The 144,179-nt window shown below is 35.0% G+C and overlaps 2 protein-coding genes and 1 pseudogene across 5 annotated transcripts; 2 read left to right on the plus strand and 1 right to left on the minus strand.

Annotated features, from left to right (window-relative positions):
• Positions 1–10,126: 10,126 nt before the first annotated feature.
• On the plus strand, positions 10,127–13,583 carry LOC138331953 (uncharacterized; annotated as a pseudogene).
• Positions 13,584–27,326: 13,743 nt separating this feature from the next.
• On the plus strand, positions 27,327–94,423 carry LOC138331954 (ATPase MORC2-like). 2 transcript variants are annotated; one of them, XM_069279850.1, is made up of 29 exons: positions 27,327–27,635; positions 31,718–31,771; positions 33,283–33,317; positions 37,105–37,173; positions 38,456–38,546; positions 38,893–39,001; positions 39,432–39,494; positions 40,379–40,596; positions 42,717–42,962; positions 43,769–43,814; positions 44,293–44,378; positions 44,801–44,941; positions 46,711–46,865; positions 47,669–47,684; positions 49,091–49,194; positions 49,568–49,673; positions 51,562–51,655; positions 52,107–52,145; positions 52,855–53,031; positions 53,254–53,466; positions 53,904–54,155; positions 55,012–55,111; positions 60,069–60,111; positions 63,109–63,198; positions 72,643–72,676; positions 73,073–73,224; positions 79,713–79,845; positions 80,066–80,182; positions 87,858–94,423. In XM_069279850.1, exons 1-29 carry the CDS (start codon positions 27,571–27,573, stop codon positions 87,945–87,947), a joined length of 3,138 nt encoding a protein of 1,045 aa, XP_069135951.1. In that variant the 5' UTR covers positions 27,327–27,570; the 3' UTR covers positions 87,948–94,423. The 2 variants fall into 2 exon arrangements, with proteins under 2 accessions (XP_069135951.1, XP_069135950.1); XM_069279849.1 differs by lacking the exon at positions 47,669–47,684 and adding an exon at positions 48,168–48,192.
• An 18,550-nt stretch (positions 94,424–112,973) lies between these two features.
• LOC138331955 (T-box protein 2-like) lies at positions 112,974–128,600 on the minus strand. Of its 3 annotated transcripts, XM_069279853.1 has the most exons (8): positions 128,378–128,600; positions 127,378–127,549; positions 125,521–125,704; positions 121,454–121,721; positions 117,552–117,698; positions 116,285–116,361; positions 115,908–115,969; positions 112,974–114,386 (listed from the first exon to the last, which is right to left on the minus strand). In XM_069279853.1, the coding sequence occupies exons 2-8, from the start codon at positions 127,505–127,507 to the stop codon at positions 113,713–113,715; spliced, it is 1,542 nt and encodes a 513-aa protein (XP_069135954.1). In that variant the 5' UTR covers positions 127,508–127,549; positions 128,378–128,600; the 3' UTR covers positions 112,974–113,712. The 3 variants fall into 3 exon arrangements, with proteins under 3 accessions (XP_069135954.1, XP_069135952.1, XP_069135953.1); XM_069279851.1 differs by lacking the exon at positions 128,378–128,600 and having other exon boundaries at positions 127,378–127,801; XM_069279852.1 differs by lacking the exon at positions 128,378–128,600 and having other exon boundaries at positions 116,294–116,361; positions 127,378–127,800.
• Between the last annotated feature and the right edge of the window lie 15,579 nt (positions 128,601–144,179).

Raw genomic sequence — 144,179 nt, forward strand, 5'->3', positions numbered from 1 at the left:
TGACGTAATGATGCAATTGCGCATTTTTTGTGCGTACTTGCATGTTACCTGAATGGAAAACCCCAATTGTTCTATATTATTTGCAACAGTATTTGTAGTTATGATTTTAAAATGTTGAATATCCTAAAGATGGGTCATATTCATTAAAATGTCTGATGTGTACAGATGATTTTATGTTTATTTCCATGGACTTATGTTTTATTGCAAATGACGTCGGGGATTCTTCTGACGTCGGAGGTACTTATGACGATACAAGAAGAAGCTCCACTGACGGAGGCAGCGGGACCTTGATTTGGCAATAGCGATAACAGTGTATATTACAGGTTGGTTAAAAATAACAGAAAACGGAAATATAAGCATTAAATTGCCTTCCTGGGGGATTTATGGTCCTATAATTCTCCCAGGATTGTAGACAAATTGAATAACGCACTTAATTGTAAGGTGAAATAAGAAAGGTAGCAAACCAGAGAAGAACAGCCTGGCCACGGTCTATATTTTTATTAAGTGGGGAGCCCCTGTTTTGAGCCATGCATAAACAATTAAAAATAAAATATATTCTGAAATTGGTACATCCAATATGGAGGGTTTGATATAAGTTTCATTTTTTTTCAAAAATAAACATAACAAAAATGGGTTAGAGATTACAATTCTGGGCTCCTCCGGAAGTGCGTCTTGACCGGAAATGCTAGCTTTACTTGAAGGAAAATCCATGGCGCGGGTTTAGGCAAAAATATTGAAAAATCCACCTAATCGACCTATGAAATCAATTGGCTTATTTTGCCATTGTGATAGAAGTGCTCAATTTAAGGTAGGTCTTAAGAAAAAAATTGAGTACAATTTTCTGCAATTTTGGGCTAAAAATCATGATATTTTGCAATTTTTCAGGTATTTTTTTGTTGTTACCATGGTATTCACATGCATGAATAAGCGCAGAATATGGCCAAATCTGTATCAAAATATCAAATTGTAATTGCAAAAGTTGTGCTGATTAATTATATATATACTTTTGTACAGGTATTTTTTACAGTTAAATGACTATATCTATATTTCTAAAGCATGCGCCTTAATTTCATAGATTGTCCAAATCTACTGTTTTCTGCTACCTTATACTGCATGGAAAAAGAGGTTTTCGAAGGAAGTGCATTGTCGGTTGTAAATAAGCAGCGCCTCTGTTCATTATAGCTGGGAACCTCAAGAAAACAGGTCATAGACAGGGAGAAATCATGATTTTCACATGGGATGGGTAAGGGGAGGTAATTGGCTTATTTGCTCATTTTCATGGCATGTATACATGCTTATTGTTAAATAATTTGGCTAAAATTCATTTTGCTTTCATTTGTTTGAAAACTAACTCATTATAACTTATTGGATGTTATACAACCCATATTGCATGAATTCTGATTATTTCAACTTGATTTATTGCCCGGTATCCATGGAAACTTAGAGCAATAGTGTTATTTTGTGGTTTTCTCTGTAAAAACACTATTTAACTTGTCTTGATCTCAAAAATGCATGTATTTGTCAGAAATTGAGTGTGCGGCAAGGCCGGTATTGTCTATTATTACCAATTTCTAAATTATATGAGGAAAAAAGAGTCTATTTTTGATAAAATAGGGGTGGCGGAGACTTTTACAGATTATTCATGAAAATGCTTATTTCCAGGGTAAGAATACAAAACCATAATGTCATATTCATGAAATTTCCAAATCCTTGATGTCATGTCATAATTTAGACATCAGAATCAGTGTATCTGTTGCAGAGCAACAGTATAAGTAGGGTTTCTGACCTTATTTGTGACGTCATTGAATATTTATGACGTCATAGATACACACTGATAATGTCATGGTTACTGATGACGTCATAGTAATTATGACGTCATACAGCAGGGTCAATATTGATGAAATCCTTGTTTTTTCCACTGCATGTCATAGAGAGAATCTCAAAATAACACATTCAATATTCAAATCCATTTTATTTCAGTAAATGACAGAGTTATAGGACTTTTAATTTTTTAAAATTACCTCCCCTTGTTGCTTGTTTGAGAGGAAAATCAATCAAAATGTACCATTCAGGGAAATTGGCAGTACTCGGTGACTATTAAAGATACGCGTTAACCGGATATGTCATTTTGTTCGTCGCATCATGTTCAAGACAATATTTGGGTTTTCGAGAAGCTTAGAAAGTTATAACTTGGTGTATAAGGTAGCAAACCAGAGAAGAACAGCCTGGCCACGGTCTATATTTTTATTAAGTGGGGAGCCCCTGTTTTGAGCCATGCATAAACAATTAAAAATAAAATATATTCTGAAATTGGTACATCCAATATGGAGGGTTTGATATAAGTTTCATTTTTTTCAAAAATAAACATAACAAAAATGGGTTAGAGATTACAATTCTGGGCTCCTCCGGAAGTGCGTCTTGACCGGAAATGCTAGCTTTACTTGAAGGAAAATCCATGGCGCGGGTTTAGGCAAAAATATTGAAAAATCCACCTAATCGACCTATGAAATAAATTGGCTTATTTTGCCATTGTGATAGAAGTGCTCAATTTAAGGTAGGTCTTAAGAAAAAAATTGAGTACAATTTTCTGCAATTTTGGGCTAAAAATCATGATATTTTGCAATTTTTCAGGTATTTTTTTGTTGTTACCATGGTATTCACATGCATGAATAAGCACAGAATATGGCCAAATCTGTGTCAAAATATCAAATTGTAATTGCAAAAGTTGTGCTGATTAATTATATATATACTTTTGTACAGGTATTTTTTACAGTTAAATGACTATATCTATATTTCTAAGGCATGCGCCTTAATTTCATAGATTGTCCAAATCTACTGTTTTCTGCTACCAAAGTTTCCATTATGTAAGGTGAAATCAGTTAAGTATCCATTATTGTAAGGCGAAATCAGCATTATATCGCATGGCTGAAAATTGATAAATCAGTAACCGACTTGCCGTATACCTGAATATTTTCATGGGGATGATATTTCGAGCATTCGTGCGACTAAGGGTACTAGAGAGCGCAGCGAACGGGCCAAAGGCCCGTTCGCGAAGCGAACTCTTGTGATAGAGGTGTCTCACTAACGTTATTCTATGTAAATCATCCAATATATGTAGAGTTGGAAAACTTTCTCACAAACCGGAAACAGGAAGTCAACACAAGATCCAGCATCGCGCAAGACAGTATCCAAAGTCACACTCTCGCGTGATTACAAAATCACACTCTCGTGTGATTACAAACAAGTAACGCTTCGAAAAATTCAAAATGAAAACATTAGTGAAATATAAACCTTCCAATTTATTCTTACCTGTATCTAACAATTACATTTTTTCTGAGTCTTAACTTAAAAGCCGTTTTACGTGAGCAGTTGCTTCGGAATTTTTCCGCCTGGCAACGGAGAATGACGTTTAGACTGGTTCCCGCCTCAGTTACCTCCCTTGCGTACGCTTCACTGAGGACCGGTAGCGGGTAGCCATCTTGAGTGGGAATTCCAACCCCAGAGTAGTGCGCATCATTTCTGCGCATGATATGTCATCATGGAGACGGCTACTTCCGTTAAGAGAAAATAACGTCATTAACGTCGTTCCTATGAATACTCTAAACTCTGTTAGCACGAAATGATTTCAAAACTTAAGGTATTATTTACTTTTGTTTATATATCGTTCAAATAAATTATTTATTCTTTACTTTAAGATCCGTCGCTTCGTGCGTAAAGGGTTTTCCCACGCCTAAAAAAAGTGATGCCAGCGAACCGGATATGTAGATTGACCAATCAAAAAAATCATCATGGTTACTCGCTACCGGTCCCTAGTGAGCGGAGCGCAGCCTGGCGGATAGTAGAGAACTAAGGGAAGGGAACCAGTCTAAATGACGTTGAGATATAATTTGTAGCCGCTGTCACGTATTTTTGCAGAAAGTGAAAGTAGAAGTAATCTTTGTTCAATATTGTTTTTCTTGTTATAAACTCAATGCCAGTAATTCAGCAAAGCTATTATTACAATAATTAATAATTCTATAAATGGTTTCTAGCAGTACAGTTACCCAATAAGCTATAAAAACAAAACACATGTCAACATCGATAAGACTGATGGGTCAGGGGAGAGTACTCTTTCGCAGTTGGAAATCCTTTATTTAGATCTACCTGGCAAAAACGAAAGAATGGACTAACTGCTGCGCTCTCAGATAGGCTTTGCCTAAAATTATATTAACGTCATGTTACCCAAATTGGCACGCTACCCAAAATGGCACACTTTTCGATAATATTGCTTCCGTTTTAATTCACTTTGGAAATTTTCTTTTAGCTGTTGCTATAATTATTCCCTGATCATCATGAAATTCTTTAATGGTGATATTTCCACATGACCATAGCTAGGAGGGATTTTGTTCAGCTATAAACTTGAGAAAATACCTGAAATCAAGTGTTACGGTAAATATTGCCCCGTGCGATGACTCTAGTTTTCCACTTTTCGCTCAATAGTCTGCTCTAAAAAGTGTGGAAATGGTATAAACTATGTCTAGAACACAAATTTAATCAATTTAGTTGTCAGTTACTTGGTAGTTTCATAGTTCAGAGCTGTTTTATCCTCAGTAAATGTTGATTTTCTAGTATGGAAATTTTTCATCTGCGATAATGTGCGCATGCGAAATGAAACAAAGGTGCGCTCGAGTAGCACTTATACATCCAAGAGTTACTTCCCTTATGTCATTTATACTGATTGCGCAAACATCAAAAGCAAAACAAAATATTTCATATGTATTTTTGTATTGATTACACACATACACGATTAAACAACAATTATAATATTGTCCAAATGATGAATATTTTTAATGCTCTGTCGACGGTGGAGCATCTTTATGGCATGTTGTTGAAGGAAGATGCACATGGTATGAAAATACATGTATGCATGATGATTTTTTATTTTCCCGGTAAATCCAAGATGGTCACTATATGGTCCTTAGAAAGGTCGAATTTTTTAGGAGGTGGGTAAATAAATAATCATTTTATGTTAAAAAATGTTTGATATTGTTGAATTTCATTATAAAATTACATGACACACACGAAATGTAACATTTTCACCGCTGGGTGTTCAATGGGACGGAATCGTAGCTCTGACGACGACCATCTGTCAGAAATCGTCCGTCCGTCGTTCAGAGCTACGTCATCGCAGCTAGACCGTATCTACTTTCGTATCGTCCATAGAACCACATCTAATTTTATATCGTCCACCGGGTCATATTTAGTTTTATATTGTTCACAGAACCGTATTTAGTTTTATATACAGAACCGCATCTAATTTTATATGGTCCACAGGACCGCATCTAGTTTTGTATGGTCCACAGGACCGCATCTAGTTTTGTTAACAGGACCGCATCTAGTTTTGTATACAGGACCGCACCCAAATTTGTATGATCCTCAGGACCACATCTAGTTTTGTATGAATCTCAAATGTTTGTACAAACTGCATGACTGCAGCAACTAATTGATGTAAGAGTAAGATGAACACGGCTAGGTTTTATATAGACAAAGGGTATTGTTTTAACGTTGACTAAAGGAACGTACTTGTACACGCATAATATGTTATAGAATTCGGATACCACAAACGCGACTATGTTCGTAAAGAATGTAAAGGTTATGTCTGGACCTAAGAACTCCTCTCCAATAGTACATGTGTTCATACAACCTAGTTAATGTAATTTAATCTCACGAAAATGAAACTTGCATGATTCAGTAGCCTTCAAGCTGTAAAATACCGTGTAGTTACTTTCGCGAAATTCGCGACCCAAGTAAATGTGCGAAATTTTATCACCTCGAATTAGCACCTTCATCATTTTTTTAAATCCGGGAATGTTAACATTTGCGTACTTGTATGGAAATGAAAATTACGAAATTTAATAGCCGCGAAAGAAAGTGGGTTTAGATGAAGAATTGGACTTCGTTATATTCGCTTTCAAGTTCAAAATAGGAAACATCACGTATCAAAAGAAACTTTTAAGCTACATGTCATGTAAGAAAGCCATAGTTCAAAGTCAAATGTGATATTTTAAAACAATCATTACACAAGTCATCCTTGTTAAAGCTGATTATTTTTTTCACGATCACCAACTTTGTTCTGGTGCAAAATGGATACTATTCTAATTGAAAAATTATATTGAGATATCTTTCTGCCCTAATGGGACTTGTTTCCACATTAATGCCGTTATACAAGCATATGTATACACTCCTGGTTTTTATAATGTTGTTTGTGAGTAAATCTTTTTAAATCTATACTTTATACATGTACGCTAGTATACACATGCCGTTTCACTATTTTAAATGTTATTTTTTCTAATACTTCTACCCTGTAGTTTTCATTTTACATAACAATACGCAATACATGTACTTTTCCATGTAGATGACGTATTGATCGGATACATTTACACTGTAGAAGATTTTAGTGAATAAACAAGTGCAATTACCTCTTATAGTTGTCAATGCGTTTTATACATTAGAAGCAGACAAAAGTTGCTTCTTTACACTATTAACATCGTTGAAAAGTTTCAAGTATTTTACTTCAAAATAAAAGTGTTTAAAATACATGTTAGGCCAAAAATATGTATGTTTAAAGATGCTCCACCGCCGACAGAGCTTAAATGATATTCATCATTTGAACAATAATTAGTGTTTAATCGTGTATACATAAGTCTAATGAACACAAAAAATAATATGAAATAATTTATTTTGCCTTTGGGTCATGCGCAATCAGTACTTCATTCCATATAGGATATAGTGCCACGGAATTTTTTCGGGATGCAATTAATTAATTTTTAATATTTTTAACTTGAAGTAAAATTAGAAACTCAAACTTTTCAACGACGGTAATGGTGTAAAGTAAGTAACTTGTGTAACTGAAGAAAAATACTAAATCGTCTGCTCCTGTTTTTGATAGTGAAAAAATACCATTTTTCAGTGATGGAGCATCTTTAAGGTAACATTGGTGAAAAAAATAGGGTCGATAGGCATGGATTTTTTTTGTGAGCGAGCTGGGGGTATAAAAAATAGGGTCGGTCGGGTAACCCTAATGACATATATGTATTTGTTACTTTTAACTTTTTTTGCATTATTAATTCTTTTCAGCGCCGATGTTGTGTAGCAGGTAGTCTTGGTGGAACTAACAGTACCATGGGAAGATAGGATTGAGGAGGCCAACGAACGAAAGCAGCAGAAATACCAGCAGCTGGTGGAAGAATGCCAACATCGAGGATGGAAGACATGGTGCTTACCGATAGAGGTCGGATGCAGGGGTTTCCCCGGCCAATCATTATGGAGAGCCCTACGCCTATTAGGGGTAACCGGAGCAGACCGGAGGAAACTGATAGCAGCAGTTAGCAGGCAGGCAGAAGTTGCTTCCAGTTGGATCTGGAGGAAGAGGGAGGAGAAGTAGATCGGTCACCAGCAACAGTGCTAGCCACAAGGTGACGAATAGCAGAAAGACGGACATCGCTGTCCGTGGCGATGAACAGGCAGAAATAAGACAACTTCCTGCAATAATATCAAGCGATGCGATAGCGGACCGGTCCCTGGTTGGGCGTCAACCCAGCCGGCGCACCTCTGGAGGACGTCGTGGAAAGCGCCGAAATGTCTAAGGAAGGAGGATCCACCTGATGAGGGTACCGGCCAGCATTGGAGTCATCTGATGTATTTAAGGTATCTACATTCCGAAAACAATGCATGGAACTACATGTATGTCCTATATGGAACGAGTAACTGATTGCGCAAACATTTAAAGCAAAACAAAATATTTCATACGTAATTTTGTGTTGATTATAAACGTACACGATTAAACACCAATTATAATATTATTGTCCAAATGATGAATAGTTTTAATGCTCTGTCGGCGATGGAGCATCTGTATGCCTTATTTTTGAATGAAAATGCACATGGTATGAAGATACATGTATGCATGATGGTTTTTTGTATGTTTTTTTTTTAATATTTTTTTTTTTTTTATTTTTTTTTTCTCGATAAATCCAAGATGATCACTATATGGTCCCTAGAAAGGTCGAAAATTTCAAAATCTCCAATTTAGATGGAAGTTCTGGGCCATCGACTGTTTTGAACAGACCTGGAAATCACTGCTTTATATACGCGCGATCACTTTGGCATGACCCTTTCTATCAAACGCCTGAATTGGTCTAGTTTTATGTCATTTCTTTACCACGTCAGAAATGGTGATACTGTGAAATCATTAATTTTCGTGGGGGTTTAATTTTTCGTTTTTTGAACAAAATCAACGAATTTACATCCCCACGAAAATATATATACCTATACCAATGCCATGTAAGTTTATGCGTTCATACATTGTAGGATGATTATAACCTCACTACATAAGATCTATTTCGGGGACAAGCATGACAAGTTCTAAGTTGGAAAATATAGTTCAAAAAAAGATAGTTTTCAGAATTTCATAGACTTCATCTACATGTACCAACATATAATTGATTGAGTATATCATGACTCTATCAATGTGACACGATAATTGTTTGTTGGACACATCTGTAAAAATACTGGCTGAGTACCGACTCTAGATTGTGATAGTTCCGCTTGAAAGATCAAACAATACAGGTGATAGTGTCGACTGTGTATATTTTAACGGTAATGTGTAAGGTCTTCTCCACGAATTCAAGTGCCAACGAAATTGTAATATTTTAGAATCCACGAAAATTGAGCCCAACGAAAATAAATGATTTCACAGTACAATTGCCTGTCACCTTACTGCATACTTCCAACCTATCACAAAGGAAAAGTGTGGCCATTAAATATCTTAACACCAAAGTGGAGTCCACACATAATCCCCTTTCATGGTCAATCAGGATAACATTACCATGAAAGGGGCTGAATCGACACTTTCATGGCCAAGTCAAGTTAAGCATGCAGTAAGTCAGTTATTGTATGATTTCTCGTCACTCGGGACTTATTGAGCCATACAATAAACATTTACTTGTTATATCGCTTAAATTGAGAAAGTAATATCCCTCCATCACTGTCGGTGGACATGGTGAAAATAAATTTACATATAGCGATTGTCCAACCCAAAAGCATGCTTAATGCATTCCGTTCAAGAATGCTATATCACATATAACACAGGCAAAGGTAATTCTATGTTGCCGTTGTCTATGTTGGATTTTCCATAATTGAATGCACATTGGTAGAGTTACCTGAGCTCATAGACAAAGGCAAAAATCTGGCCTATATTAAAAATAAATATGTACAACGAGTTGCTAGTACAATATGTGAGGAATGGCATTTTATTTTTATCAAATTGCACCATTAAACTTTACAACATTCGGTCGTAACCAAAAATATGTACATGTACTTCCTCCTAGACCATTCTCGTTTATTTTGTACCATGTATCGTCGGAGGAGGAGGCTCACAGTTGATTGCACAACGGTTTTTTTTCCATTTTTGGTGACGGATCACTGAACCTCTCGTCCAAGTTACCGGCCCATTTTATCTGCCAAAGTATGCGTGTCATACTGACTGGATTTGGAAGATCTGGCATCATCAGTGGATTTATATTCTACGGTACCCGTGCTGTTGAACGATATACCGAAATAGATGGCACACACGTTGTTCGTTGACAACCTATTGGTCGCGACCCAAATTGTAACCAATCGGAAAATGTATTTTTCGGTTGAATATTGAATCGAAATGTAATAAAACCATTGAATTAGCAATAATCAGCCTCAGATTATGCCGAAATACCCTTCTATAACATAAAATCATGTTGTTAAAAATAAGGACTTTGTTCCAAATTGACACGTAACAACACTGCACTTAACATGATAACCATGGTTTTCTGGCCATAGCTTTTCTTTTTCTTCGATGATTGCTAAAATGCGATAATTTTTAAATCATACATACAAAAAGACTATTCTGATTTCGAGTCATAATGTTGTCATTGTAACTCCAGGATTTATCTTCGTCGGTCTACAACAGTCACGCAGCTGGTGAAACATTTTCTGAGCTTTCAATTGAAATTTTCTGCTCCCATAGTAGTACACGAAAAAATCCATCGAGTAATTTAGAGTCTCCAGTATTTGACACAGCGGCATGGTTACCAAGAATAGTCGCATTGAAACAACAAATGTCTATTCATAGACATATTTTTGTACCATAAAGATTCACACATAATTGATTCCCATTAATAAATATGTTAATTAGTCCTAATTTGATTGGCCATAGGTCACTGACCGCTGTAAGCCCCATAGTAGATTTATACGTCTTCTGATTGGTCAAGCCCCTGATTTAGCCTTTGTAAGACAAAGGGAGTCCCCACTATAGAGCCCCATCCATACAGCTTCAGACGCCATCTTTGAAAATTGAGAATATTTCTAAAAATGTCAGCATTTACATACTGTTTTAGAAGGTAGAAGAAATTTAAAACATCGTTTTCCTGTTGAACTTTCGTCCATCGGTCGGATTTCATCCATATCTTACAGCGATATTTGGTTTTATTGACAATTATGGACTTGCTATGCCTTCTACGCAGTGTTTGTGTAAGGATGTGCTGATTTGGTGATCCTATGGCCGTTGGAAGTCTACCCCTCTTTTATACACTTTTGACGAAGTCATCTGTCTACGTTTTGCCTACATCCACATGACAGCTTGATTGAAACCCACGTGTATTTGTTTTGAAACAAAGGTCAAGGTAAGCGAAACGCTACGTCATATAATATAGACCAAGATGGCGCAGTCCTGTGAGCGACGTGTTCTGTTGTGGGGTCATAGTTTTATCCGCAGATTAGGCCAGTATGTTTCAGACGAACCCTCTAGAGGTAATTTTGGTCTACAGTCAGATTGTGTGTCGTTTTTAGGATATCCTGGTGGTACTATCGATCGCCTTTTAAGTCATTTGAGGTCCGATATTTTCTCTCGTCGCCCATGCGTAGTTTGTTTACAAATCGGTGGGAATGACCTCAGTTCCCCCATTATGACACCGTCGATCCTGTTATCTAAATTCAAAACCTTGATTGATCGTCTATTGAATACTGACTTTGTACAGTTTGTGGTTATTTGTGAACTTTTCCCACGTAATCGGACACGGCTAAATAGAGGGGACGTTTCAGTCAGTGTTTACAACGAGCGGGTTGCAGAGATGAATTCCCTTCTGGCGTCAGAGCTCGAGGTTAGGCCTCGTTGCAAGTTTTGGAGACATGGACGCTTGTCAAACTCTGTACGTTACTACGGCAATGATGGTGTGCATTTTGCGAACCAGCATCCCTATTATAAGTCGATTCGGGGCTGCATTTTGTTTAGCTTATCACAGGTGGACTAAATGTCACGAATTATCTCCCATGTCGATTTATAGTCTAGTCTCTTTTAGAGCTCGAGTTACCTCCCTTGTCCCATTGATCAACTTGTATTGTGTTGCCCTAGAAACATTTTGATTTTGATTATTGACAATGGGAATCAATCCCATAAGATTACATGATAGCATATTTATTTTTTGTTGCGTCCAGCTTAGGGGTTACATAGTTGATGTGTTGTGAATATCACTCTGCTTCTGTGCAATTTGCTAATTATTTACATAATTCTAGGATCAATTATATTTGTTGATATATGTATTTTAAAAAAAAAAACAAAAAAAAAAAAAAACAACATTTACACCAGTTCATCGGGAAGCAGTTTGGTATTTATTTCTTTTGCCAGATACTGTGTCTTGTACACAGTAGGTATAAGTCTCTATGTTAACACCCTATTGCTGGTTGGCATTTGAATTGCCTCGCTTGAATTAGTTGAATATTTGAATTACATGAGTTTTGCCATCAGTGATGGCTGTGCTGGCTTTTCTTGTTCAGTAATTATAAGACTGCTTTTCTGTGTAATATATGACTAGCATAATAGTTTTCTGATGATACGTTTATGCATTTTGTAACCATGAATGTTTATAATAATTAATAAATACTGCAGTCTATTTCATTTCATGATTAATGCCAGCTTGTCGCATATTATTTTATATGTGCTCTTATAATTTTATGATTTTTGATATTACACATAAGCTTTTATACAATTAATATATATATATTAAAGCTCAAGATTACATAACTCCTTCAGTGATCAAGTTACACATAGGTATTTCACCTTTTTTCTATTGATGTGTGCTACATATCATATCAGTATTTCTAGTTGTAAAAAAAAAAAAAAAAAAAAAAAACTGTTAACTGTTATATATTTTGCACATTTCTGCCTTTTGACCTTTTTTTTCTTCTTAAGATGCCCCCCAAAAGAAAAGCAGCCCTGGCCAACAAAGCTGTGTCGGCACAAAAAAGATCTAGAGCTACAGCTGTGAAAGGCCCAGTACCAACAACTTCATCAACTGCAGTTCCAGAAAATGATGTTTCATCTAATGCTATTGAACTCCTGCCGACTCAACTGCAGCATCTTGTCAAAGAGGCCTACCAGAAAGGCCTTGAAGAGGGAAGACAGGCTATATCTACACCTGCTTCGAGGGAAACTGTTGACGTTAATTCCCAGGCTTTACCATTATCCTCAACAGTGACAAATGACATTCCTACGACATCCCCATCGGTAACCATCGACTCTATCTCAACTGCAGCTCCGCCTTGTTCTGCCTCCCTGGCAACCCACAATTTCATAGGTGTGTCTAATGTATCAGGTGTTGCTATGGCCTCCACACTACAGGTGACCCCCTCAGAGCCAATGCCTTCCAATTCTTTTTCATCATCTTCTATCCCTTTGGGATCACTGGTAAACGAAAAATTAAAAGAAAAAAATTTGGAATGATGAATTTGTTGACTTATCCACACTAAACAATCAGGACCCTATGAAGTACGAAATGGTTGTTCAGAATGGCTCTGAGGCATCACCTGTGGTATATTGGGCGCCAAAAAACAAAACTAGCTCCCTGACTATAGATCAGTGGACAAATGCATTTCATGTTTTTATTGCTGTGTATACACAAAGGAAGCCAGGTGATTTTTCAGCCCTCCTACAATATCTCTCAGTAGTGAGAAAGCTTCACTCCAAACAGGGTGACTGGCAATTTTACGATAAATCTTTCCGTCTTCTAAAAGCCCATAACAAATCCATGTCTTGGGGAACTATTGAGTGGGAACTATGGCAAGATGCCATTACGCGGCGTCCTAAGACTAGCTCTTCTACAGCTCAGCTCCCTAAGGGCTCATGCTGGAGATTCATCACAGGCAAGCCATGTAATGGCTGTCGATTCCCACATAGATGTCCCAAATGTCAGGGTCCACACCCTCCTTCAAATTGCCCAGGAATGTTTCATCAAAATCACCCTTCCACTCAGGTACGCCCACCGGGCCAACCTCAACAATTTCGACCTTTTCGTCCCCCACACTACCAGTTTCGTTCCCCCAATGCTACCCCTGGCTTCCGTGGATATCGTCACCCCCGTCATTCCTTCTGAGCTTCATGCTTTATTACAAGGCTATGATGTCGAAAAAGTGAATTACTTGGTCGATGGATTTTTGCATGGTTTTCATCTACATTGTCAGATTCAACCCGATGATTTTAAAACCTCATGTAAAAATCTTACATCTTGTTTTGATTATCCTGAGGCTGTCAATGAAAAGATTAGAAAAGAACTAAATTCTGGTAGACTCTCTGGTCCTTTTTCACAACCTCCATTTGAACAGTTTCATATCAGTCCTATTGGAATAGTTGAAAAGAAAACTCCCGGTAAGTTTCGTCTTATACATCATTTAAGTTCTCCGAAAGGCTTCTCTGTCAATGATTCTATCCCTGATGCCGAACGAAAGGTTGAATATTCTTCGATTCAGGATGCAATTTCCTGTATTAAAAAACAAAAAACAAATTCTTTCCTGGCTAAATGTGACATTGAGTCTGCTTTTCGCATTATACCTATTCACCCAGATGACAGACATGTTTTAGGTTTTCATTGGCAGTCTCAGTTTTATTTTGACAAGTGTCTGCCCATGGGCTTATCAGAGAGTTGCAAAATTTTTGAAGAGTTCAGCTCAGCTATTGAATGGGCAATCACTCATAAGCTAGGGGCATCGGGTGTAGTTCATGTTCTAGATGATTTTTTATTCATTGAACCTAATAAATTGAGCTGTGACAGAATTTTGTCAGATTTTCAGAATATGTGTAAGATGATAGGGCTGCCACTTGCTCCTGACAAAACATTTGGACCTGAACAAATTTTACCTTTTCTAGGGATTACTTTAGACACCATAAAGTTTGAGGCCAGGTTACCTCCTGACAAAGTTTCGCATTGTAAAGAGCTTACTCAAATTTTTAAAACACGTAAAAAAGTAACTTTGAAAGAACTCCAGTCCCTCGTAGGCACATTACAATTTGCTACTTCCGTCGTTTGCCCAGGTCGCCCTTTTTTAAGGCGTTTAATAGATTTAACCATCGGGGTCCAAAAACCATTCTTTAAAATAAGGCTCACGAATGAAAGTAGGGCAGACCTACAAACTTGGTACACTTTTCTTACTTCTTTTAACGGCAAAAGCTTTTTTCTAGATGAAAAATGGGTGTACAGTGATAGTCTACACTTTTTTACAGATGCCTGTACTACTATAGGTTATGGAGCCATTTTTGGAGATCAATGGTTTTCGGGGGAATGGTTACCGTCAGTCAAGCAGCTCGGTTTACCTATATCAGTATTGGAATTTTATCCAATAGTGGTAGCTGTAGTTACTTGGGGAGATCTTTTACAGAATAAGTGTGTAAGCTTTTTCACTGATAACCAAGCTTTGGTTCCGGTTATCAATAAGCAAACGGCAAAGAATAAGATGTTGATGCGATTGTTACGCATTCTTGTTCTATTTTGTCTGAAACACAACATTTTATTTAAAGCTTTTCACGTCCCAGGCTGTCAAAATGATAAAGCCGATGCCTTATCTCGTTTACAGGTAGACAAGTTCAAAACCTTACATCCAACTGCCTCCATAGCTCCTACAGTGGTTCCAGAAACGATGGCACAGGATCTATTCCTGCGACCTTAACATCACTTTTGGCGGCTTCATTAGCACCGTCAACACACAGAATGTATTCCAGGATTTGGCAGCTTCTATGTGACTTTTCAATAAACACTTTGAATTCACCTTTGCCTATCCCGGTTCCAGTGTCAATCATTGCACTCTATGTCGCTCATGCGCATAACTTGAAATTAGCAGCTTCAACAATTACTTCCCATATGTCTGCTATAGCTTTTATTCATCACATGCTTGGTTATCAAGATCCAACAAAGGCATTTGTTGTCCAAAAGGCAATTCTAGGTTCAGCTCATTTGTCCCCATCTTTCGATGTACGTCTCCCTATCACAGAACATATTTTAGGTCAGATGATTCATGCCTTACAAGCTACTGTTGGCTTTTCACCAGACCAAGTTTTGTATATAAGGCTGTTTTTACTACAGCTTTTTATGGCCTTGCCCGTATCGGTGAACTTTTGACCAACCTCACATCTCAGCATTCACATATTTTGCAAATAGGGGATATCGCTTTTGACAAACAAGCACCACAGATGCGCCTACTTGTCTGCTTTCGTCATTTTAAGCATAACCAAGGTGGTAAACCACATACAGTCCCTATAGCAAGTTGTGAAAATAAAGCATTATGCCCAGTCAATGCTATGTTGGACTACCTGAAGGTGAGAGGTCCCCAACCGGGTGCTTTATTCATTACTTCTCTCGGCGCACCTTTACCAAGAAAATGCTTTGAGAATATAACAAAAAGATGTTTGAATGTATGTGGACTTGACAGTTCTCGATACAAAGGCCATAGTTTTAGGATAGGGGGAGCAACTCTGGCGGCGAACAGAGGCATGTCAGATTTACAAATTAGGATGTTAGGCAGATGGCACTCAGATGCCTTCAGAAAGTACATTAGGACATCAGCCTTATCTAGTTAATATGCTGTTTATTCTGATTATGCTGTCTGTAAACATGTACCTCTCTGTTTTGAAGCGGGGGTCTCTTAATGGAGAGGTTCGTGTACTGTTATAGTATTCACAATGAGTAGTGCCTTATATATGTATTGTTTGAACAAATTTGTTTACTTTTTCACATTAAGAGATGACTAACTGCAGGTTTTGGTTAAGTTGTCCTGTTCATGTGTCTCTCTGTTTTGAAGCGGGGGTCTCTTAACAGAGGGTTGCATATATACAGGAGTTTTTATTTTTTTCATGAATTTTGTGTACATAGTAATAAGATAATTGTATGTTTCTTTTAATTCAATTGATATAGATATTAGTTTCAACTTTATCTATATATAAAATGAATTATATGGGTTGCCAGGGATATCCATGTTTAAGGAGAAGGAATGATATTCTGGAAAAAGGACTATTAATTGTGACCATAGACTTGCATTGCTTTCACATGGATTTCTACATATTCCACAATAGGGATATCCCTGCATGGAACTGACTGTGTTTTTTCTCTCGTTTATCTCATCAGAACTAGAGAAATGAGATTTCGCGACTTTGACTTGTGACTATATACTTGTCTCTTGACCTCATGATCAGGATCCAGCATCTATTGGCCCGGTGATACATAACAGAGACATATCAGTGTAATCACTATTAGGTGTCATTATCTATATGTACTTCATTCCAGTAAATGGACTACATTTAGTTTCTTGATATAGACTTTCAGGTCCTTTTCTGCATTTGATATGACAGTCAAGATTCTTTTATCAAAGCGGTTTGCTTTATATAGTAAATACATTTTCCCAGATTTATTTGAATAACAGACATTTTAATAAGTATTGATTGTTGTTCCTTTGTGTTTCTTTCTTTTTCCATTTTATTGATTTTTTTTTTATGTTATATGCTAGTAAGGATGTGGTCCATACCTCTCGGGTGGCGCCTGGCCTTATGCTTATAAGGCCAGTTTGGCGTTATTTTCGCTCACCTTCGCTAAAATTTTTCAAGAAATTTAAAATCATATTTCCTTATAATATAAATCTAATAAAATAAACGGCTTCCCCTCTTTATCAGGGGTATGCCAAGATTTAAGAGCCATCCTATTGTTAAGTCTTTATTTCATGAAAATTTTGAGCAAACAAAGCTCGAGGTATGGACCAAGAAGCCTTACTGATTTGAATGTAAACATGCATGTAACTTTAATCTTTAGCAGGACAAAAAACAAATGTCTATTCATAGACATATTTTTGTACCATAAAGATTCACACATAATTGATTCCCATTAATAAATATGTTAATTAGTCCTAATTTGATTGGCCATAGGTCACTGACCGCTGTAAGCCCCATAGTAGATTTATACGTCTTCTGATTGGTCAAGCCCCTGATTTAGCCTTTGTAAGACAAAGGGAGTCCCCACTATAGAGCCCCATCCATACAGCTTCAGACGCCATCTTTGAAAATTGAGAATATTTCTAAAAATGTCAGCATTTACATACTGTTTTAGAAGGTAGAAGAAATTTAAAACATCCCTCCAACCAACCCCGTCCTTCCAACCTTTATGTGTGAATTTATGGTTGTTTTTATTCTTATTACTATATCTTTGTATCATGTATATTGTAATCCCCATCCTTTGTTTTCGTTTAAGAATATATGTTTGTTGTGTTATTTTCGCTCACCTTCGCTAAAATTTTTCAAGAAATTTAAAATCATATTTCCTTATAATATAAATCTAATAAAATAAACGGCTTCCCCTCTTTATCAGGGGTATGCCAAGATTTAAGAGCCATCCTATTGTTAAGTCTTTATTTCATGAAAATTTTGAGCAAACAAAGCTCGAGGTATGGACCAAGAAGCCTTACTGATTTGAATGTAAACATGCATGTAACTTTAATCTTTAGCAGGACAAAAAGGTATGTACTTGCCTGCTAAGAGGTAATACACTACAGCCAAGGGACTATTACACACGATGAATATTACTGTTATAGTCATCACGAGTTTTGTTGCGCGTAATTCCTTCATCTGTAATGGTGTCGGAGTATTGTTGGTGCGTTTATATCTATATAGCGATATAACATCACACTGGCGAAGCGAACATTAAAGCTGAGATTCCGGTTACTGGAATACCCAAATGAAATGCAGATACTCCCGCTGTTAAAACTGCAAACACGTCTGGATCAAGCAAAGTGTGTCTTTTCATTTTCAAATATGTTACGGTATCGTTTGAAGGAACAAAGACAAGCGGCATGCTAAATAGAACAGTAGAAAGAATGACGGGTCCAATTATGATAACGAGTGTTATACTCACAATACCGAAACGCCGGGTGCAAATACTCCTTGTCTTGTGCGGAAATGGCACACAGAGGACTCGTTCAGTCGCAGCCAACAGTAGCGTAGTGTTGGACCAAAACCATGGTATAAGCACAAAGTACCTCACGACAGTTAGTTCCGTGTTTTCCTTCCACTCGTCGATATAACACAGCTTGAGAAACATTGTAACGGATGGGACGTTCATAATAAGAATTACTGCATTGAACGCTGATAGTCCCGTGAGCAACAATGCCGACGATGTTATGCTCTTCTTGATTTTTTCCATGGAAACGTGCAGACACCATATTTCCTGGAACACCAATGATTGTTCCCAGTAAGACGGGTACAAACAGGAGACCGTCATAGGAAAATCCAGTATTATCAGACTTCAAATACAGCGACGAGTTGATGGTGTCGTTGGTCATTTGTGGTGAATATTATCCAATCGGTTTCAATAATATCCGTCGCTGCCGTTTGTTGCTGTTTCTTATAGACTGAAGAGTTCTGAATTATGATTTATTCTCTCGTGTACTCAAGTTTTTTTCTCTAAAATATAATAATCAGAGCAAATGAATGATGCCTAATGAAGTAACAGCCCTCCAAAAGTCTTGTGACATTGAACCATGACTGCAAACGATTGCTGGGCTCTCCATAACGCAAGTATGGTAACCAACGGCAACGGCCACCTACCTGTGTAAAGTTTTACGTCATTAGTTCATATTAATGTTGATTAACATAACACCTTAAATATTAGTGAGAATCCATTAATGTCTCATACTTTTCAATGTTGGTAATGGTGTAAAGTAAGTAACTTTTGTAAATGAAGAAAAATACTAAATCGTCCTCTCCTGTTTTTGACAGTACAAAAATACCATTTGTCGGCGGTGGAGCATCTTTAAATATTAGTAAGAATCTATTTTTGTAAGGTGAAATCAGTACGTATACATTATTGTAAGGTGAAATCAGTAAGTATCCGTTATTGTAAGGAGAAATCAGTAAGTATCCATTATTGTAAGGTGAAATCAATAAGTACCCATTATTGTAAGGTGAAATCAGTAAATGTGAAATCAGTAAATATCCATTATTGTAAGGTGAAATCAGTAAGTATCCATTTTGTAAGGTGAAATCAGTAAGTATCCGTTATTGTAAGGTGAAATCAGTAAGTATCCATTAATGTAAGGAGAAATCAGTAAATGTGAAATCAGTAAATATCCATTATTGTAAGGTGAAATCAGTAAGTATCCATTATTGTAAGGTGAAATCAGTAAGTATCCATTATTGTAAGGTGAAATCAGTAAGTATCCATTATTGTAAGGTGAAATCAGTAAGTATCCATTATTGTAAGGTGAAATCAGTAAGTATCCTTTACGGTAAGGTGAAATCAGTACGTATCTGTTATTGTAAGGTGAAATCAGTAACTATCCATTATTGTAAGGTGAAATCAGTACGTATCCATTATTGTAAGTTGAAATCAGTAATTATATATTAGTATCCATTATTGTAAGGTGAAATTAATATTTTCATTTGCTCGGGACTAAAACTATATATACAAAATAAAAAGGGAATTAATGAGATTATAATTCTCCTAAAATTCCCGTTGGTGTAGTGATGATATGTTTAACATGTATTATGACGTCGTTCTGAACGACGTCATGACGTAATGATGCAATTGCGCATTTTTTGTGCGTACTTGCATGTTACCTGAATGGAAAACCCCAATTGTTCTATATTATTTGCAACAGTATTTGTAGTTATGATTTTAAAATGTTGAATATCCTAAAGATGGGTCATATTCATTAAAATGTCTGATGTGTACAGATGATTTTATGTTTATTTCCATGGACTTATGTTTTATTGCAAATGACGTCGGGGATTCTTCTGACGTCGGAGGTACTTATGACGATACAAGAAGAAGCTCCACTGACGGAGGCAGCGGGACCTTGATTTGGCAATAGCGATAACAGTGTATATTACAGGTTGGTTAAAAATAACAGAAAACGGAAATATAAGCATTAAATTGCCTTCTTGGGGGATTTATGGTCCTATAATTCTCCCAGGATTGTAGACAAATTGAATAACGCGCTTAATTGTAAGGTGAAATAAGAAAGTTTCCATTATGTAAGGTGAAATCAGTAAGTATCCATTATTGTAAGGCGAAATCAGCATTATATCGCATGGCTGAAAATTGATAAATCAGTAACCGACTTGCCGTATACCTGAATATTTTCATGGGGATGATATTTTCGAGCATTCGTGCGACTAAGGGTACTAGAGAGCGCAGCGAACTCTTGTGATAGAGGTGTCTCACTAACGTTATTCTATGTAAATCATCCAATATATGTAGAGTTGGAAAACTTTCTCACAAACCGGAAACAGGAAGTCAACACAAGATCCAGCATCGCGCAAGACAGTATCCAAAGTCACACTCTCGCTAGACTGGTTCCCGCCTCAGTTACCTCCCTTGCGTACGCTTCACTGAGGACAGGTAGCGAGTAGCCATCTTGAGTGAGAATTCCAACTCCAGAGTAGTGCGCATCATTTCTGCGCATGATATGTCATCATGGAGACTGCTACTTCCGTTAAGAGAAAATAACGTCATTAATAGACTGGTTCCCGCCTCAGTTACCTCCCTTGCGTACGCTTCACTGAGATCCGTCGCTTCGTGCGTAAAGGGGTTTCCCACGTCTAAAAAAAGTGAAGCCCGTGAACCGGATATGTAGATTGACCAATCAGAAAAATCATCATGGTTACCCGCTACCGGTCCCTAGTAAGCGTAGCGCAGCCTGGCGGAGAGCAGAGAACTAAGGGAAGGGAACCAGTCTACGTCATTGACGTCGTTCCTATGACCACACTAAACTCTGTTAGCACGAAATGATTTCAAAACTTAAGATCTTATTTAATTTTGTTTATATATCGTTCAAATAAATTATTTATTCTTTACGTTAAGATCCGTCGCTTCGTGCGTAAAGGGGTTTCCCACGTCTAAAAAAAGTGATACCAGTGAACCGGATATGTAGATTGACCAATCAAAAAAATCATCATGGTTACCCGCTACCGGTCCCTAGTGAGCGGAGCGCAGCCTGGCGGAGAGTAGAGAACTAAGGGAAGGGAACCAGTCTACACTCTCGCGTGATTACAAAATCACACTCTCGTGTGATTACAAACAAGTAACGCTTCGAAAAATTCAAAATGAAAACATTAGTGAAATATAAACCTTCCAATTTATTCTTACCTGTATCTAACAATTACATTTTTTTCTGAGTCTTAACTTAAAAGCCGTTTTACGTGAGCAGTTGCTTCGGAATTTTTCCGCCTGGCAACGGAGAATGACGTTGAGATATAATTTGTAGCCGCAGTCACGTATTTTTGCAGAAAGTGAAAGTAGAAGTAATCTTTGTTCAATATTGTTTTTCTTGTTATAAACTCAATGCCAGTAATTCAGCAAAGCTATTATTCCAATAATTAATAATTCTATAAATGGTTTCTAGCAGTACAGTTATTCAGCGCACCCAATAAGCTATAAAAACAAAACACATGTCAACATCGATAAGACTGATGGGTCAGGGGAGAGTACTCTTTCGCCGTTGGAAATCCTTTATTTAGATCTACCTGGCAAAAACGAAAGAATGGACTAACTGCTGCGCTCTCAGATAGGCTTTGCCTAAAATTATATTACGTTTTCAAAACGGAAGTTAAAAGTTTCATAAAAACAATAGTAAAATATGGGAAATTATAAGGGCACAGCCCTTCTTGCCCGAAGACCACGAAGTGCGTAGCACTTCTAGCACATAATCTTCAAAATTCAATCCTACACACTGACAGCTTCAGTTTGCGGCCGCCATTTTTTTATCCACTGTAAAAAATCTCATCAGCGTGAATGCGATGCTTGAAGACAGCTCATTATATAATCAAGCGATTCAAACGCTTTTAAGATCCGACGAACGTAATCTTCATCTGGCAGAAGCTCCGTGCTGTTGCTCTTTTTGCAAGCGTTCAAGTGATAAACTACCGTTCAATATAATCACCTGATCAAAAACGGCATATCTGTTACGGAAATAAAAGTTTCTGTCTTCTCCAAAAACCAAAAAATAAACCAAAAATTCTGCTCCGTTATTTCCATAAATTGAACTTTTTAACATTGCATAATTTATGCTTACTGAAACATACGACGGCGCCCTTTACGGCCTTGCCTTCAGTCATATTACATATACAATGCTAGTAGAGAGGCGAAACTCGCGAAAATTAGGAAATGTTTTTAAAAAAAATACGTTTTTTAACTAAAAAGATAATAGGTATACATTTTGATTTTGAAAGAAGACTCGAATTGGTCCGTCTAAAACAGAAAAGAAAAACAATCCATGTAAATCAAAAACACTACAGCATCCTCGATACTCCATGAGTTACTATCACTGACGTTGTATCCACCCCTGGACTGTCTCATAGTAAAAGTGGGGGCAACAGATGACACAGGTAATTTGACCCTTTCATGCACATCAAAGGAATTGTATAATGGTACATTGTGGTTGACTGTGTCGCTTTGAAGTTGGTCGTAGCTTTGATGATCTTCAAAGAAAATCTATGTTGGTCTGTGATTGGTCAGTGTTTTTCTCCTGAACTGCCTCCAGTTCTACTATGAAATAATCCAGGGTGGATATAACATCGGTAAAAGTAACCCCTGGAGCATCGATGATGCACTACAGGTACATATACCATATACAAATCGAACGCAATCAGCTAGAATTAATTTCTTTTCATTATTTCTGTTAATTAAATTTTCAGTATGAATTTGGTGTTTAATGTTCGACGTTTGTCGTACCCTAAATACGTCGTTACACGGTCTTCGTAATATTTCACGAGTCTCAGTTAAAGTAATCATGTCAGTTAACTTAATCAACAACGAGCTTTACCTAATCAAGTTATTATTAGCAGCCAGGGAGGTAACTTTGTTAGCCAACAGTATCTCACCAGTGTCTCACCAGTCCAACATCAATAGAAAGCATATTTGGCTTGATAGGATGTATGGTGATATTTACATATATTGTTAAAATAAATTACGACGTGTGTTTGCATATATTTAGAAGAGTTAATGGTACTTCCTACACCTCAGCATATATTTATAATGTCTATGAGGTTATACACTGTTTGGATACGAAGTTGTCCTAGTCTAGGTAGATGGTAGAAATTTCCTGACGTTGGTTCTTCCAGTGTTAATTTAGTCTATGTTTCAAAATTTTTATATTCCCAGAGTTGACCACATGCTCCGGGAGGGCATTCCATAATTCTGTTGCTGAATACATGTTTGGTTATATTTAGACGGAATGGATTTTTGAACAGTTTTTCCCATGTTCTCTGGTTCTTGTAGGAGCCATTGGGATACATATTGTGTCACTGCTGACAAAGTCTATTTTATTGATGATTTTGTAGGTCACAACCATACCTGTCCTTAATCTGTGAGAGTATCGCACTGAATACCATTGGCTAGCGAAGTTGCCAGGGAGTTGGCACCTTGTGGTCAGTCTGTTTGTTTTTAGATTCAGGTTATTCTCACCTTTGTTACTAGTAAACAGACTATGATATAGACATGTACGTGCATCATCGATACCCCAGGGGTTACTATCTCTTACGTCATATCCAGGAGAAGAAAAGTTTACCAATCATAAGACTTCCATTGGAGATTTACAGAGATAGCGACGCTCAACTTCAAAGCCACACGTCAATAATTAACCATATAGTGTACCGCTTTTCCATTCTTTAGACGTATATCAAAGGTTTAAACTACTACCCGTATCATCTATCATCGTACACAGAACCTTCAGATTTGACATGCCATGGTCCCAGGGGTAGATAGTCGTGGTAACAAAAGCTCGTCAAGGGACACCTCGCAACGCTATCGTCATTTCTACACCATGTTCGTTACATCAAAAGTGAAATATATAAATCGTCGCAGAAATATGTAAATATTGGCACAAAAGCAGCGACTTTTTTTTCTCGTGTCGCTGCGTTTTCTCGTCTGCTTTTTACACTTCCTCGATACTCCAGGGGTTACTATCACTGTCGTTATATTCATCCTTTGAATCGTCCTCGATCCTCGATACTCAATGGGTTGCTATTACTTATGTGATATCCACCCCTGGACTATCTCATAGTAAATCTGGAGACATGAGAACAGAAAGGTAAATTAGTCATTTGATGTAATTCCTTTGGTGTAATTAAAGAATTTTATAACGGTACACGCATCCTCGATACTCCAGGGGTTCCGATCACCCCCCCTCCTTGTTCCCCTGAGCTGCCTTCAATTTTACTATGAGATAGTCCAAGGGTGTTGAGATTGTAAGTGATCGGAACCCCTGGAGTATCGAGGATGCGGTACGCTGTGCACTGTGATAGACTGTGTGGCTTTGAAGTTGGGCGTCTCTCGCTCTCTCTATCTCTCTCTCTCTCTGAGTCTTCAAAGGAAGTTTTTTCCTCTTGAACTGCCTTCATTTTTACTATGAGATACGGTCCAGGGGTGGATATAACGACAGTAATATTTGGCAAGCCAATTTAATATTTATTGAAGGAGCAAAGTCTATCCCGTATTTAATCGAATTATATAAGATGTCTTATATATATGAGATATCTCATATCTATATCAGATGTCTTATATACTATATGAAATATCTTATATGTTATATAAGATATTTTATATACTATATACGATATCTTATATCTATATCAGATATCTTATATCTATATAAGATATCCTATATAGTATATATACGATGGCTTGTCGTAGTAATAGTAACCCCTGGAGAATCGAGGATGGTTTATACAGAATTGCCGAGGTTGCAAACTTTGTTCGGCAGGGGAAGAGACTTTTTGCCTTCGGGGCGAAGACAACAAGAAAGGAAAGAGGAGTGCAGCGGAACTGAGCTATAGGTTGTTCAGCTGTGATCAGTGTAGCTCATTGGCAGACCATTCGACTAATGTTTGGAGGTGTCGAGTTCGAACAGGATCTGGCTGCTACATTATCTCCTGCGCCCTTGTTACAACTAAAATTTGTATGGTGATGCCATTATAGTTTTTTTCACGATATACAGTCCCTGGTACATTCGCCTTTAAAGCGATACTGTAGTAAAACAGTCTTGTGAATGGCTTACCCAGACTATTATATTGCCCTGACGTGTCTCCACTTCATTTGTTTGGTTGTCACGTAGTGACGGGGTTGTCGTAACCAGAGACATTCAATGAGTATTTATATGGTAATGAATGCCATTATGTGCACTGCATTGTACTACTGACTTCCTGGTTCAAAGTTCGCCGCATGTATTGAAAGCTTCGCTTCGCTCTGTAATAATTTGACCAAAACTACATGTAAGTCACGTAAAATACATTATGGTAAATACCAGCGTACTACTCTTTCATTTCTGTGTTGGTCCATGCAATTACAATTAAAAATTTACTGTAGAGCACATCTGTATGTGTACTCAAACTTTAATTGTACGTGTAATCAGTGTAACAGCAGACACACACATCAGCTGTTTCAAACGATTATTACACGGGCAATTAAGGTTTGATTTTAACGAGTTTCAGAGCTATGTATAGTAATTTATAAAATTGTAAAAAAAAAATACCAATGAGATGGGACACGACTCGAGCAGGTCATTTAGCCATCGTGGCCAAAACTACCAAATGCATGAAACCATTATATCCATTACAAATAATGACATGAAAGGAATTTAAGAATGTGGATACATTTTATGTATACATATCGGATTCTGTCTTCGATAGTAATGGATCTATATATCTTATTGGTTTAAAATCTGATTATGTAATTATGTTTGATTCTAACACAATTCCCCAAGTTCCAATCCGATAAAAAGAACTTTTTAGCAAAATCATTATTAAAAAATGTTGTGAATAGATTCGTTATAACAACATATTGGAGTATTTTATTGAATAAATTCATTTCATATATAATGTCAAAATAAAGCTGACAAGCACGATGAAACATTAGATAGAAGTCCTAATCAATTTTTATTTCAATTTTACTTGAAACGAGCATTTTCATTTGCTTAAAAAATTATATTTATCCATTCATAAAGAAAAAATAGCGTGGTCGTTTGTAACGTCGCTACTGATTGGCTGAGATAACGGCGTAATATTTCATAGAATAAATCCCAAAATGAATTAGGAATTTGGTAGAAAATATCTTCAATAGATTTGTTATGTTATGGATATGTATATAACACAACAAATCTGAGTATACTCTCATCATAACCCGCTATGTCTATTTAGAGTACACTCAATGTTTTGTGTTACATATACAGTATATATTCAAGTTAATCTTAAAGGGACAATTCAGTCTAAGAGAACATTGAACATTAAAATTTGTACATATATCGGAAAAAAACACCCAGTTCTAATGGAAATTAGATCAGTCGGTTTTACTGTGATATGCCAGAGAAGCCCATGGTGGTGAAATGCGTGTGAAATGTTCAAACTCGCTCGCTGTCCGCCATTACACATTGTGGTCAAACATCATGTATGCCGAACCCTGTCCCTTGCTCGTAGAGTAATGCAAATTTTAACAATGACGTGGAATTTGTCAATATTTTATGTTACATTTTTCATAAGAAATGTAAAACAATACATTTATGTCATATTTTGTTTTTTGGTTATGTTAAAGAATTAGCCTGAGTGAATTGTCCCTTTAAATAGATAATGCCAATTTGATATTTATATTGTTTCTTTTTGAAATAATGCATTTTGGCATTAAAAGTAAACTGACATAGTTATATAGGCCTAGATTATTATTAAAATTCAATTTGGTCTTAAACAGTGCATGAGTGCATACCACGTAAAATCATAAGTCTACTGTCGGTTATCAGATTGCGTTCCGCTTTTTTCGTATCCATAATTTTATACCAACCTAACTCAAGCTTTATGTCCAAGATTTACCGACAACTGATTCGATTTAATAAAACGTCTCAATAAGAAATTAAGCTACTGGTAGACATTTTGGTTCAAATTTAATTGATTTAAATTATAATCGTAATTGAACAAATACTGTTAGCGATTACATTATCATTTGTTATTTTGGCGCATTGATTTGGTTCATTTGCATATTGGACAGGAAGTTGTGCACAGGCGGTACTTTCTGCATGAGGTTCACGAGTACGTCTCGTACGCGATTATTTTATCATTTTGGCGTCTGCAGTTGAAATTTGAATGTAGGAAGCCATTCATCAGCGCAAATAATGGAAGTGACGACCGTGTACATCGGTACGGCGGCTAAAACATAGCCTGCATCAAAATTGTCGGCAAAGTTGCATTCAAGATTATTCCTTATCACTTTCAACATGGCTCAAAATTACAGCAACTTGAGCCGGGCTCAGTTGAGCTTCGATTACCTTCATACAAACTCGTAAGTATACCAAACCAACAAATGGTACCGAAAATTATGTTTACTAGTTAAATTCGTGATTCTGTTGACGGATATATACGCATACATGCTTACATGTGAACGAGCAACGGATGTTCTTTCCAAGCTTCTATTCTGTGTCTGGATATTAGATAACTGGCATTCCCAACTACAGCAGCAGGGATGTGTGAAGAATAAACACAAAAGGTGCATTGAAATCGGAACTCTTTATTAACCCGTATTAATCCATAAATAATACGATGCAGTGTTAATCTCTCGGTGTGATTTACAAATATGTGTGGAAATGTCACGCTTTTTAAATACTAGCTGAGTTATGTCATGGTGACCTCATGATTGGGTCATAGTAATTTGACTCTAATCTCATTGTAATATGTTACTATCTAAATTATACATATACATGTCATTATATTCTCATAACATAACATGAAATGTGAGCAACGCTATTAAAATGCAATTATTGTTAGCAATGTCAGGTTTAGAATAGAAATGTACCCTTTGTTTATTAGTTTTTATAGTCTTTTTACTTACAAAGACAAAGTTGTTGTTTTGTATGTCTGCATATAGCTGCATTTGTTTGATTAATGATATATTATATTGGCATTAAACATTAACCGTTGGCTATGAAGAGATAATGAAAAAGTGCATATACTCCGTATATGCTTATACCGTAATCATATGCACATGACCATATATACACTCTATGTACAATCTGATCAGGATGCATATAAAAAACGTGGAGCTTGCCATTCACCTATCAGCATCCTCAATAACTCCAGGTGTTATTTTCTCGTTATATTGACCCCTGGACAACCGCGTAGTAATGTTATCGACTGTGTACAGTGTATGTGAGCAGGTAGTTTAGTCATTTAATGTAAATCAAAAGAATTGAATAATGTACACTGTAGTTGAATATGTGCCTTTGAAGTTGGGATTTGCTCTCTCCGTATTGTTCAAAGGAGATGTCTGCAGGCTTGTGATTGGTCAGTTTTTGTCTCATGAACTGCCTTCAGTAATTACTACTGAGATGTTCCAGAGGTGGATATGTGTTAGTAACCCCTGGAGTATTGAGGATGATCAATCAGAAGCCTGATGAGGGTCCATTCAGTTAGGTCAGCAGTTATTGTTCTTTTTTATTCTTTTGATGTATAGATTAAGAATGTACATCAAAGGACAAAATTTCATGCTTTATCTGTTGTCAAACAATTCAACAGAACCTTCAGTGATATATAATAACCCCTGAAATATCAAGGGTGGTATCTGGTCCAAGGGTAGATATGACCAATTAACAACAGTGATAGTAACCCCTGGATTATTGAGGATGACCATGCATGTGACTATATGATATATGAGCTTAAAAAGAAATGTTTCGTGAATCATTGCAACAACAGGGTATTTTATACCACTTGTAGAAATGATCCAGATGAATTAATTTGATTGCAATGAAATGAAATTGTCTTGTTATTGAAATAATTGTATATTATAAGACTCTTTCATATGTGGATATGAAGGATAGGGATATTCTACCCGAGGGTCACAAAATGTAGTAAAACCCGAGGCTTGCCGAGGGTTTTGCAACATTTTGTGATCCCGAGGGTAGAATATCCCTATCCTTCATATCCACTTTTGAAAGAGTATTTTTCTTTCATACCACGACGTTTTACTGCAATTTTACAACTATAATATCCCGCCATTTTGAAATAAATTCGAAGAAATCCACGACTGGAAGTCAATTTCCATACATGAAAAATTACATGATATTTTCAACACAAATTCCGTTGCTTGCATCTTTTATAGTAAAACCAGTCAATTTTGTGAAAAAAATGTTAAAATTTTACCGAGGAAATAGAGATTTTGTTGACGCCGTGACGTCACGAGGCTTTATCGCATGGGTAGCCATGCAATACAGCCTCAGGCGACATGAGTGTATTGCCCTAGACCAGCCAGTATTACACGTGTAGGTATGAAAGAAATATATATACTGTCTCTAGCTATATGATGTATCAACTGTTAGATTGAATTATTGGAAATGTTACAATTCAACATTGTCAAAGTCAATCAAATTCAAATGATATACACTTTATACTTATCAACATTTAGCAGTCAACTTATCAACATTTAGCACTCAAAAGAATATCTTTTGTACTTGCTGTATTATAGTTTCAGATATATGTGTACGTGTATATCTTTTGAAACCATGTTTGAAATATCTATTATCATTTTAATCATTTACATTTGTCAAATTAAACCTATTTTAAAAATCGACGTCAGACAGATCTAGAACCATAGTCAATTTTTGCTTAGCTGTTATAGAGTGTTGTACATTATGTACCGTATTTGATTACCAGAAAAACTTAACTGACTTAAAATTCAACAAGGTCCTAACGTTAACAAAACTGTCAGTGATTTTTTGGTGGTGCATTTTGGGCCGAATTTCGTCCCCTTCCACTACAGAAATTTAGCTGTATTTTCCCAATTTCATGTGAATATTTTCCCAAATAAAGAAAAACTTCTACTAAATATAGGCATTTCAAGGAAGGAAAAATGGATGCTTTCCCAAATTAAAAGATACAGGCTCCTGAAATGATCATATACAAAAATCACTGACTGTACTCTAATTCTATAATGTAGATTTAGGGGATTTATTGGCTTTATGGTGATGAGTATTTTATACATATATTAAATTACTTTGAAAATGCAATGCTTTGATTTACCAATTGCTAAAAAATCCTTGCATATGTTCTATTTCCAATTATCAATAAATGATCGTTATATAAATGTGATTTGTAATTAAAATATTACTTATTGTGTGCTTGGATATGAATATCGAATAATAAAGAGGGCAAAGGATCTGTGTTTGTTATCATTGACTGTATATAACACATTCAACCTGATAAGTGCCGAGTAAAAAAAAAGACCTTTGGTCCTGGTCACTTTCATGTTTCACAGTTTTTATATAATCATTGTCAGTTCCTGCATATGGTTACACTAGTAGCGCAAATGCATTTCATTACATGAAGTATGGAAGTTACAGAAGAAAACACGTGGGGGCTTTTAGGGACATGGGTAATTATTAGGTTGAATGTGGTATATATGTTTCATATTTAATTCCCCCAGGGTGACTAGGTTTTATAATAAGGTTATGAGTATGATGACATGAAGAAAAACAAAATCCAATTATATGTTATTAGACTGACTAACCAAGTACCTCTATATAAGATTCTTAATTTGTGCTGGCTGCCAACATTGGCACTTTTAAGTCAGCTACATATACATATGGGGATTACTTGCATCTAATGACATTCATAACAGTAAAACATAATTAACAAAAATTCATTTTTTTCTGGCTCTATAGCTCACAAAATGACCAAAAACTGGTAGATTTAAAAGATCCAAAATGACCAAAAACTGGTAAATTTAGAAGATTTTTAGCTTCAGCTATTAAAATGCTAGAAACTGTTTTGAAATCTTTAAAGAATTAAATATCTGTCGGTGATTAATGAATAATTACAACTTTGGTTTTTGAAGGATTTGAAAGGTTCGATGGTGAAAGAATTTAAATTCTGAGTACTATGCATTAAACTATATCAACCTATTGTGTTTGGACCCAAAATCGCTTGGCCACAAATTCACCGCATGCCAATTAATGCAACAGGACCTCAAATTCTTTAAGGACAATTCTACAGCTCAAACAGAGCATTAGAACTTAAAACATAGATAACTGAAAGATCAGAAAATTTTGTTTAGGACTGCCGACTGCTAATTATAAATGGAATTATTTGTTAGAAACTCTAAAGGTAAGTTAATGAACTAGTGTATAATGTATGCCATTAGAAGGGAAAATATAGAGCATAAAAATTTCGCCTGGCTAAGTGGTGATGAAATTTAATCTTGATCAAAACATTTCAATAAATTTTGTTATTTGAACATTTCTACATTGAACTGTCATGTAAGTTGTGCAGATAAAATGGTGGAAAAGCTAAACTAACCTGTACAGAATTCATTAAACTTGCAGTATGATTTAAGTTTTCCAAACAGAGAAGTTATTACTTGTGTCCTATTTTCAGAACTACCCATGAGTTCCTGTTTGGTGCATTAGCCGAGTTGGTGGACAATGCCAGGTAGGGGTGTTTCTATCGATTCCTTCATTTACAATTGAAAAATTTACATCCTGTTGGGTTTATTTACTAATCTGATGTTTAACTTATTTTATTTGGCATTGGTGTGATGTCATATCGCTGATCCAAATTATGTGTGTTATTGTTTGTCGCTCAGTAAATGAAGTTTGTCAAAGATCATCATTAATATGAAAGTAAGCATGTCAAAACTCGGGGTCAATAATATCACCAATATGAAAGTAAGCATGTCAAAACTCGGGGTCAATAATATCACCAATATGAAAGAAAGCATGTCAAAGGTCAGTCGGTAATATGAAAGCATGTTAAGGTGAAAGTATGTCAAAGATTATCTTGTTTACAGTTACATTTTTAAAAGAAATTTATAATCTAAATGAAACAATGCAGTTTCATCAACAAAAATTGTTCTTGTTTGGCTTAACTTGACCAAAACCAGATTGTCATTAATTTTAGAATGCTTATAATGTGATAGGTTTTGGAATAAAAAGGTAGTAGGTCAAGTACATATTGAAACCATCTATACCATGACCTTGACCTTGAGTATAATTTCAAATAGCCTTGTAATTGACCACTACATGCTAGTGTATGAGATAAGGGTGCCATATAGTTTATGGGTTCTTTGCATTGGCACATGGCTTTTCTATTGGAGTAAGATTTGTACTACATATGTGGAGTAAGATTGGCTAACATTGACCATGACCTTTGATGATCTAGAAGCAATACATTGTATTTGAACATTAATTTAACTCATTTGCACAGCTTATAAAGTGATAAGCAATTAGCAACTTCAGTCGTTTCGGATATGTTCTCTCGAAATGTTAATTTTGGAGGGGAAAAAAAACATCATTCCAACATTTTAATAAAACTTTTATCAATGTCTTTGTCAAGATGTGATTTGACCTTAAGATAAGGTCTTCTGGTATATTTTGGTATAATTACATTAAATTGTTCTGCTGTTATTTATGGATGGAAACAAATTACAGTTACCTTAAGCTTGTGAGCTGTAAGCTGCTGTATTTCAGGGCTCTGATTTCGGGCTATTTTACTTGCTTTTTGCAAGTAGATTTACCAGAATAGCAAGTTAAAAAATATGCACTTGTTCATTTTAGCAAGTAGTTTTTCTCAGTGACAACTGTAAAAATAACAATGATTGTGAAAAATTGTTTAAATGGAAAATATGGGGACACAGTTCTTACTGTAATGTTGTTGATATACCTATACTCCTGGCATCATCATGCAAAAAATAAATGATTTTATATATTACAAAACTGTAATTTGAATACGGATATTCAATTATAAGTAAAAAGATATTTTAGCAAATGGCAAAAAATGTAAAATTTGAGTCCTGTATTTGTGCCTAGGATGGGAATCAATATAAGCTACAAGCTTGTTTTTCAATCCCGCATTTAATATATTTATATGTGTATTAATGAGAGTAACTTTGATGGAATGAAATATTGTTTAAATTAATTAACCAAACAAATTGTGATTTACAGAGATGCCTCAGCCACAAGGATGGACATTTTTACAAGTAAGTATTGATCCTGTTCAGATGACGTCAGACATTCATGTATCATATATACGTATCCTTCCATTGATTTTTATGCATAAATAAATACTGCAGATGAAAAGTTCAGCATATTGGTTACATGTAATGATTTTGTTGTTAAAATATGTTTGTGAATATTAAATGTCTCTGTCATATTGATCTTGAATAAGTAAATTTATTATGAAGTTTAGTTAAAAATAGATTGATAAAAAAAATTGATGTAGTTATTAAGCTTGACGGTTTTTTTTAGACCAGAAAAAGAAAATCCACATTTTGACCCAACATTTTTTTACCTAGCATTTATACTTAGGGTTACAGTATCTATAGCTAGTTATAAGATAAATGGCACTTATTTATTCATCATAAAGATATCTTTAAAAAAATTATTGTTGTTATGAACTTTCGACAATGTTTTTAGGTCATCTGACCGAAGGTCAGGATGACCTATTGTCATCACGTTTCGTCCGTCGTCGTGCGCCGTCCGCCGTGCGTCGTGCGTAAGACTATTTATACAAAAGCCTACTCCTCCTTCATTCTTTGATGGATTTCATCCATATTTGGTTTGAAACATCATTGGGGAAGGACAATCATGTTTTATATAAATGAGCCTGGTCCAACTCCTAGGGGCTGAGGGATGGGGCCCCAAAAGGGCAAATTTTCTTAATTTTAGCTTTAAAATCCTACTCCTCCTTCATCCTTGGATGGATTTTATTTATATTTGGTGTTAAACATCATTGGGGAAGGACAATCATATTTTATATAAATGAGCCTGGTCCGACCTCTAGGGGCTGAGGGGTGGGGGCCCCAAATGGGCAAATTTTCTTAATTTTAGCTGGCCCACTTCCTGTTTTCAGGTTTCACTCTCTGATCTCAATGAAAATTGGTCTATAGGGGTTTTAATTGATGCCCAACAACGTGCAAACATTTTCGTAAAGATTATTGTATTCCAAGATGGCCGCTGGCCCACTTCCTGTTTTAAGGTTTCAGTCTCTGATCTTAATGAAAATTGGTCTCTAGGGGTTTTAATTGATGCCGAACAACATGCAAACATTTTCGTAAAAATTTTGGTATTTCAAGATGGCTGCTGGCCCACTTCCTGTGTTGGGGTTCATTTCAGATCTCAATGAAAATTGGTCTAAAGGGGTTTTAATTGATTCAGAAGGGGGAACTTTAGGTGAGGACAATCATATTTTATAAAGGACCAGGCTAAGACCCATGGGGATAGTACGGCGGAGGTCCAAACTGGGAGCTTAGCTGAAATTTGGCTTTAAAATCTGACTCCTTATAGTAATCCTTGAATGGGTTACAACCATATATGGATGAAGGGCAACCAAGTTTGTTCAACAAATGACATTTACCTATTTCAGAAACTTACATATTCAACTAAGGAGTTCCTTGTATTATTTATATTAATTGTTAACCACTACTTTATACTGTGACTTTGTTGTTTTGTGCCATGAGTCAGATGACCGTAAAGGCCCATGGGCCTCTTGTTCTATCTTGTAATGTTATTTTTTATAACCATGATTCAAAATATTTTTACAATATCAGTCTTTACAGACTGGCACGACGGAAGTTTCAGGAAAAAAACCATGATTACATTTTAACTCATTCATCCCTGAGTACACATTTGGACTCTTCCAGTTCAAGGTCTGGAGCAGTCTATTATAAGATTGCAGGGGTGAATGGGTTACTGCACTTTGATACACTCTAGCTTTATGTAGCAGATGTAAAGTGCACAAAAAATTTTAATGTGTTGTGATGTTGGTATTAAGAGTATTGTCAATGAAATTGAACTCATTTACCCTTGAAGACACTTCACTCTTTTGAATCAGAGACTATAGATCTGGACCAGTCCATTATAAAGTCTTGGGGATGAAGGAGTTAATAAACAATTTTTGAAGCCATATATTTCAATTAACAACTTCATGCTGATTTTGACGTCGGCATGCATTTGATATGAAATAATTGAATTTCATTTGTAACTGTCTGATTTTTGCATTTGTGTTAATATTGATTTTGTTTCTGAATGTTTATACAATCACCAGTCTGCTTCTAGCTGATATAGTTATGTGGCAATGAAAAAATAATGAAAAGCACTAGTTCCTGATGTTGAAATTTCCTTTATTCATTTAGCATTCATCAGAGCCATAGCCGCCAACTGAAAGTAATTCAATGCTAATTATTATATTTGATAATGAGGTTTTGAAAGAAATTCACCACAGATTCCATTATATTCAATATATTGGTACTCATAAAATGATTAAACAAATTGATATCATCAAAACAGAACAGCTATTTTAGCATTCATTTAGCCATATATTACACCATTGCCAGTGAAATTGTAATCTTTTTGTGACACTTCAGATAGTGGGTTATAACAATCTATCCTGTTCTGTACCCCAGGCTCCTGTCTTTTGGTGATTTGAGCTCGGTACTTGGACAGGATCCTGTTCTGTACCCCAGACTTCTATCCTGTTCTGTACCCCAGGCTCCTGTCTTTTGGTGATTTGAGCTCGGTACTTGGACAGGATCCTGTTCTGTACCCCAGACTTCTATCCTGTTCTGTACCCCAGGCTCCTGTCTTTTGGTGATTTGAGCTCGGTACTTGGACAGGATCCTGTTCTGTACCCCAGACTTCTATCCTGTTCTGTACCCCAGGCTCCTGTCTTTTGGTGATTTGAGCTCGGTACTTGGACAGGATCCTGTTCTGTACCCCAGACTTCTATCCTGTTCTGTACCCCAGGCTCCTGTCTTTTGGTGATTTGAGCTCGGTACTTGGACAGGATCCTGTTCTGTACCCCAGACTTCTATCCTGTTCTGTACCCCAGGCTCCTGTCTTTTGGTGATTTGAGCTCGGTACTTGGACAGGATCCTGTTCTGTACCCCAGACTTCTATCCTGTTCTGTACCCCAGGCTCCTGTCTTTTGGTGATTTGAGCTCGGTACTTGGACAGGATCCTGTTCTGTACCCCAGACTTCTATCCTGTTCTGTACCCCAGGCTCCTGTCTTTTGGTGATTTGAGCTCGGTACTTGGACAGGATCCTGTTCTGTACCCCAGACTTCTATCCTGTTCTGTACCCCAGGCTCCTGTCTTTTGGTGATTTGAGCTCGGTACTTGGACAGGAAGACAAACACGTGAAGTTGTGAGATCAGTTGGTACTAGTAAAGTCTTCTGGTTCGATCTCTTTCACACAGTCTTGTTAAAAATGTTGATTTTATCTGGCAATGTTTCTTTGTAATAAGTGTAATGGTAAATTCAACTGTTGTTTTGTTCTATAGTTACTGTATTCACTGTTATTAGCACCCAGGGTACTTAAAAATGTTACCAAAGAGGTGCTTATTAGGGAACCAAAATGTAAGTTATGGAAGGAGAACTTTTTTTTTTTTTCAAATCTGCTATATTTTAACTCTTACTGCACTCATGGCACATTAATCTGCCACAGTAAACATGCATATGCCTTCATTCCTTTTAGCTTCATTATCCTGTCATGATTTGCATGTGAAAGTCTCACAAGTTCATGTAATATGGGATACCATGGGATAGGAGGGGGGCATTTATATAACTTCAATTCTTCCAGGAAAGAGGAGAGGCGCTTATCACAGCAAATACATTATTTGAAATTTTTTATTTGCTGTGTAGCTTGTTTATTTGGCTGCCATGGGCAGGTTTTCAGAATTGTATAATTAATCCTTAATTGACAGAGATCAGGATTGGATAAGTTCTGGTTTTGATAGGATAAACTCTTATTGTAAACTCTTCTTTCAGTTCAAGACGAGGAATTACGGGGTGAATACATGTTGTGCTTTCTTGATGATGGAGAAGGAATGGATCCAAGTAAGTTCAACGATATAATTTTTCAGTAAACCAACTTTCTTTCAAGGCTCCTAAACTTAGCTATTCATGTTTCAAAACATTGCCTCTTGTCCACTGTAGTCGAAGGGACAAAGAAAAAATAATATAGGCAAGTAGTCTGTATGGCATTGTCAATTTGTGTTGAAATGGATCATTTGGGACTTGAAGTTGGTAAACAGGTGGTCACTATACAGAGATAGGTGCTAATACGTAGGTTTTGAGATCCCAAAAAGGTGGGTTATAGTACTATTTACCGTCGATTAGTCCCACCTTCCGGTAATTATGACATCACACAAAAAATCATGTCAAATGACAACGTCATAATCACTGGAAGGTGGGACTAATCGACGGTAAATAGTACTTAACCCACATCGTTTTGGGATCACAAAACCCCCGTATTAAGGCAAGTATTACTGTATGTTGTGATGAGGTTGATCGTCCAGCTTTGGTGTCTTTGGCTTTCATGAGGTAGCAGAGTAGGCAATAGTTGTATCACACGGAGGCAAATGGTAACATACTGCAGACTCCTTAAAACCAAACACATTTATGCTAAAGGCAGGAAAAGGTTCTCTGAATATATCTTGCATATGGATAGGACGTACATCATTATTTACTTTATAAAAGAATTAATTTTAGAACTTAGTTTTAGACTCATGATTTTCCTGCTGGACGTTTGTTGTTGTTTTAGAACTTACTGTATTTCTTAGTATGGGGAACATGTCAGCTTTGTGATACGGCCATGTCATAAATATCCTAAGACACATGTGTAATAACACTATTATGACGTTGCATGATTGTCTCAGTAGACGGAAGCGTTACATCAAAGCCAGATTTCTTCTGTTTTATATAGAGACGAAATTAAAAGTTTCACTTATATTTCTCTTAATAAAAGTTATGTGATAAATAGAATCTTGCACTCGTGACTATGTGATATAAAATTCATCAAACTCGTTAAATAATCTGGTATGCCTCTCGCCTAAAGGCTCATTTCATATCAAATTATTTAACTCGTTTGATAAATTTAAGATGTAAGATCCTCTATGTATAGAGGACATTATGGTGTATTAACTTTGGTGTTGAGGGTTGAGCATAAGCATAAGGAAATATAGATAATGCTCCGAATTTTATCGTGTAAAAAATCTCAAAACATATCATTTCATTTAAAAATTTATTCCAGTTTTTCACTCAACAATAGAATATGTTTGTTATTATACTAAGTTTACAGTACTTGAAGAAAATTTCATTTTATGCTGTATTGTTCCAGATGACACAGCAGATATTGTAACCTTTGGTCGTTCAACGAAAAGGTCACTGGATAGTCCACTTATTGGCATGTACGGAAACGGTCTGAAATCGTAAGTACCATGGATTTTTTTGTCTTGTGTGAAAAGGTCTGAAATCGTAAGTACCACAGACTTTCTAAAATGAATTTCTGAATGAAATAAAATGTGTATCATCTTGATGGAAATTGAGTTTTAAAAACCATGAATTCCACAGAGTCCTGAAGATTTCTTAAAATATAGGGTTAGTTTGTATAAAATATCTCAAAGATAGGAACATCTCAAACAGTGCATTCTCTATGAAATATAAGTCTATGGGGGAATCTTGGATCTGGAAAATATTATACAAGTACCAGACTGATTGTTATCAAAACTTGATTTTGTGTTTCCCTGTTCTAAACTAATACCGTGTTGTTTACAGTGGCTCCATGAGGATTGGCAATGATCTAATGTTATTTACCAAAAAAGGTGTGACCATGTCCTGTCTCTTCCTCTCCAGAACCTTCCATGAGGAGGAAGGCATTGATGAAGTAAGTTTCTCTGTATAGCATGGGTTGAAGGAGGATAGTTGTAATGTGGTCAGTAATAGGCGATTTATGTAAGTGGATTGATTTCCCTACAGATGAATGGGCCTGTAATAATTGTAATAGAAGGATATATACTGTTGAACAAATTATGTAAGAAACTAACAATTTGAGAGTTTCACCATAAAATAAAGATCTAATATAGGGCATCCAGTAGACCCCTGAGAGTATATGTTTTGACTCTTGGGTTTGAAGCACATGTCTATTTGTTATATGGTTTGACTATTCAGATTTCTGAGAAATGGTGATATGACTTCTGGAACTGCTAAAAGTCCACTGGATGCCCTGACCTAGTAGTTTTTAACATTATGTCCAATATCTGGATTATGACTGTTGTGTAATATAGACTATGACCTTATATAACCTTGTGTTGTAGGTAATTGTGCCTCTTCCATCATTTGATGTTAACACAAGGAACGCAACAACACCCGGACCAAAGGTAGGTCTAATTTAAATGTACACAAAGTTTCAAAATATGTGCTGTTGGTGAAATAAGTTGAAATAAATTATAATATATATCTGTAATTGATAATCAGAACTGAGAATAGAAGGCTGCATAAATAATAATCTTTAGGATAAATGTAGCACTTTGTATGTAAATTTAGTACATTATAGATAAATCTAACACTTTGTACATGTATATAAATGTAGTACTTTGTATATAGATGTAAATGTAATACTTTGTAGATAAATTTAATACTTTGTATAAAGTTATAGTACTTTGTACATGTATATAGATGTAGTACTTTGTAAATAGATATAGTACTTTGTAGAGTAGATATATGTGATACTTTGTAGAAAAATGAAATGATTTGTATTTAAATAAGAATCGGATATACAAACTACATCTCATAACTCCTGAAGATTTATTTGAATTCAGAGACTAGAACTAAGAAGTGTTTCAATGTTGAATGAGTAATGAAATTAATGTCACACATTTGATAAACAGGTCTTGGTTTTTAAACAGGATTCTGGAGGAAAATGGAAAAATTGGTAATATTTTACACATGGATGTAGTACTGTGAATCATCTTTCTTTCGTAGCTACTAATTGTAGTGATTTCCATTTCAAAACAAGTTTGCAAAGATTAACATTCTCGGATTAAAACATTGAATGAAAGTTGATATCAATATTTAAGATATAACCATTCATTCGTGGAGGTTAATTTTTGCGAATTTACTTGGGTCGCGAAATGTGTGAAAGAAAGTTGGTTAATAATTACAGTAACTTGTCCCACCCCTGTCATTTTATTTGAAATTGATGTATTGAGATGATTTCAAATAAAATATTTTGTAATTAATTTTCCCTTTTAATAATTTCCAGCACGACATGGAGATGGAACTCATACTGAAATATTCCCCATTTACCACAGAAGAGGAATTTTTTGCACAGTTTGACAAGATTGAGGGCAGCTCGGGAACACTTGTGATTGTGTATAATATGAAACTGTTAGACAATGGTGAACCCGAGTTGGATATAACATCAGATTCTGAAGATATCCTCTTGGCTAATCCAACACAGGACTTTGATTCTGATGAAGGGTAGGTATCTCGGACAGTTCTCTTGTTGACGGGTAGGTTGGTCAGATAAACATTCTGATGAAGGGTAGGTATCTCGGACAATTATCTTGTTGACGGGTAGGTTGGTCAGATAAACATTCTGATGAAGGGTAGGTATCTCGGACAATTATCTTGTTGACGGGTAGGTTGGTCAGATAAACATTCTGATGAAGGGTAGGTATCTCGGACAATTATCTTGTTGACGGGTAGGTTGGTCAGAAAATCATTCAATTGAAGGGTAGGTATCTCAGACAATTATTTTGTTGACGGGTAGGTTGGTCAGATAAACATTCTGATGAAGGGTAGGTATCTCGGACAATTATCTTGTTGACGGTAGGTTGGTCAGATAAACATTCTGATGAAGGGTAGGTATCTCGGACAATTATCTTGTTGACGGTAGGTTGATCAGAAAATCAATCAATTAAAATTTGAAGGGTAGGTATCTCGGACAATTATCTTGTTGACGGGTAGGTTGATCAGAAAATCATTCAATTGAAGGGTAGGTATCTCGGACAATTATCTTGTTGACGGGTAGGTTGGTCAGATAAACATTCTGATGAAGGGTAGGTATCTCGGACAATTATCTTGTTGATGGGTAGGTTGGTCAGATAAACATATAAACATTTGATGAAGGGTAGGTATCTCGGACAATTATCTTGTGACGGGTAGGTTGGTCAGATAAACATTCTGATGAAGGGTAGGTATCTCGGACAATTATCTTGTGCGGTGGTTGGTCAGATAAACATTCTGATGAAGGGTAGGTATCTCGGACAATTATCTTGTTGACGGGTAGGTTGGTCAGATAAACATTCTGATGAAGGGTAGGTATCTCGGACAATTATCTTGTTGACGGGTAGGTTGGTCAGATAAACATTCTGATGAAGGGTAGGTATCTCGGACAATTATCTTGTTGACGGGTAGGTTGGTCAGATAAACATTCTGATGAAGGGTAGGTATCTCGGACAATTATCTTGTTGACGGGTAGGTTGGTCCAGATAAACATTCTGATGAAGGGTAGGTATCTCGGACAATTATCTTGTTGACGGGTAGGTTGGTCAGATAAACATTCTGATGAAGGGTAGGTATCTCGGACAATTATCTTGTTGACGGGTAGGTTGGTCAGATAAACATTCTGATGAAGGGTAGGTATCTCGGATAATTATCTTGTTGACGGGTAGGTTGGTCAGATAAACATTCTGATGAAGGGTAGGTATCTCGGACAATTATCTTGTTGACGGGTAGGTTGGTCAGATAAACATTCTGATGAAGGGTAGGTATCTCGGACAATTATCTTGTTGACGGGTAGGTTGGTCAGAAAATCATTCAATTGAAGGGTAGGTATCTCGGACAATTATCTTGTTGACGGGTAGGTTGGTCAGAAAATCATTCAATTGAAGGGTAGGTATCTCGGACATTATCTCGGACAATTATCTTGTTGACGGGTAGGGTAGAAAACATTCATGAAGGGTAGGTATCTCGACAATTATCTTGTTGACGGGTAGTCGGTCAGAAAATCATTCAATTGAAGGGTAGATATCTTGGACAATTATCTTGTTGACAGGTAGGTTGGTCAGAAAATCATTTTGTCATGAAATGTGCACATGTAGATTTGCCAGTTGAAGATTTTGGAATATTTGGTAAAGTTTGAAATAGTATCATTATAAAATGGCATCTTGGGAGCCAAATAATTAACCTGTTTCTGTTGACTTGTGAAACACGACAAACTGTAATCCAACTTATCTCCATGGCGACGTAATTTTGTGTTTTAACTGTATCAATGTCGCACACTTATTTGCGGCGGTTAATTTTATAATTTCTGCTTGCCCCTGAAACTATGCCAAATTGAATCACATGTGAAAATTAGTTGTTTTACAGTAGCTTTCTCTTTAGAGTTTGGAGGGGTAACTAATTGAACAATACATGTATTTTAAATGGATCATGTTCATTTATACTATTATCTTGTAAAACTGAACTACGTAAGTAAAGCTTTATACTGGTATTAAGAAGAAAGATAGATCTGTACTATGTTGGAATAACCTAGAACCTACATGTCATTACCACCATAAATACCACATTCTAAGATAGTTTATGGTTTATTTCAGGTTGATGCCAGAGAGGAAATCCTTCAGAGCTTATGCATCTATTCTATATGTGGACCCAAGGATGAAAATTTACATTCAGGGCAAAAAAGTGCGGACTAAAAAGTTAATGTGTAGTCTCTATAAGCCTAAGTTATACAAATATTCATCAAATCGGTTCAAGACGCGGTCAGAAAATGAAGTTCAGCGGGCCAAAGACGAAGCTAAACAGGCAGAACATAAAGTGAAGGAACTTGAGAGTAAAGCTAAGTGAGTTGAGTTCTGTTAAGAGGAGCGGAGTCCAGTGATGGAAAATTACAGTGGGCCATATATAGGCTAAGCATTAAATGTATATTATGTACATATATAATTAACTGCTTTCATGTTATGAATTTCACCCTTGGTGAATTCTCACATTTTTTTAACAGGTGAATGTGTGAATGTACAGTGTTTTGTAATTGGCCATATTTGATGTTTTCTGCTTTATGACGCAGTTGTTAATGTTTTTGCATACAAAGCCTCAGTGACATGTGTGGAACAATACAAATTATCATTTAGTAATATGATACATTGTGTTGTACCATAGCTGTCGATAGGTCATCATACTAAAACAAAGAGTTGTACAGGAAACATTTTACATTAACTTTTAATGCCACATAATTGCAAAACACAAAAATGGAATTTTAAAGAATTGCAATATCTTGATAAGGCCAAGATTGTACATGTATGTGATGTATCCACACATTGTTATTGAAAAGATTAATTCAGCATTGAACGTCTTTCAGATGGCATTCATAGCCAATATGAATGCCATCTGGACAGAGACAAATTCCGTGAAGCACTAGTTTCATGACGAATTGCCTGTCAAGTTGGCATTCATAAATCTTATTTAATTGCTATGATACCATCCCTGCAAATCTTACCATCTATTCAGTATACTTCTGTCTGAAAAGAGTAGTACATATAATTTTGACACAAAGTCATACATCAAGGGACTGTACTACTTGCTTCAATGTTTGTATGAAATAAATTTTTGACATTACCTTTGCATAAATATTGAAATAATTTCTTTTCAGACATTTAGAAAATAAACAAAGTGGCTCTATATCAAAAGATCAAAGAGTAAGTTTTGAATACTAATGTTTAGTTGCCCGCGTAGCCTCAGTTTGACAGTCTATAACATTTCGTGAAATTGATTATGGAGAACTTGGTTTCAAATGAAAATAACAACAACAAAACATGTCGGCTGGGTTTTCTATATTATGAAATAATAATGGTTTGATAAAAGTTATTCTTTATGAGAGGTTTAACACCTGCAAAAATAATAATGATTTGGTATAAGTTTCCTTTATGAGAGGTCTGGCACCTGCAATTATCTGTAATTAGAGAGTTTAGAAGAAGTATAATTTTACAGTGAATGGCTATGAGCTGATCATGATTTGCAAATAATATAGAGTTGAATTTACACAGGAAAACATTTCACAAAGGTAGTTGATTTTCTGGTTTTAAATTTGTAAACAAAGCATAATAAACAAAAGCTTATTATATAAATCAACCTGAAAATAAAACCATCAAGGTGACTGGTTAATTTATATTGTAGACTGAACTTCGGAAGGCACAGTCACAGGCAGCAGAATTCAGACGTATAGCGGAATACAAAAAACAGGTGGCTGACCGAAAGGCAAAGTACGTATGGGTGGAAGTGGTTTAGTCCTAGTAGAAATATTAACGTGTCATTCTTTAACAATATTAAAGTTCACAGTGTTTGAGCTGTCTTGTCAGCTAGGCGTAAATATCACTAAACAAATGGATATTTTCCTTGGAAGAATAATGCAAAATGTTGTGGTTTTAAATGTTTAATATTTTATGAGGTTTGGTAATAGAAATTATATAATTTCTAATACCTAATCTTATATCGTTATCAAATAGCGTTTATCAACGTATTCAAATTGAAATATTCCTCTGGTGCAACTGCCCACAAACAGCAAAAAACATTTCACCCAATTTTAGAAGTTGTCTCCATTTAAGTATTGTTTAACTGAAGGCATTAATGAGGACTTAAAAATACTATTACATTGTATATATCACATCACACATTTTAATTGCAGGTCTCTTAAAGACCCAAAGATACTTAATTTTGTGTTCGGAATCAATCTTGAAAATCGCAATCATGATGGTATATTTGTGTACAACTGCAGTCGACTCATCAAAATGTATGAAAAAGTTGGACCACAAACAGATGGAGGAGTGTAAGTACACCTTAGTGTCTGCTGTATAGCATAAACTTTCTATGGTTACTGGTTTTACCACCAAACAATGCTAGTTAGGATTATTCGAGTCTGCAAAGTTATCTATAGAAACAATACATTAGAATTGAAAGGCAGATAAATATCTTGTGAACAGGAAAAAAGTTCACAAATGGCCATCATGAGGGATAAGATATAAGGAAAAGAACCAACGCTCATCTTGCTTCAAATAGCGGTACACTTCATGGATAGATACCTTGGGATATTCAGTAGAGCTCCTTCCTATGTGGAAAACATATAATCAAGAAATAAAGGCTCCTCAATCAACATCCAAGAGGTATTCTTTTCCTTTATTTTGGTCAGGATATCAATGTGATCGACATGTTTCGACCGCTAGGCGGCCGTCATTAGGACCTGAAATTGGCTTCATTTCTACATTGCTTAAATTTACATATCTATAATATCTAGTTTAGTGAGACATGGAAGCAATTTGTGTGTTCTCATGATTTTATTAGCCCACCATCATCAGATGGTGGGCTATTCAAATCGCTTTTCGTCCATGGTCCGTCGTCCGTCTGTCCTTCCGTCCGCCCATCCGTCCGTTAACAATTTTTGTTACCGCTATTTCTCAGAAAGTGCTAAAGGGATCTTTTTCAAATTTCATATGTAGCTTCCCCTATGGCCTTAGTTGTTCATATTGCATTTTGGGACTGATCGGTCAACAAGATGGCCGACAGGCGGCCATCTTGGATTTTGGTAGTTAAAGTTTGTTACCGCTATTTCTCAAAAAGTACTTAAGGGATCTTTCTCAAATTTCATATGTAGATTCCCCTAGAACCCTAGTTGTGCATATTGCATTTTGGGATCGATCGGTCAACAAGATGGCTGACAGGCGGCCATCTTGGATTTTGATAGTTAAAGTTTGTTACCGCTATTTCTCAAAAAGTACTTAAGGGATCTTTCTCAAATTTCATATGTAGATTCCCCTAGAACCCTAGTTGTGCATATTGCATTTTGGGATCGATCGGTCAACAAGATGGCTGACAGGCGGCCATCTTGGATTTTGATAGTTAAAGTTTGTTACCACTATTTCTCAGAAAGTACTGAAGGGATCTTTTTCAAATTTCATATGTAGGTTCCCCTAGGACCCTAGTTGTGCATATTGCATTTTGGGACCGATCCGGCAGGCGGCCATCTTGGATTTTGGTAGTTAAAGTTTGTTACCGCTATTTCTCAGAAAGTACTGAAGGGATCTTTCTCAAATTTCATATGTAGGCTCCCCTAGGACCCTAGTTGTGCATATTACATTTTGGGACCGAATGGTCAACAAGATGGCCAACAGGCGACCATCTTAGATTTTGGTAGTTAAAGTATGTTACCACTATTTCTCAGAAAATACTGAAGGGATTCTTCTCAAATTTCATATGTGGGTTCCCCTAGGGCCCTAGTTGTGCATATTGCATTTTGTGAATGATAGGTCAACAAGATGGCGGCACGGCCGCCATCTTGGATTTCATTGTTGAAGTTTGTTACTTCTATTTCATAGAAAGTACTATAGCGATCTGTCTCAAATTTTATATGTAGTGTGTTTGAAAAAGTTTGAAAAGCAGGGAAGACCCCTCTTTCCATTGTCAGCCATAGATCATTCTTTGGTGGGCGCCAAGATCCCTCTGGTTAAATAACTGATATTTATTTTACTCCAGATCCATGGAGAGATTCTAGCATTTATGCAGGTAAAAGTTGATATTTAATTTTATTTCTGTATTGAACAGGTTCTGCAGTGGTGTAGTAGGGGTTGTAGATATTCCATATTTAGTGTTAGAACCGACACACAACAAGCAAGACTTCGCGGACGCTAAGGAGTACCGACATATGATGAAGGCCATGGGAGAACACATGACACAGTACTGGAAGGACATCGGAATAGGTATGGCTGGCAGATAGGCTGTTATATATACCAGACATACAATATAAATGTCTCTATAACCTATTAGAGACACATAATTTTTAACAGAAGTCTTACTCAGTTTGGCCTAAACATTACATGGAGAGCAGACTCGCAGAAATTTACGAAATTTAATACCTCGCAAATGTTTTCAAAAAGCATGGTTTTACCTTTCAATCTCTATCTGGTGTATAGCACTTTCAAAGTTTATAAAGAAGATTAGCAAAAAAAGTTAAAAACAGTAAAGCGTAAATTTTTACACCCACAAAATTTAACAAGTATATGGTATGAAAATTCAGTTTGGACTACAGGACCTTTATTCAGTCTTATGGTGTCTTACTGCCATACCCCAGTAGATAGGTCTTTGTTTGTCTGTTATACTTATGTTTATTTTGTAAACATGCTTATTAGTACCCTTTGTACCAGAAATTTTGAGCTTAAAAATTATTTTCTGATGTTGTAAATACAACAATCACTTCGATTGTGTAAATTCAAAAATGCTTTATTGTGTTGAAAAAATAAGAGCTAAATTTGATTACACATTAGAGCATGTTTTCTTATATTGAAATTTTGTTATGATGTAGTAAGGTTTACTAGACAATTCATTGTTTTCATGATCTTCTTTAATGTTGATATCATGATATCGTATATCAAACATACTTTTAACGGGTTTTTTCCCAGAACTTAAACTATTTTTGAGTTGCACATATGATCTTATTCATGCTATTGAAGAAATCCTGCAGTAACATGTTGTTTATGCAAAAAGAATTGTTATTACCTTACAGGAAGTAAATTTCATTGGTAAGATACAGTTGTGAAATCAGAAAATATTCATGTGTGGAAAACTTTAATTCATGTTGTTGGTGAATCATTTGGAAAAAAAAATGCATGAAATAGTAAAGAATTGGATTTAATTCTCAAATACCCCGTAAACCAACTTTTCTTAAGTGAATAAATTTTGCAAATTTTGTGGGTAATTAGAAATCATGAAAATTAATTGCCACAAAAATGTCTCAAAATTAAATTGCAGCAAAAAAAAGCTGTTTTAGAGTATCTTCATACCATAATTTTTTTTATGGTTTTCATGATTGATCAATGAAGCCACAAGCTGGAAAGCAGTCCAGAATAAAAAAAAATCACTTTTGATTATTGGAAAAAAAAAAATCCCAATATTTGGAAATGGAAAGATAGAAAGAAAAAAAAACAACAGAAAATCAAATGGTTCACCATTGTTTGCTGTGTTTTTTTCCTTCACTTATTGTTTTAATCCTTTGTTTTGTGTAGCACAACAAGGTGTAACAAAGTTCTGGTAAGTCACTTTGATAATTTGATAAAACAAAACCCATCTTTTCAATATCCACTGTTGACGTCTATGTATCAATATACACTTTAACCTACAAGGTATCATTCTAACAGTATTTTCAGAGTTTACCATAATTTATTTGTTAGTCCATAGAGATGTGGATTATATGTATCTGTTTAACTATGTGTTTCTGTAAATATTTTTAATCCCAGACTACTGAAGTAGATGTATTATGAGGTTATAGACTCCATGCAAAAAAAACATAGATTAATACTGAATGACTTCAAAATAGCCGTTTTATACACATTCAGAATTTTGAAATTGTGACGGTAGGATTATGTTGTTATAAGCAAATTTCATCTGTGATAGAATATTTTGGTATTCATTTGTGATTCCTGTCATTATATAATCATTAGGCATAGTCGGAAGGAATAGAATGCATGTTATAGAAGTCATGTATGTGGGGGGAAAATCATGTCCAATCTGTTGATAAACCATAATTGATTAATGGGTAAAATGACCTGTCAATACAACCCTCTGATGATTGTTAATCATCACATCAGACCTTATTTGTACTTACCGGGTACATATATTACATTGACCAAATGTTTCTTAGACTTTGTGATTATAATGTTTATATTTAGTGGAATCTGCCATGGTAAGAAACATGTTGTGAGAAGTAAACAATGAAAAATCATTATTGCTGAACCTTTTAATCGATTACGAAATGTTCAGTCATGATCTGAATAGGATCATCGGTTACAAATGGATCATTATGACATCACTAAACAATTATTATTATCCCCTATTGAGATTCCTTGGTAATAGCTTATATTTATTGCCTTTATACATAGAAATATATTTATTATCTCCTGTTCTTTAATTGTATTTTTTTGATATTCAGGGAGAACTTTGGTTATGTGAGCCAGCGATGGAAGGACCCTCCTTCTGAAGACAACAAGTATGCAAGAAAAAGGGCCATGCAGATCAACGTTACATTACAGTGTGGTAGGTAATACAGGTGTTAGGGGGGGGAAAGCCCTATGTATTGGTTACTATGGTGACTAGGAAAACTATTTGCCAACAGATGGGATAAAAGTAACCAAATTTTGTTAGAAGACATTCCAGTCCATTGTTGAAATAAAAGAAAATGAGTATAGTCTACAACAATTTTCTTGTGCGATTAAATTTCGTGTCTTTCGGGGAAAAAGGAAAATGCAGAATTAATCGCTGGGGAAAGGTAAAGGACAAAGTTAAAAAAAATAAACAACCATAGAGTCTACATTGCTGTGAAATCACAAAAATCAGTAATTGGGAATTTAAAATAGTTTACATGTTTGTTTAGTTCCATATGAGAGTACATGCTTGTGTTTTTTTGCAGACTTGTGTCTGAAGTGGCGGACATTACCTTTCTCCTCCAACAACATAGGGAAGGATTTCCCTGATGACTGGGTGTGTGCTATCAACCCTGATGTGGCTCACAACAGGTAAGTTATAATCTACATACAACATCAGCGAAGGATTTCCCTGATGACTGGGTGTGTGCTATCAACCCTGATGTGGCACACAACAGGTAAGTTATAATCTACATACAACATAGGGAAGGATTTTCCTGATGATTGGGTGTGTGCTATCAACCCTGATGTGGCTCACAACAGGTAAGTTATAATCTACAAACAACATCAGGGAAGGATTTCCCTGATGATTGGGTGTGTGCTATCAACCCTAACAACATCAGGAAGGATTTCCCTGATGACTGGGTGTGTGCTATCAACCCTGATGTGGCACACAACAGGTAAGTTATAATCTACAAACAACATAGGGAAGGATTTCCCTGATGATTGGGTGTGTGCTATCAACCCTGATGTGGCACACAACAGGTAAGTTATAATCTACATACAACATAGGGAAGGATTTCCCTGATAACTGGGTGTGTGCTATCAACCCTGATGTGGCACACAACAGGTAAGTTATAATCTACATACAACATCAGGAAAGATTTCACTGATGACTAGGTGTGTGCTATCAACCCAGATGTGGCTCACAACAGGTAAGTTATAATCTACAAACAACATCGGGAAGGATTTCCCTGATGACTGGGTGTGTGCTATCAACCCTGATGTGGCACACAACAGGTAAATTATAATCTACATACAACATAGGGAAGGATTTCCCTGATGATTGGGTGTGTGCTATCAACCCTGATGTGGCACACAACAGGTAAGTTATAATCTACATACAACATAGGGAAGGATTCCCCTGATGATTGGGTGTGTGCTATCAACCCTGATGTGGCACACAACAGGTAAGTTATAATCTACATACAACAAGGGAAGGATTTTCCTGATGATTGGGTGTGTGCTATCAACCCTGATGTGGCACACAACAGGTAAGTTATAATCTACATACAACATCAGGAAGGATTTCCCTGATGACTGGGTGTGTGCTATCAACCCTGATGTGGCACACAACAGGTAAGTTATAATCTACAAACAACATCGGGAAGCATTTCCCTGATGATTGGGTGTGTGCTATCAACCCTGATGTGGCACACAACAGGTAAGTTATAATCTACATACAACATAGGGAAGGATTTCCCTGATAACTGGGTGTGTGCTATCAACCCTGATGTGGCACACAACAGGTAAGTTATAATCTACATACAACATCAGGAAAGATTTCACTGATGACTAGGTGTGTGCTATCAACCCAGATGTGGCTCACAACAGGTAAGTTATAATCTACATACAACATAGGGAAGGATTTCCCTGATGACTGGTCGTGTGCTATCAACCCTGATGTGGCACACAACAGGTAAGTTATAATCTAGAGGACATCACATCAATCAGGCGCCATCAGGTAAACCTGTCTATAAAGATCACCAAAGTGATTGAAGACTAATAAATTCTTTCACACGCTTTAGAGACAATTTCAACCAGAGAGGTAAGATTCTTAAATGTCCAACACCAGGCTGGCCGAGTGTTTGACAGCTGAAGAATTTTATCCCGATCAAGTGGGTCGAGATTCTCCGATCTCAAAACCAAAGGGGGTGAATGGCTCTTGTTCTCCTCCCTTGTGCACCACATTGTATCTCAAATAATGATGTGTCAAAAATGCAAAGCAAGGATGACGTGACCTGAATGATTACCAGGTAGTTGTCAATTATAGGCCAAAGGTTTTCCTTTCCATTTCAACCAAATTCGATTTGATGTATTGAAGCATTTAACTATCTCTGTTGTCTACACTTATGCCAGATATTTGAAGACAATCATTATAATAATTTATGCACTTTCATAATTTGAATTTATTATAAGCATATTCTAATTATGAATTATGACTCTGAAATGAAAGTTGATTATTACGATTATATTGTAGATGTTCATCAGCTGAACAGAAAATGAATATATCTGAAGGAGTATTCAAGAAAGCTGTCAAATCTCAGGATCAGAAACAGAAAGATATAGAGGAGGTAAAGTTACAAAAAGCTAGCCTAGATCTAGGCATGTCTAGGTTATAACTCTAGGCATGTGTAGGTGCTAATTGGTTCACTACTAGTTACAATGAATTTGAGTGACTGATGTTGTAAACCATCATAATTGCGGTACTACTGGCTAGTAGACTGCTCTAAACTGCTGTATGATTTGTTGAGATTACAATATAAAGTCATGAGTTACATTTCGATGAGTTACACAGAGTATTGGGTTACATGGTGGTACAAAATTCTATATTAGCTACTGTATATTTCAGTGAAGGTGCTTCTTATTCAATGGTTTTACTGACAACTGGCACTTTTTAAGAACAAGTAAAAATATTTATACTGTCATATTTGCTTTGGAGAAGAAATAATAAATATTATTCTGGCATTGAAAATTTAATGACAAGTACAAGAGAGTTATATTATGTTATTGATGTTTTCACAGGCTATCAAGAAAAAGGCTAAAGAACTGGAGAAAATGCAGGTATGTTTATTGGTATACTTCTAGAATTTAAGATCAGCTAGACTTTACTTTTATATAATAAAGAAAGAAAACAAATTTAAAACATCAACATCCTCCACACTTGCAGTTTTGTGATGTTTCCATGACTAGTGTGAAAAAGGTAAACATGAACATGTATTTTCATGCCTTGATGGCTGTATTTAGCAAAGTTTTTATCTGCCCATTACGTTAGACTCGTAAATTCTGATAAGAGATATTCTGTCTTTGCATAAAAAAAGTGTTATCTGCACTTGTAGGTAGGTGTGTTGTTTGAAGCAGAACATCATATTAAGAGAAACTGAAGCAAGTTTTGCTCACAAAATGATTACCTCACAATCACTATCTTCCTACAAGGGAGATAACTCTAATGTGCCCAGACGGAATAGGTGTTTGTGAAACATAATGAAATGTGTATGTTATATTGGGATGAAGATGTGTAAGGTGTTCTGTCATACTAGATTGGTCTTTAATACACCAATGATTTAGTAGCATTCAGCTGTAATGGAGCGTTTCATATTTATGTAAACATCTATAGTATCTTCATAGAAATTTCTATATATCAGGATGACTAAGTCTAGTGATGAGGGCATCAGAAAGTGTGCTTTTATTTTACATGTTCATCCATCTACACAATTTCTAGTGCTTAGTTCTATTACTTTGTCTCAATTATACTTCAATATTTCTACTCTAGAAACATAAACCAGTTATGTCATCGAGGCAACTAGCAGAAATGGACAGAAAGAGGAAAGAAGAAGAAGACCGAAAGCGACGAGAAGAGGAGAGAAAAAGGAAAGAAGAAGAAAGGGAGCGGCAAGAGGAAGAAAGATTAGCTCAACTAAAGGCAGCAAGAGAAGCTGCAGCCAAAAAGGTGAAGTCCTTAGGACATAATTATCCTCAACAACTTTAAATGCTCATTTTACACTAAGATAAAAAAAAATTGGTGTCCACTTAATGTTCAACTGTAACTGTCTTAAATGTCTTTGCATTATTGTTAGTAATCATTGTTAATTAAACCCTTCCATGCCAAACCAGAAACTGTACAGCTCCAACAGTTGAATTTGATAGCCATTTGTTTATTTGTTAATTTCAGGCTGCAGCAAGAAGAGCACCCCCGTCCCCTCCCCCTGCCAAGAAAGCTGCAAGTGCTTCCAAGTCCCGCGCCCCCATCAGATCCCCTACGGTGACCTCCACGCCCAGGGTCACCTCAACACAGAAACCCAGAAGTGAGTCCAAGTCCAAACCAGAACCAAAGGTGACGACGACCAAACCAAGTCCTACAAAACCCACACCACGAACGTCTCGGGTAAGTGTTCTATTTATTACAAACTCCGCCTAATATCCAGTGACTTTTAATAAGTAATTTGTTTGCAGATGTCATTATTCTTATATACTGTAAGTTTTTAGCACAAATGACAAAAACTGTGAATTATGATTTATTAGCATGGATATGAATTAGTACAATTCTGTGTCTCAACACCAGAAATACCCTTTTACAAATATCTGGCGCTGTACATGAATCAGAAAAGACAATACGAAAAACGTCAAAATCAAACTAAGTAAGACGTTTACAGTCACCTGAAATGCTTTCCATTGGCTGGAGATTCATTATGGCATTATGACTTGATGTCAGTAAACAATGAAATGACGTCAGGATTTCAGAATGTTATTTTAAAATGGCAACCTCCACTGGATTCTTCAAAATGTATAGATATGAAAAAACTTGTTTTTTTGTTACAACAGAATTCGTCAGATGCAGCAGAGTCTGAAGCTCTGACAACAAAACGAAGGTCAACGGCTGTTTCATCCTTAGATATGGAAGAGGAAGAAATCGTGCCGGCTAAGCGGGCGAAGGCCTTCTCCTCGGAGTCAGATTCTGATGGTTCAGCCACAAGTACCAGGACCAAACCAATAGCTGGTATCTTTACAGAGTCTGACTCGGAACCAACACCCGCAAAAAAACGTGGACGAGGAACAAAGCCTGACAAAGAAGAGGTAAGCATGGATTAAATACAGTAAAACCTGCCTTAGGGTCCAACACTTTATAAAGACCACCTGCTTAATAAGGCCAATTTTCTAAGGTCCCAAACGACCAATTTCAGCACAATTGAACCTGTGTGTAAAGACCACCTGGCTATAAAGACCACTTTTCTTCTGTCCCTTTGGTGGTGGTCTTTATGTACTAGCACTAAAACATGCTGCATTTGTCTGCTATTTAGGTACACAAAGATGGCTTTATAGGGAAAAAAAGCTGTCTATAAATAGAAATAAAGTTTCATATTATGTTGGGATATTGTTGGCCTATCTTTACTGATAGATGTTAATCCCAAATTCCATCTGATGCCATTCTGATCTACCAGAGTTATTTCCCTTCATTTCACTCCTTCATTGTCAGTTCCTGTTTTTGTCCTATCTTTCATTCATTTGACTGATATAATTGAACAGTATTCTGCTAAATTCTAATCTTGTTAATCAGTGTAAATGTACTGATCTTAAGTTCTGTCAGTACATGAATACATCAATTTATCATTTCACTTGCAGTATTACATGAATTTTAGTTGTGTAAAACATTCTTTGTTTCTGTAGGTGCCATAGACCAAAGAATATAAAAATAACATGATTTGTTTGATATACTATTAATTGCCTCTATTGCTCCATTGGTTCGCCAATAGAATAATATGAAAGCGCCAAACCACAAAAGGAAATACACACTATTATTTCCTATTGTACTGTACATTTGTATCTGTTTAAATTCTGCCATTTGCTAAAACTGTAAGAAATCGAAAAATGATTTAACAGTGACTTTGGTATGTGTATTCATAAATCTTCTATATTTTTATCTTTCTGCCAGTCTTCCAGTGACGAGATGGAGGTGTCGGAAACCTCAACAGAAATTAAGACTGATACAGAAGAAACAAACCAAGTATCGTACAATGATGCAGATAGTAATGGTGAGTTAAGTAACTTCTATATGATATTTACATTTTCACTGTTGCTCCTCTACTTAATGGTACCTTATAGCTATGGCCATTTAAGGATGTGCCAGATTTATTGGTGAGGAAAGCTTGAGTAACCTGAGAAAAACCACTGACTAGGGATCAGTATATGTCAACTGCCCCACATGGGGTTCGAACTCGCGACCCAGAGGTGGAGGTCATGTGGGTTATATGTGTGAACATCTTAATCACTTGGCCACTGCAGCACCAAAATTTCAATCGCAAGAGGTGCAAATAATATGTTAGTAAATTAAAGTGTACTTTCAGATGTTTCTGCTGCCTTGCAATGACCATTTTGTTGTGTCACCTGTAATGCAAGGGCGACATTTTAGTATCACTTTGTCGGCGTCGGCGTTGTCAGCGTCTGGAAAACAGTTTCCGTGCGATAACTTAAATATTTATTGTCCAATTTCAACCAAATTTGGTACAGTATATAGCTTTATATCAATAAGATCTCGGATGACTTCGACAATGGTCAAAATCTGTCAATATTTGCAAGAGTTATGGGACTTTAATATTGTCAAATCAGATAAATCCGTGGTTTCCGCTCGATAACTTAAATATTTATCGTTCAATTTCAATTAAACTTTATAAATTGTTTTATATTAATGAGATATAAATTGTTTTATATTAATGAGATATCTGATGAGTTCTATAATGGTCAAAATCTGTCAATATTTGCAAGAGACTCCTCAGAACAGAAAAATCCATCGTTTCCGCTCGATAACTTGAATATCTATCGTCCAATTTCATCCAAATTTGATGAAATATTATATATCAATGAGATCTCGGATGGGTTTGATAATAGTCAAAATCTATCAATATTTGCAAGAGTAACGGGACTTTAAAATCGTCTAAACAGATAAATCCATGGTTTCCGCTCAATAGCTTTAGTAATTATTGTCCAATTTAAACCAAATTTTGTATGTTGCTTTTTATCAATGAGATCTTAGATGGGTTTGAAAGTTCTCAAAATCCGTCAATATTTGCAGGAGTTACAGGACTTTAGAATTGTTGAAACATGGTTCTCGCTTGACAACTTTAGTATTTATTGTCCTATTTAAACCAAATTTGGTATATTGCTTTATATCAATAAGATCTTAGATGGGTTTGATACTTCTCAAAATCCATCAATATTTGAAAGAGTTACGAGACTTGATAACTTCACCTAATTATTAACAATATTTACAACTGTAAATAACTATTTTTTGTGATGCTATGTAGGCGACACATCCACTTCCGTGGAATTCTTGTCTGTGCATGCTCTGTAAATTTTCCACTTCTCTGAAGACATGCCACATGAGATGGGATATATGATGTGAATTATACCAAGTTACTATTGTATGCAAGACAATTTAAGGTATTTCACTGGCAGATAGAATGATACTTTCTGTTACAAGTACAATATAAATGTGATCAAATTGTGAAATTAAATTTCTATGAATATAAATGCCAAATATTATATTAGATGTTCTGTAATACATTACAAAAATCACACCTTAGGAGGAGACAAAGAAATCTTATAACAGGGGGGAGGATCTGAAAATTATTGGTATCTTGCTAAATCTATTTTAGTGCCTATGTATCAGTATTTTCTATGTAAAATCTACCAATTGACATTGGTTTCATTGACTTTAAATGATCAGTCCATTAAATACACAAGATCAAACTATTTTCTTAGTCTGAGCCATTGTATGTATGTATGGAGATTTCTTTGTTTACTTATCAGAGATAGTGAGGCGGTAATATGATGTCGTATATATATATTCCAGTTAGGATTACTAGGTCTGAATAATGGCATTAAAGCTTCAAGCTACAAGGAAACAATAACAATAACTAGGAAATAACTACACATTATTTGCAACCAAAAGGAAATTTGAAACAAGTCACTTTTCATTTTCCTGAAAAGTAGTAAGAGTTGCCTCCCTTTAAACAAGAGCTTTGCAATGCACACAAGATATGATCTTGAACATCTTGAGGCTTAAAAATATAACAACTTGTATCAATTACTGAGGCGAAGTTAACTTGTCTCTGATAAAATCATACACTGTTTGGGTTAATTTATGTTATGCAACAGGCAAAAAAAATGTTTTGTATAGGATATCAATCAGGGTTGTAGATCTTGTCACTTAACTGATAATTGCCATTCATATTGGTACAGAAAAAAGATAGGCATGCAGACAGGCAGTACCAAGATGGTACAATTTCTTCAGTTATAGGGACGACTGCTTATTAGGTCAAATATGATGTCTTCATTGTCAGTGAAAATTAAAGATCCTAGTCTACACAACAGACAGAGAAAAATCAATTTATTTTTTGGACATTTATCAGAATTCATTACATATTTGGAAGTATTATCTTTAAATTTATACTTAATTTGTGATAAAAAATAAAGAAAAATAAATAAACAAATAGGGCTAATCAGTCTGACATCTATCCAAAATTAGAATAAAGAACAGTTCAACCCTAGACTGAAATAAAGAACTGGATATTAAATTGTGAGTAGTACAGTTGGGTAGAATTACATGAACTTGGATAGGAGCTTTAAATGAAAATAATGCAATATTGGTTATGAAACTGATCAAATCAACCAGAGATTTGATTTGTTTTTAGCATCAATGGAAAATCAATGAAGAAAGATGCATGAAATTAATAAAGAAAAAAGGGTGATATCTTGAATTTGGAAATTAAAATATCTGTTTGGGGGAAAAATTGCTTTGTGCCCTTGTCATAAAGGTAGACATTAAGTGTACCCATGTCTATCACAACACATCCTTTCCTGTCACATCCTCCTTATTGTCACTTTGAGTTCTGTCTCCCTGCTAGCTGCAGCTTCAACATTCGGGTTAAGCACTGAGAATTTTGGTTGATTTTGAGAACTTGCCTTTCATATTGTACTGAAACTTGGTAAAGGTACCTATTTGCATCCATAAACAAACAATAGTCAAAGTTTGAAGAAAACACTTTACCTGGTTCTAGTATTTTTGAGATGAAAACTCAGAATAATAGTTGATTTGAAGTTGATTTTTTTGTCAAATTCTTCTTTTGACAAAGTAAATCTAAATCTATAATCTTACTGAGACTTGGTCTTCTACTATCATTACATGCATGTGATCAATCTTTTAAGAAGATTTAAGCATAATTCTTGTTAAACTTAAATTACGTTCCATTACTGATATTGTCTATAAATACCGGGTATTAAAAATATTTTTAGGTTGAAGTCTAACCATAATATTTACCTTTGAACAGAACGGAGCTTAAATTTTCTTTTAAAACAATCTTTAAAACGTATTTGATATTAAATAAATATGAAAAAATAAAGGTATTCATGTTTTTTAATTCAGGACATTTTCCCCTCAGTTTCAGTTAGAATGTATCATTAATTGTCCATCTGTGATAGTTGATACATTATGTCCAGCTGTTGTTAAAACAATTAATTTATCCGACCGTAACCGTGTAATTCAACCGACCATAATAGTGATATATTCTGTACCTAGTGTGCCTTTAACAATGTTCAGCGTGTCTATGTTCCTTTAAAAAATTGCACATAAACGGGTTTGCCTTTCTTGTCAAAAATCATGAAAGCGGATGTTGCCAAAAGCAGAGTGTGTCTAAAAATATCAGATACTTGTGAATTTGCCAAGGTTTTGTTGGAAAGCATTTATATTCATCAATTTACACCTGATGTTCTATTGTCTTAATGTTTTAAAATTTTATTTCTGATGATTAATGTAGATTTTAGTATGTACAAATGGAATTGTGTATTGTGGTCAATCAATTTTAAGTTGGAAATCTTTGGAACGCAGCAACAAAGATGTAACTCCATTAGGAGTGTGAAGGAAGCCATTTTTTCTCCGTGCTCGCTAATTTCCTCCTCTCTAGCGGATCCATCTGTTACCCATGCAGGTCATCAAGATAAAATACTGACAACTGCCTCCAACAACACTATAGTTCTGGAATCTATGCCGTTTACAACTTCCAAAAATTTACTGTCAAAAATTGAAAAACATGGTTTGGTAAAACTAATCGATTTCCCGTTGCTCTTTCTTGTGCTTTGCAGTCAGATTGTGGCTATATTCCTTGCGGATCAGCCATTTGAAATTTTATGTTTGTATTTTAAGTGTATTGACTCATTTTGGTAAAAGGTTTAAAGAGAAACATTTTTATGGGTGTAATTTGACAAGAGAAGGAATGCCGGCAGTATTACTGTATGGATTCCTACGTTTATCTAATAGCATGCAAATGTGTTCAACAGCAAATTAGCGGCTGCATGCATACTGTTAACCAGAAAAGTCACACCACGGCTCGATGCCATCGTAGCTATATATCGTGTGCATTATATTACTGGTATGCTCTTAAAGCAGAGCTAATTCTCTGCTAACGAGAATCTGTAGGGCTTACAATGTAGATGAGAATGTGTTACACAAGAAAAATCAATCAAGGGAGACAACCAATACATGAATGTTGTATTTATAATAAAATAAGAATGAATAAGTAAATAAATAATTTGCAGATTTTTAATTTGGTGTGATAAATCTTTTATCTAATAAATTAAAACAAAAAATAATAATAAAACTCAGATATGTAATTGTTTGAATGAAGCTTATGTTTAAGTGTCAGTGGCACAAAATTTGGATTTAGATTGAGTAATTACATTGTTGGATAAAAAATACCTTTTAACAAAAATTTAAGCTGATGTGAAAACCATCTTCTTGATGGGCCATGGTGGTCCAATAAGATCAAGGTCAAAATTGTGGCATTGGAATTTGTTCAGTGACTATGTGTAACAGTTCTGAAATTCCTACTCTTGAGAGTATTGCATTGTGACTTTGAGTAATAATTTTAACTTTACTGCTAACAGTATTGCATTGTAAATGTAAGTAATTTCTTTTTTTTTTCTCGTTTGTTACAGCTGAGATAGGGACAAAGGTTGAGGCGTTAGTAAGCAGTAAATGGTAAGTACAGATCACAGACAGGACATGGCTGACATGTGTCCATAACGTAGATATCTCACACATGTTATCAGTACTCCGGAGTCTGTATAGACCATGGGGGTCATGTAGCTCCCTGGGTTTGTGCTTGTCTTCCATAAATTGTAAGGGCATTCCCAAACCTTATTGATTTTATCGTCCTTCAAAACATTGGGATACGTAGGATGGTCAGTGTGTTTAACTAAATGAAAGTGAGAGGATAGTTAGTGTAAATGTCAAAATAGATTTAAAAATCTACTAAAAAAACACACACTGTCACAGTTTGTTTTCTATATATATGTTGCTTTGATAGACGAAATGTTCACAACGCCGATGTCTGATAGAGGATTAATAGACAAACCTGGAAACCTCAATGAATCTGTAATAAACAACGAAAAATGGAAGCATCTTTATGGACTGTTTAAAATTTAAGTCTCTTCTTCCTTGACACGATTTGAAGTGTTGTGTATGGATTTGCGACGACTAGACTTCGGGAGTGTTGCTTGTCATGAAAACTGGATGAGAAAGGTGCCTTACTAATATTACCTCGTCAGGCAAGCCCAAGTCAAGGATAACACTGCCTCGGGTTGTCGCCAAGTCAAAATTAGACAAATTCAATTTTACAAATAACACAAGGCCCATTTTAATTTGAATTCTTCAGTTATTAACCGTGGTGAGTTAACCAGTTTCTGAAACATGAAGACACTACAGAAACGCTGCCACAGTCCTTTTCTCCTGTGGTCAGATATGTAAGGCTATTGATTGTAAACCTGCTGAAATACACACTGTTGATGAAATATTTAAAATTGACAGTCTGATAAATTGTAGCTGAGTGTTTGACTCGGTCGACCTTGACCTTGGAAGTATAGATTTTGGGAGGTTGTACATGTGTCTCTGCCGTTTTACTGACTTTGCTATGAAACATACCACATAGCTGGTTATTTACACCTGTCAAAATATTCGTAGATTTTACTTAAAACAAGAAAATAAATTTTATAATTAAAAATCATAAATATATAATTTATTTCTGTTTCATATTTTCATGATTTGGCCTTCAGAGTATATGATTTAATCATTTCTCAATATTCCATTTTCGCATATCAAATTTTCGCAACCTCTAGCATTGCCCTGTGAAAGTGTGAAAAGATAATCTCCACGAAAATAACCGTCTATATGGTAACTGGAATTCTCCCAGTATTTTTATGCAGTCAAGGGAAAGGACAGAGGAATCTGTTGATGAAACCTTATCTGATTCAATTAATGCTTATGATAACAGGGAAACTGACAAAATAATTCTTGTCTACAAAGTACCTGTATTGATAGATTTTTCTTCTGTTTTACTCAACCCTATAACAGATCATTTACCATATTGCAAAAGATTGACTGATATCAGCGTGGACTGATTTCAACCTTTTTGACTTTCAAAAAATAGTTACCTGGTACATGTTATTCTATATGTAGTTTCCACAAGAAAAAAGAAAATTCAACCTTTGATAAGATTTTCGATTTGATCCATGATCGATTAATTCGTTGTTTTTATGGTCCTAATTTATATCTGCGTGTGTAACAGTGGATACTGTATTTGCTGTATTAGCACCCAAGATGCTTACCTGGTAAAAAATTAGCAAATGGAAGCTATTATTGGGGAACCAAGATGCAAGATTTCTATGAAAAAATTCAGGAAAACAAAGTCAGCCACACTCTTTCCATGCTTTCATTCTTGTGAGATCCATTATTACCTTGTGATTCACATTTGAAAGACTCGCAAGTTTATAACATGAATTTCATGTAATATGGGATATACAATGTACAACATTACACAGTTGTAAAATATTGTTCAATTTATGGGATTTGGGCTATTTATTTATATATAACTTCAACTCCACCAGAAGATGGTAGGGGTATTTGTAGGGAGGGGCACTAATTACGACAAATATGGTATGTACAAGTAATTTTTGTCTCTGTACAAAATAATATTGTAGAAACCTCACATTAAAAAGAAAGGCTCTTTTTCATTACTGAATATTTAACAGCCATTTTGGAAAGTTAAGCCTTGGTTTCTGATATATGAAACCTGTAAAATTGATATAGACATTTTAAAGTACAGCTGCCAGAAAGAGTTGTATATGTTATCAACAAGAGCTAGTGCTTAGCATACCAAATGTTTACTTATGATAATAAAAACAATTTTATTGGTATATCTTTTGGCGTCCAATTTTTTGAGATACGACAGCCGAATTTTAGTGCTCCCTTATTCTTCAGTTGAAATAATTGAAAGTACGTGATATATAGGAATATTTTTACCTCTTTTAAAAAAAAAGGCAATTCTAAACTTGAAAACAATTTGTTTTAACTCGATTTACAAAGTTGACATTTAGCCACATTATGTCCTAGGCTTTTACACAGTAGATTGACTTTGTGTTTAAGTTCTGATGGCGCTCAGGAAGATTTCCAATAATAGCATTCAAAGTAGACATAAAAACGGAATTCTAGAATTTCTTTCATGTAGAAAAATATTTTCTTTTAAAACATTTAAAAGTAAAAAAAAAATGTGTTAAGGTTTATCATTATATTATTTTTGGTTTTATGGAAAGACTAATTAAAACCAATGATTTATTAATGAATTGAAGCTCTGCTATATTTCAAAAACAAAATTAAGAATTTATTACATACATATATATATATATTAATGGCCTAAGTTATAACACCAAACAATCTTGCAGTTCCCTGTGTAAATCTGTGTTAACAATAAAGGTTTGTTTTGATGTCTTGCCTCGTGGTTTAGTGGTACTAGTCAATTACTGTGCAGTAATTAGGATGTTGCATAATAGTAACTGTAGTGTTTATGGTAAGCTAATAACTGTTGGGACTCTGCAAAAATATTCAACTCATTTTACAGTTGAATTTTAAAAATTATAAGCATCAAAGTTGTCTTTAAGATTTTTTGTATATTTCCTTGACAATATCTTGTTTTTTTAACAGGTATCCAGGAGTTGTGGTCAAGGTCAACTCTACGGACGGCAAGTGGAAGGTCAAGTTCGACAACAATCCCAAGGACAAATATGATAAATGGTGAGTGTTTCAGATTACATCTTCTTCACCTTACGTTTCATGTCAACTCATTCATCCCTGAATTCACATTTAGACTCTTCCAAATCAAAGATTAGACCAGTCCATTATGAAATTTCAAGGGTGAGTGAGTTAAGATGGATTCATATATACTACTTGTTAGTCGTTTGTTTAAGAATATGTTAAGGTATAGCTGGGCCTGAACTGGTCTGTTCCAGGATTTCTAGATTAACATTTCTCGACAAATTAAGGTGTGGTTTGAGATATGTTATAACCATATTTGGGAAACTTGTAACAAAAAGTTGCAAGATACAGACCACCTAGTCTTTGTTCTCTGTTATGTTGGACGTAAAGCCTGAAGTAACACTTGAACTTAAATAAGACAGACATTGGGACGGTGGTACACAAAGCCTTCCAGTGGATACACTGCATATACCCCAACCCCACCTTGAGCTGGCGGAGGGTGCAATTATTGCTACCCATCCATGTTCATCTATGCTGTTTTATCTCACACTAACCTGTCACATCCTGCTTTGATTTTTATACCAATTCAAATTAACAAACTGTAATTTGTCTTTGAATAAATTAAACTGGGTCTTCAATTCATACAAATTTGAATAAATGAAACTGGGTCTTCAATTTATAAGAATCTAATTAACAAACTTCAACTGTATTATGTCTTTAAATGAATGAAACTGGATCTTCAATTCATATTAATGCAAATTAACGAAGTTGAGCTGTATTTCGTCTTTGAATTGGTAGGTCCTGCCTGTGATTGGCTGTTGGGCTGTCTAGTTTGTGTAAAGCATACTGTTTAACTACTTATATTTTAGTCTCTACTGTCCACACATTATATGGTGGTAAGGAAATGCCTAACGCAAACCTGTGCTGTTAAGGCCAGTCACACCTGGGCTGCTAATTTTCTCCCTACTGGTATCAACGAAGTGTTTGGCTATAATGGAACCCACTAGATATGCCAGGCAGGGCTTTTCTCGTTGTGTGTTCTTACAGTATAACAACGCGATGGGGAATTACAAATTTATTTCTTGTTAAGTGATTAAGTATTTATGAGCAGTGTTGCTGGGGTTGAACAGAGAAATTGAAGCTGTGGTACTCAACACAATTTCTATGTCTTACTAGTAAAATTGGTGTACTCCCTAAAGGGCTATCTTTGAGGACTAGGAAATTATCGGGTTCTAGAGGGCTTCCATCAACTCTCCATCCCAGTCAGTTTCAATAACTCCATCTTTGGCTATCCAAATGACTTTTCCTCTTTCCATTTTATTGGTCAGATCGAAATGGCTCAACAAATTTGTGATGGTGTGGTAAATATTTGATTATTTTTGCACCATTTATTGTATAAAGCAATACAAGAGAGGCATACATCTTCCTAGCTTTGTTGTACGCTCTTACAAGACAGTCCAAGTCTCTCGCAGCCCTAGACTCGCAGCTTTACAACTTCTGGAGGAAGACGGAACATTTTATGGCTTCTCTCAGACTTGGAGCCATAAAAGTTGTTGCATTTGTTAAAATTACCATCTATTGCCGAGAATGGACTTTTCTTACATACGTACTATGTCCTACAGAGCACAGCTTTGTGCTCTGTTACTAAATACACCCAGCTAGATATACTAGAAACATTGTTAAAGAAGGAGACTCCATATAATAAAAGTGTGAACATTTGGGGACGAATAAAGGCCAATTCCTGTTGAGAAATTTCACTGTATTTTTCAAATTCCATGTGAATATTTTTCCAATTAAAACATAAATGTCCTAAATATCCATATTTCAAGAATGAAATTTAATGTAATAATTTGGCAATTTAAAAGGTACAGGCCCCTGAAATTATAAAGTATCTAAGTCTCATCATCTGCAGTTTGGTTTTAATAGTGACCTCAGCTTAACTTTAATGATATCAGCTATTGCCAATTTTGTATTAGAGTTTCTGTAGCAAATGAGAAGCAATTACTATGTGATTTTGCTCTATTTCCTCTGTACATGTATGTCTTAAATTTCTTTATTTTTGCAAAAAAAATATGTTGTAGTCGCATAACAAATAATAGTTGAACAAAACCTGGAGTTGTAAAAGTTAAAAAAATGTTCTAGGTAGTTGATTAGAATGTTAGGTTTGAAGCTGATGGAACCAAACTTTGAAATAAACAAGTGGTTTTAGTTACACGAGTTTGATCTTTCAAGGTCAATTATAGTTTGTTTGACCTTGGTCACATGACACTTTATCACGATCGCTGGCTATGAAAAATAAAACCTAAGGTTTTGATTTGACCAAGAACTAATATCCTGAGAAATCTGTTCACATTCATCATGAATTTTGATAATTAATTTCTGTATTAGTGCCAGATCATTTGTTTTGTATATAAATTGTTTGAGGTTCACATCAGAGTGTGATGAAGGCACAGTATAGTTAGCCTATTAATGTATTGTTATGGAAGTAGATGTCACTTGGACCATCATGTTTGGTCAGTATAGCAAGGTTCTGGAATATACAGGTTATAATAACCATAAACCAAGAAGGAAAATGACATGCAAGTACAATGGAATAGACAGGGATCTAGATTAGACGAGGCTCGCACCAGTTGTACTGTATTTGATATTGCAGTATCACCTTATAATCACTATCCATAAAATGTCAAATTAATTTCTCAGTGAAACCTTTAGAGACCAGATATGAGGAAAAAAATATGAACCACATTTGGTTTGTAGTGGAACTACTTCATTTAATCAAACCATCTTGTTGGTCGTAGAAAAAACTTATTTCTAAACATTGAAACTTGCTTGACTTGATATCTGTTGACAGATCTAGCAAGGTTTAAGTCAACATAATGGCAAGCTAAATACACCGACAGAATACTGACTGCCTTTAGTCTGTGAGACAAATCTGAGTAATATGTCGGGTCATGTAGGCGATAAACAAGTAGGCCTAACTGACTAAAAAAAAAAACAAGCTAAGTAAGGACAATGGTATTAACATTGGTATTTAATACTTTTTTAGAGTGCAAATATATTATATTGTGCTGTGAAATTCAGTGTAAGGGAATTAAAAGATAAACAGAGAACATGCATTATCGTGTTTTATATGAAACCTATGTAAAAGGCCTGTAAAATGTAATGTGCAGATATTGGTTTTTGACACCGCTATTAACTGTAGAGAGTCTGTGGTTTGAAGTCCCCCTGTACCTTACAGCTAGTATCACGAAGGAGGCATCTCCGCCTGATACTGCAGCAAGTCATGTGACTTCTATATGGTCCTCGGACCAGTAATCGTCATAATATACTCGGAACAACCTCGCGGGAGGTGGTGAACACCGAACATTGTACGTACACCCACCCTGGCGACCTCTTCTCAAACTGTAAATGTGCAAGAAGACCGACCAAGGCACTTATAATGTGTAGAAGAACTTAGATTAATTTATGCTCCAGTGCATAAGTCGAGTCTCTGAAGACAGTCATCTTTGCCACCTAATGGAAAGCAAGCTTTTATTTACACAATGAGAGTATTTAAATGTAATGGTCGTAATTGCTTAGCCCTTTAAGTATTTAAGAAGCAAATTAAAGGGATTCCTCGGGGAGTATCGCTTGACTTGGGGGCTGGCCCACTTAACCATTTGTCAAAGGAAATTATATGCCTCATTGACACTGATGAAATTTTAATTAGTATGCTTGTGTGTCCGTTGGATATTCTTCTCAGGCAGCTCCTACCGATAGTACTTTTACTGACGACAGCACAGTCATATCTGCTGCGTAATGTTCCGTGCACAAAAGAGTTTTGTCGGAGTGTGACATAAAATAACGCATGTATTTCTGTTGCTATTTCGTACAACCTGGTAGCGATGATAATATTTTTTGCCCATCTCTCTTTAAGTTGTATTATGTAAGCTGATAGCTTTGAAAAAAATTCTTGTTAGAATGATAATACAAGCATACTGAATTATAACATTATACAGCAGATAGCAACAGCTGTATTTGATTTTCTGTATAAGTAATTGACAATAGTAACCTGTAATATGTCCTATTTCTTCCATTTTTGGAAAAAAAATATCAAATTTCTTAAATAATTTTTCTTTTCTTTTTTGCAATGAATATATTTTTTTGCGATAGTGACAACATTGAAAAATTTTCAAAAATTTATAATTATTACCTGTGTTCTGTTTCTGTATTTTTTTCTTTTGAATATTTATTTGCATTAAATGTTAAGCTGGATCTATAGAAATATTTTATATATAGACAAAAATTGATAGAAAGTAAAGTTAATGTAATATAATTTGAAAATTTGAAATTGAAGCATTGACATATGAAAAAAACTATGAATCTGCAAAGGGGACAAAAGTTTGCAAACAATTTTATTTTTCATAATCCAATGATTTAAAAAAAAATTGTGATGTTGAAGCTTCATTAATTTCTCAATATAGAAATTAAATTAGAAAATAATTCAGTGTATAATGAAATAAAAATTTTCATTAATTTATAGCAGTATTATTTTTTCCAAATAATATCCTACGTCAATATTCCTATTGTGATGTCATAATAATATTGTCTTTTTGCACCATTCATAGATTATTTGTATATAATGATATGAAAAGAAAAAGTGAACCAATCAGAATGCTGCATTCTGCATACAAACAATGAGCAATTACGGTAATCATTTTACAGTTAAATTTAGATGAACACGATTATGCCTAAAAACACATGTTACCTTGTATATGAAATTTCAACATACCATATTCGACCCAATAATCACCCAGGGCGTTTTAAAATTTGAAAATTAATGAAAAGAGGCTGATCAGACAAAATTACTGCAAATCTATACAGTTTTGTGTAGTTTTAGTCTTTATTTATGCCTGGGCAATTAAAATTGAGGCCTCAAAAAGGGGGAGGGGCACTTATAGGGACATGGGCGCTTATTGGGTCGAATACGGTAACTCGAATGATTTGGAAAGCAAGCAATAAAAAAAAAAAAAGATTATTAGAATATTATAAATAATTACGGATCACTATGACTAATTATTTTGATAACAATACTAAAAATAGTTTATTGTCTTTTCCTGAAGTAAAACATTAAGTACAATTACAATATACTTGTGTGAAAATCTGCAGGAATTACTAGATAGGTTTTGATTCCTGTTTAAACTGATTATTGAGTCTCAACAGCAGAGGAAATGTCGTCATAATTGAAACGCGTAGAAAAGAATAGCAAAGCTTTGTATCCGCAAGTCAATTGTACTTTCTGAAGGCTACCATAAATTGTTACCAGCGGAGTCGAACTAGCTGAACTGTGCAAATGAAATAAATTTCGTACTGTCTCATAAAAATTTCAACTTTAAAAAAAAAACTGAACATTAGGTTATGTTAGTTGATAAGGTAATCTAATTTTCTGTGTAAACTCATCAGAATGCACACGAAAGGTGATAATTTTATCACGAAAGGTGGAGCTACAAATTAAATCCTGATTGAATTATACATGAATGGGGCGAATGCTCCCATGCACTTTTCAAGTCGCGATCTCTCTGATTTCTTTCGGCTTTTGTGAGTCGGGGTCATAGAGAGAATTACTGTGGACAGAAGGAGACCCTCGTTTATAATGGAGACTGCCCCACCTTCTCACTGGGGGGTGGGACAGATATGTTTTATGACGACTCCACTCCACATTACCAATGATTATTGTTCAGATGAATTCTGAAAATTAAAGAGACACCATACATTGAGGGGGGACAGTGTTTTATATATGGTCCTTCAAACAATGGCAAAATAAAGATCAATTAGGAAATATTCTTAATTGGCAACAGATTTCGAGATCCGTAAAACAAGTTCCTTTGACGGTTGAACTCCTCATCTCTTTGCTGTCTGTTATAAATTCAAACATGCTCTAGAATGGAACGTTTGATAGGGTGTATGTTACAGCTACCAGAATGGCATTTGTTCTAATGATTTAATGCACAAATAACGGGTTTCAGAGTAGTCCATGTTTCCACTGAAAACAGTGAATGAAAAATTTCTCTATTTTTACAGAAAATTAATCATGATTTTGCTTAACATTTTCCATTTACAATAATTACTCGATAGTTTTATTCTGGAACATAATGACAAAAAACTAATGCTAAGGATAAATCATTTTATACAGATATTAAATTAAGTTCTGTGAATATAATGCATTTAGTTTTGATATTCACTTGTAAAAAGGAAACATTTGGATTTCTGGTGATATTTTGGTTCTTGATTTTTCAACAGAATATTGAAATTCAAAAAGGATATTACGAAATTAAAGTATGGTAGAATAATCAGTGATATTTTTTGGGAGTGCAAAACACAAAAGAAAAGTATGAAATATTACGACCTTATTCTCATAACTTGAAAAAATCTTTTTGATATAAAGGTTACCCTTTGAAAGTATTTCCAGAAAAGATTAAAAAAAAAAAATTGCAATGTAGATTGTAGGTTGGAAAATAGGGAAATTTCATAATGGTGGATTTGAACAGGCAAATAGTAAAAACTGCCAAATTGTAACCATATCATATTTTGTCAGCGATAAGACTTTATATCTCTCTGTTACAAAAGTATACATACAGAGATCATATTTTGTTAGCGATAAGACTTTATATTTCTCTGTTACAAAAGTATACATCCAGAGATCATATTTTGTCAGCGATAAGACTTTATATTTCTCTGTTACTAAAGTATACATCCAGAGATCATATTTTGTCAGCGATAAGACTTTATATTTCTCTGTTACAAAAGTATACATCCAGAGATCATATTTTGTTAGCGATAAGACTTTATATTTCTCTGTTACAAAAGTATACATCCAGAGATCATATTTTGTTAGCGATAAGACTTTATATTTCTCTGTTACAAAAGTATACATACAGAGATCATATTTTGTTAGTGATAAGACTTTATATTTCTCTGTTACAAAAGTATACATACAGAGATCATATTTTGTTAGCGATAAGACTTTATATTTCTCTGTTACAAAAGTATACATACAGAGATCATATTTTGTTAGCGATAAGACTTTATATTTCTCTGTTACAAAAGTATACATACAGAGATCATATTTTGTTAGCGATAAGACTTTATATTTCTCTGTTACAAAAGTATACATCTAGAGATCATATTTTGTCAGCGATAAGACTTTATATTTCTCTGTTACAAAAGTATACATCCAGAGATCATATTTTGTTAGCGATAAGACTTTATATTTCTCTGTTACAAAAGTATACATCCAGAGATCATATTTTGTCAGCGATAAGACTTTATATTTCTCTGTTACAAAAGTATACATACAGAGATCATATTTTGTTAGCGATAAGACTTTATATTTCTCTGTTACAAAAGTATACATCCAGAGATCATATTTTGTTAGCGATAAGACTCTTTATATTTCTCTGTTACGAGGTAAAGTATATTCTGACCAAATTTACAGAGATCTAATATTTTTGTTATTTTACCGTATAGGCGAGACATTTCGTATATTTACTCTTAATATTATGTTACAAAATAAAACATACAGAGATCAAATTTTTTTGTTAGGATAAGACTTTATATTTTCTGTTACTAAAGTATACAATACAGAGATCATATTTTGTTGGGATAAGACTTTATATTTCTCTGTTCACAAAAGTATACATACAGAGATCATATTTTGTTAGCGATAAGACTTTATATTTCTCTGTTACAAAAGTATACATCCAGAGAATGTATCATTTGAGATGTACTTGTATTCTTATGATGAGGGCCTACAAAATAACTTTTGTATATTTGGTATATATATAGACAGGTGAGACTTGTAGGATGTAGGATAATGTCAAATCAGTTGGATATACAAGCATACATAAAAAGCATTGGTTTGCAATACATCAGACTTCATCATGGTGGTCATTTGACTGATTGAATGACGTATGACACACCAGCGGTCAAGTAATTTGGTAAAACGTCCATCTTTGGGCGTGTGCCTGGGGAGACTTGTGGTCAGTCTGGCACCAGCTGTATTTGGTGCGAAATTCTCCACCAAGTCTCGCGTACGTCCAGCATGATTCACTGCCCTGACCAGTGGAAATGTCCCCCAATCATGGTCCGTGGCGGAATATGTGACCGTAGCTGTTGTATGGAAACAGTGGGCACTGACACTTGACATGAAAAACAAGATGGTCTGTTGTTGTAAATAGTTGTAACACTTGTAACATCTCGTCAGGTTGAATGGGGTTTAAACATTTAACAAACACTCGGCTTAACCAGTTTAATGATCCTTAATTATGTGGAGTGTTGACATGATGTCGTGTGCCGAGGAATCCCTATAGGGAGCTTATTCACAGTCCCTGAAAGGGAGCTCCCTACTCATACTGCTACCCCATATACAACCCCTAATCATAATACCTGGTCTATGATTACCTAACGCATGTCCAACCGCGAGGCACACGGCCACCACGGCTAATTCCAGCAAATTAACTTGGTATAAACCCTAAACATATTGGGAGGCAAATCTCTGTTATGTTTTCCCTTTAAATCAGGACGATCAGTAGTGGATCAAACTCTCTGTCCTCATACAACTTTGTAATGATGGCTCTGTTATCACGATCCAATCAGCTATTTTGTAACTATGCTTACAGATAAATGATGACAAATTTGGGATTTTATTTTGAGTTAAGAATGACAAAGGGAAAGCCAGTGGTTGATGTTCTGATTGAAGCTTTGGCACGCGGCCACACGCGTAGGAGAAGAATGGCTCTGATGTTAAATATCCTCTACTAAATTATCACCCTTCTACACCTGATTTCTGTCGAGTTTTAAATGGCAGTACATTATCTGATCTTAATGTCATTATTGTAAAACAGCGATGAGTTGAAATTGAAATTTGACTGAGTTTAATCATGCTTAATGGTTTACAGGGGTTTCTACTTGATGCTGAGTTATTGAAAGAAAAATTGGGACAATTTTTACCTTGATGTTAATAAATAATTAATAAATCAAAAATTTAATCCAAAATCATGTTGCAAATGCCATTATGATGGAAAGCGAACCATTTTTTTCAAGAACAATTTAATTTCCATTCAGAAAATCTACTTATTTTAGCAGTAGTTTTATTTTAGCAAATTTTGTGCTAATTTAAGTACAGCAATAAATACTGTAAGAGGGTATATCCGGTATTGAACGGCCAAATCATGCTAATTTATATGTGCACTTGGTAAATCATAATTTACAGTTTTTCGCATTTGTGCTAAAATTTCACTTTGCTAAAGTACTGTAATTTAACTTGAAAACTCTGTTTGATTTGAAGTAATTTGTTTATCAAGCTAAAGTTAATGTACATTTAATAATACCAATCTTAAATTTTGAATTAGCTGAAGTTTTACAATAGTCTGATATAGTCTTTTGTTGATGAGATTTGGCTATCTACATATGCTCTGTAATCTGTAACATTTTGTCTAATTCCAGGTTTGACAAGAGCAGTTCTGAAATCAGACTAAAGGTCAGTATTTAAAGTCAAACTTTTTAAATCAATTTAATTGATTTAAAAGACCATTGAAGCATGTTGCATCGTTGACAAAAAATCAATTCTTACTATACATAATTCGCTGATAAGAATGAAAAATGATGAAAAAAATAAACGCATAAGATCTGATGGTCCAGTGACTGTGGATATTAGGGATGCAAGGACATTAACTTCTGAAGCTTGATTAATCAAAATATTTAAAAGATAGAAAATAATGATAATGGATACACAAAATAACTTCTTTGTTATCCAAATTCAAAAAAATACATAAAGGAAAAGGTAATGCTGAAAAATCTGTTAAGTTAAGAGAAAGATGTATAAAATGGAAATTCAAGATCAATAATATTATTTCTGTATTATTTCTGTATCAAGAGTGGTCAGCCGATCCCGGAGTCCCAGCCCCCATCATCCCCAGCCTCCTCCCAGGATACTGCAGCTGAGGCTCCATCCTCTTCCACTACAACCACCACGACTGGTGCTGCCCCCTCAAGTCAGATCACAGAGGAGATCGCTAATGGTTACAGGTATGTAAAATCACATTCTCTTCCACTACAACCACCACGACTGGTGCTGCCCCCTCCAGTCAGATCACTGAGGAGATTGCTAACGGTTACAGGTATGTAAAATCACATGTTCCACTACAACCACCACAACTGGTGCTGCCCCCTCCAGTCAGATCACTGAGGAGATTGCTAACGGTTACAGGTATGTAAAATCACATGTTCCACTACAACCACCACAACAGGTGCTGCCCCCTCCAGTCAGATCACTTAGGAGATTGCTAACGGTTACAGGTACGTAAAATCACATGTTCCACTACAACCACCACAACAGGTGCTGCCCCCTCCAGTCAGATCACTGAGGAGATCGCTAACGTTTACAGGTATGTAAAATCACATGTTCCACTACAACCACCACGACTGGTGTTGCCCCCTCAAGTCAGATCATTGAGGAGATTGCTAACGGTTACAGGTATATAAAATCACATTCTCTTCCACTACAACCACCACGACAGGTGCTGCCCCCTCAAGTCATATTACCAAGGAGATCGCTAACGGTTACAGGTACGTAAAATCACATTCTCTTCCACTACAACCACCACAACTGGTGCTGCCCCCTCAAGTCATATTACCAAGGAGATCGCTAACGGTTACAGGTATGTAAAATCACATTCTCTTCCACTACAACCACCACAACTGGTGCTGCCCCCTTAAGTCATATTATCAAGGAGATCGCTAACGGTTACAGGTATGTAAAATCACATTCTCTTCCACTACAACCACCACAACTGGTGCTGCCCCCTCCAGTCAGATCACTGAGGAGATCGCTAACGGTTACAGGTACATAAAATCACATGTTCCACTATAACCACCACAACTGGTACTGCCCCCTCCAGTCAGATCACCAAGGAGATCGCTAACAGTTACAGGTACATAAAATCACATGCTCTTCCACTACAACCACCACGACTGGTGCTGCCCCCTCCAGTCGGATCACCAAGGAGATTGCTAACACTTACAGGTATGTCAAATCAAATCATAACACTTTACTCTAAATTTTACTAGCTCTGCCTCTGTTCGTGAAATTGCCCAGGACATCCCATCATGTTCCGTCCAGTCTAATGTCTGTTTTAGATTCAGATTTCATTAGGAGGCATTTATGTCTTGCAGAAAAGTCTAGTTAAACCTCTTAAGACCAAAGCCTGTGCACTTACCTGAATCAAGGGGTATCACTTCATAACTAGAAATCAAATTCAGGGCACTACAGTATGTAACCTTATGTATATAAGAAATTAAACCCTTTCTCAACAGATAATGATTTTGATATACAACAAGTACAGAAATTGCTTTTGATTCTTCTTACCTCTTTATAATTAATTGGAGATGGAAGTAGAATTATTGGGTTAACAGATACAGATGCCTTAGTGTATGATAAAATGCCTCTAAGTATATTAGACAAAAGATCATGTCAAAGGTAGAGACTGTTGGGGGAAACTAAAACCAGATCTTATGATACAAACCATTTTGTATCAGAAGTTGTTTAATTCCCTATGGAGCATGTAGAGACTGCCACTAACAAATGAAAATACAGATTAATGTCTCTGAGGTATAGCATCATTGTATTTGTTCCATTTCGTAATTATTTGGTAAAATGGTATAACTTGGGTTGTAGTTTGAACTCAATGACTTTGAAACTTCATTCCCTTTGAAGCAAGTAGACACCACCATCAAGGAAAGAAATACAGATTATTGTTTCTTAGATAATGTATCATTGTATTTGTTCCATTTCATAATTATTTGGTAAAATGATAAAAGTAGTTGAAAGTGAATGACTTTTCAGAAAGTACACATCTCACTGGCTATAACACTTCAGGACAATGTACTTGTATAATGAAAATTGAAGAAAGTGAGAAGAAATCACTTGTGAGATGAAATTAACATTCGGCGTACAAATCATAAAAGCCGTCACCGTGTCTATGATTACGTTTGTCGGTAATCAGGGGAGGATGATAATTCCTTGTATTTTCACATCAATAAAGAACGTTGTGTTTAGTTAGTGCAGTAGATGGTGGTGGATTCTGTGTTTTAGCACACGGAAACCTGATTAACACACCTGGAATAGACCCGGGTCTAACCAAATGTGTTTATTTGTCACGTACAGGTGCGACTTTCAATTCCAGGTAAAGAACATGGCTAATTAGACCAGATAGACAGTGATTAGTGACGGGTAATGTGTACACACTAATCCGCGCAGTTCTGTAGGCAAATCTACATAATCGTCCATCATACATATATCTAATGACCAAACTTAAAAGAAAATAAACGCATACAATCAACCCTTCGTCCAAATGATGTCTGCAGAAAAATCCGTAAAGTTAAGAGAAAGATGTATAAAATGGAAATTCTCATAGTATTTCAGCCGGCTCCCGGAGTCCCAGCCCCCCATCATCCCCAGCCTCCTCCCAGGATACTGCAGCTGAGGCTCCATCCTCTTCCACTACAACCACCACACGACTGGTGCTGCCCCCTCCAGTCAGATCACAGAGGAGATCGCTAATGGTTACAGGTACGTAAAATTACATGTTCCACTACAACCACCACAACAGGTGCTGCCCCCTCAAGTCAGATCACAGAAGAGATTGCTAACGGTTACAGGTACATAAAATCACATTCTCTTCCACTACAACCACCACGACTGGTGCTGCCCCCTCCAGTCAGATCACCAAGGAGATTGCTAACGGTTACAGGTACATAAAATCACATTCTCTTCCACTACAACAACCACGACTGGTGCTGCCCCCTCCAGTCAGATCACCAAGGAGATTGCTAACAGTTACAGGTACGTAAAATCACATTCTCTTCCACTACAACCACACACAACTGGTGCTGCCCCCTCCAGTCAGATCACAGAGGAGATCGCTAAACGGTTTACAGGTATGTAAAATCACATTCTCTTCCACTACAACCACCACGACTGGTGCTGCCCCCTACAGTCATATCACAGAGGAGATTGCTAACGGTTACAGTACATAAAATCACATTCTCTTCCACTACAACCACCACGACTGGTGCCTACCCCCCCGCCAGTCAGATCACAGAGGAGATTGCTAACGGTTACAGGTACATAAAATCACATGTTCTTCCACTACAACCACCACAACTGGTGCTGCCCCCTCCAGTCAGATCACAGAGGAGATCGCTAACGTTTACAGGTATGTAAAATCACATTCTCTTCCACTACAACCACCACGACTGGTGCTGCCCCCTCCAGTCATATCACAGAGGAGATTGCTAACAGTTACAGGTACATAAAATCACATTATCTTCCACTACAACCACCACGACTGGTGCTGCCCCCTCCAGTCAGATCACAGAGGAGATTGCTAACGGTTACAGGTACATAAAATCACATTCTCTTCCACTACAACCACCACGACTGGTGCTGCCCCCGCCAGTCAGATCACCAAGGAGATTGCTAACGGTTACAGGTACGTAAAATCACATGTTTCACTACAACCACCACAACAGGTGCTGCCCCCTCCAGTCAGATCACTGAGGAGATTGCTAACGGTTACAGGTACATAAAATCACATTCTCTTCCACTACAACCACCACGACTGGTGCTGCCCCCTCCAGTCAGATCACTGAGGAGATTGCTAACGGTTACAGGTACGTAAAATCACATTCTCTTCCACTACAACCACCGACTGGTGCTGCCCCCTCCAGTCAGATCACTGAGGAGATTGCTAACGGTTACAGGTATGTAAAATCACATGTTCTTCCACTACAACCACCAACGATGGTGCTGCCCCCTCCAGTCAGATCACTGAGGAGATTGCTAACGGTTACAGGTATATAAAATCACATGTTCTTCCACTACAACCACCACGACTGGTGCTGCCCCCCCAGCCAGATCACTGAGGAGATTGCTAACGGTTACAGGTACATAAAATCACATTCTCTTCCACTACAACCACCACGACTGGTGCTGCCCCCTCCAAGTCATATTATAGGAGATCGCTAACGGTTACAGGTATGTAAAATCACATTCTTCCACTACAACCACAACGACTGGTGCTGCCCCAAGTCTATTATCAAGGAGATCGCAGAATCACCAAGGAGACTAATGGTAACGGTTACAGGTATGTAAAATCACATTCTCTTCCACTACAACCACCACAACTGGTGCTGCCCCCTCCAGTCGATCACAAGGAGATCGCTAACAGTTACAGGTAGTAAAATCACATGTTCCACTACAACCACCACAACTGGTGCTGCCCCCTCCAGTCAGATCACCAAGGAGATCGCTAACAGTTACAGGTATGTAAAATCACATGCTCTTCCACTACAACCACCACAACTGGTGCAGCCCCCTCCAGTCGGATCACCAAGGAGATCGCTAACACTTACAGGTATGTCAAATCAAATCATAACACTTTACTCTAAATTTTACTAGTTCTGCCTCTGTTCGTGAAATTGCCCAGGACATCCCATCGTGTTCCGTCCAGTCTAATGTCTGTTTTAGATTCAGATTTCATTAGGAGGCATGTATGTCTTGCAGTCTAGTTAAACCTCTAAGACCAAAGCCTATGCACTTACCTAAATCAAGGGGTATCACTTCATAACTAGAAATCAAATTCAGGGCACTACAGTATGTAACCTTATGTATATAAAAAATTAAACCCTTTCTCAACAGATAATGATTTTGATATACAACAAGTACAGAAATTGCTTTTGATTCTTCTTACCTCTTTATAATTAATTGGAGATGGAAGTAGAATTATTGGGTTAACAGATACAGATGCCTTAGTGTATGATAAAATGCCTCTAAGTATATTAGACAAAAGATCATGTCAAAGGTAGAGACTGTTGGGGGAAACTAAAACCAGATCTTATGATACAAACCATTTTGTATCAGAAGTTGTTTAATTCCCTATGGAGCATGTAGAGACTGCCACTAACAAATGAAAATACAGATTAATGTCTCTGAGGTATAGCATCATTGTATTTGTTCCATTTCGTAATTATTTGGTAAAATATGGTATAACTTGGGTTGTAGTTTGAACTCAGTGACTTTGAAACTTCATTCCCTTTGAAGCAAGTAAACCACCATCAAGGAAAGAAATACAGATTATTGTTTCTTAGATAATGTATCATTGTATTTGTTCCATTTCATAATTATTTGGTAAAATGATAAAAGTAGTTGAAAGTGAATGACTTTTCAGAAAGTACACATCTCACTGGCTATAACACTTCAGGACAATGTACTTGTATAATGAAAATTGAAGAAAGTGAGAAGAAATCACTTGTGTGATGAAATTAACATTCGGCGTACAAATCATAAAAGCCGTCACCGTGTCTATGATTACGTTTGTCGGTAATCAGGGGAGGATGATGATTCCTTGTATTTTCACATCAATAAAGAACGTTGTGTTTAGTTAGTGCAGTAGATGGTGGTGGATTCTGTGTTTTAGCACACGGAAACCTGATTAACACACCTGGAATAGACCCGGGTCTAACCAAATGTGTTTATTTGTCACGTACAGGTGTGACTTTCAATTCCAGGTAAAGAACATGGCTAATTAGACCGGATAGACAGTGATTAGTGATGGGTAATGTGTACACACTAATCCGCACAGTTCTGTAGGCAAATCTACATAATCGTCCATCATACATATATCTAATGACCAAACTTAAAAGTACAATCAACCCTTCGTCCAAATGATGTCCTCATAAGTATTTAGGGTAAAAACATTATAGATCGCACTGCTGATAATCCAACAAAAGTTCCTAAGCTTTTTTATGTACTCTGCTTATTATATCCCCTGCAACGAAGTTAAGGGGGTATATACTGAAATTGGGTTGTCTGTCATCTGTCTGTCTGTCTGTAGACACAACTTTGTCCTGCGAACTCCTCCTAAACTACTTCACAGAATTTGATGAAATTTGGTACACAGAACCTTGACATAAAGGGGAGTTGAGTAAGCTATATAGGATTCTGCTATGTCCCCTTTTAATGGAGTTATTACTAAATTTGTGCAGCAGGGGGTATTAGTCGACCACTCTGGCAACAGTTCTAGTTTTGAGGGAAGGGGGGGGGGGAGAATGGTGGAACTGTTTCACTATATGACTTATAACTGCTTTTACCCTCTATCTCTGGGCTGCAAGTTTGAAATCCACATGTGATAGTTGCCTGGTACTGCCTATAGGTTGATGGGACATCTCCAGGTACTCCAGTTGTACTTCACCTCTTAAAGCTTAACCTTAATTGACATAATTGGCTGTTGATAAAAGGATTGGGGGGGGGGGGGAGAATAAAACACATAATTCCGATGGTCCAGTGACCATGGATATTAGAGTTACAGGGTCATGGTTATGGACATCTGAAGCTTAATTTATAAAAAAAAATTGTCAGAAAAGTAAAGAAAGAGGAGAATACATCCTGTTTGCCCTACACTAGTAGTAAAACAACAACAAAGTAAGTAAACTGACTGTATTTTATGTATTTCTAGGACCAGTCTTCGGTACTTCTTACCCCCTCAGTGGGTTATGGATAAGGACGCCATATCAACCATGTCTCTTGAAGAGCTGGCTGCCTTTCCGCTTGACGATTTCTTTGACCATTATGAAAAGGGACTTCGGAAGGTAAGTTTTACAAACTTTTTCATTTGTCTTTCCAATGATTTGTAAGCTTTAAGACTAGATAATATTAAATATAGTTCATCAATGATGGCACAACCAACTAAATGTACATCACATTCTTGAATTTTAACTGAACTGTGTCATTTCGTGATTTCATGAATGATGTGACCTTATCTTTATCAATACATTTTCTGCTGTTTTACATGTTATCCTCTTGTTCCAGTTGGTTGGAAATTTTCAAACAGAGGCAACACAACGAAAACAAGAGTGTGAAGCATCTACGGCTAAACTTTCTGCTGTTCGCAAGCTTATTGCTAAACTTCTCAAGTCTATCAATGAGGTAAGGATTAAATCTGTACCATAACCTCTCACCAGTTATACAGATTATAAAAATAGGTTAAGTAGTATATGTTCCCAAAAAGTATCCATTCTACTTATCATACATGAAGACTCTACTGATACAAGTTTATTCTTTTAATTTAGACCCACTATTTTTCCGTATTGGGTCACTTACAAATGAATCTATCCTGTCGAAGGCCCATAGAAATAAATGAATAAATATATACTTGCAAAAAATATCAACCAAATGACTCAGATTTTATCCAATTTTAACATCATCACATGACAAATATGTTGTCATGGTCCTAAAAATAATATCCTACAGATTGTTTCATCAGCATGGGACTACTGGTCTGTAAATATATTGAACCTTGTATTATATTATCTACTATAGAAACAATAAGATTAATAAAACTTGCAAATATGTGACATCACAATAAATACCTACCTACAACAGAAGCTGTAACAAGGACAAATCCAAAATTTAAAAAAAAAATTCTTTTTTTCACCATTTTAATAAATTTTACAGGAATCTGGACTGATTAACTGTGATGATAGTACAGTCTTCATTCTTTGGTCTGATTCTTTAGAGAAGAAATTGGACCGGTTTACCAATATGTAACTGTTAACATGTAATTTGATTGGTGTTCAGGAAATTGTCTCGATAAAACTGATTCCAAAATGATTTCGGCTCGAAAATAAAATTAAGACTTACTAGCTAGAATCTTTTCATTAGTGAACATGCCTGAATTGTGGATATCAATTTGGAAAGAAATCACTGACAAAATTAAACTTTAAATCACCGACTACAGTTCTGTGGAATTTAATGGACCTATATTAGCGATGTATTAGCTGGCTGTTGACTAACGACTCAGCTTTACAACAAGTTGATAAAGATGTATGTATAATAGAATCAGAGGAAGACTTTATTAATGGAAATGGCTAGAGGGCTAATTGAAATAAAATCTTCGGAGTCTAATAACCAAGATGAAGGCAGTCAGGAATCTAATGAAGGATGTGCTGTGTATATAGTGTGGCGACATGATAAAAACAAAATGACTGTAAAAACAAGATTTCAAGAGGTTTGAATTTGTGTGTATAACTTTGATGTGAATTTACTTGGCTTAAAAATGGGCTGGTACCTTTGTTACGGAGAGATGATAATTTTTGTGTAACATTTTGAATCCCGATTCCATCTCTATACAGCCAGTTTTAATGAAAGTTGCATCAGTGAGCGACCATGCTCTGTCGAACTCTCATTAGCATCTGTGGCCACAACCATTTAAGTCAATAATTTTGGCTTTTGATGCTGAAACTGAGCATTTGGAAAAGGAACACACAAAGAGAGTGTGGTCTAGACTGCACAGACAGTGTTTCATGCTAACAGGACAGATTTAAATGGAAGAGATTGGAAAATTTATCAAGATTTAAAAGTAAATTTGCTGATTAGATGCGGAAGCCTTCTTTCGTAGTACATACTGAGTTGTGTGTAAGTGACGGTACAACTCCAAAGCCACAAACAAAATGGTGTGCAAGTTCTGTTAAAGCTTTATACCTACTCTGTTAATCTATATAAACAATAGGGTAGTTTGTGTTATCCAGTAATCTTGGCATGTTAAGCTGTGGGTAGCTGGATGTTATAAAGATGCTCCACCATAGACGAATGTTATTTTTTCTCTATCGAAAAAAAAAGGACCAGAAGAATAAGTATTTTTCTTGAGGTGCAAAAGTTACTTATTCACACCATTACCACCATGGAAAAGTTTGAGTTTCTAAGTTTACTTAAGGATAAAAAAATAAAAAAATAATTGCATCCCGAAAAAAATCTGTGGCACTATGTCCTATATGGAATTAAGTACTGATTGCACATGCACCAAAAGTAAAACAAATTATTTTATATAATTTTTTTGTGTTAATTAGACATATACATACACGATAAAACACCAATTATTGTTCAAATGATAAGATCGTTTATGCTCTGTCGGTGGTGGAGCATCTTTAAGTGACTAATATTCTACCGCTAGCCCTCCAACTTGTATCTACCCTGGCTCGGTGGTTAAGTTGACTGACATTCTAGATAATCCCAGATCATCCCATCTGCTCCATACCCTGCCCCATCTCTCATTCATTGGAATTGAAAAGGGTTACAGTGGCAAAATGGATAAGGTATTTGACTCTGTACCACTTGCCCTCCGCCGCTGTGCCACAGTAGCCAAGTGGTTAAGGTGTCTGACAATTTTCCACTAGTCTTCAACCGTTCAGCTGTGGAAATTTTTCCACTAGTCTTCCACCGTTCTGCTGTTCCACAGTAGCCGAGTGGTTATGGTGTCTGACATTTTTCCACTAGTCTTCCACCATTCCACTGTACTACAGTAGGCAAGTGGTTAAGGTATCTGTGAGCAGTGACATTGCAGTTGGTGTTTATGACATCTACTTCTATACCTTCATCTGTGGGCTACATATTCTATCACTAGCTATCCACCATTTTGCTACATTGGTTAAGGTGTTTGCATTTGAGTCCTTCTTCAGACTGCAGCTTTCAGATATGTAAGGTACTTGGCTTTCTTCTATCAATAAAACCTGGCACCAAAAGTTGAATTCTTTATAATTAAAACTTTCGTATTGTTCTTCATTGAGGTTTCACTTTTGTTCTTTTGCCACGGAAAATTTTGATTTGAAATCTATTGGATTGAGTGTTTAAACCAGAAAAATATCCTCACTGCTTTATTACACAAAACTTGTATTGAAAGTAAAGCATTACACTTCTCATAACTTCAATACACATGTTGGCAGCGAACAAAGTCAGACTATCTAGGATGGGACTGGCGAAGTATCGAGAGTAAATCAAAGGGCCACATCATTAATAGGGGTACACGATAAAACGTCGCGGTACATACAAAAACAATTGTGTCCACATCAGATAGTGTTCGGTATCGGGGCTGAGTGGCATTTCTGAAAGCAGGCCATACATCTTGTCATCAATATTCATTATGGGACGTCACAGCCGATAAGGAAATGCCCAGTATTTGCATCGATCTGGGCCTCGAGGAATTAATTGGCATACATATGGCTAAGTGTTGACAAATGTTCACACCTTTTCTACAGCTGATAACGGACGGGACAGGATGAAGGATTTCCTAGTGGAGAATAATGGCCAGGCAGGATAAATGATGATGTTGCTGCATCTTTTGATCACATTGATTCTCTTAGTCACATATATTCTACTAGAGAACACTCTCTCTTACATGTATAGTCACATCTCCTACTAGAGAACACTCTATCTTTCACCAGTATGGTCACATCTCTTAGTAGAGAACATTCTCTCTTGCATGAGAACACTCTCTCTTACATGTGTAGTCACATCTACTAGATAACACTCTATCTTTCACCAGTATGGTCACATCTCTTACTAGAGAACATTCTCTCTTGCATGTTTAGTCACATCTCCTACTAGAGAACACTCTTCTCTACATGTATTCACTCTACTAGTACTCTATCTTCACATGTCATCCTTACTAGAGAACATTCTCTCTTGCATGTTAGTCACATCTCCTACTTGAGAACACTCTCTATTTCACTAGTATATTCACATCGCTTACTAGAGAACATTCTCTCTTACATGTGTAGTCACATCTCCTACTAGAGAACACTCTCTCATGAACATGTATAGTCACAGCTCCTACTTGAGAACATTCTCTCTTACATGTGTAGTCACAGCTCCTACTAGAGAACACTCTCTCATGAACATGTATAGTGTCATCTTCTACTTGGGAACACTCTTTACACATGTATAGTCACAGCTCCTACTAGAGAACACTCTCTCATGAACATGTATAGTCACAGCTCCTACTAGAGAACACTCTCTCATGAACATGTATAGTGTCATCTTCTACTTGGGAACACTCTTTACACATGTATAGTCACAGCTCCTACTAGAGAACACTCTCTCATGAACATGTATAGTCATCAGCTCCTACTAGAGAACACTCTCTCATGAACATGTATAGTGTCATCTTCTACTTGGGGACACTCTCTTATATAGTCACATCTTCGGGAACTTTTCTCTTTCACTTGAATGGACATCTCTTATAAGTAAACAAAAAGTACAAATACGATTTACCTGCTATTCCCATTGTTTGATATTGCTGAAGGCATCTAAACTTGAAATTCTGTCTTTCTGTTCTTCCTTAATTTCTCTCCTTTTATTAATGTCTCATTTCTTCCTTAAAATCACCTTGCTATGTCCTTGAGTTGAGCAATCTACTGTAGCATGTGAAAGTTTTAGTTAATGCTGGACATTAAGGACAACTGGTCTACCTGTTCTCAGTACAAAGTGACTTCTTAGAATGTGCTGTTCTATGTCTTTGCTTCACTTAGATAGTTTAAAAAGTTTCAAGAAGTTACCCTTTCGCAATATTTGTTATGATGTGTTGTATAATAACGAAATATTTTGATTAAGTCAATGTGCTATAAAAAGTTCTGGATTACATTTACAAAATTCTTTCATGCAGAAAAATAAATAAGACAGAAAAGCTGTGTATCTGTAATGAGAGTCAGATTTCCCACTCCCATTTCAGTGTATCAATACACAATTACTAGACAGTACTAAATTCCATCAGATTTTATTGAATGACCAGATAAAGGTTTTATATAGGTGTGAATGGGAAGCCATACAGCTTAAATAAGACTTAAACAACCCTGTCCAGATTTGATTGACAGCTTGGGATGTAGCTACCGACACTAAAGTACCCGATGCCCAATGATAGGTGCTAGATTGTCCTGTCGGGGTGGCAAGATCAAACGGCCAGATTGGACGGACAGCTGTTCATTTGTGGTCGGTTGTTTGTAATCACAACTCTTTCAGACTTGTATCACTATGTAGGGGACAACAACGCTCAGTCTTATCATGTGTCCGATTTATGGATCTCCTCCGTCGTAAAACATAAACATTGAATTGTAGATTAGAGAGGCTACATTTGTTGGGAGTTTAATACGCTTGTGTGTTAAGGGTAAGGTAGCCTTCTCTGATGTAGCTTCAGCTTTACCATTGACTTTAAATAGATTTTCTGAATAGCTGTGACTTGAGGTGTGAAGTATTCCATCACTGCCGTGGACACCGTGCTGCGAGGAAGAGTCAAGTCATATTTGTGAAATCTTACTTGCTATAAAACGAAATTTAGTATTTTTCTCAAGTTTTAAAAGTAATAAAACTGTATAGAGCCAAAGTCTATCGTAACATTAAAGAAATTTCATGGTGCACAAGAAATTGTGAAAAAAATGAATGACTTGTTGAAGGTGATTATTTAAATTTGACTTTCGGAAGATTTTTCCTTATCACTGATGAGTGAAAACTGTGTTTGCCACTTTGCAGTAAGTTTAGAGGGCCACCCAAATATTTAATTAATGGTTTAGCCTCACATGCCTGTAGGTAGGTTCATCAGCTCCTAACCCCGTTATACCTTACTGTCAAACACTCAAGTGATCTCCGCTTTAATGGTCTTGCTGTAATTACAACAATGAGCCATCAGTGATTGCTGTTGGCTGGTAGATAATGAAGAGAGATTGTCGTGGACTAGACTATCTAATACTTATGTTATACTGTATACATGTACCTATAGCCAGAAGTTTTTAGGGATATTTTTTTTGTGTTTGTAAGATATTGTGGTCAAGAAAATTTAATCTGAAAAAATAATGAGTGATTGGTAATATACTTCTGAACCTTTCATAAAATTCTCATTTATGAAATTCAATTTTTTTCACATTTCTATTAAAAAAAAGGCGAATCAAAAAGTCAGGATTTAGTATGAAAAGGCTAAATTAATTTTGAAATCATAAATATAATCAGCTGAATGGTATTAGTAAAAAAAAACCTCCAAGACATTAAGATTTGATTTATTGGTATGTACAAATAAAAATGCTTGACGCGCAGAGAAAAAAAATTCTGTTTACTGTCATTAAGAGTATTTAAGACAGAATTGTGTTTTCAAAGATGAAAGAGGAACAAACATTTCAACAAATTGATAATTTATTTCTACAGATATACAAGAAAAAAATATGAAAAATTGGTGTGACCTTATCATAATTAATCAGCATAATAAAGAAAAGTAACAGTTTGCGTGTCAAGAGACAACAAAACTGCTAACATTACACTGTAGACAAAGATTTATCATTATCCCAGGTGTCGAGAGGAAATCTACAAATGATATTTATGTTTGATTTATTGTCATAATTAGTCTGAAGTAGGCCATATCTCACTATGGGACACCTATAGTTAAAACAAAAAAACTCACTGATTTACATGGAGATATTCAAATAAAGTAATAAAAAAAAAAGAACTAAAAGCTCAAAGGAGCTATATGTGTAATGGAGACATAGTTGTGTCTGATAAATTTTTGGAGGCCAAATTATGTTTTAATGTTTAAATGTAATTTGTATTAATATTGTAGATGTGCTTATTTAGGACCAATCAAATTTAGCCAATTTTAATAACAAGTTAATTCAATGATTAATTAGTCAAATTAGTGTAATACTGTTTTCAATTGCATTGGGGGGAATGCAGTAAAATATGTTTATAAGTTACAATCATGCATTGTTAAATCAAAGCTGATAAGATGTGAGACCACAATAAAAATTTGAATAATCCCAGTATTAGTCTAAGAGTTAAAGATGCTCCACCACTGAAAAATATTATTTTTCCCAATGAAAAACAGGAGTAGACAAATTAGTATTTTTCTTAAGTTACAAAAGTTGCTTGCTTTACACCATTACCACCATTGAAAACTTTGAACTTCAATTTCTACTTCAAGATAAAAATATAAAAAAATAACTAATCACGTCACCAAAAAATTCTGTGGCACTTTGTCCTGTATTGAATGAAAAACTGGTTGTGCATGCACCAATAGCAAAATAATTTTATATTAATTTTGTGTTAGTTAGACATATATATCCACGATTACACGCATTGTACAAGTGATGAGTTTATGCTCTGTCGGCAGTGGAGCATCTTTAACTGTACTTGATTACAGTAAACTTTTTTGATGTAATCTTAAAACGCAAAAGCAATCTGGAACATGTTAGTGAAATCACGACTTTATTCCATCTCTATTATGGCTAAACAAAAGATAGATAGAAAATATGTAAATTACCACCATAATAATATTTTAGTGCAGGTATTCTGTTGCAAAGAGTGTCAGTACAAAAATTCCGCTAATTCCGATAATTTAAAACAAACAAAAAGGGGCTTCAAATCAACGAACTCAGATTAAAGATGCTTCACTGCCGACAGAGCATAAATGATATTCATCATTTGAACAATAGTTAGTGTTTAATCGTGTGTATATATATGTCTGATTAACACAAAAAATGATATAATACAATTTGTTTTGCCTTTGGTACATGCGCAATCAGTTTTTCATTCCATTTAGGGTGTAGTGCCAAGGAATTTTTTTGGGATGCAATTAATTATTTTATATATCTTTAACTTGAAGTAAAATTAGAAGCTCAATCTTTTCAATGGTGGTAAAGATGGTAAATTTGTAATTTTTGTAACTGAAGAAAAATACTAAATCGTCTGCTCTTGTTTTTGATAGTAAAAAAATACCATTTGTCAGCAATGGATGATCTTTAACAATGTTTAACTGTACGTATATTTCTAGTAAAACCTTTTATTTTGACAGGAATTCGATATAGATCCAGAAGCTGATGGGGAACAGGTGGATGAACTCTTAGCAGCTTGTGTGAAGCAAGCCGTGCAATCGCAGCCGTGAATCAAATTCAAAGTCACAAAGAAGCTTGGGGCATGGAATTCCTTATCATTCATATGTTTTAAAATTCAAAGTCTTAATACAAGTTTCATATGACAATATCTTAAGGTTGAACCACTGTGTTACCATAACCTTGGAAAACATTGTAATCCAATGAAGGTTTGGATTGTTATATAATGCATCTTATTCTGTACCTAAAACTTTGTTTTTCAAGACAATACATGAATAAAAGTGATGGTATAGGTAGATGGATGTGATTTGTGCAAAGCAGAAATTTGGTATAAAAAAGGGAACTGGTTCATCCAAACTTGTTTACATGAATTCTACTTGACTTAAGAGGATGTGTATTAAGATGTGGACATCATTGAGTTGTATAGCAATCAGACAGATAACTACTGCAGTAAAATCATCCTGAATTCGTTTGAGTGTAAATATTGGTTCACATATTGTGAATGTGTCTATCGCATCAAATGTGCATTTTAAACATTATCTTCAAAGAAAAAAAATCTTGATGTGACTTCTGTAATATCAGACTAGTGGACAAGTTTGATTGTTGATGATATGTCATAATTTATTACTTTGATCTTTAAGTAACAGTGAATCATCATTTTCTAATACACTTCATGCTTCACTACAACTTGGCATGCCAGAGCTCTCAGCATCAGGACCTCTTTACAAAGAAAACACATCCTCTTTACCATGTGAAAGCTCGACTTAAACAAGGACTCATCCCTAGAGCTGAAAGTCTAGATATAAGGCCCTTTACCAGAATAAACGCTACAGCCGTCACATTTTATTTAGTGCTGCAAGAAATATGATATGGATGGAGAAGTTTACCGAAATACAACTTGTGGAAGCAATGAATCTGCTTTTCAATGAAGAAAGAAAAGGATTAAAGAATAACAACTAAAAATTACATCAAGTTGTAACTTCATCGTGGAGTACTTTTACAACTAAAGCAACTGCAGCTTTTCTTTAACGCCTTGATTTATATGAAATGCAGTTTTAATCGTGAACCGTTGTGAGTTTGATGGATCTTCCATGGATCTCCCTGAATGGGAAACAATGTTGCTTGCCAAATCGTTTTAGTTTTAGGATCTTATCAAAAGGTTCAGATTTTGATAGCTTGCCACTGAACAGATGAATGAAGCACATCTTTGTGTGGAAGAAGCCATATTGTAGAATTAGATAATATTAACATTGACATGCAGTTTCTTTACAGGTGCCGACTAAAGATTTCATTATGTAATATAAATTACAAAAAATGACTTAAAACATTTTGTTTCAAGAAATCAGGGCCTTATCACTAACTTACCGCTTGGGTAATGAGTTATTAAGTCTATAGGATGATTTTTAACAAAAAGATTGTTATTTTTTCTGGTAATTCAGATGAATAAGTTTGAATGTAACTATGAAGTTTGGCAGAGATAAAAAAAAAATGAATCTCCAAATAGTATGGTTGAGTTCTACAAAGTCAATGTAATGAGGTTCAACTAGGTACCGGAATTTTGCGGAATTTTGCAATAGCTTAAGATTTGAACCAGAATTTTGAGGAATTTTGTCATAGCTAAAGATTTGTACCAGCATTTCGAGTACTTCTGTCATTGCTAAAGATTGACTGTGTTGTATGAGAATTTAGTCCTCAACTTCTATAACATAATTAACTTTTCATTATAGAGCATTAGTGTAAATACGACAAAGCCATGTTTGCAAGGGGAAAGTCAGCGGGTGGGGAAATAAATTCATCCAAATAACCCAGATTCATAACGTCATCATATCAAAACACCACTGTACATATGTAAATACTGACTGTACATATCGTGTCTATTGATGTATATATACTACAAAAACATATGTTTCATTATTATTGTGTATCAAACATATTAACATTTTATCGGATTTCTGGAAAATTGTATTGTTCTTCTCTCGTGTAAAACTTTGTTTTAATTTTCATCTGTGCATTGTCATTACAGTTCATTGTGGTTGTACTTTTTACTAGAGGTGGGAACTTTTGTTTTATTTTTGGGGCAAAGTTTATTTAAAAAGAAAACCCAACTGCGAAACTTTATCACAAATTTTATAATGAGCATAATACTGTTATACTGTAGGCATGCTGTAGAAATTTCACACCTTAATTTATTGATTGTACCGTAAATTGAAAGGGTGTTGAAACATAGAAGAATATCTGAAACAATGTATTCAATAGTTTATTTTCTCTGTTTTTGTAAAAAGACTATTTCCATTTTGCTGTTGGTGATAGGAAATTGAATCAGGACAAGAAGTCGCTGTTTTTATTAGTTTGAAAGACGAAAATTAAATTGAGATATAATGCATATTTAGGTACTAAATATCTTACACCTCAGAGTTTATTAAGCTTTGATATCATCGATAATGATAACCATTTTAAGGGTTGAATGCTGTTTTGTATACATGACTGAATCATTTTATTTTTAATTATCTCTCACATTACTGATTTACATGTTGTATGTGTGAGTAGAATTTTTAGCTTTTATTTTCGTCCCTTATGGTTTGTGAGGCAGCGTTGTATGCTGTGTTAATTCACCACACTTAACCATGTAGAAATCTAGGTCTATGTTGATCGTGTGTGTTTTAGTGTTAGCAATGTGTAACATTTTAATTGTTTCATTCAGTTTTATATACATCTCTCTTATTGTTTTGGAAAAAAAACCTTGACAATTTAGTGGATTCAACACATGAAAAAGTGAAAACGAAAAATATTTTTTCGTTTATTAGCTGAACGTGTTGGTACATATTCTTTGTTTCCAAATGTATTGGTGCATTGTGTCTCATACGCAATATGAATAAACAATTTTCTTCTACAATTGAAATAAATCAGCTTGTATGGAGAAGACAATGTATTTGAGGAGACAATGGTTGGTATGCGAAAAGAAAAATACAGACCAGAATTAATCAAAATCACAGTAGATATCCTGTTAAACTCCATATTATGACACATTTAAATAAATCCATTGATAAGCTGAAAGCTTAATTATATATTGTTCACACGAAGCTTTAGAAATCAATATGCACAGGCTTTAATCCGCTTGTTTAATAAGATGCTGTAAGATAACTTCTGAAATTTGTATATAAGTACATGTGTACAGATACCAAAGTACATGTAATTGGTGTAGAGGTATCCAACTTCTCACTTTATCTACTTTGCTTTAAGATAAGAATTCCATATGGCAGTATGACAGCGTTTTTTTAAGCTTTTTATCAAACTATTTTGTTGTACTGTTATTAAGAATTTGTGGCAACGATGTTGAAATTGTTTTCATTTCTCTTTCAGATTTGATAATTTCAATATTTTAAAAAAAGATTAATACTGCAGTTTGGTTAATAATGTTTATAATGAGTGAATTTGTAAATTTTCGCTACCAGTTAATTTAATGACTTACCAAATCGTTAAGTGTCCACAAAATCTCGCTGGTCCTCCAGTTCTTGAATTGCAGGCATCGCAGGGCTGTTGCCAGGTGCGAGATATAGGTTGATGCTTTCATTCGGGGAATTCAGGATTTCTTCAATCACTATGACCTTCAATTTCTTGTTAAAAGAACATCATGCTATCAATTCCAGCCTAAATTGGTGACAATGCTTCTTGAAGGTCGTTGCTCGAGACTATAGATTTACATAAAGGAATAACACTACATTATAATATGTACGTCCACTATAATTTGTAGATTTTTTTCTTGTTAAAGTTGATGTCATTAACTCATCAACCCCTCAAGACATCTTTAAACTCTTCTAATTCAAAAGCTAAAAGAGTTCATTATAAATTTACAGGGGTCACCCATAAAATTCATAATGAAATGATCCAGCCTTTGAATAAGAGAATGTCAAATGTGCATTCAGGGGTAAAGAGATAGTCTTAGGATATTACGTAAAAGATATCATAAGTTTGTCACAATTTAATTTGGTTAAAACATGTTTTTGAACCACTCATCATTGTTGGTAGCGTTTTCGTTAACAATCGCTGTAAATCAAATTCTTCTTGGTGGCATTTGAAATATTTCCATGCTGGCTAGTTTTCACGGCATAAAAACGCGAAAATTAAACGATCTTGAAAAGAAGTTGATTTGGTGTGTATTAATCATTTTTTCCATCACCACTCATTCCTTCACCGAATGGTAAAATAGAGAATGGCCATTGTCTGAAAATATAAGATGTATTTTGGCGGGGGTTAAGAAAGAAAAAGTGGCGAGCCACCTTTTCCTTTCCGTTCCAAGCCAAAAATATAGCTTATAAATTCAGAGATCGACTATGTATACTTTTTATCCTGTAACATTTAGGAGAACAACATATTTATGTTAAAAGATGTCAACAATTATTTCAATTTTCAAGTCTTTCAAAAAAAAAAAACATCGGAAATGGGTGGCTCGAATCGTTGCGCGTGCTGAGATTCTAAAATACAACCTTTTTCTGTAATAGCCGAACACCGCAAAAATATATGTGGTGTGTGTATTTGGACGACGCTAATTCTAATTGCACGATAAAACGTTTTACATGGCATAGAATTTACATATGAAGCAGACAACTAAGCATAAGAATGATGAATTATGCTAATAAAAGAACGCAAGAAATGAGCATAAGAAATATGAATTATGCTAATAAAAGAACAACAAATAAGTACAAGAATAATAACTTATGCTAATAAAAGAACACAGCAAATAAGAATGATAAATTATGCTTATAAAAGAACACAACAAATAAGAATGATAAATTATGCTAATAAAAGAACACAAGTGTCTTCAAAGTGCATTATTTACCTGACGTTGTTCATGATTATGCTGTTTCTACATTTATTTTATAAATTTGTGAACATGTTCAATTTAATTGCATATCGATTATATTTGGCTTATGTTTTTAGTTTTGATATTTTGAAATACTTTCATTTACAGTAGGTAATAATTAGTTTGATGTTTTAATTGCTTACAAGATTTCGTTCCAGACCACTTGTGCCAATTTAGAAGCAGCGATGAATAGTATATATTAGTACATTTTATGATAAGATGTATTTATCGCCTCGTTTAGGCTTAAAAACGAGACGAGAGACGAAATCCAATTAGAAGATGGAGTTTGAAGGTTTGGTAAGGATAAGCTTAACTATTTTTTTCTTAATCTTACACGCATTTTACACAAGATTTTCTTTTACCATATACTAAAGAAAATATTGTAGAAAATAATTGAGAGAACTTAAAGCAACCCTCTAAAATTAACAAAACATTTGGTTTACGCGTTAAGGAACTAACGGCTAAGAAAATTATATTTCAAGAAAGTATATCCTATATGTACAGATCATTTTAAAAAGTTCTTTTTAAATTCCTTAAAATATTTTAAATTATTCATTGGACTTTTATATACGTATATATAGAGTATTTTTACGTAAAAGAAGAGAAATAATTTAAACCTAAAGAACTAGTTCTTGTTTACATTATGCTCTTCGTGAAAGAAATCCATTTCGTCAGGGACACACAAAAGCTATGACTCCATACATCTACATTAATTGTTCACTTTGGAAACAAAATAATTTCATATCGCTTGCAACAAAAAGGGAAAGCTTTTCTGACGTCGGCGTCTAAGGATTGGTAACTAGCTCTCTAGGACAAGAGCGACTGCGCATGCCAGCGAAATATCAGCTATATTAACACTATACAAAATTGTTATTATCACTCTGTAAATAACAATTTTGTTCTCATCAGATTAAGAGAGAAACATTAAAACTAAGAAACAAATGTTTCTTTCCATGTCTGACAATGTACAAAGGCTAGAATAGTAAAATCTGGGTCTATACGATATTCTGTCCAAACTCTTTATTCAATGTTTGAGATGTAACGATACGTTTACTTTCATTTAAACATATTAATAATTTGATTATGATATAATTAACACTTACTCATATTTTAACAAGTATCATTTCTCATCTTAATTTCGAGCTGTTTGATCCTATCTGTAAATACACAGATTATATTTTACTACATTCTAGAAGGACTATTTTCTAAGTGTTACAGCTTATGACAGAAGTTGTTTCCCGATTTCTCGGGTCCCGACTTATCGTCGGGATTGTTTTTGACTTAATTTTTTTCTTTTGACGGATATGGGGAGCCTTTCTCATAGCTTTATATTTTAACGGAGATTATTTTCTTTTGTTTGTAAACAAGTCTAACTGGTCTTTGCTATATTGTGAAGTAAAACAAAAAAGGCCGTTTCTATACAATTGGTCGGCTATGAATATGACTAATAATTAATATCGTTTAGATCAATTACCGTAGCATTCTGATTTACCAGAGTTAATTCCCTTTACGGAGTGAAACGAGGGGAAATAACTATGATAGATCATAATATCGTAGCAAATGTCATAGAAAACCATTGTGTATACCATTTCTATCATAAAACGATTCACTTTGAAGATTTTGTTTTCGTGTTTGTAACTTGTATGTCCATTAAACTCGAAGTCAGGATATGCTCTTGTTGTTTTTTCACTCGTTTGACACTCTGTATCGACCTAGCATCAGTTTCAAACGATGAATCTAGAAGTCGAACAGCATGTTTTTCACTTTCGGTACTTACGTTATGCTGACGTTTCGGAAAGCCTCTGTTCTTTTCCAACCAACATGCACATCCTTCAATGACCAGAGCTAGATAGAAATAAGAACAGAAACCGTGACAAAAACGTTATCAAGTAGGTCGCCAAGCAATACATGACAGGCGATGGACTGTGTGAAACTTCTAGCAAACTTTTTATGAATTAAACTTTCGGCGAGCGGTTTTATAATTACATATTGATGAAATGTTAACGTGAAAACAAATACAACCATAATACATGGACAAAAGCTAATCTTACCTAAACGGAATTGAACACTTACTTTTATTTGATTTGTTATTGACAGGGTAAGGGATCCACTATAACATTTTGATTGCTTTCAATTTATAGAAGAACCAAAAAGAGTTCAAAAATCATAATGAAACTTTAAACTTTTATTATTTTATCATTTAAGCGAATGAATAAATATATTTCTGAAAAGTTAACGTATGTGACCAGATATCTCTGAAGAGTAAGCTATATCAGCTTAATTATCTACAGTCGCTATATATATATGTTAAGAGTGCCAAATCCTGGTCGAGTCCCTATATCTTTGATTAATACCTGATCAACAATACCGAAAGAGGGTCCTCGTATCCAAACACATACCACATGCCCTCCGCCTCTGGGGTGCGAGTTCGAAACTAACTGAAGTAATAGTGATGTAGCCGCCGACAGGTAGTCGCCGGGTTTTTTCCTCCGGCCTCCACCTAAACTTGTCAATAAAATATCACAATCTGTTATACATAACGCAAAACAAAAACAAATAAACAAGTATCTTCCGAATATTTCCACTGGTTGCTAAAATAAAAATCGTTAACAAAACTCTGCAAATTCGACAAATTTTGAATTGAATAGTGCTTACACCACTTACTTTCACATGTTGAGGTTAAATTGAAAAAGCATGTTCTGTAAAGCCCAGAAAGGTCTATTGAAAATCCATGTAAATGAAAAGGCTTGATTACGGTTAATGACCTATGATCAAAGTCGACGTGTTCACTCCATATGTTTTCAACACCAATCATTGTACCAATCGCCATAACTCGCAATGTTGTCCTATTTAGTATTCAGCAACACTAGAGCTCGTAACAGAGGTGAATATTTTATATTTCGCTTTTTTATTGTTAAAAGATTTTATTATATTGGCTCCTTACCTTTTGTTCACATTTTCGTTTGTATTCTTGGCGAGTAATAAGTGGCGATATTTCAGCACCAGCAAAACTGAAGTAGATCAAGCGATATTGCACGTACTCAAAGGTTTTATTCTTATTATTAGACGTATGTATTCACATTTCATAAGAATTTATATAAGCTATAGACTTGTATTCCAATCCTAGCTTCAAGGGTATTTGTCTGTGTAAGTATATCAAAGAATAAAATATTGTTTAAACTAAATAGGAGCTAAGATATAATGCGCAATTGATCGAAATTATTGCAATGCAAATTAACACGTGTTCAATAATTAGAAATATTTTCTTACCTGAATAAACTTTAATGCTTGGTACCCAGTATAGTTGTAGTCAACAGTTCGTTGCAATTTTCATTCTTTACACATTAAACTTAACTCACGTAAACATTAATTTGGCAACATTAATCATCGTCACTATAATTCAGTATTGAAAAACAACGCCTTTTAGTCTGTGTATCACAATATACTTATTAGTTATATTAGTATAGTGCGATAGCGTTTATAAAGGCAAAAAGGGATAAAAGGTGACTGCGATTTTGTAAGGAATTTTTCGCCGAACAATCCGAGTCATTTGAAAGTTTGAATTAAAGTAAGATGTGCAATAGTTAACGATTTAAAGATGCTCCACCGCCGATAGACCGTAAATGATACCCATTTGAACAACAATTTGTGTTTAATCGTGTATATAAATGTCTAATTAAAACAAAAAAATAATATAAAATAATTTATTTTGCCTTTGGTGCATGCGCAGTCAGAACTTCATTCTATATAAAATATAGTGCCTCGGAATTTTTTCGGGATGCAATTAATTATTTCTAATATTTTTATCTTGAAGTAAAATTACAAGCTCAAACTTTCCAATGGTGGTAATGCTGTAAAGTAAGTAACTTTTGTAACTGAAGAAAAATACCAAATCGTCTGATCCTGTTTTTGATAGTGAAAAAATACCATTTGTCAGCGAAGCATCTTTAAGAATGTTTTTTTCAAAAAAAAAAATATTTTTATTTTACTTGAATGTCAGAGCTGAATTTTACATCGTTTTCCTTAATCATATGTACTTTTGCCGAAGTGAGGCGGTTCCTTTGATCTAAAAAGAACATGAATAAGTGATTACATAACCGTGATCATCATTGAGAGACCACAACCCAAAGTAACACGGGTGTCGAGCTATGCATACTCAGGTGATACTTAGGGTCGTAAAGGACAGGTACCGGTGAACTTCTCATCCTGGTCTACGTTCTCCGAGCACACCTTTGCAGAGCTAAACCGAATTCAGCTCATATGAAATCGTTGTCGATGGTTGCCAGTCAAATCTCAACCCAGTATAGGTGTAATGGTATTGTGTGCTATAGTGAAATACAAATGTATTTTAGCAATACAAGTATGTAAGTAATCTGATTAAAGCATGTTTTGTTTGATAATTTATTTATATTTGTTTCAAAAAATATGCAATTTCTTAATTAAATAATAGTTTTAAAGTTAAGCGCTTCTTATTTACCTATCATCAATCAGTTTGGTTCTGGTTAACATTAAGACCTATTCATATGCGAGTATAAGTGATTTACAAATAAAGTTTACATGTACATTTGTTTGTGTTAAGTAATGTTAGTTTTCTACATCTTACTGTACACTTTTTATTTTTATTTGCAATTTTACATTGTATATTTATTCTATATATTCTGAAATGAAATGAAGTGATGAGCAATTCAAATAGATACCCATGTAAATGACATTTTCTGGAAATAACTCGGTGATGAGTCTCACCATCAATATTTCTAGATAAGATCTTATGCTATATCGTGAGGACTTTCTAAGTTGACCTCTCATCGACATTTAAAGGCCCACTACCTTTCCAAAACAAAAACAAACAGTTTCTTAAAACCAATAATAAGAAAATATGGATGGCCAAAGATGATGTTACGACACCAAACAAATGCTAGATTTTTTGCGTAAGCTATGTTGATAGTGCAGATTCATTTCGCCGTCTGGCGCAATGATAGCCAACTAACGTGCGGTAATTAGTACGACGGCGGGGAACATATGACGCCCGCGTTATAAAAATTAACATTTGATTTATTTGAATCAGATTGTTCAGAAGGTGATGACACTTGTAACGGTAGTTTAATAACTTTTGCAATTCAACAAAATTATCAATCTCGTTTTACATTCCCATTTTAAAAATCAAAAGCCGTTTCGGAAAGGTAGTGGGCCTTTAATTAATTAATTTATCATTATTGTAACACATTAACAAATTTATTCATTAATTTTATTGCTCTACCTTACAAGCTAAAACCACAGGAAAACGTTAGTGCATCAACGGCAACATTGCATATTTCATTTACAACTACCATATTCAACCCAATAAAAGCCCCGCAATTTCACTGACCTGAAATGCAAACCTTAAACGTTTCTTAATTTGATTTCGTTTTTCTTTGTGCAATCATGTTTTGAAAGGTGATAAAAACAGATTTTAGATTCACGTTTTTCATTTTTTTAATTGGATGTTGGGCTGTGTTATGATAGATTTTGGTTGAAATACTGAAACTGAAGTAGTAATTTTATCGTAATGCGTTAAAATGTGTGCGACTTTGATACCCCTTATACTGTCCGTCACATCGCTTATCTCCCCTGATAATGCGAATTTGGTTCTAATAACCACACCCTTATTTTATCAATTTTAAGTACCCAGGGCGTTGCATTAATTTTAATTGAGTGTTTTTTTTTCTTCTTTTTTTTTTAGAAATTCCATGGTATTAGAATCACTTTTTCTTTGATACATTAATATCGATCTGCAAACAAAAAGATAACAAAATAAAAGAGCAATGCTACATTCGAACATCCTTGAATGGAAAATATAGATACGTAAAGCGGTGATGGCATGCCCGGTCTTAATCAATAATCTGGTCTATGTTCTGACCGCATGTTTAACCTGTGTATCCATCAATATCATATCTAACGCATTCCAAATATGGACAAACACAACTAATATAAACAGCGTATCATGGCCGGGAAACATCTCATTCTAACCATTATAGGACATTCACTATAGGCTAGTGTGTGATGATAAGTTTCCATCTCCCATCGAGAAACATCTCTATAAATACATTATATAATGCTAAGTCATTGTCCTGTATCTCAATAAACTTGGATGTGTCGGGCTACAACTGTGCCATACTGCACATTTTATATTGAACAAAATGTAGTTACCGTATGCTAGTAATCTGATTTGTTTTCCTCATGCTCACGTCACAAAATAGGATTCTCGTACCTTTGAGTTTTTATAATAAAAAATAAATGTGATAATACGATACAATATACATTTTCAATGAAAGATTGTTTATTTCCATAATCGTTTATATTCTAAACAACTATTATTGAGAGAATAAATAAAAATATATATATAAGCCTTTTGTTTATGATTGCTTGATATATATTTCAATCAGCCGTTAGACAAAAGACGATAAGTTTCCACAACGTGCGTTTATAGTTACAACAACCACCTGCTTACGGATAATTTTGTTACTTTAATCATCATTATAATTGTTGTAGTCCTCTCTTTAACACATGCACGTTCTAAAATGACCCTGGATGTGTATAGGACGTGAAATAAAATAAAATCTGTCAACAAATTAATTTCGATTCTATTTTGATATTGCGATTTCATCCATGTTTATTCGTTTTTCTACGTGATTTAAAAAAATACTTTTAAATCATTACTGAACAAAAATTTAATCAACTGTCGTTAAGATATACAACTGCATGTATTAATGGAAAAAATAAAGATTAAAAAATCAATAAATAAAACAACAACAAACATGCAACTGTGTATTCATGTCAAGAACACTGGTAGGTTGAACGCTTTTGAAAATTGTTATAATAGGAACTTTTTAAGTTTGTTATGCTATTCCTACAAGGTAATTTAAGATTTATTTATATTTTGTCAAATCAAATACATTATATCAAACACAATGCATTTTCTGGCAAAACTTATTTTGAACAGAGATGAACAATGGTGATTCAAGACTTAATATTATTTATTTAGAAATGTATGCATTTCTTTTTGTGTCATTGTAAATAGCATTGTTACACATTTATTTTATCGGCTGGAAGACCATGCACACCACATTTCACGGTTCCATTCACAATCGAACATCGTAAGCTCGACGATATCTTGGTATATCTTCAACATGTTTTATAAACATCAACACGTTTAATTAAAGAATGTATAATGAGTTCAATTTAATCATAATTTTACACTTTGGTTCCATAGTGTAAATCACTGAAATTGAAAACATTTTTATGTACATATAATTTTTTCAGTCGTAAAGTTTTGTGCTAGTTTCAGTTTTAGATGTGGTATTTTAAAGGAAAATACAAAGACTCCTAACTACACACAAATCTAATACTTTCTCATGACTTTCAATAAAAACAACAATCTTAAGTTCTATTTACTTAGTTTCCGAACGTTTGAGTAATACAAATATAAATTTGATAAATGTTTCAGATATTGGACAATGTAAATGTTTTTGTTTGAAGCCTTTATTGTCTGTAAAGGAATTGCATGTATATTAAAAAATCATTTTATTTACGGTCGCTATCAGAAATTGAACGTGTATTGCAACTATCATTTTGAATTTGTATTTGCTAAAACATTGATGTGCTTTGTAAATAGTTGTTTTGTGTTTGGTGTTCGTTATTGGTATCGCACCACGAAAAAAAGGCAGCAAACCGTTATTTTATCTACATTACCAACAGCATTGCGATAACGACTAGCCACAAAATTTCGTGGTTAGAAGTATAAATTATACCACGAAATGGCACGAATATCATATCATACAGTATATTGTCCATCTATCCAGGAGTTGACAATAGAACATTATTCATTGAAATATATTTATGCTGTGTGGTATTTACATTATTTTCGTGGTTGGTATCGTACCACGAAGAAAATCAGCGAATCTTGTTTTCTACATAACTGAATGTATTGCGATAAAGACTAAACACGAAATTTCTACAAATGAAATAATTTTGAGATCATTTATGCAGGAGTTGACAATAGAGCATTGATCAGTGAAACATATTTTCGCTTTGTAGACATTTATATTATTTTCGGGGTTGAGATCTCGAAAACACGAAACAAAATACAAATCGTACCACGAAATGGCACGAATATTTAATGTCATACATTACGTTGTTCACTTATTAACAATAGAACATTGATCAATACTAACAATTCCAACCGATAGTTAACCTCTCTTATCTCTTTACACAACCCCCTGTACTTTAGATGTAGGTCCCACAGCGCTGTCACACGGGGACGCTGATGATGTAAACTCAGGAATGGCCACCGGACCGAATCGAGAGCGAGTCATGCTAACCATATGCTTGTGTAATGTGAATGGTCTTTCTCCTTTGAAACATAACCACAGCAGGAGAATTATCATCTATGTGCCCCCATGTTTATACCTTAGCCGAAATCTGACGTTTGTTTTCATCTATCCCGTTTTAAGAGGGGCCGTAATTACTTAATCAAGGGCTAAGTAGGATCATCAAAAGACGAAAGCACCTATCCTGTTACATTTCTCACCCGTGATGACGACATAAAACCGCGTCAGTTGTGTGTGGTCCCCTCTAGTTAACAGTCCACACTGAAATAAGAAGAATTGTGTGAAATATTTCATTTCAATTACATGCTCGAGTGACCAGCCTCGAAGAACTATTGCTAACTACCTGTCTTTCTTTGCAAACGTTTTACGTTAAGTACCCGGATCTGTTCCCATAAATTGTTAGTGAACATTTATCTTACGGAAACATAGCAAAGGATAAAGAACCTATTGAAAAGACAATGGTTCAGCTTTGGAATTAGATGGCTGTATCAGTTCATTGACGATATATATATTAGGACTGTATTGCAGTTATTCATTGACGATATATATATTAGGACTGTATTGCAGTTAGTGTTTTCTGTTTGCTCAAGGCCTTAGTTTGTCTGCATGTTCGACTCGATAGACCTTGATCTGCTAACTAAAACTGTTTAGATATCGGCGTTGTCTAAAAGTTCAGACTGCTTGTTTAGCCTTAATCTCAATGAACTTTTGGTTTATTCTGCAAGTGTTTTTTCCTGTGTGTCGTCTCCTCACATCCTAGAATCGTCAGCTAGTAAGTCCAAATGACAACAGTTAGTTAAGTCGTAAGTCGTCTGCCCTCCGCTAGTTACCCTTGCTTTCGTCTATAAGTGATATTAAAGTGTCGTCTGCAAATGAAATCCTTGCTGTCGTCTGCTAGTTAACCTTGCTTTCGTCTCTAAGTTAAGTCCAAGTGTCAACTGCAAATGGAATCCTTGCTGTCGTCTGCTCCGTACATTCCCAGTGAAATGTGATGCAGCGTTACCTGAGCCAGACGCATTCGCCTTAAAAACAGCTTCAAATGATATTTGATTCCACATGACTAGAAATACGCTGGCTTTAAAAGACGTTCTCATTTGTAATTTTCCTCGCTGAAATGGATTACGTGGATGTTAGCAATGCCATAAATGTCAACACCAAGACTTACACCCACTCTGCGTAGGAATAAGATGGAACACATACATAGCGTTACATGCCGATTTTGTTAGATATAGGCCTATATGATGTCTGTTTATTTCACCAGATTTATTCCTTTACTATATTGAGGTTTTCATGCTAAGATCGTCATACTTTTAGAATATTTTGATGTAAAATATCAAATATTTCGCCTTATATGTAAGTTTCGATAATATTTCTTAAAATTTTCGATATGTCATAATACCATGTTCTTTGTAAACCAAGTGATTTCGACTATTGTTGATAATATATGTTTTTAATTGGATTGTAAAATTGTTGCGATTTATAACGTTTTTATTTGAAAACTATAATTTATGTAATAAAGGTTCTTGCATGAATAAATAGTAAGTCTAGAGGATGATGGAAAATCTGTTGTGAGCAAGATCAGCGGAGCATTTATGATAGAAATTTTATGTTATAAACGTCTCATTGTAGGGGTGAGAATGCAAGAATTAACGATTTAGAATGGAAGTATATTCAGAAATATATTATCTAGAAACACGATGTTCTTGTTATTGATATGGAATACATCAAGTGTAAAATATTTTTGTACATGTATATATACATATGCAGAATTGATCAAAAACGAAAATTTGAATGGCACATATCAGAAATTGAGTATGAAATGTTTAATTCGAATTGATTTTAAAGATGTTCCACCGGCGACAAATGGTAATTTTCTCTATCAAAAACAAGAGAAGACGATTTAGAATTTTTCTTCAGTTACAAAAGTTACTTACTTTACACCATTACCATCATTGAAAAGTATGAGCTTCTAATTTTACTCGAAGATAAAAATATCAAAAATAATTAATTGCATCACGAAAAAATCCGTAGCACTATATCCTATATAGAATGCAGTACTGATTGTGCTGCATCGAAAGCAAAATAAATTATTCTAAATTATTTTTTGTGTAAATTAGACATATATATATATACATGTACACGATTGCACACCAATTTTGTTCAAATGATGGGTATCATTTATGCTTTATCCGCGATGGAGCATCTTTAAGAATATGAAACAACTTATATATATTTCAAGATTCTATGCGTTCCATGACATAATTATTGTTTTAATTCGTCAAACAATGAAATAGATAAAAATGTGAAAAGATTATATATTAAAATCAACATCACGTTAAAGTTTTGGAACCAAATAGCGAATGTTGTTTCAGCCAATCAAAATCGGCGTTGCTTAATATGACATCACTTTTATTTAAATAAAAGATATTAACTAAGCAAGATAAAAAAAAATCCATAACGAAAAGAGTCTTTCTACATGTAGCTGCAATATTGTAGCTCAAAAGACTTTAAGACAAATAATGGTGTCGTCGTTAGAGCTACAACTGGTGCCTATTTCTGCTAATGGAGCAAAGAAATAATTGTGTAAACCATTATTAAAGCATTTGTATGCATATTATCTTACTTATTTTTAATCACTCTCCTAGTAGGCAATAAAATTGAACCGTATAAAATACCAAAGTCACAGCGAGACATTATTTTGTTGACATATAAATATGGTGATCTTTTCGAATGAACATTATTCGACAAGTCTACAAATTATGAATTTGATTTGTTTTAGACAAAAATATGTAAATGCATGTATACGCTAAAACAATTGGAAACCTACAACAAAGAAAGAAAATTGTGCCCGAGTGATGCTCCACTACGACACACATGGGCACCATTTCGTACCTCGAAGATAAAAATATCAAAAATAATTAATTGCATCACGAAAAAATCCGTAGCACTATATCCTATATAGAATGCAGTACTGATTGCGCTGCATCGAAAGCAAATAAATTATTCTGAATTATTTTTTTGTGTAAATTAGACATATATATACATGTAAACGATTGAACACCAATTATTGTTCATTTATGCTTTATCGGCGATGGAGCATCTTTAAGAATATGAAACAACTTATATATATTTCAAGATTCTATGCGTTCCACGACATAATTATTGTTTTAATTCGTCAATCAATGAAATAGATAAAAATGTGAAAAGAGTATATATTAAAATCAACATCACATTAAAGTTTTGGAACCAAATAGCGAATGTTGTTTCAGCCAATCAAAATCGGCGTTGCTTAATATGACATCACTTTTATTTAAATAAAAGATATTAACTAAGCAAGATAAAAAAAGTAAAAAGTTGTTTAAATCTTTCCGAGACTTTCTACATGTAGCTGCAATATTGTAGCTCAAAAGACTTTAAGACAAATAATGGTGTCGTCGTTAGAGCTACAATTGGTGCCTATTTCTGCTAATGGAGCAAAGAAATAATTGTGTAAACCATTATTAAAGCATTTGTATGCATATTATCTTACTTATTTTAAATCACTCTCCTAGTAGGCAATAAAATTGAACCGTATAAAATACCAAAGTCACAGCGAGACATTATTTTGTTGACATATAAATATGGTGATCTTTTCGAATGAACATTATTCGACAAGTCTACAAATTATGAATTTGACTTGTTTTATACAAAAATGTGTAAATGCATGTATACGCTAAAAACAATTGGAAACCTACAACAAAGAAAGAAAATTGTGCCCGAGTGATGCTCCACTACGACACACATGGGCACCATTTCGTACCTGGCCGAAAGGTATAGTAGGCCGGGTACGTATATACGTTCTATTCTACATGGTACTCAATATACATTATTCAATCTAGATTCTGCCATCAACAAAATACAAAAAATGTATGTAGGAGTAGTAGAGAACGATTCCGCTAGCCCATTTTATGGCCGCCGTGTAGATACAATTATTAGTGAGTTAGTCTACAGGTGGACTTCGAACTTTGTCAATAATGTCAGAGGTCAGAAAAGCGACACTTCAAGTGAGATCCTTAACCTTTTGGTCTACGAGATTAGACGTAAATCACATTTGACAAGTATATAAAATATATGTACCTACAGTAAGATATGAAGTTGAGACTTATTTCAGACGATTGTGCTATAACCACACCACAAAGTATTCATGTAATCAAATTGTTGAAATAAGTCACCATTCTGTGTTTGTGTTGTAATAACTATATAGAAACAAAATGAGGTAACCTTGAAAGTAAATAAAGCATACTAATGTGAAACCCCAATTTCGCAATTTAATAAATTCAATGTCGTGATTTTTTCTTTCTCTTTTTTTTTTCTTTTTTTTCTTTCTCTTTTTTGTTGTTGTTAAGATTTTGCTTTGTTGATTTTTTTCAGAAGGAATAACGTTTGGCACAAAATGCATTTGATTTATTGCTTGGTACAAATATCTCTCTTATATATCAATATTGCAGCAAGTCGAACACTATCGAGAGCTATGCTAAATTAGTTTCATCAAATTTGATACTTACTACATTTATGCCTTTAAACATGTAGAATTTCGCTATGTAATCACAATACAGATCATATACTGTAGAAGTGGGGTTTTTGCTTTCAAACTTTGCTTATTTCGCTCTTATACACAGCAGCGAGAAAATTGTCACACCACGAACTTATTGAAAGCTGACTCAGCGAAAAGAATCCAAACGCAAAAATATTCATGTTTACAGTATTTTATTTGGTAGCCAATTGACACATTAATCAATTGTCAGGTTCTCAATCAATTTCACTTGACAAAGAACTACTTTCAAAATACACTTTCAATGTGAATTATTGATAAACATTTCACCAAGAGTATAATTGGGCGTATGGATGATGCTGTACTTTTTAACATGACGTAGCAGTATATCTCTCATGCACGGTGTCTGTTACAACTGACCCATTTTATATATGTGTAGCCAGTGCTTGATTGTCCTCCAAAACATTATGCATTATGACAGACACGCCCCTCAATGACAAGATCGATATATTGAAATTATTGGACTGATAGTACTCTCGCCCTCATTATCAGAACACACTTTATAACGACTGTTTAATAGGGAGAAAACATGGACGTTAAAACACAAAAAGCGCGAGGTTAAAATTTAATGACGCTGCTGAATATTTAGAACGATAAAGACAATTTGGCGAAACATTTCATAATGCGTTTTGTCTCGTGGAAACCATTGTGATAGATATAGTTATTAGTATTATTGTTTAAGTTGGTCATCGTCTCTTAGACTCTATGGGTTTTCGGTCTCACTGACGAGACTTAAAAAGTCGAAACATCCTTATGATTATTTTTAATTTTGGCAAACCTTTATGTCATCCAGTTAAAAGCTTCTAATGTAGTTAGTTGTTATACAGCCACAAGTCGAGCTTTTTTGTCATTTCCTCCACTAACATTCTGTTCAATTGAATGTGTTCTTAGATCCTTTTAAACGTCTTTGACCATTTACATTGATATGTATGGAGTGTTTAGGTCCTTTGAACAATGCATAGTCCTATGGAGTAGAAATTTAATGTTGACCTACTTATTTTGCGTGCGATTACCGTAATTTTCCCATATTTCGTGGACGATTTAGAAATTTAGTTTTAGTTTAAACGTATTTATTGTCAAAAACATACGACAAGGGATTGGGTACAAGTTATTACAACTTAACAAAGACCCTCTCCCAAAATACAACAAAGTGAATATATACATATATATATACGTGTGGCTTAGAGTGAGAAATAAAGGAATCAAAATATTTTTCTAAAACCTGCTACTGAACCTATTATTATTTTGGACCTGAACAAATACATTTGCATTAATTTCATCGGACAAGTTTTCGCTTCCATTTAGCACTACATTAATATCAAATGAAACATTTAAGTTAATTAACAACACAGAAAGATGGTTTCTCTGCCTGATATAAAGTGGACATTCGACAAAGCAGTGAAAAGTATTTTCACATGGAAATCCGCATCGACAAGTTGGTTCTGCCACTAGTCCCACTCGATATAGAAGAATGCCACAATAAAGTATCGGGCACCTTGTGCAGTAGAATTATACTAGTTCAATGTATTTTTTGTGTATTTTGCAGACAATATAGAAAAACGTCACAATAAAGTATCGGGCACCTTGTACAAAAGAATCATACGACAAATTAAAATTAAAACAAAGCCCGATTAAAATCACAAAACATGAACACACTACAAAATTATGTCATCGCCAAAATAAATTGGTTGATGATAGTTGTTTACAATAATTGACAGTCTTTGTTGAATCAAAACACTGGGAGTAACTTTTTCCCATGGAGCTGTTTCTTATAGTTTATTCATAAACATCGTTTCGTTTCTTCTGCTTAATTGACGTAATACGTCTTTCTCTCAGTCCTTAGCTATGACTTTGCTGTGATTTTCAAAATGGCCGTTTATAATCACATTTACTATGCTAAGTGCTGGAAAACATGAAATATGCATGTTTATGTGTCAAGGCCACGACGAAGATGCTGTGATTCTCATGTCCTTTGTTTAAGCTTGCCAGCTCCAAGTCAACCTCTTTTCGTCAGTTATTGGTCACACATCCTATTACCAAGGCAAGATGGTGAAAAGAAGTAAGCAATACTTTTCAAATTATAAACAAAGAACTTATTTTCGTCCATAACACCAAAATGTTTATCGGTATGTTATAATCATTTGATATGCGTTATGCATATCCTAATATGGTTGGGTGAATGTTTTTGTAAGTGTTAAGATAAATATACATATGATAATTGCAGGAATAGATATCTTGGGAATAACTAATTTGGTTAGATACATTTATTAATCCCAATAGTTTACATTTTTCTATAACGGGTTTGATGTATTATGAAATTCGGCATCTTTCTACTTGTACTTGTCTAGTTTAGTCCTTTAACACGAGACACTGTTCCAGAAAAATGCAACCAATATATTTTCCTACACAGGATAATTCACTTAAGCCAACGTCAGCTCGGAACTCTTTTATATTTATAATTTATATTTTACGCATCTCTGTTATCCCTGTAGGCACTTTTAATTACACGGTTTTCTGGTGTTTTTTAAATACATATCTGTAACGTATTTATTGCACTTTATGACAAACGGTCAATGACATTCAAAGTAAACACAAATATCAAAATAACATTTATATTCCCGATTAACAAACATGATATATTTTTTATTTTTATTTAATTTATTTATAATTTCAATGCAATATTTTACTATTGCATCACACTATAACAATGATTTTTTAGCAAAATAAAAAATACTAATAAATACATCTGTTCAATTCCTAATAGAAATAAAATATTTTCGCCATATATTTATCATAATTATAATACAAATGATGATTTTAAATATCACAGTATTTTACTCAGGTTTTTACAGCATTGTTTTTCTAATTTTATCTCTGAATATTACACATTTTCAGTGACAAACAAATATGCAAAGGTATGCTTGGCATGAGGAAATTTACAGCATAGTATTGCTAGATTTTATTATATTGTTTGTGCTTCCTCAGTGTGTTAGGCGGGTAGTGTGTTTTTATTTATTTCGGTAGAGAATCTTAAATTGTAAAAAAAATTCAAACCTAAATTAATAATGATCGAAACTGACAGAGCAAATTTTACGATAAATATTCTAGTTTGCTATTATACCTCATTAATTATTCAGAGTTATTTTTATATTGCTGATTACAAATGATCACATATATCTGATAGAACAAGCTGAACACTGCCTGCTCTCGTCTGCACTGTGTTAGCTACCATAGGCTGCACTCAAACGCTTCTATCGATCTGGCCCTATCACACGGCCCTTTACTGGTGGCACGTCCATAACGAAAAGAGCTATTCAGCAACTGTGTGAGGTTTTCTAAATAATATTAGCTGGATTTAAATCGTGAAGCTACGTAAATAATTGCCGGATATGCTAATTTATCTATATTTTCTTCTTTTATATAAAAATACAAATCTTCTCATGTTTGATTAAATCTGTTTGGATTAATCATTGTTTTAGCCTGTACATAAGGATTCTATTCGAGAGAATTAAAATTTATATGATATGTATAAAATATTTGGTAGAACATTATGATATTATGACGTGCGAAAGGTACATTTTTTTCTTTTGCCAGTTCTTGTTAGAGTCTTCGTGAAACTGATATTGTGCTTAAAAGATAATAAACAAATGGGGTAGATAGTTTGCATCATATTGTGGTGATATATTGAATTTTCTAAATACTCTTTGTCATACTTTTCATAAAAACGTATCCGTTTGCCCGTTATGTTGGTTTCCATGGCAAATATCTTATATAAAAAGAAAAATATGGATTTGATATAATAGCAAAATGACTAACAATATCGCACCATAAACGAAAAATGTAAAATCATGCATTTAGTCTTACAAAATTGGATCATTAGTATGACCAAAAATATTTATTTACTAAAGATATTTTGAATTTCTTTTAGAAAATATTTATTTTCAATTAAATTGATATTAACTGTAATGTGTCTTGTAGGTAAAATTGTAAAAGGTTATAAAATGCTCGCTGCTTTTCCAAAACAAAATCTGAAAAATTATCGACAGCAATTACAATTGCATCAGAACATCTCTATTCATTTCCTGTGTAATTCTATGTCGACAATGAGGCTTCATTTCGCTGTTTTACCGCATGGCGTAGCGATAGTCTATTAGAGCGTCGCCGAGAAACAGAAGACGACCTGTGTTATGAAAATTAACATTTAATTTATCCTTTTGTAAAACAAATTATGAACTGATGATAAGTGTAGCATTAATGATAAGATTTTGACTTAACAAAACTATTAAATCTGTTTAACCATTACATTTTTTAAATCAAAAGATATATCGGTTAAGGTATTTATCCTTCAAGCTATTTAGATTGTGATGTGTTTCTGTGGTAGGTGACTACTTATTGTTGACATGCATCAGATAAAAAGGGACAGGTTGCTAATAGAAGAGTGATCAATCCTGTACCATAATGCAGGTCAAAAATGTTACAATGTTACAATTATCATATTTATGATAACAACATCCCAGAAAAATATCAAAATATTAACAAGGTACCACCGCGTTAGCCCTACTATATGTTAATAATCTCTCAACAACAAATGTACTCAGTGGCTTGCGACAAACATTTGCTTATCTTCTATAACCCGAACTGTGGTTAGTCATGAGCTACAAAATCATCTGGAATGGGTTTCAGTCACATGACCCAGGGATTTTTAATTTTTAATTCTTAATGCTGAAAACTGTGAATTCGTATTCTTTTTTATTAGTAATCATTGTAATATCTTAAATACCTTTTATGCTATTGGTATCTTCATATTTGGCATATGGTAAGTTGTTCTGTGATAGATTCCTAAAAACAGTACACCACCTCTGCTTCACTGACGGGTCAAGTTCAGCTTTGCATATTATTTCTAAAAGCACTAGATATCGATATAACTACAATAGATTTACACATTCCGCACTTCATTCTTTAATAATATACATCATATGTTGTAGTAATATTCAAATAAATCATTATATTTATATGATCAATACAAATAATTGTTTTGGTGATTTAAGATGCATAATATTTCCCAATTAATGAAATAATTTTCTAAATTAATTAAATATTCAAAATCAATATCAAAACAATATTTAGATTGTTCTACAATATAGGGTATGGAAATTATATTGTTTTACATTTAGTCGTGAATGAAAATCCTTATTTGTATTTGTTGCGTTCACACGGATACACATGAACCTAACAAGGGCTAAAGATGATACCATTCGGATTCTGGATATGTATCTTTGCATTGTACATGAAATACGCCACCAAAATTCAATATTCAAAGCATGAAGACAATTATCCAATCAATATTAAAATATCATTTTGTCGTAGGTATTCTTTTTTTACACTTGGAAATTACTGAAAAATGACAAAAGATAATTGTCAGACCTTAAATGATATGTTTTAATATTTAATACTAGCATCCATTTTCAAAGTCGCTGTATAAATCGCAAAATAAATATATCAAGGAACAATTCATCGACACTTTATTTCACTTATAACCAATGGTTACTAAGTTAAATGTTGGGTATTGAAACGGTTATGATCGTTTTTCAGAAGTTGGTAATATACTCTTTACACATGTTCTAAAAACTTTATTTAATAACTTAATGTAAAATAGTTATGAAGAGTACAAACATCTATGAAATCAATATTTGGTTGTTGTTTTCAATACATGTACTGTATTGTTTAAATGTTGTTTCCCTAGTTGTGTTTGTATCTGTCGAATGTTAATGGAAATCTGGGTTATCTGCCAATGATGTCTAAACGACTATGAGGTGTCAATTAAGATCATATCAGATGACGTTCGCTTTAGCTCTCTCACATGCTGTAATATTATTGTCAGTAGAAAGGCTTTTTCGCCGAATTCAGTGATGAAAAAACACGTGTACATTTTCGGTATTTCGTTATAATGCTAGTTAAAAGTGTAGAAGGTATGCTTTTCTGTCATTGTTTTTATATTTTGTGAGAACATCCCAAATGCTTTCGTTAATAGACTGTCCATTTGCCATTAATACTAGCTGTATAAATGTTTTAATTATTTAACAATTACATCTTTAAAAGTAACGAATAAGGCTATATAATCATTTCTCCGTCCTTTGTATAATTATGTGATTGACATAACATAACTAATGATGTAATGTTCTTCTGTAGTAAAATATGTTGACAATAATACCGTAGTTTTATAACCTTTTTTTATATTTGAGCAAGTATTCGATATTTTATATCATTTTTATATCACTCATTGAAAAACTATACATTTTGATAAATAGAATGTAATTACATGACTTATTTCATCGCAAGTATGTGTTTTTATCATAACACTAGCAAATGATAACACTACATTAATTATATCCTATTTCTTTTAAAAATAAATATTGATTGGAAATGATATTAATATATTGTCGCCTATTGTGAAATAAAACTATAAAAAACGCAATGGCTCATTGATATCTATATCCTAATTTTCATGCGAAGATAAATACTATATAATGAGAAAATAAAAACAAATATTGTGAATATTTGTGAATTAATTTCTGAATTGTGTCTCTCATCATGCTCAATCTTATATTTTACTTAGTTCGTTTGTCATATCTGAAGGACATGAAATGAATTAATTGTTATCCGCCTGAATTGTATTCGTTCATTGGTTATCATGATCAATAAATAATCCCTCCTGTGCAGTGATTGTATACAATATAAATCCTTCTGTAATACTTCGCTTTTTCACATTCCATAGTTATGACAAATGAGATACATAGCTTATTTCCATAAGTTCACTGTTGGAGTGTAGTTTCTCTTTTCCTGTTATGTTTGCATGGACCATTAAAAATGCCATACTGCTGACGAATGGTATTTTTTCTCTATTAAAAATGAAATGTAAATATTGAGAAATTAGCACGATTCGTAATCGCAAGATTTCTTTCTTAAATGACAATATATTGTGTTGTCTCCGTAAAAAATACATCTGGTTTTTTTGTGTTTTTTTTTTTTTTGCATGGAAAATTATATTCAGAATTTGTCAGGGCTTTGTTTAATTATAAAGTTACTTTTGTTGTCTATTTGTTTTTATTTCTTGAATCTCTAGCATTTTCGCTTTGCCTTCATACATTTACTATTTTAGAATGTTGTTGTATTAAATCTCCAGCCCTTTTCTTCATTCTGATTACAATTTTAATCATTGATAAATATTCATATAAATAAAAAAAAGATAACCAACGACATATTTCACTTTTAAATAATTTAATAAAATAAGACTGATATTGTGATGCATGTTTTGAGTACAATGACAAGACAGCAACATTGTATAGCACCATATCAATAATCTCCAAACAAAAACACTTTCAACGGGAACATAAGCGGAATGATTTGATTGCGCACGCAACTTTGTGATTAATGTATATATATTAATATATAATACATATACCATATCTATATCAGAACTTCCCGTTTCCGGGTCAGGTCACGGTGAAACTGTGGAGTCTTTGACACATGCATCAAACATATATAGTATGAAGTTTCTATAACAAAAAACAATATACTGAGACATATAAACATAGTCCAAACATACAACTGAATCACAACATAATGTCTCACTTGTGTCTCTGTCACTTTTAAAGCCTTGCACCTCTCGACCGATGTCGGCCAGCCCAGCACACTGAACCCTAACTAGGGCTCAGCTGCGTCCTTTTGGGGCCAAAGGAACTTTATAATTTCCCGCTCGCGTCACAGAGTGGTCACATGGTACCACAAACACGTGAAGTCTATGAACACACACATTTTAAGTCATATTGGCTTGATACACACTGTTGGACACAACACGGGCAATCACTTTGGCATCGTTGCGTCCGAGCTAGCATCTCACAGGATTTCCGCAACTGCAGCCTAATTCACTAGGCGGTGGGACGCGAAGGGGCTCTGCATGGTTACCAAATGTACAACATTAATTGTTCATTTTATCAACCTCACGCCATTGGACCAGGAAAGTTCATGTTCATCATATGCACATTTGGCGAAAGATGTGATGTGTAGGCTTGTGAGGGCTGCATGTAGGTACAAGACGGTAAGGAAGGGTGCTGAGGGGGTGATGTTCGGATCCCGTAGCCATGGGAACCTGACGACAGATGACTTGAAGACTGTCTCAAGGCGCAGTCGCTGCTGGGACCAGAGAGACGACAAGCCTGCATCTGTGGACTGACGGCGTGGAGGTTAGATGATCCGACTGGCTGGAGGAGGCTGGAGGTGGTGGAGACAGGAAGGAAGGAGCTGGAGGATCCTCTGTTGACGGAGGTGTGGTGGGGGTAATACACCTGATCACTACTCATGCACTGACTGCCGTAGGACTTGGAGCTCACTCCGAGGTACTGACACTGGTTTGACGCCTGGTTTGAAGCACTATGCTGAGTGGGACTGGTAGTCTTGCTGAGGGATGGAGCGACAGGGGAGATACCCGATGAAGCCTTGCTGCCGATCTGACAAGATGGGAGTTCAGTTTCTGTTGTATCATTGTGGACATCGTCAGAGTGGTCTGAAACTGGGTCGTTTTCGTCCTCGGATTTGATGCGATTTGAAGAGTTCAGACTGGTGTTTCTGTCGCTCAGGTCATCGTCTGTTTTCATTTTCTTGGCAAAGTTGGATTCTGAAAGAGATAAAAATGTCTAATTAGCATATAAGTCATGTTAAAATGGCAGCATACTTTTTAAATAATCATATCAACACAACAATGCAAATTCTTCAGCAGTGACAAATTACTTTGACAGACAATTGACTTCACTCATGACATAAAATTAACGAAACGAACAGCCAATACAAATGTGACGTCACGAATAATCTTCTAAATGAACAGTGGGGAAGAACAGACTTTTCACTTGACGAGGTGTTAATGTTCGGGTCGGAGCCGAAGAAGAAGAATCCGGAATCACGCAGGCATTGAAGGCAATTTTCACACTTGTGCGTAAGATTAGATGTTGGCTGAGTATCATATGTCAAGCCTCTGTGGATCAATGGCCCGATACAATACTCACACGTGTCATTAAATTTTAATCTGTATTGACGAGCAAAAAGCCGTTATCGTGCATCATTGGCGGCTGACTTTTTAAAAGCATGTTCATGTTTTCTTTTCTTGTTTCTAACTCTTTTGCAAATAGAATTAAAGATTAGGTCTGAGGTTCTTGTTGTGTATTTTATTTATTTTAATCAAACAAATGAACTGTTATTCTGTGGGAGAACCGATTTTGTTTTCTTTTCTTTTAGCAAAGATTGTACAGATAAAAAATAATGATTTATCATCGATGTCATGTTGAGGGGAAATTGTTCCATGATATCAATGGAAAATATCGTAAAATTAAGAAAATTGAGGTTTAAAATCCAAATCTTTTCTCTGTGTGTTCTATTACTGTTAATTTCAAGACGGAACGTTTGCTTTAAGTGATGATATGTGGTCGGTTTTTATTCTATTTGCATTATTTGCCATTTATGTGTCTTCAGAACAAAAATAGCGTGAAAGGAAAAAACGCCTCGTGTTATACGAATCACTTTGTGCGCGGTACCTGACATGATTTTCCATCAAAATGACAGTCAAATTGCAATTTCCCAACGTAAGAAAACCCGCCAAATCTAGAGGCAGGAGCAGACGATAATTTGATTTAATTCGACAAACAACTGATCGCAGAAAAGGGAAATCCGGTGATGCCGACCGGCTTTAGCTATATACTGGCAGGTGTCGAAGAACGATTCCATTGGCTAATACAATTACTCTACCGAGAGGTGCGAAAACTTGCGATGATATTTCAGCAAAACTCTGGCTGATCTAATTAACTCCCTCCATCAATATTTAAAGGAAGAGAAGGTAATTTCATCAAGTCAGAAACGCGTACCAATTCTCTTTCCTCATCTCAGATCCGCTCCGACAAGGTGACGGAAGCAAATTCACTGAGGCTAAAAAACGCGTCCATTTTTGCAATAAAAGCGCAAAATCACTCCACGCGGGTGACTAGAGAAGTGACGACCGATCGGCCTTCTAGCAGATTTGGAGCGAGCAAGTGAGATCGACATCGCTAGACGATAGCTCCAAGCTTGACAGATAATTTAATATAGAAATGTGCCTGTTTTTGCGAGTTGAAAATTTAATGGAAGGTTTTTAGAAAAATCTATCTCTCACCTTTTCCTATGTCAGACACGCTTTCATCGTCTGCTGGTCGCTTCAGACTTAACCGATGGTCCCTGAAAAACAAGCAAAATCAATAGCGTTAGAAGATTTATAGGACTGGTACGGGGAAGGACACTGAATGCCGTCTTGCCATCCACGTGGTATTAACTTAATCAATTAAGGAAACCCTAAACAAATAGTCAGGAGTTGAAAACAATATCTGACAACAGCGGTCATTGGCGGTGGTTCGTATAGAAAACAAAAAAAATGATATTGAATTTCTTGATGATTTTTTTTCCTAGAAAAGGGTAGAATTTCTAGATTAAAAAATCAAAAGGGGAAAGTTAGAGAATGGGAAGATAGATTGCGATGAGTAGGTAAATAGTTACATGTTGTACCTTCGGCCCATTCCGTTGTCACGGAAACCCTTGGCGAATGGGTTGTTGTCGATTTTCAGTTGTGTGATCTGGAAAAAAAGGACAAAAAACATGTTAATCAAAACGATGTAAAATGATTTCTTAATTATACAATTAATTTATTAACTCGAATTTGTCTTTTGTGGTCAATAACAATAACCCTCCCAAAATAGATTTTTTTATTTATTTATTACAATGTCTTATTTTTCAAGGGGATGTGTTGCTGTGTGTTAAGATGATCATAAGACAAAACATGTGTCACTGTTGTGGAAACAGAAGTGATACATCCATTTTTTATTCTAATGATTCTCGTACCAGCGTTCTCATCAATGATTCAAAAGAAAGGGGACATTGACCAAATCACAGAGAGTCGAGTATTTCGTCCTGTTACGCCACAAGACCTGAAATGACCGTCTAGAACAGATGGGCGTAAGCCAATCTCCTGTCCACCTAGACCATAATGTACTCACACACCAAGAAACAACTACTAACATCACATCAGTAAGAGAGATAGAGTTTCTTAGTCTAAATTGATATTGATCCGGTCCGGATATTGCCTTATCCGATTCTATTGTTTAGATAGAATTGACTGTTTCCCCTCAGGTCTGGGTGGCTCGAGAATGGGATGGAAGACGTATACGTTTACCATGCGGGAGAGACTTGCTCTCTGATTATTAATAGATATCGAATCTGACTTTGAAATGTTTAGCATCTGTTTGATTACCGACTGTATAATTACATGTAATTATTTATGGCTGAGAGCTGGCACCTTAAACCTCAGATGGGTCGAATACTATTGTCAAAGATTCGCCGTCTGATATTGGGTATCAGCGCGTCTGTTGTAAAATTGGTTGTTCTTTCCTTGATATCTTTACCCACATAAAGCTCTTTTAATGACTATTTTTATAATTCATATTTTACACAATAATTTTGAAATTTTCATTCAAAAAAATCTGGTTAATCATTAATTCCATTCTTATAACAATTTCACATTTAAATTAAAACAAAATTATGTACATGAATTTCTTTATTTGAAAATTTCAGTTTTTACAAAAATTGTATTTTATTAATTTTTCATAACATAATAATTTGACGAATTCATTTTGTTACAATTTTTTCAATATTGTATCCCTATAAAATCCCTTCAGTAACTAAATTTCCTTTTTCCAAATTTTATATTTCGGTGTCAATAAAACAGAGAAATTATATATATATATATATATATATAAACAATAATTACCTGTTCGTTTTGGTAGGCAGTGACTGCAATAAAACAGGTCTCGTCAAAAGCGTATGTGTTGAAGGAGTTCCATCGCATGGTAAAGATGTCGTTGGCCTGCACAACATGAATTCGGGACTGGTACTTGTGCATGGAGTTCAGGATAATCTACAAAACAAAACGGAACATAATCATTTTAAATAAAATAATATTGAAATGTATAGGAAAATACGGAATTTATAAATTCATAACACGATATGAAAATCATGAAAATATTTATTCTTTGATGAGATTATGATAAATATAAATATTTTTCCGAAAAAAAAAATTCTTACGTGTTTTACTTACAGGATTTTTCTGTGTATTTTATAAAATGCTATAGAAATTTCTTATGTATTTTCAAACTTTTACAGAAGTTCTTGCACGAATTTCACTTAAGCTAAAATTTTATTTAACAAAAATAAATCATAATTCAGGTAAATGCGACACGGAAGTCAATTTTTATTTTCTTATCAACCGAAATAGATGTATATTTATTGTGTCATTTTTATGTGAATTCACGCAAAACCCTGTTATCGGCAACTCGATTTCCTTTTGTTGTTAATTAAAGCTGGTGTGTTCCTTTTTATGTAATCAAATTGTTGATTATTCCGCGGAAAAGAGCTTTAAAAAGAACATTCAAGTCACAACTTGGTTTGGTATATGTCGTTCACGCAGGCACTATTAGGAAGTTTATAGTGTGCCTGTAAAATCTTGTGAATAATAGATGGATTTGGTACATTGAGATTCGGGTCTAATCGTGTAGGACAACGTTATTCGGTGTGTTCGATTGGGGTACAAACATTATTCATGATTGACGCGGCGAATTCGTGAATGATTATGTTTTTCATACCTATTTGCGTCAAAATCACCAAAAAACTAATTAATCTTGTAGAGACAGTGAGACAGAGCCACGCGATACTAAAGCTCGTAAATACATCTCGGTTTCATTGTCTTTCCAAAGTGAAAAGCTAACATAGAAATTACACAAAAGAAACAAGTAATGTCTAACGTTTAAAAGTACGACAAATGATTAAAGGAAGCTAAGTGTTCACTTAAAATAGAACGGAATGATGTTTTAAAATAACAAAAATTAAAATCAGCTTCGTTATAAGTTTTATGAGAAGTAGATTTAATTCGAGATTTACAACGGTAGGAATAGTACAACATCCCGAATGGAAACATCAAAGTGGGATTAGAATAATAAAATAAACTGCTACTTTTTAATTAGGAAACTGTCTGATTCTAACAAACATACCCTCATATTCTACGCGAGGCGTATAAAATGTTCGTGGGGGATTCCCCTTTGTTTATTCTTGTTTTACGTTAGATAATAAAATATAATTATTTTTCCGGAATTGTAACATATGTCCACGTTGAAAATTATTGTTTTATTTCTGGTTCCGTTTTTATCGGAGAATCTCTGTACCATTACCGGCGATAATGGTTCTACATGTGTAACCATGTTCACAACAAACATTAAATTGACCCGATACTGATCGTGACGACAGCCTCTATCTCGTTCACTATAATGTACAAAACATGATGCCCTCAAGAAAATCAGATAGTCACCAATTGTCACAAATCGCTGAAGATAATGGCACGATTTCTTCAGATTTATTAGATAACGAGAGAAATGAAAAACTATTGTAATTGACATGGCGTAAAATTCGACAGGGTGTAGTAGATATTGACCACGGGCAATAGTCGTGTAACAGGATTTCATGTTAACTTTGATACATGGAACATCGGGTCACGTGGAAACGAAATTATAATCAACAAATAATCATCTCTTTCTGTATATTTTAACGAATTGAGCAAATATAGCATAAATTTTCCGTTTGTATGGCTATCGACTTATGTTTTGACTTTGCAGCGTGCTTCGTTTGTTAAAGTAGATATGTCTGTGAATCGTCTATCCTTTAGTGTCCTACAATTGCTTGCAAATTAAAATTTCGCTGTTATGAAAATTGATCTGAATTGGAAACGATCTTTACTCGACTTGATGGATGTTGCAAGATATTAATCTTTCATCTTGTTTCAAATACAAATAATAAAGCAGACCTCATGAAATACCCCATTACCAATGCATAAGTAGCACCACCAGAGCGTCTGCACTTTTTGGTGCCGGTGGTGGGATAAAATACACTTAGTAATTTTCCATTAATTGCCATTATATTTTTACATGTAAAATTGGAAAACTTTGCAATGATATTGGCGACGTATTTTGTGACTTTAAAAGTCAGACTATTGACAGACAACATTTACAAATGAGTTATTTAAACATCCCCCCTGCCTTTCAGCAGCTCGGCACGCGGATAGACTCTCTCCCAGGGGAGGGAATTTCTATTAAGACCAAACTGTTGGTTTGACGCACGGGATAATTACAACACGAAGAGGCATACGCGCATTGTTTAGGACGAATTCGGAAGAAGGGCAAAAACATGGATAAACATATAGGAATTAGAAAAATAAAGATAAATCCTAAATAGTGATTTAAAATCTTTGAAATATATCTTACATTACTGTAACTTTTTTTCATTTTTTCTTCAACTTTAAATAATTAAAAAAACATTGTTGAACGTTTTAATTTTCGGAAATCCTTTAAAGTTATAAAATGTTGAACAAATTTACAACACTGTATCCGGTAATGTCTGCCTGTCGTTTTTATCTATTAGAACATGAAATTTGTGCATCTATCGATTCGCGTAAAAGATACCGAAATGACAAACCGAAACTTACAACGATAATTGAAATACATAAAATATAGATAAATATCATTTCCCATAACCATTAGGAGTCCCTCTGTGCTTATTCTATATGCTAAATAGCAGAGCTGATGTACCAGCTAAGTTTTAATCTCATATTAACGTCTTAACAGTGCATGCATAATTTCCAAGTATTCAATCTATAGCGTCTATTAAATTATTTCAACCTAATTTCAAAGGAGTCGTATCTAGCATTAAAATAGGACGTTTTATGTGAGCGCGTTTGTTTGTGCGGGCTGTTTCCGAGCTTACGACCTGCAGCATGCGTGATCGCTTTCTGACAAGTCACAGAGTAATGTGAAAAGACTCGTGTTTAGACCGGCTATATTAACTAGAAAGCCTCGGAAAAAGAGATATTTTTTACTTCTACAAATTACCACCGGCACGTGAGATAGATATTAACCAAACTAGTGAAATATGGCAAAATTGAAAGATTTTAACGTTACTTTGGACGCCGGGGAGTGTAGAAACGCAAGTGAAGAGAGGCGAAACCAGAGGAAAGCGCCTATTGGGCTTCAGAAGGGGGAGGTTCGAGATGTCCCTAATATGGCGCGGCACGAGATACTGGTCGAGGATCCGTGTTTCGTGTACACAAATGTTCAGGCTATTTATTAAGCAGGTCCATGATATCTCCCAAGCGTATGCTCCGCGCCGTATTAAGGTGCCTCGGTTTGTGACAAAGCCTTGGCCATTTTATTCACAATGTCCGACCGACCACGTTTAGAAGAAAAACTTGATATATTGCTCGTAAAAATGACCCTTTATCGGTCCTATTCTAGCTTTTTCTCAATGATATATATGTAGACCGACTGATATCGCCGAAGATCTATTGTATTTGTTCAGTCTTACTGACTGTATACCGGTATTTAATAAACAAACGACTTCGCCGATATTAACATCTTTGGCAATATTTCAGATTTTGGCGCTTGCTCAGCAATAACCGGCCTAGGTTCGCGACAAAAGTGATAACATTACGCCACCTATAAACCGGAAGGTGAATTTGTGATGAAGCACGCATGGAAATATCTTTCAAAACTATAAACCCTTATTGCTAATATGTTTTATGCATGACAACAACAGCAGCAAAAATAAAAGGTCGTAAAAACAATTACTTACATGTCCATTTTGATCAAGGTTGTTGTTGGTCAATTTGAGTTTGTGAAAGTTCAGTGGCTGCTTCATCCAATGAGAACCGGAAGCGGGTGAATCTGGGTGGATGTATAATCTCCCGGGCATGTGTGGTTCGGCCTTTCCGGTTACCACCCATTCCGAGTTGTGGTACTTGTAACGACAGTCATCAACAGGAACAATATCCACCAAAAGGATGTACTTTGAGTGGGGGTCAAGGCCTTCCAAAGAGACCTTCAGAGTGGGAAACATGCGCCTGAAAAATAAATAAATAAATAAACTATATTTTCAAGTCAATTTCTAAATGGATAAAATTGCAATCTTTATTTTATTTTGAAATGATGCTTATTAAGCAAATTGCATTTTGTGGGTTTTTTTATTTTAGAAAATGGCAGAGGCACTTTAAAAAAAAAACTTAATTGGTGCATTTCAATCATTATGAAATCAAAATATGGCACAATAACAAGTGTCGGATAAAGTCGCTCTCGTGGTTGTTTTTTTTTTTTTTTGTATGTTGTAACTGATAAGTGTGAAATATGTCTATATAGATTTCTGATCTACAGAGGAAAATATGTTCACTAATGGATAGGCGACAAATGGGGAGATAAGGAAGTTCTATATTCGTCACCTTGTGTGAGAAATGAACTTTGTCAGAAATCTCTCTCCAAACCTACTACCTACAACGTGTTAAAATTCGCTCATTTCTCCCACCGTCTGTCAACAGACGGCGTTAACGTGCGGCAATAGACACCTTACAATAAAACAGGATTTTAAGTGTTTCTTATTCTAAAGATAGCGACTGTCGTTCTGTTGTTTTAAGAAAGCGAGATCTAGTCAAGCAATAAACACTTTGTACAGTGGATTTAATTGTCTGTCGGCAACTTTAAAGGCTTGTTATTTTTCTAAACGTTTCGTCGGATTTTTACAAATAAAGTTGAAGTGTAGTGTTTTCAGTGTTTGTTTTGACAATTTTTAAGTGTTTCCTTGTTTAAAGTGCCACTTTAAACACTAACGTTCATATCTCATATGTATCGCGCCATTCTATTTCCTGGAGGCCTGTCGGTAAAATCAGACAGGAAAGGCGACAATTTTTCTGTATAGAAGAAAGGTATTGATACATGTTATTGTGTAATAATCCGCGAGGTGGCGACAGGGTAGCGACGCCCCGTCAATTAGCAGGAAACACGCGCGCCTAAAATTATAAATCTACTTTTTTGGTATAATTATCAAGTCATTACTTTACTTTAAGAATTATATAATAAAATATACTGGATTCATTGTATTTTGGCAAATATATAGTTGTTTGGTTACAGAAAAAATCCAAATAAAACAATTCGAAAAATATCTTTGAAATTATTTTGCATTATAAAATAAAAGAACAATTTTTTTTCAATTTTAGTTATTGCAATTTATATCAATAAATTAATGAACACATCTTTAAGCTTCAAAAAGTATTATTAACCCAACTACTCAATGGAACTCAAATATATAACAACAAAAATATAAAGAACTTTTACTGAAAGCATAACAAAATATTTTCTTACTAATATTCCAAAGTAATTGTAAAGTAACGAAATTTCCAATTATTTATTCACAAATGATAAGAGTGGTTTCAAAATAGAGTACATTTGTATCCATTTGAATTATGTGAAAAGTGATGAAATGTTATTCCGATAATTGTTAAACTTGTTTTCAAACTGTTGCGCGGTACCTTTGAAGCGAAACACAAAAATGTCGCGTTTCTGGTTGGTTGGTAATTGGGAACAAGTTTTCTGTTGTACCATACAATAGGATGTGCCTAATTATGGAATTAACATTATCAACTAACAAGCGATTTTGGACACCTTTTTACAAGAATGACTCGGCGGGGTGTCGAAAATTAGTCAGAGGTGGAGATAGGTAAATGGACACAATACCACAGCCCCTGAGGAATAACCGTTCGCCGGAAGGCTGAAATTGTTCCGACTTATCGATTCAAGTTTCAATCACCCATAGACAAAGATCGAAACAGATGTTACTAGCGAGGTAAACTTCCCCACCATGTATCCTCGTTAATTAGGGTTAGAACTCGCCACGGGGTTAACACCTATATTTTCAACACTCTTTACTTTCGGCAACATTTTGGTGAAAACTAAACTAGACCTGAAAAGAACCGGGTGCTGAATTCCCCAGGACTAATTCCGGATAATGAGCGAAGCACGCGCGCTTTCGTCACCAAGTTTCTCCAACTTTGAAATGATTAAGAATACTTTTCAATTAGAAATAAAATATTTTAAGAAAAACCTATATTATATGGTGTCTTATGATAAATGTTTTATGTAATTTAAAATTTACGAAAATTATAATACTGAGATAAATTTATATATATTTAAATCCTTTCGCCATAACAGAAGAAAATTTTCCGGTCCAATCATTTCTTACATAGTCTTGCTGATTGTTTGTAGTCTTATAACACGTTACGGCTAAACGTTAATGAACTTAACTCCGGAATGTAAATTGGTGCGATTCAATTAGAACAGGAAGGTAACAGGTCAAAACGTATCAAATAAACATATCACAGTAAATTCTAGAAGAAAACATTTATCGAATACGCCATTCCAGAAGAAAATTCTGTCCTACAAAAGCTGTTGATTTTAATACTGTCTTTGGCATAAAACTGTGAATGTAAACAATCAACACCTTTCCCGCCAAAGGTGTGCACTTGCCACGTCCAGTAGACCTGTCGTCTGCTCGACAACCCCTCCCTTCAATGAGGTAATCATTACGTTCTTTCTTTTCTTTAAAAACAAATTCTCTACGGACAAATTGTACAATACCAGTAAGCAGGTGTTTGTTTGCAGGATTTTCTAGCCCTTTTCTACCAAATATGTACCCAAAACCCTTAAAATAAACATTACCTATGCGATCCGGTTAATTCGACTCGGTATATTTTAGTTGAGGTGTCCGTTAGTAAATAAAATCGGTAACACCTAAAAGAAACCACGTGAACCCTTTCTACAGAACAGCTGTACTTTTATAATTATATTCCCTTAAAATGTTTGAAGATAGTGCACATAAATTGTTCTAAAGATATTTGATTTATTCGGCAATTAAACACCTTTTTAAAATCCTTAATTATCGCGACAGAAATTATTGCTTTAACCGGTTTCATTTTTTTCCTTCAATATTTTTAACATTAGTGATATCTCTTGTAGCTATTGATTAAAGAACAAAGTACGCACTCGTTACTTCATACGCTACTGATTTTAATTATATCAGTGAGGTCTAATTAAGGAATATATTTTAGTTTTCCGAGAAAAGAATTAAACTTACTAACCTCAAATTATAGCGATTTTGTGTAAAATAATAATTTAATATTGTATAATTTTCATGAAAAGTTCAAGCTAGAAATTATTTATCATTTCTGTTTTTAATATTTTCGGACTCTAAAATTCCTTCCAAATTATTCTAAGCTGTGATTGCAGTGTTTTCATTGAGACAATAGAAACTTTGTTAGTAAGAAGTGTTATAATATCTGACATGGCACAAACGATTGAAACATAACTTTCCCACGTTCGATATAATCCGTGTTTTATTTCCAGGAAAAGTACTTAATTAATATAGCGCTTAATATAATAAGGAAGTGCATTGTATAATAGTGGTCAGTCCCAAACTGACCGATATCCACCAGACGTTAATCCGAGACTATTGTTTATAGCGACACCTATCGTGAGAAAGCGTACACGGGTACCTTTTTGCGGATCAGTTATGAAACGACACTTAATGGGGTACTTTCAAACACAGCAGTTTGGGGACAATTTTGTATTGTTCACGGATTAACAGTTTAACAAATCATTTAAGGAAACGTGATGACATTTTCGGATATCGTGGGAAAATACCTGTTACGTTCACAGAATGTTTTCACCTCTTAAGCACATCAAACATATACCGAAAAATATATACAGTGTAGGAGTTACTATTTTATCTTTAAATCAATTTAGATTATGTTTCTAATTTCATTGTTTATTTTTCCGTAAATTGCGATGATCGATTTGTTAATTAATATGACTTTTTACCTTCCTGTCTTTGTTATAATCATCTCTGTACCGATGCTGTGAAACTTGGACCAAAGGTCGCTGTTTTCCAGGTTGATTTTGATGTTCTTGTCTGTGGCGTCTCCCTGGCCCGGCCCCCCGAGCATACGTTTGTGGTCCACATGCGATGACAAGGGTGGGTATCCTCCAAACTGTTGACTCTGGCCTGCAAAAAAAAATAGAAATAATTTATTTACAACATAAAGCAATATACTCCCCTTAAAAGCGGAATTAAAATTTTGAGTTTAATAAAGTTGACCAAATGTCTATGGCATGTTCAATGGTTGACACACGTGCGCTATCAATTGTCACACGCGTCTGGGACACGAAGACGTGTGCGCCGAGAGCGCGTGCGAGTTTTCTTGTTATGTTATTATCTGATGCTATTATAAGATATTACTGCAAATACAGACATCATTGTTTATTTCAAGAGATACCAATTAATTTTAGCGCCATCAGAAGAGCGTTGCGAAAGTGTGTTGCGAATTGTTGCGAAAGAAAACCCATACAAAATTATTATCCAGTAGTTGAATAAATTATTCTCTTTCTCAACTATTTTCTTCTTGCGATTGTGGTGAAATTCATAGTAATTTTTAGAAAATAGAAATAAGTTTCATTTACTTGATTACATAATGAAATAACTGTTATAAAGGAAATTGCAATTTAAAGCGACTTATTGTATGTAAGGATGCGAATTCTAGTTACACACGACAATAGATGTCTGGGTTGTTAAATTAAAAAAAAAATGTATATTAATAAAAACCATAGACAGTCGAAATTATTTAATGTGTTTGGAAAGAAACACAAAAAATATAAGCATAACGTTAGGGCGTAAAACCTATTCATCTGCAAATACTCATTTAAAAATTATAATTTACATAAATAAGACAATACTGTATAAATAGCTTAAAATTTGACTGTTAAATAACGGAATAGAGTTAAAACGATAGTAGAAGATAGTGGTAAATGAACAAAATAGCAAAAGTTTTCTTGGAGTTCGTTGATGGTAAAATTTTAAACAGATAAGTGGGAGGATTGTCTGTACTTGGCACTTAATTTGTGAATATGACAATATTTGTATCGCCTTATCATTTGGAGGTGACAACCGCAGAAATGACCGCATGTGGTCAGTGTCTTGACCATTAGGGGTCGATAACAAATTAACAATTTATGCTGTGAAAATAAGAAAGAAATAACATAACACTTTCTTGTCGAAATAAAAAATATTTTAAAATTGTTCGATAATGGACAAATCTGTACTAGCTGTCTTTTCAACTGTAAAATATATTGTATGAAAAATAATTATTTTTTGTATTTATAACGGAACATTAACTATATTGTGTCATGTTTCTTATTCAAATGTAAATTCTGTTTGTGGTAAATAGTATTCGAGTGTTAAATATTTATCTTATTTCAAGAGCACTATTGAAATGTGTAGTCACAGTAATTGTCAACAATATTTAATTTTAAAATAAGTGTAATAGTACCCATAAATATAAGGATGAAAAACATATATCATTCTGTAATTAATTAATCTGTTATCATATATTATATAGTATTATATTTCTACAATATTTACAAATCATACATATTTGAATTTTTCACGGCAAATGTGCCGAAACAATGATAAAGCTTCAAGCCTAAAGATATCAATTTTATACAGCCTAAACATGTATTTTTTTAATTCGCTCATCGCATCTACATTTGAATTTGATTTGTCGATTTAAAAGAAATACAAAATATGTTTTTATAATCATTTCCTCGTCCGAAATTTGTGGTATTTCAAGAAAATAGACAATGATTATTATATATCGGAAAAAATACATAATATTGACTTACCTTGGAGTCCCATAGGGTCGTGAGCTGGATGGACGGGGAATCCGAAAGAGAAAGCCTGTGGGGAGGGCATGAGCCCGTGTCCGAGGGGAAAGGCCCTGGCCCTCTGTGTGATAATATCCTCCTCGTACATCCCCGAGGGTACAGATGTGGAAGGGGTGGGGTAGTGATTTCCCTGTAACAGTAACATATCCTCCGATAAATATCACCCGGGAAAATATCGTCAATACTGGGTACTCTGTATCGTCAAACACTTGCTGGAGAAAATATTATCAACACTGGTTAAGAGAGTCGTATAATTCTTCAACACTGCTCAGAAAGTTTAAGTTTAGGAGATGTTAACACTTGCTGTGTGAAGTCACCAATGAATTCAGATTCTGTCCCCGTGGCCTTAATAAGCTCCCAAAATTTCACATGACAGGTTGTAATTTTCACAAGTGATGCGTTGAGTAGAGCGATGTCCCTATTACAACGGTGTTCACCCAGCCGTGAAATTGGGATAGCCAACTGCCAATCAAATTACGGTCAACTCGAAAGGTAAAATTAGGCAACCGGTAATATGTGTGATCATAAGTGTGTGGTAGAAAGACTCCACGTGACCGTAATTAAGCAAGGGGGGCGTGGCCAAGGTCCACCCGACACGTACCCGTATTGGGTTGGAAGGTTGGCCCGCCTACCGCGTGACAACTTGAGCACCTAGCGTGGCCAGATCGAGTAAAGATGTACAAGAAATTACTACACAAACTACCTACTCTAGTTAGAAACTGATTTACGATCCACTTTTAAATTCTAGCTATAAATTTTCTGCAAACAAGTGTAAAAGTTTGAAATGCATAGAAACACGATTCGCTCTTAAATAAAACGGAAAACAAATAAAGGGAAAACGACGTGTTAACTTATAGATACATATGCTATCACTGATAACAAAGTTATAAAATATCGAAAATGTAAATCAAACTTATACTTTTCTTCTTCTAATTTGATGAATAATTAAAATAATTACCTTTTTATGTAAATGTAGCTGGTGAAATACACACGTTGGTCCGTCAGACAGCTGAGACTTAAAAGCTTGGTAATCCCAGGAAGCTGAAGTAGCAGTTTCAACACTCGGGCCGATCCAGGTGTGAAACTTTGTGGGGCTAGAGACGCAGAAATTTACAAATTTGTATTACAGCTTTTACTGGTAAACCCGTGGACCATTGAATGATGCTATCGGTATTGGGGATCTCGGTGCCAATGTTTCAGATGATAAGACACATCAGTCTCTGTCCCGCCTCTTCGCCATAACAAGTCAGTGATGTTTCATTTACATTAGCTCCGCCCACTACCAATACACGGCGCCTGAACTGATACAGCGCCGAAAAAAATGTCGTTAAAACGAACGGCTTCCTTCAGCACCGACTGCTGCATTAAGATTTATTGAACACCGTTTTTGTCTTGTAGTTAAATTTATAAAACGTAGAGAAATGGAAATTGGTTGTAACGTCGAGTACGGCTTGTGTAAATTTGGTGTAACTACATTCTCCTAGCTCCATGCCTGATGTACATTATCACTGGTAAATACGAACGCTGAAAGTTTAGAAAATCGAGTAAAATACACAGAACAAGCACTCTCTGTGATATTAAGATATAAAACTATATCTTATAACTCTTTATGTTTGTTGATTCAAAATAAAATACTATCATCTACATCTAGACATCATAAAATATCATCATTACAATTATTTCTTCAGACTTTTGGGCCTGTTCGCTCAATTGTTTATTTTATCTTAATTTATCAAACAGGGTTCTTTAAAAATATTCATAACGTTTGTCAAAAAGTAACTATGGCCATCTTAATGGAAAGAGAATGAAAAAGTCAGTATTCAACAGATATCAAATTTATTTTATAAATGAAGGTTTATTTTGAAAACGGGATTCACTTGACAATAACTTCCTTATTATTAATTTTAAATATTAAAATAGACTATGTTATGGACAGTGTGAGAACTCCGTGTAAAGGTGATGGGAGATAGCGCCAGAGCTAAGGAAGCTGGACCGATTTTACTGGTCCTCGCCGAGATCGATACAGACCGCCTCTGTTCTGTCAATAATACCACGATAGCTGAGAAAATCGGACACCATGTATGCTCCGGTTTATCAACAAAATAACAATGATTCGATACAGCTGATTTTTATCTCTTATTTTGAGTACTTAGACGATAAACAAATTCCAGATACGATAGGAATTCATTTTTTTACGACGCTATTTAAAACTAGAAATCTCAAACGGTAAATATTGTAATGCGAATATGATCGACATAAAGTAGAAAATATTGTAAAATATTGCTATAAAAGATAGTTTGCGTATTCTTGCTAGCATGGACTAGAATAAAATTATCAAAGTGGAAACACTAGTACTTCATATTCAATCTTGATTATCCCGCAATTGTAGAGTTTCTAAATATTCAAGGACATGTTTTTTAGTGTTTTCCTTAATTAAAACTTATTAATTCTCCTTGGCCCACTTTCGAGCGCGTGAATTTCGCCACACATACATGATATTTAGGATAAATCTTTACTAATTGTCTCATTCCTACACATCGCCTGTTACGATGCTATAGGGGCAATTTTGTCGGCAAAATTAGAAAATTAGTATTTTTTTGTCTTTCTCCCGTATTTTCTTCAATTGTTTCCATGAACAAATCTGTCCTTATCACCATTGTCTGAACAATGACTTCAAAATCAGAGGCAATTCTTGTTTTTTTTTTTTTTTTTTTTTGAATTGCTGACCGATATTGTAGTAGTTTATTTTATGTTGGTTTTTTTTCTCGAAAAAAATAAGGAAAATAATGGAGAGAAAAAAATTCCGCTGAAAACAGCGTCACGGTTCATTAAAGTTATCTAGCTTGGGTCTTCTCCTCAAGATTTCATGGCTCATTAAACATGATTCTGTTGGAATGATCACCCACTTGACTCGCTTGGGTTATCTCCTCGAACTTTCACGGATGATTGGGCACACCGCGCTTAGCTTGGGTCCTCTCCTCGGTATAACGGTAATCGATGGCGATACTAGCTTGGGTTTTCGCCTCAGTATTTCACAGGTGACTGAACATAGGTAGGAATCTTCAACACGATGTTTACACAATCCTGAACTTTCCCTCACCCATTTCCCCTTGATGTACCGATGATTTTTTTTTATTTAATCGGAAGATTTGATTGGTTATTTGAAAATAGGTCACGGCTTCCTTGCTTCAAAATAACAAGATTGGAACCAATACACATTTCTTTGGGAAGGATGATTATTTCATTATTATATTTACAAGTCATTTACCTGATTTAAAATTGAACAGCTACAATTAGAAGAACAAGAAGAAAATACAAAAGAAAATACTAGATAACGAAGATTTTTAAAAAAATCCTATATATCGTGAATGTTCGTCCTTTGTCATTATGATTTTAATAGTTGAATAGATAGACAAACAAAGGACACAACAAATCAGGACACTGTATATAACTTCACTTCGAAAATTTGACTTTATGTTTATTCGTTCTTTTGGATGGACATACCTCTTTATTTGTTGTTTCAATTTATAAGCGATACGTTGTTTATATTCATTTTTTATAAATTAGAAACAAATCCGTTTCTTTATTTGACCAATTGAAATATGCCTTTCTCTGTTCCCATGAATATGCTCGGGTTGTAGGAAATAGAAACCATCGTAGTTCATAAGCATCTTTATTGAATGATGTTCTAATTTTGTTCAATCTGAAGTAACAGTTTCAATATCTATTTCGAATACACATGGATTCCGTTGTTTGAATTGCACAGCTTGGGTTTTCTCCTCATATCGTTATGGCTCGTTAAACACGGTCACGGTGAGATGATTACTCGCTTGGGTTATCTCCTCCATATTCTCTACGGATGAGTGACTCACGGCGTCTCGCTTGGGGTATCTCCTCATCGTTTTACGGATGACTAACCCCGCCGTGCAGCGCTTGGACTATCTCCTCAATGCAACGGTACCTGTACCGCTTGGGTTCTCTCCTCAAAATTTCACGGGTGACTGAACAAGAACAAGAATCCTCCCCAGCGATACACATAATGTTGATCAAACAAGTGAGAATTCTTCTGGTTTTTTCTTTGATTTCCTAAAAAATTTGACAAAAGAATCAAAGCCTTTGTTTGTTAGTCTAATCAAATAAAAAAAAAATTCAATGTTTGAATTTTATGATATCTACATTATTTGCTAATAACTCTTTTTTTAATCATAAATATTTCATTAATTGCTATTTCAAAATGTCAAGAATTTAATGAAAAAATGATGATGATGATATGATGATGATGATGATGAAGATGATGATATCCCGATGATGATGATGAAGATGATGATGAAGATGATGATGATGAAGATGATGATGATGATGATGATGAAGATGATGATATCCCGATGATGATGATGATGATGATGATGATGATGATGATGATGATGATGATGATGATGATGATGATGATGATGATGATGATGATGATGATGATGATGATGATGATGATGATGATGATGATGATGAAGATGATGATATCCCGATGATGATGATGATGATGATGATGATGATGAAGATGATGATATCCCGATGATGGATGATGATGAATCCCGATGAATGTTGTCATGCCATTAGGTTGAACATCCAAATCAAACGTAAAACCATTGAGAACTGGTCCCTATCTTTCTCTGTACCACAGATAGTTGTGATATATGACTGTTTTACTCTGTGGTTTGTCGTAACTTGTGAGAAGGATTTAAATCCTTCCTAATTACACACTCGTCTCAATTTCACTTACTTTTAGTAAAATATAATTATGTGTTTATTTCATTTTGATCTCTTGGGATATTTATTTTCTAAATTCAATCATAAATTAATCACAGTCCACCAGACATTTCTTTCACCCGAGGATTGACGTGGTCCAGGTCGTGCTGGCCAGATTGAATTCCATGTACTTTTGAAGAAATCGAATAAGATGAATTTCTAATTCGACTTACTATATGGTTAACGTATATAGGAGATTGGACATAAGTATTCGGTAGCGTCATATTTCTATTATATATTTCATACATTTTGACAAATTTTCAAGTTACTCTGCTAATTTTGTTTCGATCTAATTAAAATATATTATCTACTCCGTGAGATTACTCAAACTACTGAACATCGAATTTAGATTAGATTGGATTTTGTTTTTAACCAGATTTTCTTGAAATTGCATAAATTTGCAGAAAGCTCATTGCTCTTATTTTGGGTTTGTTGGAAATTTTTCTCCTTTGTTTGCATTTCTTTCATGAAATTCACGATGATATGTAACAGACTTTTAGCTTGAAATGAGGTGAAAATCAAAACACATAATAACGATGATTGTAATTGTGAAACGGAGTGGCTACTATTGTAGTAGCTTGTGGCTATATAATCGAATATTGGAAATTCCCGGGGTTTAGTTTTCTTCTCATGATCAGGAAGCTCTATTAACCGTTTAAAACGATCTTGATATATGTGGAATTCATTGTGTATATATACATATTTCATTTAAATAATACTATGTACTGTTTATTTCCAATGTCTTAATTAGAACGAATATATACTATGCTCTCCGCCGCTTAATATTATCTGTCTACACATCTTTACAGCTAATTATTGCAGCTGTGTCATAGCCTATTGGATCACAATTTCACTTCTCTTTCACAAACTTCCATGCTTTTTTTTGTTGGCGATCGCCGACATTAACTTATATGTCACTACCGTAAACAACGTATAAGGATGACAAGCAGGATTTTATCAACCCTTACACTGTAAATCGGGTCCGTGAGAAAAACTTTAAAAGAAAATGCCCAAATTTTATCAACTGACCACGGGTCACTTACACGCGTTAACACGGACATTTTTATTGGTGAGCTAAATGGAATCACTTTAACTGAAGTCATAAAAAGTATTTTAAATCTTGACCATGAATTGACGGGTAGTTTTCGGTAAGTTGGAGAGCTCGACCGACAATATGACGACCAATGGGCCTCTACAAAGGGAACAATCCTAAAAGGTATTATTGGCCTGTAAAAGTCAGTGTAAATCTATCGATCTTGGTATAATGGATATTTAAAGCCGGTACAACAAACGGAACGCACCCACAAAATTAATGAAATCTCTGATGTATGTATAGTGCTCTGTACATTTGCACCGTAATGCCAAGGTCGTGAAACAATGTTTGGATCTTAGGATCAAAACATACCTAGCCCTTGAAATATCCCAATCATACCGAAGGGGCCTTCACGTGGTCAACATCATGGACGTCACGTGGTGAAGTTAACTTTACGTATTTTATAAATTCCACAAAATTAAGGCATCATTTTGCAGCAATGGCCAAAATAAGACAAAAAGAATTTAATGTATGCAAATCTATTTTTATTTTCGTGTCAAATTATCACATTTCAGACAGTAACAATAATATACAAATGATACATCAGATACAAAAGTGCCCGCGGTGTTCCAGTGGTCTAAAGCTCCCGCCATTTTACCATATTAAATTAAATCAAATTATTTTATTTACATATCCAACACGTGATAATTAATAACACTACAAAACATACATGTATAACACTATAGAGTGCTTTCAGCCACAATTGACTTATTAGGTATATTTAAACTTAACTTAACCATTTACCCTCCACCTACTGGATGCTAGTTCGACGACAGTAGCCAAGTAATGACCGTTGGGCGGTGGTTGTATTCCGAGTACCCAGTCTTTCATCCGCCTCTCAATACCGCAGCTTCCTCAAATGCCATTGACTGTTGGGTCCTTACCCTATTGAAACAGACTCGTTTATCTATCTAAAAAAGAAAAGAAATTCACATTAGGTTGTACTTAGACATCAGCCTCATCAACGTCAGTATATTATGGCTTACTTGAGACTTATTGTATCATCAATGGTGACTACGAATAGGCAGGTCTAGAAGGTATCGGTTATTAGAAATGTAAATCTTAACATATATTATATATTTATATATATATTGTATTACATATGTGTGTTTGAAGCAATGTTCAGTATACATGATGTTGTATATATGTTGTGTGAAGAAATGTTAAGTATGGTCCATACAGAAATATCGCAGTTCAACCTATAAAATAACCCATATTGATTAGGAGCAGAGAAAGACAGACATATGCTATCAAATGGAGCAACAGAGAAAATAATTGTATTGCAATCACAGCATTTACTCTGAAATAAAAAAAATATGTTTTCTAATTACAGTTAGAGTTAGGTTTGGATAGAGCTATATCTGGCCTTGACTTGGAAGAGGCTGTCGATAAAATGTCACCATTGATGGTATTAGGGAAAGCAGGTTTGCCTTTTAAAAAAATAAGCACTCGTGCAACTTGTGAATCATAGAAAAATTAACTTCTTTTGGTGAAATAGGGAATAATGCAGACATTGAAAAGTAATAACTGAAATTATCGGACAGAATGGAAGAAATGGAGAAATGGAGAACACGTGCAGTACGAGATGAACGCGAATTACTAGCTACACAAACACACATAAAAATCCCAGGAGATAAATATGGGACAGAGGGAAAACGCGTGTAAATTCCGAAACTTGGCAAAAATAACAGATGAGCACAGCGCTAATGAATGGTCACATGACGAAAAGCATAGCTTGTTTTCCCCCATTAAAAAGAATGATATACATTGGTATGTTTTAGTTTTGAGTAAAAAAAGAAAACAACTAAATAATCAGGCGACATAAGAGGAGTATAGCATAAATAAAGGAAAAATATATACATTTTGTCTTTGTTGTACAAGGCGCTATATATAGTTCTTGGAAGTACATATATTGGGTAAAATCCCGGCAAAAATAAAATTTCTTTTCACTAATCAAAGATAATTAACTCGGTGTATGTATTTGGTGTTAATCTCCACGATTTCCGTCGCGTGTGAGAGTAAAAATGTCACTTGTTGTAGGTTAGTAGGTCAGAAGTCTGAGGAAAAGCAAACAAATTATTGTAATTAATTAGCAACGAGTTTTACTTAATCAACTTAATATTAGCAAGGAGTGGTGGTCAACAGTAATTGAGAGGTAGTGGTCAAACTGGCACCTAGTGGTCAGTCTGGTCGAATTGCTATCAACACATCCGACAGTCCGGTTTGATAATAATCCTGACTAGTCAGCCACATAATTAAATTACGATAGACAAGTATAACTATCGTATCCTACTTGTTTAAAGTGGAGCACTACGGTTCGTGTGTTTCCTAATTATCTTTGATATGATTAATTCGATTGTTTCGCGGGCGACAGTCGCCAGATTTAATGTACAGGTAGACAAGTCCCGCCGTCCGGATTAAAAAATCCTATTACCCATTTGAATATCATAATCGTCAATAACTATAAGTTCCGGGCGGAAACTTTGATGTGTCCGGAAAGCTAGACAGAACGGAATCTGCCGTTGCTAACTTAAAATCCCGAGTACAACTCCGTGTTTTAACAGTTTAACTTATGATTGTACGAAAATTGATCTGTTAAATATAAAAACAAACCTGATCGTGTTTATGGAACAAACATTTTTTGAGGATTTATTTGATGATGTCCGTTTCCGTGTTAACAACTGGCACCTGCTCAGGTTACCGATAACAATACGTTAATCTACTATTCAATATTAAACATATTATACAAATTAGGAATAATAGACTATATGAACATCTAACGAATGATTAGGACGAAATTTGTGCTTGTGTATGAAAGAAACCAATCGAATAATGATCCAAAAACAAGTTTCCGTATTTCTACAAGTACACAAAATTACGAATACAATAATTTCATGATTTTGTTGATTATATTATCCAACAACTCGTGTTTATTGTCTGCAGCGTCGATGTAACATGTACTGCCCGTGCAGTAAATCTTTAAAAGATGATACTCAACATTTGAACAATAACTGTTGTTTAAAAATTAGTGTATATGCCTTTTTTGCATTTTTTTTTCGGGAAGCAATTAATTTGTTTTTTAATAATTTTATCTTGAAGTAAAATAAGGAAATAAATGGAAAAAAATAATGATTTAAAGTAAAAAAAAACCTTTTTGAAGCGAAGAAAATACTAATTCTTCTGTTAATGTTGTTTTTTTTAATAATTTATCACGATTCATCTAGAAAAGTCATTACTGAACATTTTTTTAAGAAAAGAGGGAGGATATCTAAAAAAAAAAGATTTAAATACGTTTCATTAAAAGGCGGGAATGGTGTTGATCGGGGTTGGTAGTAAATGATTTTGTGTGAGTCTGTGGTACTAGGGACTTTAGTTTTATTACACGTATCAAAAATAAAATTGATTCACGGATGCATGTTGTTTTGATTTAAATTAATAAATAATGGTATTCAACAAGATTAAGAATATCAAAGTAATAAACTGTTCAGACGCTTTAACAGCTACTGTAGCCGTGATGTGATAATTTTACAGTACACGTGCACACACGTGACCAAACCTCAATGCACGTGTCGACTGAAACCAGGCCGGATGCAGAGACACGGAAAACACGTGCAGCGTCTGAACACGTCAAACTTTATCACATGTTAATATGTCACAAACAGCATGGAAACAAGGATTTGACATGATGCGTCTCGGAATGGTAATGCACGTGCTGCAAATATCACCTGTTGATCTGACCAGATATGGACGCGCAAAATGTTAAATATCATCAACACTAGTAAGTGGTGTTAGGTTAGTGCCTCGTTCGGTACATATAAACCCGTAACAGTACAGGAAGTATGACATGCCGATTTACCTCCAATCACGTGCACTTTTGTTTTATGCGTAAATTACTGATAATCTAATTAAGACAATATAGCGAGGTGTGAGAGTGTTAACATGCTTTTCTGTACGCCGATCCAGAAGATGTATGTATATATAGGATACATAGAGACTAGTGACTGCCATCTTTAACGTCAATCTGTGCTGCTTAAGTACACTCGTATACATTTACCGTCATATTAAAGTCAGACTAAACATAGTCGATGACCTTTGGTAACGATGTCACTAAGATTTCCCGACTAAAAAGACTTTTTATTGGTAGTGAGTAAGAAGTAGATAAATGCTTGACTTCCCCTTTGATATGTCAATTTTGAATAGTATGAGAATTCAGGATCTGCACCTCTGCAGAAAACTCATCGACCTTCGACCAGAAGGGACTGTCCTGTGTGGTTTCAAACTCACGTTTCAAAGTCAGAAGAATCAAATGGTTGATACATGTAGTGAAAATCCAGACTCCTTAACTACTTGAAAATGAGAATTATACATAGGATAGGATAGTGTTTGGAGTATCGGAAAATACCCCCCCCCCCCCCCCCCAAAGAAAAACAAAGTTAATGACAGGGAGGACATTTTCCTTGGGCGGTTAAAAATACAGGCGGATTGGTGTAGGTTGCCAGAGTTGCGCGACACGGGTGCATCTTGAGATTGGATATCGGTGGAATTTGTGGCTGGATATAAGTAGAATTTGTGGCTGGATATGAGTAGAATTTGAGGCTGGATATGAGTAGAATTTGTGGCTGGGTATGAGTAGATTTTTTATGGTTAGATTTGGATGGATAGATTATTTGAGTGGACACGGTGGATTTTGTGGTAGGATATGGGTAGATTTTGTGGCTGGTATGGGTAGATTTTATGGTAGTATATGGGTAGGTTTTGTGGTAGGATATGGGTAGGTTTTGTGGTTGGATATGTGTAGATTTTGTGGCTGGATATGGGTAGATTTTGTGGCTGGATATGGGTAGATTTTGTGGTAGGATATGGGTAGATTTTGCGGTAGGATATGGGTAGATTTTGTGGTAGGATATGGGTAGATTTGTGCGGCTGGAAATGGGTAGATTTTGTGGCTGGATATAGGTAGATTTTGTGGTAGGATATGGGTAGATTTGTGTGGCTGGATATGGGTAGATTTTGTGGTAGGATATGGGTAGATTTATGTGGCAGAATATGGGTAGATTTGTGTGATAGGATATGGGTAGATTTTGTGGTAGGATATGTGTAGATTTGTGTGGCTGGATATAGGTAGATTTTGTGGTAGGACATGGGTAGATTTTGTGGTAAAATATGGGTAGGTTTTGTGGTAGGATATGGGTAGATTTTGTGGTAGGAAATGAGTCGATTTTATGGTAGGACATGGGTAGATTTTGTGGTAGGATATGGGTAGATTTTGTGGTAGGATATGGGTAGATTTTGTGGTAGGTAAGATATGGGTAGATTTTGTGGTAGGATATGGGTAGATTTTGTGGTAGGATATGGGTAGATTTTGTGGTAAGATATGGGTAGATTTTGTGGCTGGATATGGGTAGGTTTTGTGGTAGGATATGGATAGATTTGTGTGGTAGGATATGGGTAGATTTGTGTGGTTGGATATGAGTAGACTTTGAGCTTTGAAAGAGGTTGGATTTGCCATAGAATATGGTATTTTGAAGTCGGTAATACTTTAAAAAAGATGCAGCATTGGCGACACTGTCATATAAGCGATGGTAATTTTATTGCTAACCCCAGATCGCAATCTATAAAACTCTATATTTCTAATCACTTCCCTTATTTTAAAACACGCCGTTAAATTGACGCCTAAACGTGTTTGGTGCAACAATAACGGCGACCTATCACTGCAGCTTAGCGACAGTTTTAACTCTCGCGGTATTACACAAGATCGAGTCTTATTGAAACCTTTTCAGTGGATACATTCTTTATCAATAGGAATCAAGTCTCCGTACACCATCATTTTCACGATATCATATCGCCAACAAACAAAAAGCCCGACACTCGCGCACCCGTCATAACGGAAACAGGAACAGATGGTATAAAGAATGGAACCAAGACAGATCCACTGTTTACGGAATATTTTCTCTGTTACAAACCGTTTAGTCGGTGAGTGTGCTTTTCTGATCTTATCGCAATTATAAATTAATTTCGGGCAATTACAGCCTTCTTTACATTAAAACGACACGATTCTCTTCCATTTTCCTAATAGACAACTGATTTATCATTGATCAGTCAACGTTTTCCATTTCCTTTAATTTGAGGGCGTGGCCAAACGTCCATTCCTCTTTCTCATCACAGTGAAAATCAGATTTGATGCAAAAATAAGTTTTATGGATAACATTAATTATATGAAAATTGACTTCATTTTTCTCCTTTTACATTAAAGGTTTTTTTTGTAATTACTGTAAAATAATCAGTCTTCAGTGATCCATGTATTGTGATTAAAGCAAGGATGAAAAATGCAAAAAAATAAAATTTGTCTTGTTTGGCGTCAGAAGGATGAGTATTTCAGTGAGAAGCTATACCAGTTTGACGGCTATTTATCGTAGTAAATATACAATGAGCAGGTGTTGAGGATTTAACGGCCGGCACGGAAATTAACGAGGTGGAAACGTCTTCTTTTTATAATTACCAAGGTGTATCCGGGTACTTAGCCTCCATTAGAAATATGCGGCTTGTCGTAATAATGATTTTGTTTGTGCAATGTTACTCAGTCAGGAGAGATGTGTGGTTAAAGTCATCGCTAAATCAAACCGAAAGCTTCAAATATAAATATATCACTTAAGCATGAAACATAGGTAAAAATGAACTTTGTGTTGAAATACCTGTTCACATTGACATCATACGTGTAACGGTCGCCTTGACGACATCGGTGATAACCGTAACGTAACATATCACCATGATGTCACGTGTATACAGTAATGATCCGTCAATATTTTATGTTTTATGTGGTAACCATGGCGTCACATATAAATTGATAACCTTGGTTATTGGGTAAATACCTGGGATCCTATAGAAAATAACGATTTTAGTGTGTTTTGCTAATACCTATGGTTGCCATGGCGTCACGAGTAAAGTATAGTGCTAACCCTTGGTGTGTTGTGTATGGTATGGTCAGCACTATATAGTGATAACCCGGTTGCTAACGATACCGGTGGGCGCGTTGTTTAGCGTTGTCGAGTTAAACTCTGTGCGGTTTACACTGTTTTTAACACACGGATTGTGGTACTCGGGAGCCTCTAGTGTAGAAAATGAAACGAAGATGTAATTTTCATCGGGAAATATTTAACTATCAAACGCCCGGCGCTAGAGCGCGACAAGTTTGCCAAGTGGCACGAAAATCGATCAGTTCATGCGCGGACCGGAGGCGACAAAAATGGCTGCTCCGTAACCTTTCGGAAATGGGAGTACGGACGAGTTATTGTAGCACTAACACGCCTGGTCACGCACGCTTTTGATTGAAGGTGTAGAAACTGTCATCTACAGTGTAAATGCCGGTATCCATTTTTCTCTATGCTATGACAAAGTTTTCATCTTTCATTTCTGTAAATCATAACTCATAATTACGCGTGCCGCTTTACGACGCTTTTTCATAGCGGCGCGTTGTCACCTCGTGAGCGCGAGAACGACGACGACCAGCCCGTCATCAGCTAGGGACGGGGACGGGACCGATGTAGTCAGTCTGATGGGGATTAAAACGAATCTGACGGTGGTAGAGTGAATTACAACATGATCACTTTATTTCCGAGGACAGCAGTGCTATCAGTGGACCGAGTTGATGAATAACGCTGTCGTCGGCAATAACCAACAAACACGTCACTTCGGTCCGGATCCGTACTTCAGCCGACCCGCATCCGGATCTGACAATTACAATGATCACCATAATTTCATTTCGGTGCGATTATGTATTCGACAAGGGAAAAAGGCAAAAGACATTCATACATCTATATAATGGAGTTAAGGTGTTAAGTATCGAGGATGTTCCGAACGATCGTGATTTCGAAAGGAAATGATTTTTGTCTAAGGCCCATAACGAGAATATGCGTGTATAAAGTCATAAATATGGATTCGAGACGATATGCTCATTCCAGGTCTGCAAATGTAGACTTAGCTTAATGATTACTCGCGCATATTGTATACTAAACGACGAGCTATTCTCGGAAGAAATATTGGTGAATATAGTCATGTGACAAGACGGTCCAGCGTGGTAATTTTCCCATTTCTAGGACAGTTCCGAAAGTGCAACTCCATAACACTTTTCATATAGCGTGTTGAAGATTTGTTCAAACCCGACAAATACTTCTTTTTTTGTAAGCAAAAAATATATAGCATTGTTATTATCAATTTAGATGGAGCTAAACAGCGAGGATTGAATTAAGAAACGTCATGACTTAACAATGAACCTAGAGTTTAGATAGTTCATTTATATATTATTGAAAATAAAACAAAAATGATAATGGAAATGATAAGCAATCGATAGCCGTCGGCTTTTATCGTAAACAAGTACCGTGGAACAACCCGAAGAAATTTACTGCAATCTTCGGAAATTTCCAAAGATTGCCGGTCATTCTTCTAGATGTTGCGATAGCTTCGGCATTATCTCCATTCGGGAACCTTCGGCACTTCCGGTAAAGTTTACGGCAAGTGCCGAAGGTTCCCGATTGCAATTCACCACGACCTATTCTCTTCAGGAGCATCTGGTTTATTTCTGGAATTCAGATAAAAAAAATCAAATTTGCTCTCGAATTGGATTGAATTTAATGTATGGAATTTTAGTCATTATTTTATCGAAATGTTGTTTTTTAACTTCTTATACCATTTGGCGTCTTCGATGAAAGTTAAGACATGAATATCGAACATAATTATTTCATAATATTTCATATCATTTTCGATAGGCTTATTTATAAGTTCATACAGATGTTTGAATTCGCCTGCCCGATAAATTGAAGACGCCAAAATAAGCACATTTCTAGAATTCAATTAGATAAATTCTAAGAGTAATGTTGCCATGGTTGTGTTTCATCATAGTTCGTAATTGTGATAAGTTATAGGAATTGAATATGTAACATGAAGTATAGTGAAAAGGTCAGGGTCACCTGCCCGAACACATGGGTTTTCTCCGGGCGCTCCGGTTTCCTTTCACTCTAAGACTTGTTTCACAATCGATGTAAAATAAATTTTTATTTCTTTATTACAGTATTGCAAAAAAATAAAAAATAAATCTTCACATGAAGAATTGGATATTGACTTTATTTCGCCGTGTCTGTTAAAAGAGTACGAGGTTTACTCGAAATCTCATGTCATTAAAATTTATGTCCATGTATATACATGTATATTAGATGTAAAATAATTTTTTATTTCTTTATTACAGTATTGCAAAAAATAAAAAAAAAATCTTCACATGAAGAATTGGATATTGACGTTATTTCGCCGTGTCTGTTAAAAGAGTACGAAGTTTACTCGAAATCTCATATCATTAAAATTTATGTCCATGTATATATACATGTATATTAGATAAAAAGGTCACTGCTTTTGTAACCCGTACCTATATCTATCGACCTCCAACGAAATCGTTGTGTAATGGTAATTAACCCTAAGAACTAATTACCGATATTAACTCTGCACCTTAATTGACGCGCCTACCCGTGGTTGTTTTAATTAGACACGTTCACGTGCGTGTCACGTGACGGGCACGCGCACGTCCCTCATCTCGTCACCTACCCGTGTCATCAACTTGTCATAACCGATACCACAACACCGTTCCCGTGTTATAAATCTCAGATGTGTTAAATTGTCGCTGATTTAGGAAACTCATCAAAATCTGTAATAACGGTAACAATAACAAATTTGTCCTTCGTTTGTGTAAACACTGAAGTCATGTGTTAACCTTAATTAATTACGATAATAACTAATCTGTCATATCTAGATTCCAAAATAATACTGCTATACACTGTAGCAACCCAATGGAATAATTATGACAGTTAATATGAAGGCTTTTCGTGTCATCACTAATGCATTGAGCATTTTGGGACCGATCGGGAAACAACATGTCTTACAGATGACCATCTTCCATTCTGACTCCATTGCTCAAGGATTCAAAATGTGTGCTTTCCCAACGTAATCAAACGTTCAATGGAAAAGAGAGAAAATAAAAAGTTAATATACCATCATTTATTTAGCGGTTAAATACCACATCATAGTGGCATCTAACTCTCTATATGTGATGTTTTTTTCTGTCTTATATGCTTTAGTTTGCAATCAGGCATTACTTTATTTCCTGGCATGCTGTGGAGTCGAATGTGTTTGTACATAAGCGTTTCAAAATTAAGAAAATTATTCATATGGCAGTTGCCGCTGTGACCTAGATTTGTATGGTGGTTGCCGCTGTGACCTAGATTTGTATGGCAGTTGCCGCTGTGACCTAGATTTGTACGGCGGTTGTCGCTGTGACCTAGATTTGTATGGCGGTTGTCGCTGTGACCTAGATTTGTATGGCGGTTGTCGCTGTGATTTAGATTTGTATGGCGGTTGTTGCTGTGACCTAGATTTGTATGGCGGTTGCCGCCGTGATATAGATTTGTATAGCGGTTGTCGCTGTGACCTAGATTTGTATGGCGGTTGTCGTTCGATAAAACAGAGAAAGCCAACTCTCATGGAACCCAATGTTCAATATTCCTGGTACTTTTTACAGTTTCCTTACAAATCTATTTTTTCAAGCAACGAACGAAAAATATTGAGTTCATTGTAGCAGTGTTTTGATTCACAGAGCAATGACCCAAAGCCTGGAAGGATATTTACATTATATAATAAATGTTTGCTATAAATACCTGAAATAACAGTTATGAAATCTTTGTCTTAATATGAAATACATATTTGTTTTCAATAGACTATTTGATATAAGCAAGGAAAGTAGAAAAATATTTCGTGTACTGAACTTTAGTTTGAATGTTGAAATTGCTGTTAGTAAAAGGTATTTTGAAGGTTTGAAGGAATCTTT

This window comes from Argopecten irradians, chromosome 9 (genome assembly GCF_041381155.1).
Source record: "Argopecten irradians isolate NY chromosome 9, Ai_NY, whole genome shotgun sequence".
NCBI lineage: Eukaryota > Metazoa > Mollusca > Bivalvia > Pectinida > Pectinidae > Argopecten > Argopecten irradians.

Excerpts from the sequence above, each read along its gene's own strand:
- LOC138331955 (XM_069279851.1), bottom strand. The coding sequence starts at position 127,564 with ATGTTACTGTTACAGGGAAATCACTACCCCACCCCTTCCACATCTGTA. Across the intron at positions 121,722-125,520 it reads ATTATAACAAAGACAGGAAG|GCGCATGTTTCCCACTCTGA; the intron begins GTAAAAAGTCAT and ends TTTATTTTTCAG. Across the intron at positions 117,699-121,453 it reads ACCTTGATCAAAATGGACAT|ATTATCCTGAACTCCATGCA; the intron begins GTAAGTAATTGT and ends TTTGTTTTGTAG.
- LOC138331954 (XM_069279849.1), top strand. The coding sequence starts at position 27,571 with ATGGCTCAAAATTACAGCAACTTGAGCCGGGCTCAGTTGAGCTTCGAT. Across the intron at positions 52,146-52,854 it reads AAGAACTGGAGAAAATGCAG|AAACATAAACCAGTTATGTC; the intron begins GTATGTTTATTG and ends TTTCTACTCTAG. Across the intron at positions 55,112-60,068 it reads CAATGATGCAGATAGTAATG|CTGAGATAGGGACAAAGGTT; the intron begins GTGAGTTAAGTA and ends CGTTTGTTACAG.